This window comes from Thalassophryne amazonica, chromosome 17 (assembly GCF_902500255.1).
Source record: "Thalassophryne amazonica chromosome 17, fThaAma1.1, whole genome shotgun sequence".
Taxonomy (NCBI): Eukaryota; Metazoa; Chordata; class Actinopteri; order Batrachoidiformes; family Batrachoididae; genus Thalassophryne; species Thalassophryne amazonica.
In genome coordinates, this window is record NC_047119.1 from 16,356,295 (window position 1) to 16,500,473 (window position 144,179).

The following is a 144,179-nucleotide window of genomic DNA, read 5'->3' on the forward strand; positions in this document are numbered from 1 at the left end:
CCCACAGGCGAATGACGTAACCGACAGGCGTGAAAAAACTCACGCATGTGCACGAGGGTTCAAGGTTGGCTGATGTAATCACATGTGATTCAAATCCATATAGTTTTTGAAAAAAATAAAAAGGTACACAAAATAAAAAAGGTACTCACAGACCTCGTAGGGTCAAATAGGATCATAAAACTTTTTTATTATTATTCCTAGTTGATACTAGACTGGTTAATAAAATACTAGTGTGTTGCCCGTGGGGATCCACAGGCTCTAGATTGGATAGTGTTGATAAAAAAGTAGATGACATTTTTCAAGGGTGGCAATAAATTATGCAAAGTTTCTATAATAATTTGAAATGGTGTGTGAGTCCAGAATGTAAATATCAATATCTATTGTTCACTGTTGTTACGTAATATCCGTAATTTCTCTAACAATATTAGTCCTATCAATGTTCCCGTTTTGGTGGCGTTCATCCTTGACCCAAAATACATAAGCATACCAAACAGTAAATGTCAGCTCTTCCGAGTTTCTCCATATTTGAAGTTACACACACGAACGTACACATACAAGTACACACAGGCCACTTCACTTTTAAGGTGATTTACCACCCCCCTACTGGAATGGTGCATGCATGTAGAATGTATATCAATGTCCATTGTTCACTGTTGTTAGCTAATATCCGTAGTTTCTCCAAAAATATTAGCCCTATCAATGTTACGTTTTGGCAGTGTTCATCCTTGACCCAAAATATATAGCTACACCAAACGGAAAATATCAGCTCTCCCCATTTTCTCCATGTTCGAAATTACACATACGCACGCATGCACTCATACATTCGTCATATTGAGTTTTCAAATCTGGTGAAATCTCAGAGAGTTCGCCACTCTGTGAGATGTTAATAACACTGAGAAATGCATTGAGAGGCTCAGATAACTATGCAATTTAACAGGTGCACATGGATAACAGCATCAACATCGCAAGGTAAAACTCTTTGTATGTTGTGCCTAAAACTCTTGTGAATATATTATCTAGATTTTTAGATGTTGCAATTGTATTTGTTTTATGTTTATTTAACCTTTATTTAATCAGGTTAGTCCCATTGAGATTGAGGCCTCTTTTGCAAGGGAGACGTGGACAATTATAAAGTTTCCAATTCACTAAGCTGGATGTCTTTAAATGTGGGAGGAAACCGGAGCACCCGGAGGAACCCAACACAAACACGGGGAGAACATGCAAACTCCACACAGAAAGGCCACAGGTGGGAATCGATCCCATGAACTTCTTGCTGTGAGGCAACAGTGCCAACCACTAATCCACCGTGCTGTCTAGATGTATGTAAAGGTGTGAGAATCTCAGGTTGTTTCACATTATTTTCAATGGGAATTGCTGTGAGCCGCGATCGCTTCCTGTTCATGTCATTCTGGGGGAAAGTGATGTTTGCTCTTTAATGTCCTGCTTATTGTCCTTTACAACACTTTTTGTGACATTTCTTCCAGAGTAATATATATAAAATGTCTTAATTTGATTTGCATTCATGAAGTTCCATGCAGGTTGAACGTAGCACATGGACAATTTGTTTTAGCAAGTTTTTGTTGGGAAGGTGTAGTGACACGGACCCACAACAGGGGGGCGTTAATGAACGGACAATGGATGAACCAAAAAGTAACAATTTAATGTTGTGAATTGCACAACGGAATACAGACAATAACAATAGAGGAGTACAGTCAATCGTATACAAGGTGACGTGTGGGCAGGCTCGAGGATAGAAGACGTCAGTCCAGAGAAGAGTCGGATCCCACACGGCTTCCACCGCCAGCGGATCTGAAGAACATCGGAGCCGCCAAGTCCCGAGTCCCAGGTGGCCACTGTCTCCAGCTGTCAGACCAGGTACTGCTGGCAGAAACAGAAACAGTTAATGCTGGGTGTGTGAAGACACACCCAGTAATCGTCCCTTAATCAGTTCCTCTGGGAGGGAGAACCTCCACCTCCAGAAACAGTTTCACCCGTGCAGCTCCTGTCAGTCTCTTCCCTGGATGGAGTGAGAGGCGAAGAACGTCGCACTCCCACTATCCGCCAATCCAGCTTCAGACTTAGTCCACAGGAATACGGCTGCACACAGAACAATGTTTAGTTACAATAATAATCACCGCAGAGAAGGTTACCTCGATTGGTAGCTGATTTCTCGGCGAGGAGGTGGAGTTGCAGTCCGGCTTTTATGGTGATGAGTTGAACGAGTGACAGCTGGTGCTGATAAGTGACAGCTGTCACTCCCAGCAGCTCCAACGCCCTCTCGTGCTTGAAGCCCGCACTCCAAGCAGGGTGCCATTGGGTGGTGGTGGGCCAGCAGTACCTCCTCTTCAGCGGCCCACACAACAGTTTTCAGAGGTCTCATGCATGCAGTCTCTTAGAAATGTTATGAAAGGCATAAAAATGTACATTTTGGTAGTCTATGTTGTTTTGACTGCAGCGCCTCTCTAGTGTGCAAGAGATTATAGGATATCTCAATAGAAGCCACTTGGCTATTAATATGAGCAAAACTCATTCTATGGTAGACGAAGGCACAAACAGGAAATAGCACAAAACAATCCGAAAATGGCACAGAAAAAATCTGCCCATAGGGGAAAAAGCCACAAACCGGACAACATAGTTGTAAAAAGCTGTAAAAAGCCACAAACCGATGGTAGACAAAGCCAAAAACCAGACAACATTGCTGTAAAAAGCCACAAACCGATGGTAGGTTCTGCAACAATTATTCAATTTTAAATTATTGTTTGATGATATATATATATATATATATATATATATATATATATACACACACACACACACACAGATAGTGAAGCACTTCGCTCATTAATGTCAGCGACATCGAACATATAATGTGTGAAATCATAGTCATATCGTATATCATATTGCTATGACAATATTGCGATATAAAATAATTTCATTTACATCTAAAGGCAGGGGGTTAAAAGGGGGTCTGGGGGAGTGGAGCTCCCCAGAAGCTGAAAGGCAAAAAAAATATATATATATATATATATATATATATATATATATATATATATATATATATATATATATAAGATGGGGGGTCTGGGGGGCAGAAGCTGAAAGGTTTTAGCCATGCTAATGCTCCCCTGAAGTATTTACTCAAAAATAGTCTGAAGGACCTAAATGTCCATGTGCATGTCCGCGACAAAAACATATTATGTAGCTGATGCAATAATAGACTAGTCCTGAAGATGGCAGCAATGCAACGGTTTGGATGCTGGCTGTTGATTAAACCCCAGTAAAGAAAAGAAGAAGAAGCAACATGGCTGTTCCTATTGAGCGCTTGTTGGAGGATCTCTGTGGTGTTGAAGATCCGTCTGAAGAGCTGCAGAGTTTGAAAACAGCACTTTTGTCGACACCCGTCAGTGCGCTGAGGGAAGCAGCGAGCAGACAGCGTTTGGATGTGATTTTTTCTCTTCTGAAGTCCAACGAAAGGTTACAGTCGATCATTCAGTCACGTAACAGTGGCAGACGGAGTCATTACAAAGTGCTAGCAGCTAATTTAACTGCGTGGGGATGCGAGTCAAATCGGATTTATGACAGCTACAAAATGTTTTCCATCATTTGAAGCTCATTGTGACACTGCATTTTGCGAAGAGTAATGACTATAAAAAGCGACGCTAGTCGGTTTAGCGGCTAATGCTAACTTTAAATATCGAAATTAACCTCTGTAAATAATATGTACAAGGGTAGGCTGAAAAGTTCTAAGGCTCACCAAGAAGGAGAAATTGCATTTCAATAAAACTTGGCATTCATTAAGTTCAACTCTTCTGATGACTGTGTTATTTTCTTCCAGGTTGTGAGGTAGTTTGTGGTTCATAGCCAAGTTTGAAAGTTCCTGGTAGTGGGAAACGGCAAAAATGGACAAAATCTGGCATCGCGGTGTGATTAAGTACCTGCATAAGAAGGGGTTAAAGCCCAAGGACATTCATGTGGATATGGTTGCTACATTAGGGGATGAAGCTCCCTCCATATCTACATGCAGAAGTGGGCAGCTGAATTTAAGAGGGGCAGAGAGAGCCTTGAAGACGACCCAAGGTCTGGGCGGTCTGCAACAGCCACAACCCAGAAAAACATTGACCTTGTTCATGAAATGGTGATGGATGACAGACGATCAACAATCAGCTAGCAGATGCTGTGGGAATATCCCATGAGAGAATTGAACACATTCTGCATGAAGAACTTGGAATGTCAAAGGTGTCAGCTTGGTGGGTGCCACGTCTTCTGACGCCTGATCAGAAACGCACCAGGCTAGTCATGTCGAAGGCAAACTTGGCGCAATTTGAAGAGGATCCAGCCAATTACATGGAACGTTTTCTTACCCAGGATGAGTGTTGGGTTCACCACTTTGAACCAGAGACAAAAAAAACAATCAATGCAGTGGAAACACCCAAGGTCACCACCTCCAAAGAAGGCCAAGGTCGTTTTGTCTGCTGGAAAGGTTATGGTTTCAGTTTTCTGGGATGCCAAGGGCATTGTGTTTGTGGACTATCTTGAAAAGGGACAAACCATAAATGGACAGTACTATTCTAACCTACTGAGACAGTTACGCAAGGCTATCAAAAAGAAGCGACCAGGAAAGCTGACGAAAGGGGTGCTATTCCATCAAGACAATGCCCCAGCTCACAAGTCAACAGTGGCCATGGCCACTGTCCACGAGTGTGGATTCGAACTGGTAGATCACCCACCATACTCCCCTGACTTGGCACCCTTGGACTCTCATCTGTTCCCAAACCTGAAAAAAAAACTTGGCTGGGTTAGGTGATGGCTGCTGTTGAGGACTATTTTGACTCTCAAGATGAAAGCTTCTATAAGAGAATCGAAGCACTCAAGCACCGCTGGAAGAAGTATGTGGAGTTACAGGGAGACTATGTAGAAAAATAACCCTGAATTTGTTCAATTCGACAACTGCATCATAGTCAGCCTTAGAACTTTTCAGCCTACCCTCGTATATGTCGCGGACATGAACGAGCGAAGCTCTTCAGCATCTCACCATGTCATTTAGGTCTAGGGATGGGTATTGATAAGATTTTATGATGTCAGTGCCATTATTGATTCCGCTTATCAATCCGATTCCTTATCGATTAACTTATCAATACAGACGGTTGCCCAGTTCCGGATCACCTTTTTTAAAGTCCCGCTATACGGAGCCATAATGCAACTGAATGTCCTTTATTGTGTATTGTTGTATTGGGTATTTGTTTGTTATTTAGCTGAAAAAGTCTGGGTGGAGTAGAGCTTCTACAACCCCTGGCAAAAATTATGGAATCACCGGCCTTGGAGGATGTTCATTCTGTTGTTTAATTTTGTAGGAAAAAAGCAGATCACAGACATGACACAAAACTAAAGTCATTTCAAATGGTAACTTTCTGGCTTTAAGAAACACTATAAGAAATCAAGAAAAAAAGATTGTGGCAGTCAGTAAGGGTTACTTTTTTAGACCAAGCAGAGGAAAAAAATATGGACTCACTCAATTCTGAGGAATAAATTATGGAATCACCCTGTAAATTTCCATCCCCAAAGCTAACACCTGCGTCAAATCACATCTGCTCGTTGACATTGACCCTATGTCATGAAATTGACCCTATGTGTCTTTTTGCAAGGAATGTTTTCACAGTTTTTGCTCTATGGCAAGATGTATTATCATCTTGAAAAATGATTTCATCATCCCCAAACATCAGAAAAGTGTCCAAAATATCAACGTAGACTTGTGCATTTATTGATGATGTAATGACAGCCATCTCCCCAGTGCCTTTACCTGACATGCAGCCCCATATCATCAATGACTGTGGAAATTTACATGTTCTCTTCAGGCAGTCATCTTTATAAATCTCATTGGAACGGCACCAAACAAAAGTTCCAGCATCATCACCTTGCCCAACACAGATTTGAGATTCATCACTGAATATGACTTTCATCCAGTCATCCACAGTCCACGATTGCTTTTCCTTAGCCCATTGTAACCTTGTTTTTTTCTGTTTAGGTGTTAATGATGGCTTTCGTTTAGCTTTTCTGTATGTAAATCCCATTTCTTTTAGGCGGTTTCTTACAGTTCGGTCACAGACGTTGACTCCAGTTTCCTCCCATTTGTTCCTCATTTGTTTTGTTGTGCATTTTTGATTTTTGAGACATATTGCTTTAAGTTTTCTGTCTTGACGCTTTGATGTCTTCCTTGGTCTACCAGTATGTTTGCCTTTAACAACCTTCCCATGTTGTTTGTATTTGGTCCAGAGTTTAGACACAGCTGACTGTGAACAACCAACATCTTTTGCAACATTGCGTGATGATTTACCCTCTTTTAAGAGTTTGATAATCCTCTCCTTTGTTTCAATTGACATCTCTCGTGTTGGAGCCATGATTCATGTCAGTCCACTTGGTGCAACAGCTCTTCAAGGTGTGATCACTCCTTTTTAGATTCAGACTAACAAGCAGATGTGATTTGATGCAGGTGTTAGTTTTGGGGATGAAAATTTACAGGGTGATTCCAGAATTGAGTGAGTCCATATTTTTTTCCCTCTGCTTGGTCTAAAAAAGTAACCGTTACTGACTGGCACAATCTTTTTTTCTTGATTTCTTATAGTGTTTCTTAAAGCCAGAAAGTTGCCATTTGAAATGACTTTAGTTTTGTGTCATGTCTGTGATCTGCTTTTTTTCTACAAAATTAAACAACTGAATGAACATCCTCCGAGGCGAGTGATTCCATTATTATTGCCATGGGTTGTACTTAGTGTGAAGCCACATTATGTGTGGTGCAAACATTTGCCAGAAATGGATCACTTTTGCCGGTTCCGGATCAGGACACTCTGTGTCACTTTGGGGGCATTCCTGGCATCTGGCTGGAGCCTTTCTAATGTAGAATGATACACACTGTGCCCGAGAATGTCTTTTGAACACAAAATTATAGAAATTATACTTATTAAATGAGAATTTACTTTGTTTTAAAAGGCGCCGTTATACGTTTTTACGAGCAAAAAATGAAGTGTGGAGGTGAGATTTCTCCCGAATTTAAAAGTAAAAGCCCCCACATTCATGCCCATTCGTGATTTTCTCCCCAGTGGAGCAGACTGTGGCTGCGGTCAACATCCGCATCAAAACAGCGAGCGTAGTCTCTGGACCTGTTGCCAGATTTGGCGCAGCTCCGCACAGCAGACAGGAGGGCTGTGTGAGTGACCCGCTGCTGCGTTTACCGAGCCCGCAGACTCAGTAAGCGCATTGCAGGCAGTGAAAGCAATCGCGATCGCAGTGATGCCGACTGGTGCCGTGACCGGCCCGCCTGATAAGGACGCAGAAAATGTGCTGTTAAAAAAAAAAAAAAAAAAAAAAAGGCATGCAAAATGGCACTAAAAAAATCCACAAAACTGCGAGGCTGCGAAAGGTGAACCGCGTTATAGCGAGGGACCACTGTACCTTTATATTGCCTCTGAGGGTACTGTCATATTCATTGGCTTTCAAGCAACTACTGGTCGATGGATTTGACCCAAGTTCCCCATGTGGCGCTCTGACATTGTCATAGTTGACTACTTTTTCAATTAGGAGGCCAAAAATTTTCAAGCTCTGAGATATGAGGAATACAGTGCATGATGAGCTGAAAGATAGCCACTACCACCTTCTTTGTGTGTAACAAACGTGGCTCTTGCTGCATTACTGCCACCATCAGGTGATGTTTAGTACCACTGCCAGGAGGAATCATTTATCGCTATTAAGGCTTCTAATAACTGTCCATATTCATTCACATCATAGATTAGAATAAATACCGAAACCTCTGTGTTCTTTCCTGTGTTCACAGGGAGCATGTTGAGGTCTGTGCTGACATCCTTGAACGCTTCTTAGCAGCCATCAGCCCAGTGGACCTGGCCCAGCACTACAGAGCAGAGCTGCAGGGGGGTCTGACCCATCCTCACGATGCTGTTAAAACACTGGCTTTGACACAGGTAATATTTTCTCTCCGTACAGTTACACACAGCTGCCACTATTCTTTTTTGCAGTCTGTGCAAAGCCGGGTGAAAATGTTGTTTCTAATTAGTAGTGATGGAGAAACCGACGCTTTTTAAACTACTGAATCAATATGAAGTGATTGTGTTGAAATGGTTCAGTGGTTCGTGGCATTTGATATAATTAAATTTGGCAACATCTGCTGGCCAAACTTCAGCATAGCATGTGCATGGAACAGTAAAGGGTAGGGTGTCACGAAACAGGCACTGTTACGTACGTTATAAAGGTTCTGTGTGCATCTTGAAATTTTTGATAATTTATTTTTCTTTTAGAGACATTAATAATATACTTGTTATAATATGATTGTGCCATCATAAAATACTGTATGTAATAGAGATATAAATTGTGAAATGCTTATGTAACTAGGGACTGGTATGACAATAGTTGCACAAATTGAAGGGGATTTTGGGGGCTTCAAAGGTTTTTATTTTATTTTATTACAAGATCATTTAAGGCAGTGCTAGGCTTGAGTCTGTTCCTCTGCTTGTGACTACCTCTCCAGTTTTGGAGAAGGCCCTTTCACACAAAATAGAAATTGCTGGCATATGAAGATAGATTTTTGGCCATTTTGCAGAGAGTCACATAAACAGCTTATTTGTTTATCTGACTTATCTGCCAACTAACTAACCTATTAATCTTTCTCTGGATGTGTACTTAATATGTGTGTGTAAATCGGTATGTATAGTGTCTAATATCTATGTGCCAATATGAGTGTATAAATGTATGATGGTTTGTCTAATCTAATGCTAATCTTACATAAATCTCCCTCTCTGGTTGTCAGTCGATATAATTGTAACATATCGACCGATAGTGTGTGACACAAAAATGCTTTATTAGGGGAGTCACGCTTTTTTCGCAGGGTGAAGTGAGGCAGCGACACTTCTGCTTCCAAAAATTGATACTGTGTCAAGATGTCTGCGTCAAGCATAACATCACTACACTACCGCAACAGATGATTATTTTCATAAATAATTAATTGAGAAAATAATCACAATTAATTGATGAGTTGCTTGGTCCATAAAATTGTGAAAAATGGCAATCAGTGTTTTTCAGATCCTAATATGTAGGGACATGCACACAGTAGGCCAGTGCCTTTGATTAGGTTCTGCACCTGATTTCTTGTTTTGCTTCGCCAAAGTCACTTAAATTGTGCCGGAAAGAAGAATAGAGATTAATATGTATAGGGAATAAAGAGTAAGTGTTTCTCTTCATTTTTGCTGAATTTCAGAAGGATCGGCCCTTTCACAAAGATTCTGGTCGATTGCTAAAATCCGGATTAAGACCAGGAAAACAAGCTTGATTCCTAGCACAAAAATGCCCATAACTTCCTTAATACTTAAGATAATCACATGAGTTTGGTGTCATTTTAAAGGGTTTTTCATTTTCTTTCTGAATTCACAGTCAGATTTTATATTGGTATTGGGATAGAGTTTTTATACACTTCCCTATATGATACATTCAAATGTACTGTTTTGTCTGAAACTCAGAGATATATGCCCGGGAGGAGTAAAGGACTCAGTAAAATAAAACAAAGTATTCACATTTAAGAAGCTGAAAAAAATTTTAATTTTGATTTTAAAATGACCCAAATTGAAAATTGATCAAAATAGTTGCTTAATGTAATGATTCTTTAATAGATTAATCAGCTAATTGTACCTCTATGTCTGACCTTGAATTGAAACTATAAAATTTAAGCACATATTCAGACAAAAGGAAGCAACTGGAAAATGTCAAAATAATTATTTTTATGCATTTATTTATATTGGCATACGAGGGCTGTCCATAAAGTATAGGTCCTTTTTATTTTTTTCAAAAACTATATGGATTTCATTCATATGTTTTTACGTCAGACATGCATGAACCCTCGTGCGCATGCGTGAGTTTTTCCACGCCTGTCAGTGACGTCATTCGCCTGTGAGCACTCCTTGTGGGAGGAGTCGTCCAGCCCGTCGTCGGAATTCCTTTGTCTGAGAAGTTGCTGAGAGACTGGCGCTTTGTTTGATCAAAATTTTTTCTAAACCTGTGAGACACATCGAAGTGGACATGGTTCGAAAAATTAAGCTGGTTTTCAGTGAAAATTTTAACGGCTGATGAGAGAATTTGAGGTGACACTGTCGCTTTAAGGACTTCCCACGGTGCGCTGCGCTCTCAGGCGGCGTCATCAGCCTGTTTCAAGCTGAAAACCTCCACATTTCAGGCTCTATTGATCCAGGACGTCGTGAGAGAACAGAGAAGTTTCAGAAGAAGTCGGTTTCAGCATTTTATCCGGATATTCCACTGTTAAAGGAGATTTTTTTAATGAAAGACGTGCGGACGGGTCCGCGCGTCGGGACGCAGCCGACGCGGCGCGGCGGCACAGGAAAAACACCTCCGTGTTGATAACCATTTGTAAAATCCAGGCGGCTTTTGATTGCTTTCAGTGGAGTGAGTATATGAGAAATTGTTTAACAGCTGGACATGTTCCAACTTGTCCTTAAGGCTTCCAACAGAGGTGTTTTTCCTGTGGCGGAGCGTCGCGGCGGCTGCGAGCCGACGCGCGGACCCATCCGCACGTCTTTCATTAAAAAAATCTCCTTTAACAGTGGAATATCCGGATAAAATGCTGAAACTGACTTCTTCTGAAACTTCTCTGTTCTCTCACGACGTCCTGGATCAATAGAGCCTGAAATGTGGAGGTTTTCAGCTTGAAACAGGCTGATGACGCCGCCTGAGAGCGCTGTGCGACGTCTCGCACCGTGGGAAGTCCTTAAAGCGACAGTGTCACCTCAAAATCTCTCATCAGCCGTTAAAATTTTCACTGAAAACCAGCTTAATTTTTCGAACCATGTCCACTTCGATGTGTCTCACAGGTTTAGAAAAAATTTGATCAAACAAAGCGCCAGTCTCTCAGCAACTTCTCAGACAAAGGAATTCCGACGACGGGCTGGACGACTCCTCCCACAAGGAGTGCTCACAGGCGAATGACGTCACTGACAGGTGTGGAAAAACTCATGCATGCGCACGAGGGTTCAAGCATGTCTGATGTAAAAACATATGAATGAAATCAATATAGTTTTTGAAAAAAATAAAAAGGACCTATACTTTATGGACAGACCTCGTATGTGGTATTTTGGTGGCTGTATGAGCTCCACTGTGGTGCAGTTGTAGTCATATTCCCGTTTTTCTCTGTCAGATTGGTAGAATGGTGGCACACTCTCACGCCGTCACCGAAATCCTCAACAACCATGACATTCTCCGAGAGGTCATCCACTGCATTGGAGAAGAGAAGATGACTGTAGCAAAACAAGTGAGTACTAATGCATCAAAGTCCACATTTAATAAGAATTTATGATCTACATAATTCCACAGTCATGGAGGAAAGTTTTTCCCCTGTAGGCCATTCAGTCCCTGTCTAAACTTGGTCACTCTAAGCCTGGGTTAGACGCACTGTTCCAGAGTGAACTGCTGAAGGTTCTGAAGGATGTGATGGCCACAAGTGACATCGTCAGATATAGAATATATGAGGTAGCTTCTCACATTTTCATAATGCTACAGAAACTACTTTTATTTTTGTTTCACCTTTCAGTGATTTGTATGACTGATCTATTAATTGTTAAGGTGAATAAAAAAATGTGAATATTTCCCACATTCCAAGGGTGTAAATAGCTTGTTTTGTCATGCAAACTGTTAAATACTAAAGCATACTCAAGTTCTAGTGTTATTAAACAGAAAAGGAGTAATTAATGCTGATTTACAGGAACCAGTTTGGTATTTTAATCTTTGAGATAAACTGTATCCAAAAGATGGAAATAATCCGATAATGTGGGAGTTCTTAACACTTAAAACTACATGCATGTGTTGAAATTTATGTGTTCATACTTTTTTTTTTTAAATAAACCCAGTCTTCCTCAAATCCCACGTCTCTTAAAAAGAAAAAAAAGGTTTGGTCCTTAGAATAAAAATATGTACTTTATTGTACCTTGGGTTTCATAAATTATAATAGTAACAATAATTGTAGGTGGAATTTTGTTTTTGGCCTCTCAAATTTTGTTATTGTTATAAGTCATTCATCTGGGAACAAAATTTCAGTTTGTCATTTGTTGGCAATAAATTTGAATCATTTTCAGTGAAACAGTCACATGTTAATTTTCTCAGCTCCCAATTCAGTAACATGAAATCTGTGTACGTGTGTTTAATGTATGTACATACAGAACTGCTTCCATATAACAGCTTAAAGGAATAAGTTGATTTCTTCTTTGCTTGCAGCTGGTGGTTGAAATTGCATCTGTATCTCCCGTATCCCTTGGTTACTGTGCAAACAGCAGCCTCATTTCTCAGCTGCTCAGTGAACTGACGGGAGATGACGTACTGATCAGGTGATTATAATATATATACATCTATAGCGTGTATATAAAAATGCAGTCACATACAACTGGAGATTTGCAGTAACATGCCTTGTAAACAGTCAGCAAAGTTTGCTTCACATTAATATCTCTCATCTGGTAGTTGGACTGTTGTCTCTGCCATAAAAATTCAATTATAACCTTTTGTTGTTGTTGTTTGGTCTTTTTCTCCAGGGCCACAGCCATTGAGATGGTGACCACACTAGCGCACAGTCAGCATGGCCGTCAGTACTTGGCCCAAAAAGGTATCACAGACAAGATCTCCAGCATGATCACAGATGCAGAGAGTGACCCCTTTTCCTCTCTCTACCTACCTGGTGAGCCAAAGCTTAAATCTGAGGTAAAATCCATTAATTCGGTTGCACCCAGGTGAGTTTACCATTACTCTAAATTAATTCAGCGCCATGTCCAGAATCAAGAAGGATATCTGAATTTTTGTGTTAAATACCTAAGGCACTGTGCACTGGTGTAATTAAGTGGACATTTGGCGTAACATTTGGAGTTTGTTGTCAGAGATGCCTTATTTAACATAACTCAGGACATCTTCCTTTTGATATAGACTTTGGAACAATGTTCGAAATGCATGAGTTTCATGGATGCTTGAAACACTGCAAAGTTTGCTGTTTTACTACTTTGTAGTACCAACAAAAGGTTTTTGCACCGTCCCCAGTCACAAGTTCGGACCATTCTTAAATTCCTGTTTTACTTTCTCATGGTGTTGTATGTTTCCTCAGGTATTTTCCATTGTCGTGGGGGGTCATATTTCTCCCCACGGTTGCTATGTTAAATTGTTAGCTGGGCAGACAACAGTGACAAGCACATGCCTAGTGTTGAGGGGGCAGACAAACTACATGCGAGTTCTGCCACAGTTGATCAATGTGGTGTACCAGTTTTCACCACAATGAACAGGGTTTGTCCTCATCATATGTCTTTTTAATTTGATATTACAAGCTGAGAGCATTTGTTTTTGAGTTATTATTACTCACTTACCCACTAAGCTATGGTACATGTTTGCTGTCCCAAATGCTATGCTGTTACCAGTGCAGGGAATAACTGAAAAGATACTTGAATCATTATTGTGACTTGTTTTACTTACTCGGGAAAAGGTGAGAACCATAATTTTTCTTTTTGGTTTACTACATTATCATTAACTGTACGTATATGCAATGCACTCTGGAGTAGTGAGGGAAAACTCCCTCAGTGTGTTTTTGATAACAAGAAGAAACCTCAAGCAGACCAGACTCAGTGGGGTGACCATCTGCTACGTCAAATCTAATAAGATCAGAAGGCACAGCACATATTTGACAGAACATGCAATAACAAAAAATATTGCAACTAAACCACCACATACAAAGTCATTTTATGAGCTGTTGTAATGTACTGTACAGTGCAAATTAATGACCTGCACCAGTGGAATTTTTTAAGACTATTAAAGTCAGCTATACCTGCATTAATTTTCATAGGGGTTCATAAGAAAAAGATGACAAACACACTTGTCACTGTGCGGATTTGAGAATAAAGAATTCCAAAGAAAAACATTTTCACAGACTCTCCATGTTACAGTCAGACATTATTCAATAAATAATCCAAATTTTATTGTGATGCTTTGTTGAATTAAATAATTTGATGTTGTATTGTTTAGAATTTTTTTTGGTGTCACTCATATAGGTTTGGTGAAGTTTTTTGGGAATCTGGCCATCATTGATAGTCCCCAACAGATTTGTGAAAGCTACCCAGTCTTCCAGAGCAAGGTCTTTGAGATGGCTCTAGACCCAGATCCTGCTATGATTGGTGTGGCTTTTGACACTTTGGGATTACTGGGATCTACTGTGGAGGGCAAACAGGTCCTACAGAAAACAGGTCAGTACATTGTCTTCATGTGATTGTGCATGTTTCAATCTGTTGCAATGAGTTGCAGTTATCTACTGTTCACACTCGTGTATTTGAAATACCTTCACTATGGGAAATTGCCCCTATTTTGTTCTTTTTTTTATTTAAAGGTTTCTAAAGTTTTGGTTTCTAAAGTTTTAGTTTATAAAATTCAAACCTGTGAAAGCACTGAATGATATCTTTTAGTTGTTGATAACACTCCGTTTGTCCTCAGGAGAAAAGTTCGAGAAGGTGTTGCTACGAATGAGTCAACTTGCCAGCTCAGGAGATACTGCGCTCAGAGTTCGTAGCTTGGAGGCCATAACACAACTTCTCACTCTGCAGGTAGGTGTGTGGTGAAATATAGCCTCTGTAAAAAAAAAAATTTAAATAAATTATACACCCTCTTAAGGGCCCCTTCACACATATTGCAAAGTTTGGACAGCATTTGGGTGAAAACAGCAAAACAGCACGAAACAGTTAGAAATTAGTGCACCACAAAACATCGCGCCAACAGCCAGGTGTGCACAAACCCGGTGCGAGGGTTCATGCACTCGCGCCCGTGTCTTTCGGGCAGGAACACACAGCGCCAGGTGCAGCACATCCCGGCGCTTATGTGGAGGAAATATAAAAAACCAGCCAGTACCTGTGGGACAACATTGCGCCGCTTATGTGGAAGAAAAAGAAAAACATATGACCCACTGGACATGAACCCGCGCCATCCAAAAGCTTTACTAGTCAGAGACTTTACCACTGAGCTACAGAGCTGTTCTTTGAAAGCTGCAGGAATCTGCCTCATATCAGGAAAGACTCCACCATACTATCTATATTGTACATTCTAAAAATATTATAGTCGTAAAGCATACCAAATGTTAGGGCTGCAGCTATCAGATATTTTTGGATAGAGTATTCTATCAATAATCGAGTAATCTGATTAAAAGTACTTTTGCATTTTTAAGCAACAATATCCATAGTCCAGTCCTCTCCCTAAACAGTGGCACAATGATGCTGCACCATCATGCAGACTATCAAATTTAGGGTGTTCCCTCTCTGTTTTCCCTGGTAATTAGTCATTTTTTTCATGTCATTACAAGTTGCTGAGGTTTCCCGGACCATAAGCAGAGGCGCTTGGCGGACAAGATGCGTGTGAATGTGAGCGCAGCCTGTGAAAAACAGCTTTTCTGCAAAAGCAGCATTGATAAATACGCTGTGCACCTTGGTGAAAACTCTGATCGAATCTGAATAAAGGCAGTTTTTGACTAATTAAACTTGATTCACTTGAACTGTGCGTCTTTTCGCTTCGTCTGAGAGGCAGAGAGCAGCCACATGGCTGCTTGTTTCTAAGAAATACACAAACACGCTGCTTGTCTTTAAATACGCAATAAGTCCATTTCTGATGATCAGCGTGGACCCTTTTTCTCTTAAGTCTTATTTTACTCAGTGTGCCGCTTTGGAAAGTTGTAGCTTCTGCTACATTGATTACCACCTTACATGAGTTATGTGCATGCTATGTCGTCTTCTGTGTTTTTTGTGGGAGCATTACAGCACCACATACAGGCCTGGTGTATATACCACAGCGTTTTCAGTGGTGCCGTGTTTAGGGAACACTTTAGTGACAGGAATTAAATTAATCCTCGAGGCAAAGAATTTGAAATGGGGAAGAAGAAAATAGGTCTGTGTTGCAATGGAATCCAAAAAAACGTACTTTTGCTGCATTGACATGTTGACTGTAAGTGTTCAGCAGTACACTGCATGTTGTTTTATCTTTACTGAGGAGGAAAGACAGACAGTGAGAAATGGAGTAGGTGGTGAAATATCGTCTCCACAGCAGGCAACTGTAGACTAAAATGCACGTAATGTAACCTGTAGGTTTCTGATAAAACCTTGGAGAAAACATTTTTCTAGTTGGCTTGTAATTACCCTGTAGTCACATTATTACCCAGCTTTACAGTACTTATGTCACAGTTCTGAAAAGCCATCATCAGACGAACCTGTCTAATTAATGATTGTGTTTTATTGCAGACAGAACAGCAAACAGATGACCTTTTGGCCCTGACAGAGTCCTGGTTCCACCTTTTGTCTCACCACCCCATGGACATGATTCGCAACATCAGCTCACAACCTTTTCCTGAACTTCACTGCTGGGCTCTACGTGTCTTCAATGTGAGCACTGAGCTGCTTTAAATATATATTTTTTTTATTTGCTTCTCTCATTATTGCTGAACAAATTTAAGGCCAGAATTACTGAAACCAGCTATTCTATGATGAATCCGCCTATTTATCAACACAGGCATCTCCAGTTAATTTTAATAATGAGTAACACAATCTACAAAGAGCAGCTCAAATTAGTGTAGATGCACAAACAAACACCTGAGGGTGCAAGTAATCAACCAGCAGCAGAGGCGCAGTTTTGTACTTGCACCATCACTTGAAAGCTACAACCATGCTAGTGATTAATCGCACATTATAGGCTGTACCTCTTTATGCATGGATTTGCAGCAACAGAGAGTTAACATTCACGCTTAAGATTTTATTATGTAGAATTTATGGACTCATGTTGTTAACATATTACATATGAAATCCCTGACATGTTGGTCATGTTAGCACCTTTCTGCACTCTGGCTTGTCCTATGGTAGAGTACAGTTTATTAAGTAAAATAACATATTGCACTGTGAGAGAGACCAGACCGCCTGCTTTCCTATGGCACAAAGCTAAGAAGTGCAGGATGCAAGTAGTAATGAATAAAATAAAGATTTGCCCAGCTGGGCTCATCTGTGAAGCTGAAAAATTATATAAAGAAGTCAGCAGGACTGTGTAGTTTGTGTGTCAGACGTCGTGGGTGAGCATACTTGTACATGTCGAAATTTCTCTACTTATTCTAAATTCAGTGTCACTTTTTATGAAGTTAATTCATGACAGCTTCAGTCGCTGAAGAAACTGCAGATTAACTTTTAGGTCTTGGTCACTCTTTTATTCACACACAACACTGGAATGGAACATTAGGAGAGGATCGGGGGGCTACAGTTATATGTTCCTAACATAAATCTGTCCCTCATTGTCAACTCTCATAACGTTGTATTACTTTGTTTTATAAAAGGGAAATGTACATTATGTAAACTTCTTTTTTTAATTTTGTATATAGGGGACCTTTATAAAGGGGAGTCGAAGAGCAGAAACACACACCATCTTAAACCCTGTTTCATGCCTTAATAATGGGGCTAATAGGATTTTGAAAAGATTTTTAAAACAAACATGAACATAAAAAGAAAACCCTCTTTGGAGACCATAGAAATGCTGTCAGATGGGGAATTGGAATAGTTTCGGGCGGAGTGAACCGCTGTGTGAACACAGCCATCTCCGCCCCACTGCGTTTGCTTCCTGTTCTGAGAAGAAACATCTTGTGTATTTACAAGTTAAAATATCAAATGACAAGGATCTCTTTAGGTGTCATGTACATAAGGATTAAACAACGAGAAGCTGTGCATTATACGGTTTGAATGCAGGACGCAGAGTGCATTCAAATAGTATAATGCACAGCTTCTCGTTGTTTAATCCGTTTATACCATGGTCCCACACAGTGAGCTAACACACAAATACTTAAGTTAACAGAATTTGATAAAAATGCGTAAGTATTTGGGACTATTTTATGCCAGTCTAAAGATATTTTCATCCTTGTCAACCATTCTTGTCTTCTTTCCCGTCTTCAATCTTGTCCAGTTTGTCCAATGTTAAATCTTTGTCGTTGCTTTTGCTGTTCTTCTCATTTGCCCTCCTCCTCTTCCCATTCCTCAAACGTTTTATTTTGGCCAGAAATATTCAAATTCACTTGGAAATCCATGTTTTATCGCGTTTCTGTCATTCACCTGTCAAAACACAGCTGATCTGCGCCAACTGATTTGTGCATTGCTATGGTGACTACCAGTCCTGAGTGATATTACAGTGACTTAACTCGCGGAACTACGTGTGCGTATACACGAAAATAATGCACGCCAGTTAGACATGGAATTCTCACTGACCATGGTATAAAACAAATGAATGTCTTACATTTGTGCAATGGTAAGAATATTGGCTTGAGTTGAAAGCTGGAATGTTTCATTCCACAAGGCTTCTTGCATTTGTAAACATTCAACATTTGTATGATTACTTAGGTTCTCCTAGCTGGATGTTCTAACATCTTTGAATTCCTCCAGAAAATTAAGAATGTGTTTTTGTAGTTTGCATGTCCTGATGGTGTCTTTCACTGATATAACTAATAAGTTAACATGGGTGGAGAACATTCTATCCAGTCCACAACATGCTGTCTGTTCTCGTCATGCCGTGCGTCCTCCAGTAGCATCTATCGTAAACATGTCAGGTGCAAATGGATTAAGACGTTCCAGTGGTAAAATCAGATTGAGTAATTAATTTATATACTCTGATTTTGCAGTCTGAATGGGAAGCAAAAATAACCCTGTCCATGCTTTTCTAGCACTAACTTCTTACTGCGCCTCTTTGGTAATGTGATAAGATATGAAATGAATAATAAGGAATGAAAATGTTTGTATATGATCATATGAATTGTTTTTATGTGAAAGAGAGTTGTAATGAAATGATTGAATATGATTGATGTGATTCTAAAAGACATGATTTAAAAAGGAGTGAATTCTCGGAAAAGCTGATGTGTTAAACAGAAAAGAGGAACTTGAGCAATCAAGTTACTGGTAGCCGAGACATAAGTTACTGGCAAGGGCTGCAGATGGCTTCCAGTAAAGGAAGGAGCAGGGAGGAGGTTTTGAGTCACCATCATCCCCATGGTTACCAAGATCAACTCAACAACAACAAGAGTTTTCGTATAAAAACTGTACAACAACAGGAAACGGGGTTATTCTTCCAGGGAGAGGTGCTGTTGCCACTTCTCCCCTGCTACGAGGAGATCACAAGACTTGACCATCTTGTGAGCTGCAATTGGAATCGTGGAGCGAGAGGATTGGAGACATAAGAGATCATCTGAGAGAGTTTTCAACTCCCACTCAGGCCGTCCAGTCACGGAGTAGCAGAGCATTGGAGAATAATCACTGGCCTTAAGTCTGAGTGGGGGTTGAAAACTCTCTCAGATGATCTCTTATGTCTCCAATCCTCTCGCTCCACGATTCCAATTGCAGCTCACAAGATGGTCAGGTCTTGTGATCTCCTCGTAGCGGGGGAGAAGTGGCAACAGCACCTCTCCCTGGAAGAATAACCCCGTTTCCTGTTGTTGTACAGTTTTTATACGAAAACTCTTGTTGTTGTTGAGTTGATCTTGGTAACCATGGGGATGATGGTGACTCAAAACCTCCTCCCTGCTCCTTCCTTTACTGGAAGCCATCTGCAGCCCTTGCCAGTAACTTATGTCTCGGCTACCAGTAACTTGATTGCTCAAGTTCCTCTTTTCTGTTTAACACATCAGCTTTTCCGAGAATTCATTCCTTTTTAAATCATGTCTTTTAGAATCACATTAATCATATTCAATCATTTCATTACAACTCTCTTTTACATAAAAACAATTCATATGATCATATACAAACATTTTCATTCCTTATTATTCATTTCATATCTTATCACATCTTAATCATTTTCAGTTGTTTTTATCATCAGCTCTTCTGGCCTTGCTTGCGACATCACTAACTTCTTTTTTCTCTGCCTCTGCACTAAAAACAACTTCTTTCAGTTTCTCTTTCTTCTGACTGCCATGAAAAACGACTTTAGTTCCTCTTTTTCTGTAACTGCACCCTTTATGAAAAACAACTCATATAATCATTCATTTTACTTATTTGTCACATACTTTTTCTAATCAACTTTTACTTTTTATTACAGTAATTATATATTTATTTTAATAACAAAGGAGGTTCTGCCCTGATCTTTAGTGTACAAAACTGTGTGTTGCAGGCCATTGCTACGCAGCTATGGGGTCAGAAGCTAATGATCAACACTCCTGGTTTCATGGAATACGTTTTGAATCGTTCCACAAGTCCTAACAAGGAGGCCAAAGATGCTAAGTTTGAACTCGTGGGGTCACTTGTGAGTTCACCAACAGCAGCAGACATACTGGGCAGCCAGCATTACATCCGTCTGAAAGCCTACCTCACAGAAGGACCTTACTATGTCTCAGCTGTGGCCTTAGTCGACACAGAAGGAGGAGACTGATCTAAAATGAAATGAAAATCTCATTACAGCTCTCTGGGAAGTGTGCAAGTAAAGGATTGGTGTTATCTGACTGTGGGTTTACATAATTGTCTCATTTTCTTGTCATTTAAAGAGCTGGAACAGAACATGAAGAGATAATCCAAGAAATAAATCCTACTAAAATGTCAAAATCCGAATTTTGAGTTCTTCAAAAGGATCAGCAATGATTTACACTCATCGACTCAACTGCATCAACTGAACCAGCACATAATGAGTGGATTAAACACTTTGGAGGTATTTTGGAACTCGTAAATTAAGAATATAATTTGCCACAAGAGGGGCACACATTAGAGCATACAAGTTAGCCAAGGTGCAACAACCATATTACGGTAACGCCAAAACATGTTCTAGCCTTTTAACCATGTGTAGGAGTTTTTAGTTTTGTGACAAACTGAAGAAAATGCTGAAAATTTCATGTCTTTAAAGTTCTCTTTTGTCTTTGTGCTACCAACCTTCACGATGATTGGTTTTGGTGTTTTTGAGTAATCCTAGTGTAAAAACAGAAATGAGTTAAAACATTACGCACTTGTCAGAGGACGTTCCAAAGCCAATCGGTTGTACTTCCATCATGTTCAGGGCTTGACAATAAGGCAATTTATGCACTGGCCCACAGGGCCAGTAGAATCTGAAAGTTACTGGCCCGGATGAAAATATCACTGGCCCATACTTTCACGCCTGTGCCGAACCGGGGGGTAACTGATAAGAATTTTTTAAATCAACACTCAGACATTAGAATTGGGTTTCCTTAATGTAAAAACACTTGAAAACAAACACAAAATTCTTATACTACATGATAAAAACCTTAAAGTGAGTAAACTTTGAAAAAAAATGTCGGTAGGTAACTGATAGGAATTTTTTCAACACTCAGACATTAATACAAAAATAAATTTATTTCTTGATCATTTACAAAATTAATATGTTAAATTTCATAAACCAAGTTCCCTTGCTAATGTTGTCACCGTGGGGTTTCCACAAGGGCATACTGATTAGACTTTTAAACTGGCGTATGAAATCATACCACATTGTCTATCAGACATGGTATATTTATACTTACTTGTTAGCATATTCTGGCATGGCCCTACAAGTTCCACAGAAGACAACCTCACTCTCCTCATCACGCTCCAGCCATGGCCGTCTTTTCTTCCAGGAAGTTTGCCAAGTTTTCCTCACCCTTCTCATATTCAGCATCAGCAGCCTTCCTCTTCTGTGGTTGTTTTGAGGGTGATAGCTGTTCTTTCCTTTGCTTTCCTGGTTTCTGCCCAGGGACAGGAGGTTTCAAGAAATTCATAATATTCACTGCGCTCGATCTTGCTTAAGCGAAAATGACGCGTCGATGTTGAAGCGAAATTTGCGCCACATCAGAAGATGCGCCTGCAGACGAAGTTTGTCTGCACTTCGGCAATGTTCCCAACATTGCGAAGTGGTGCAACATGTCCCGTCTCTGGTAGCAGCCTGTGAGCAGGACGTATGTCTCTTTTGTCCTTTATTTCACAACTATGACAAGAGTTTTTGGAGGAGCAGCAGCCCCACAGCAGCGGGAGCGGAGTTTCTTTTTCTTTTTTTTCTTTTTTTTTTTAAATTGTTTACATGTGCGTGCGTGAACGGGACAGTTGGTCCTCAAGTTGGGTCCTGCAGAGGCAGAAGGACCGCTGAAAGCAGCCATCATCCAGACGCAGCTCCTGCAGCAAATAATGATACTGCCTGAATTGGGAACGTCTCATGACGTTTGTCAGCTTTCCACAACAACTCGCTCCGTGTGATCAAGGTCCGTCATGTTAACTTGACTGACAACCGGAGCCGGCGAGCTGAATGGAAGCTCCTCCTATTTGATGACGCACCGGGGCGAATTTTCGCAGCAAAAGCAGAGCGACACACCGGGTGAAGGAGGCGCGTCCCCGTTGCCACGCGACCCCCGCGAATTTGTAGCATCTGATCGCGCCCGGTGTGAACGCGGCATTAGACTAATCTGCCCAAAGCGATTTTAATTCTTACTGGCCCATACGGACCAGTGAAATATGAACTTCACTGGCCCGTGGTGGCCCGGAACATGTAAAAAAAGGCCGCCGGGCCATCGGACCAGTGCTATTGGCGAGCCCAGATGTTACATGTCCATCGTGAACATTTGTGGTACCTTGTTTACATCTGATGCTCGTTATTTGTTCTTCAGAGGAAAAACCAAGAAGTGAGGTGTTTTTGTTTCCTCAAAGTAAAGTTAAAATTTCCAAGAAGGCAATTGTATAGTTTTGTAGGTGTTCTATCTATTTGGATGTTTTTTTTTTTTTTGTTTGTTTGTTTTTTCTGACTACCTAAACCTACTGCATATGTTAAAGTTATTATAGATATTGCAGAAAAACAAGGAAGTATATTTTGTAATATTTGATCATTTATGAAGGTATTACCCTGAAATGGTGTTCCGTCCAATGGAGCTTTCTAAGAAGGAATTTTGTGTGCTAAAAAAAAAACACAAACTCATTGGAAATGTGTTTGTATTTGTACAAACTGAAGCACCTTCATGTGTGTTTGATTGAAACCTACAAATTTTTCTCTACAGATACTATAAGAAAAGACGAGTCAAGTAGAAATAGTATGTTAATACGTTTTGGTTTGGCTTTATTGTCAGTTACTTCAACAGTAATTTCCATTGTGTGTAAAGCGTCTTCATACCGGTGTTCATAAAGTCGCACATTCCTTTATAAATCTTACATCATAAAGCACTGGACCAAAATTTTGAATTCCACAGATACAAGTGACACATGTGACTTTCGGATATCCGTAGATTGTTTGTGTGTAGTCTTTTACATTAAAGGGGATGAAATCAAAAAAAGCTGCTCTTCACGTATTTGTCTTGAGCTAGTACTACAAAGGAAACAGCAAAACGTTACACAACATTTTTAATGTTTCCACAAACTTGCCTGGAGCCCACACTGAAAGATATGTGTGTGTACAAGTAATAGACTTTAGGATATTCTGCAAAACTCCCATATGTACGTGTGTGTTGGGGGGGGGGGGGGACAACAAAGTTCAAATGCTTTTGAATCATTTCTTTGAGAGTACTCAAAGTATTTATCAGCAGTGAAGGCAGTTTTAGGATGGTTAGATTTTCCAGGTGTCAAGTGTACAATAATTTAGACCTGTTGTTACGTTGACATGACTTACTTGACTACTTATGGCCGAACCGCAGGTGGTGCTAAACATTTGATGCTAAGAATGGATGATGATTACCACTGTTGCCATGGCCACATACGTTAATACAAACCACCATTAATATTTTGTCTTGTTGGCTATCAGTAATCAAATGCGTCATGTCAAAATAATGTCTGAAGTAAATGGCAGTATACTCCACATCTGAAAATCTGATTTTATAAAAATCTTCATTTCTGACAACCATTTGTCGTACATACATAGTAAGTCACACTGGAGTATGTCTTATCTCTTTGAAGCATACAGTGCATCTGCAAAGTATTCACAGCACTTCATTTTATGTCACAGCCTTATTCCAGAATTGAGTAAATTCATTTTTCCCCCTCAAACTTCTACTCACAACACCCCATAATGACAACATGAAAAAAGTTTTTTGAATTTTCTGCAAATTTGTTTAAAAAAAAAAGTTGTTTGTACATAGGTATTCACAGCCTTTGCTCAAGACTTTGAGGGAGGTGATGGTCTAGTGGTTAAGGCTTTGGGCTTGAGACCAGAAGATCCTCCCAGTGTGTAGTGAGCACTTTGTATGGCAACACCCTCACATCGAGGCATTATTTGCAAAGCACTTTGAGCATCTGATGCAGATGGAAAAGCGCTATATAAATGCAGTCCGTTTACGATTTACTTGGCTGATGCACCTTTGGCAGCAATTATAGTCTCAGGTCTCCATGAATATGATGCCACAAGCTTGGTGCACCTATCTTTGGGCTTTTTTGCGCATTCCTCTTTGCACCACCTCTCAAGCTCCATCAGGTTGGATGGGGAGCATCGGTGCACAGCCATTTTCAGATCTTTCCAGACATCCAGTCAGATTCAGGTCAGTGCTCTGGCTGGACCACTCAAGGACATTCACAGAGTTGTCCTGAAGCCACTCCTTTAATATCTTGGCTGTGTGCTTAGGGTCATTGTCCTGCTGAAAGATGAACCGTTGCCCCAGTCTGTCGAGAGCGCTCTGGAGCAGGTTTTCATCCAGGATGTCTTGCTGCATTCATCTTTCCCTCAATCCTGACTAGTCTCCCAGTTCCTGCTGCTGAAAAACATCCCCACAGCATGATGCTGTCACCACCATGCTTCACATTTGGGATGGTGCCTGGTTTCCTCCAAACATAATGCCTGGCATTCATGCCAGAGACTTCAATCTTTGTTTCATTAGACTGTAGAATTTTGTTTCTCATGGTATAAGAGTCCTTTAGGTGCATTTTGGCAAACTTCAGGTGGGCTGCCATGTGCCTTTTACTAAGGAGTGACTTCCATCTGGCCACTCTACCATACAGGCCTGATTGGTGGATTGTTGCAGAGATGGTTGTCCTTCTGGAAGGTTCTCTCTCCACAGAGGAATGCTGGAACTCTGACACCGTAACCATCGTGTTCTTGGTCACCTCCCTGACTAAGGCCGTTCTCCCCCGATCACTTAGTTTAGACAGGTGGCCAGCTCTTGGAAGAGTCCTGGTGGATCCCAGCTTCTTTAATTTATGGATGATGGAGGCCACTGTGCTCATTGGGACCTTCAAAGCAGCAGAAATGTTTCTGTACTCTTCCCCAGATTTGTGCCTTCAGACAATCCTGTCTCAGAGATCTACATACAATTCCTTTGACTTCGTGCTTAGTTTGTGCTCTGACATGCACTGTCAACTGTGTGACCTTTTTATGTAGACAGGTTTGTGCCTTTCCAAATTATGTCCAGTTAACTGACTTTACCCCAGGTGGACTCCAATTATATTGTAGAAACATTTCAAGGGTGATCAGTGGAAACAGGAGGCACCTGAGCTCAGTTTTTAGGTTCATGGGAAAGGGCTGTGAATACTTTTGTACATGTGATTTCTTAGTGTTTTATTTTTAATACATTGGCAACCATCTAAAAAATAATTAAAAAAACTTTTTTTCACATTGTCATCCTGGGGTATTGTGTGTAGAAGATTGAGGGGAAAAAAGATTTTCTTCCACCTTGGAATAAGGCTACAACATTTGGGAAAAGTGAAGTACTGTACACTATATTTTGCAAGAATTCAAGGAAAATTTTTTTTAATGATATGGACAGACTATTCACTTTGGAATATGTGACAAGACTTCTCAATTATTATTTTTTAAAGTCACACTCTGTAAAATTACAGCCATGCAAATTAATCATGCTACCTCTCCCATGTCTGTATTCTGTCATGACATGAGCTAAGAATTATAAACGGTCTAAACAACACGTCATATGGATTTATTTTTCCAGCCACATGGAGCATCTTTTTCCCCATGTTATGTAATTCTTATTAATGCTTCATTATTGCATTCTGTTGGAAGATAAAATTGGCACCAGTTTTCAAAACAGCACTATTAGGCATTACTCTGAATCCCAAGATTTATTTTAGTTTTCCTGATTTGAAACGGTATCGTCCTTATGTTGTGGTGATTCTGCCGGCCTCTGTGCTGTCAGAGTTCAGTGCTTCCCCCGGGTTCCTCTGTGTGCCTGGTGGGATGCACCAACACTTCCTGACACCAGGTCGCAGGTATTTGCCGATGAGGGAATTCCACATTTTATGTGACGTTTGTTTTCTGACATGTTAAAATCTGGGGTCAGTTTGTTTTCATCGTTATTCTTCCTGAAGTGAAAATCCTTAAAGTACATTTGATGATACCATAATTGTGGACAAGTCAACAATACAATTTCAATTTATTTTCATTTATATAGCACCAAATCACAACAGAGTTGCCTCAAAGCACTTAACACAGGTAAGATCTAACCTTACCAACCCCCAGAGCAACAGTGGTAAGGGAAAAACTCACTCTGAGGAAGAAACCTCAAGCAGACCAGACTCAAAGGGGTGACCCTCTGCTTGGGCCATGCTACAAACATAAATTACAGAACAATTCACCGACAAATATACAAGAAATGCTATTGGCGCACAGGACAGGAGGATCGCCAACACAAATACAACTCCCATCTCTGGATGGAGCTGCACCTTAAACAGAGAAAAATCAGAAAGACAAAAAAATACTGTATAATTTGCCAGCATTAAACAACAAGAAACAGAAATACTGAGGTGATCGCCGGCCACTAGCCCTAAACTTCACTAAAAGACCCAGAATCTAGGTAAAGTTGAGGCCGCGGCCCGCTCCAATTACTAATAAATTAATTAAAAGAGTAAAAAGCATAAAACAAAACTGTACCAGTATGCTAGCCATATGAAAGGGAAAATAAGTGCGTCTTAAGTCTGGACTTGAAAGTCTCCACAGAATCTGACTGTTTATTGACGCAGGGAGATCATTCCACAGAACGGGGGCACAATAAGAGAAAGCTCTGTGACCTGCAGACTTCTTATTTACCTTAGGGACACAAAGTAGTCCTGCACCCTGAGAACGTAAAGCCCGGGCCGGTACGTAAGGTTTAATTAGGTCAGCTAGGTAGGGAGGTGCCAGTCCATGAATAATTTTATAGGTTAGTAGCAGAACCTTAAAATCTGATCTCACTGGGACAGGAAGCCAGTGAAGGGATGCCAAAATGGGTGTAATGTGGTCGAACTTTCTGCTTCGTGTCAAAATTCTGGCTGCAGCATTTTGAACCAATTGGAGACCCCTAATGCTAGACTGCGGTAAACCAGAAAATAGAACATTGCAGTAGTCCAATCTAGAAGAGATAAATGCATGGATCAGGGTCTCAGCATCAGCCATAGACAGGATGGGACGAATCTTCGCTATATTTCGCAGGTGGAAGAAAGCAGTCCTAGTAATATTTCTAATGTGGAGGTCAAAGGACAATGAAGGATCAAAAATTACCCCAAGGTTCCTCACTTTGTCAGTGTGATGTATGACACACGAGCCGAGGCTGAGTGTTAACTGGTCAAATTGATGCCGATGTCTCACTGGACCAAGAACCATCATTTCAGTCTTATTAGAGTTTAAAAGTAGGAGGTTTCTAGACATCCAACTTATCACTACTACAAGGCAATCTTCTAAGGATTTTATGTGAACGAGATTACCAGCAGTTGTCGGCATGTATAACTGAGTATCATCTGCATTGCAGTGAAAGGTAATCCCAAAACGCCGCAATATGTGCCCAAGGGGTGCTATATAAAGGGAGAAAAGCAGGGGGCCTAAGACAGACCCCTGTGGAACCCCAAATTTCATGTCACTAAGGTTAGAGGTAGTGTTACTGTACAAAACACAGAACAACTGGTCAAGTATGACGTCAGCCATGCAAGGGCACTCCCAGTAATCCCAAAATGATTTTCCAGCCTATCAAGTAGAATATGATGATCCACTGTATCAAATGCAGCACTGAGATCTAACAGCAACAGAACCGTAGTGGTGTCCGAATCCATTGTAAGCAGAAGATCATTCGCCACTTTAGTGAGAGCCGTCTCTGTGGAATGATATTTTCTAAAAGCAGACTGCAGTGGCTCAAAGAGATTATTCTCAGTAAGATAGTCTACAAGCTGCCGTGGCACCACTTTTTCCAGAATTTTAGAGAAAAATGATAGATTTGATATCGGCCAATAGTTTGTCAATACACTAGGGTCAAGATTAGGTTTCTTAAGTAATGGTTTAATTACTGCAGATTTGAAACATTTAGGAACAGATCCAGAAGTTAAAGAAAGATTAATGATTTCCAGCACAGTCGGCCCAAGAGTGGGCCACAGGTCCTTAAACACTTTTGTTGGTATAGGATCAAATAAACAGGTTGTGCTTTTTGTTGACATTACGAGTTTTGTCAGCATGCCTAGTGAGATACTGTCAAATTCTGTAAATCTAGGTAATACCTCAGTAGAGGCGCCCACATCAATGGCAGGGTGTAGTGGCTGGAATAAGGCATGCTGGGATATGTTTGACCTGATGTCTTCTATTCCCAAAGTAATCCAGGAAATCTTGTGCTGTAAAAGGAGAGCGAACTACAGGTGGTTGTCCATGCAAAAGTGTTGCCACCATGTCGAACAAGAACTTTGAGTTATGCTTGTTTTTGTTGATCAAATCAGAGTAGTAAGTCCGCTTTGTAGCCAATAATGCATGCTTATAGTGTAAGATAGCATCATGCCATGCAAGGTGAAATACTTCTAATTTTGAACGATGCCATTTCCGTTCTAGACCTCTTGCTTTATGCTTGAGGTCACGCAGATAATCATTGAACCAAGGTGACTGTGATTTGGGGGAGTGCGGTTTTAACACAGGTGGTGCAATCATGTCGAGTGTAGTTTTGAGCACTGAGTTTAAACTATCCACAAGTCTGTCTACTGACTGGGTATTTGTCAAATGTGAAACTAAGACATCAGGCAGTCTAGCTTCGAGTTCAGTCTTAGTTGAGGAGTTGATGCATCGCCGTAATGATATATAAGGTTGTTGTTCCACTAAATACAGCAGCGAAACTGTAAACTTAATAAGTGAGTGATCAGATACCACTGATGTAAGAGGCATGATGTCAATATTCGTGACAGCAATACCACGTGCGAAAACCAGATCCAGGGTATTTCCACTAATGTGCGTCGAATCCCGAATGCATTGCCGAAATCCTAATGCATCCACAATTTACATAAATGATTTGCAGAGGGGATCAGAAGGCTTATTTATATGAATGTTAAAGTCACCAATGATCAGAATGTTATCTACACTAGTTGACAAGTTAGAGATGAACGCACCAAATTCATCTAAGAATTCAGGGCAGGAGGCATATATACAGTGACAAAGTAATACGACTGATTTTTATGCTTCTGACCTTGGCAATGTGTTATATCCTGAGCAGAGCGAATCAGAGAATCAGATGCTCAAATGAGTGATATTTGTAACCCCCAACAGCTAATAAGCTAAACCTAGATTTATAAATAAGAACAACACCCCCGCCTTGCTTCGCATCACGAGGGACGTGACTAAATGTATATGCTGGTGGGCAGGCCTCATTTAAGGGGAGGGCAGCTGTAGGTTTAAGCCAGGTTTCACATAGCCCAATCATATCTAAGTGATGATCAATAATTAGATCATTGATCAACAATGATTTTGAGGACAGTGATCTTATGTTAATGAGACCCAGTCTAAGGACCTCAGTGGGGTTGACAGTTGAACTGTTCGGGTTTAGGGGTGGTTCCAGAGTAGCATATATAAGATGCCTAGAAGTAGGTTTAGGTTTAAGACATTCCACGCGCGTTGTAGGTAGCAGACACAAAATCTTTGCTATTGCTGGAACAACCACTGGGCCATCCTCTATTTCAACATCATCCAATATAGTAATGGGTATTAAGTTTGGAAAGCATATCCCTCTATGATTTTTATGGACACGACTACGGAAGCAGGCCACAGTCTCAACTTGTTGAAATTCCCTCCCTGGCAAATAAACTGCACTATCACCATAGTGGATTTTCTGCACTAAATTCCCAGCTAAGCTAATGGATTCCACACCCACATTTGTCATAAGCCTTGCAGGGTCTCTAATCACCTGCTGTGCGGCCTGCTGTAGATTCCTAATGTTACCCTCCCTGTAGAGCTCCATCTATGTTCGCAGACAAGACGACGCCTTCCCCGGCATCAGCAAGCCATGGCAGCCCCAGAACAAAGGCCAGTTATCAATAAAACTAAAGCCTTGCTGTCTACAAAACTGCGCCAGCCACCTGTTTAATGATGTCAGCCTGCTAAATGCCTCATCAGTACCCCGGGAGGGGAGGGGACCAGAGACTATTAATCAATGCCAACACATCTTTCTGGCAAGGTCACAAGTCCTCTTTATGTCCATTTTTGTGACCTCTGAGTGCTTCATCCTGATATCATTGGTGCCAACGTGAATAACTATGTGACTATATCTCATATCATGTTCCTTCGTCTGTCTTCCCTTCTGCAGCATCAGCACCCTAAGATGAGATGCAATGTCGGGAGCTCTGGCCCCAGGAATACATTTAACGTTAGCCGGCGTCTGTTGCGGGTGAGAGAATCCCCTATCACTAAAGTCCGGTGTTTCGGCCTGGAGACAGGAGTGGAAGTCACTTGTGGGCTCAGAGAATTCACATCTGGCAAATCCAAGGGGGAGAACCGATTCACATTTGGCACTGGTGAGTGTGATTGGGGTGCCACAACCGGGCACCAAGCCCTACGGGGCTTCGGGCACCAAGCCCTACGGGGCTTCGGGCACCAAGCCCTACGGGGCTTCCGGCACCAAGCCCTACGGGGCTTCCGGCACCAAGCCACAGTCCGAAAGCCATTCTCCACATCCGGCGTTTCTAAGCTGATGCTAATGGGCTCGCTAGCCGGCCCAACACTAACATCATCTGGAGTGCCTATAACATCTAACTCCACTGCCCTAAGAATGTGCTCTAACTTACGGACACGGCTCTCTAAGAGAGCCACCCTATCTTCCAACATCACGCAGGATTTATGGAGGGTGTAGAATTAGTAGTGTACTTTGTGCACTAAGAAATTCGAGAATGTAGCCAAGCAAACACGAGCTAACCAATAATGGATAAGCTAACCACTCCTAAGGCTCATACAGACGCAAATAAATTTATTAAAATTCACAGCAGTTACACTGAAAAACTAACAGAAGTATTAAACAGGTAAAAAAAAAAAAGCAGCAGCTATAAAATACACTAAACAGTTGACTAACAGGAGTGTAAAAAAATGAAATGAAAAATGATGACAGGGGTCAATGAATACAAATTCCTGAAAGGACATTGAAGATATTCTGTTTTTGGAGGGAAAAATGTGAACTGTCTCTGTTTTGATGTAGTGTTACAATGAAACGTCAATCTGTATTTTTTGTTATGCAGTCATCGGTGTTGCGCCGGCGTTCCTTTTTCTCTACATATTTCGTCCTGACCTGGTTGCACCAGACTGTTGTGGCTGGCAGAAGGGTGGAGTACCTTCTTTTTCGGCTTGGATATGACATAATAGTACTTTGTGTAATCCGAGGTGATATCCTGCAGCACAAACTGCGCCTCCGTTTATGCGAACCAAGCCGAAGCTGACGAATCCAAGGACTCAGGGAGCTTCAAAGACACAGCATTTGCAATCATGATCGCATCGGACTGTCCTTCAAAAACATTCAAAAGACAGATGTCAGGGTCACTAGTGTGGAAATTGCGATAGCCGAAAGAAGGAGCAACAATTTTCCATTTTGCCAACACATTTGCGTGTCACTTTATTTTTCCTTTTCACATAATTCAGACTTGATAACAGCTCAGCCCCACCCATTAACCACATAGGAGTTCTGACAAGGAAAGCACCACAGAGGGCCGAGACAGAAAACTTAAATATCAAAGACAGCTTGTTATACACATAGCAGGAATACACATTGTCAATTACTCATGCAGGGGCCAAGACAGGAAACATCAATATGCACACCTCTGCGTGTTAACATATGCAGAACAAGGAACACACTCTAACCACCACTGGTATGTGCTTAGCACATCTGGGCATTTCCATATACCAAACAGGAAACACGGTATGGTGAATTATATCCATTGTGTGTTGAAAGTCTGCCACAAATACACAATTGCATTTCTCTGACATAAGGATCTGATGATGAAATGTTATGAATCATTGTCTTTTTTATGTGCATATCCGCAGAATACATATATAACTATCGTATTTTTTTTAAACTCCATAATATCAGTATCAGCCCACAAACAAAAATCCATATCGGTTGGGCTCTAACAAATAGCAAGAAATGCAGCCAGGTACACTTCTGTATACAGGGAACCTGGATAAAATTTCCACTGGGCTTTGCTTTGGTTCCCTCAATGGTGACCCAAAACAGTACAGATGAGCAGCCATGCAATAATTTCTGAACTCTGGTCAAAATGACACAGAAATGCTGCAACTCAACAACAACAAAAAAATCAGCTTTGGACACCTGTATTTTTTTCCCATTATGTGCAGATTATGTGTATTCATTATATATATATATATATATATATATATATATATATATATATATATATATATATATATATATATATATATATATATATATATATATATATATGCATTTGTGTGTATAAAACAACATTTTTTCTAATAATTTGTATTTTTCTCTAGTCTAAAATGTAGCTGGAGGCTCGCTTTAAATTTACCCGTTGGTCTCCGGCAGATGGCGCTAATCTCTCTCGATAAGGAGTTTGGTGATAATTCAACAGTTCTGTGTCACTTCAGGAATGAAATCTGTCATCTCCATCATGTGCAGATCTGTCCTCAGCATGCTTCAGGAGAACATATTGCTCGCGCGGAGAGTGAGTCCGATTCTTGTTGATATTTTACATCTTTCAGCCTAAGTTGCCACTTTTGCTCGCAGCCGTCTGGCTGCGTGGGCTGAAAGAGGAGAGAGGGAGAAAAAAAAAAATAAAGGTCGCCACTGGGCCATCTGCAGCCAGGACGCACCGGTGAGAGAGAGAGAGAGTGTCACCTTTTTAAAAAGAGCGCGTCGTCTCTGGCAGCACATCAGACTCCGATGCACTTCATCCAGGATGCGCACTTTGTGAAGGGGGACTCGACGCAGACCACCGACAGCGCCGGATCTCCGGCCAAGATGTGCAGCGAATGTTACGTCAATCAATCATTCGTTTATGATGACGGCTCCGTGAACGAGCGCAAACCACGGTAAGGAAAAAAATAAAATAAAAATACGGTCAGTATCACTTAGTTATTAAAAAATAAAACTTCCTATGAAATTTGTTTAAAAAAATGATCACATCAAATATGTTGGTACAGAGATAGGAATTTTTACATTTTGACTAGTTACTGTGACACCAGAAGACGAATTGACATATATAATTTAATTTTAGTATAATAAGTAAATTACATTAAATGCATAATATCCTATAACATATCCAAAATATATGTTTTACATGGTAAAACTAAAGGACATTTTATTCTTACGGATAATTTTGTATATGATGTAAAGTAACATATTAAAAAACAGCCTATTCTCATTTTCAGCAAGCTAATGTAGATGCTAAATGTAACACTAAGTGAAAAGTTAGCTAAATTTTTAAATACTAACTGAATGTAAAGCTAGTACAATAAAAGCCAGCTGATTATAGTTCAAAATATAATCGTTTATATGGTTATAAATGGTTTTTAAAAACATAAAGTAATATATTAAAGGTGTTATAGCCTATTATGCTAGGGGGTTTCAACAAGCTAATATAGCTAACTGAACATAAACTTACCATCCCTGGTTCTCAAGACCAGGCACCAAAGTGGTTCTACTCTTATTCTTTTTTTTCTTTTTTTTTTTTTTAGATATTTAGATATACTTTAGTATACACTGGTAGAGTTCTACCTTAGAATTGGAATGTATAATACAAGATATACCTTACTGAATTTTCATAAAGCAAAGTCATTGTCATCTAAGTGGATATAAAGCTGCTGTGTTCCCGCGTGCATGGAACCATTGCAGCATGTATTTTTTATTATTATTATTTTTCTTCACAGCTGGCACTGTGTTCCTGCATGCACAAACCGTCACACTGGCATCGGGCGCACCTGCCCAGTGGCGCGATGTTTCATGGTGTGCTCATACGAACTCTCCCACCGTTAGTTGCCCTGGAGTTGCATGGATTCGCACTATGTGTGAAGGGGCCCTTAGTTATATTTTGTGAGCTGTTAGATTTTAGTTAGATTGTGAGCTTCCTGTGCAGTACAAAAACAAACAAACCAACAAAAAAAAAACATATTGATACCCCGATGTGCCTTCTCTCCGTTCTCGCTGATGCTCTAGTACAGATGTGCAGCTTGAATAACGAGAATGTCTCACAGCAAATAGGAGTTCAAATATGGACTTCCATGACGTATGTCACAGAAGTCTAAAACAAGCTGTTTCGGGTCAAACTTTTGTTTACAACTTTGTACTTTTTCCTATACATGAGATTTTGAAGATGTTTGACGTGAATTCTGAAACACATTTAACTGTAAAGTGGCAAATTTAAAAATATTTTTGCACAATATGACCCCTTTATATCAAAACTGTTGATTTTTCTGTTGACTAATCAATAATTATTGCAGCTCCAGCAACACTGACACTGTATATTGAGTAATGTATACTACTTGTAGGTGATCCTACTCTGACCTTGAACAATCCTGTGATTGTTCTTGTGTACTAGAACCAAGACATTTCCCTACTGAATACCCAATGAGCAAGTCAATCCATGTCAACAGGGCAGCAACAGTTTGCAAGTCCTTTGGCTGTGATGCTAGTCATTTCTGTACAGCATGCAGCAGGTTTAGAACATGCCATCAAGCAGTGTTCGACATACTTGCCAGCAGTCTTAGATCCAGAACCTGGTTCATCTGAGCCAAGATCACATTCTGCAGATGTGTGCCACCTCTCCAATTATAGCCAAGTAACACATGGCACATGCATTGCACCAAGATGTTACCTGCTGTGATCACAGGATGAAGTGACATGTTTCTTCAAAAAATAAGAACAATCTAAGCCAAAGGGATGTGTGTGTGGACTGATTGTTTCTGGTTATGTATTACAGAGCTCATGTTTTTAATTCTTACTCATCACTGGATGATATAACGGATGTATATGCACCCCTACATATTAATGATTCAGATGAGCTGTACGTGTTTTGGTGTGAATCACCTCTGATGAGAACATCTGGCAAACAGACCTCGCTAAAGAGGCTCTTTCTTTTATCCTCCATCCATCTCTTCATTACTCTTTGTTATAGTCCTACATCTTGCAAAAATGATGAGGAGGACATTTCCCCAGTGCTCTAAAAAAAAAAAAAAATACAAAAGAGCAAACAAAACCCAAGGCAACCTGCAGCACTCAGATTCCATAAAACTCAATGAGGCTTATGGGTCATCTGAGACAGAACAGAGAGCGAAAAATGTCAAATTGAAGCCGGGTGATTCATTTTGGAATATGCATGCCTGATGCAACTCTATGCATTAATTTTAGCCCTCTGTTGGCATTATTTAAAGAAAATATTCCAAACAATATCACAGCACACACACACACACACACACACACACACAGACTAAAAAGTGAAAATGATAGCTACATTTTCAACACTGACAGTATCTGTCCAAAACCTTTAGGTATGACTGCAAAAACATGAACAAACTAGAGCACCACCCTCCACCAACACTAGTTTCAAATTTTACAAATTTTTACCTTTAAATTTTTTTTATTTTTGAATTAATCATAATACAAAATATAGATCCAAAGGGCTAAAATAAATATCTGCTAAATCTGCAATACATATCAGATGTGGATCAAACTTAGTCTGTTCATTGAGAGTGCCAGTTTGCACGTCATTGTCACAAATGAGAGTGACTTAGGCACGAGTGATTGGGGCATGTTTGATTAAGCTATAATGTAAAATATACATTAAATGGGGTTTTCAATGTTAAATTTAAATGGCCACAAAATATGTAATCTGGATCAGATTTGGATCAAACCTTGTCAGGTAATAGTGAGTGCCAGTCTGCACCTTTCTTTCAAATATGAGAGTGATTGGGGCATGTTTGATTAAGATATAATGTAAAATATACATTAAATGGGGTTTTCAATGTTAAATTTAAATGGACACAAAATCTGTAATCTGGATCAGATCTGGATCAAACTTTGTCAGTCGATCAAGGATACTGCCCTACATAAGTCTTTCAAATATGAAAGAAATGTGATCTTATTTGACAGTTATGAATTTTTGAAAATTCTTTCAATGTTAAAGGTAGAGATTTTTTCCAATTTTCCAAGATTTTTCCTGACTTTATGAAAAACTGTGGGCTTCACATTGTTCACAAAAGACAAACAAACAGGGGCGAGAACATAACCTCCCACTTTGTTGGCGGAGGTAAAAATGATCTTCTGCGAGTACTTTTTAAATATAATTCATTTGAGTGGATTACCATGTCTTTTTTTTTACAAGAATATCCTGCTGCAATTCTGATTCACTGATGATTATCCCCTCTTTGTATTCCATTTGAAATCATGCATTGGACTGAAATACTGCAAAGCAATCAGGAATTCTTAATCTTAAAGGGGTCGTATTGTGCAGATTTTTTTAACTGTAGTTTTAAATTTAAAATATATCATTTTAAACACAACACTATGTTTACACAAAGAGCTTGTGGGATCTGCGGCAATTGGCCGGGCAGGCCTGGGAACCATTCCAACAATCCACTACAACAAACTTGAGGGCAAGGAAAGGCAGGACCTGGTTCAACGCGAAGTGAGAGCTGGGGTTGAGGAGCAGCGTGCAAGCCAGATGGTGGGATTGAGCATGGACCAGATGGGAGGAAGCCATGGAGAGTAAGATCTCATGGCTGGAGTTGTGGAAGGCAGAACCCTACCGCATCAAATTCCTAATCCAGTCAGTCTATGATGTCCTGCCCAGCCCGTCGAACCTTTTCACTTGGGGCAAGGCTGATACCTCAGTATGTCCCTTGTGTCAGGGAAGAGGAACTCTGCAGCACATCCTCAGCAGCTGCCCTAAAGCGCTGGGGGATGGTCGCTATCGCTGGCGCCATGACCGGGTGCTGAAAGCAGTTGTTGAGTCCATCAATACTGCCATAGTCCAGAGCAAGAGCTTGAAACCATTAAGACGGGAAATCTCATTTGTGCGAGCTGGAGAACAACCACCCGCCCGACCAAAGGCCCAGACAGGCCTCCTGGGAGCAGTAAAGGACTGGCAGTTAAGGGTGAACCTGGGGAAACAGCTTCGGTTCCCTGAAAACATCATGGAAACCAGCCTTAGACCAGACATCGTCCTGTTCTCAGAGTCATCCAAGCAGGTCATTATGTTGGAGCTTACAGTGCCCTGGGAGGAGAGAATGGAGGAAGCCAGTGAGAGGAAGAGGGAGAAGTACGCTGAGCTGGTGGAGAAGTGTTGCAGATGGGGGTGGCGTGCGAGGTGCTTTCCCGTCGAAGTTGGAGGAAGGGGCTTTGCAGGAAAGTCACTCTGCAAGGCCTACAGCCTCCTGGGCATCACCGGAGCACGCAAGAGAAAGGCCATCACTGCAGCATCTGAGGCTGCAGAGAGAGCCTCACGGTGGCTGTGGATCAGGAGGGACAAGCAGTGGGCGATGGCTTCTTGGACACAGGCCGGGGAATTGATTGCTCCCAGTCGGGTCGCCTGGGTGAGGGGGTCTGAAGTTGAAAGACCCGAAACCCCCCATGACCCCAGGTACTATCACTGATGATGTGTTCAAGAATTTGCATTATGAGATGTGTGTAACTACACATAGAAACTCTCCAACCATAAGCAACATTTATGCCTGAAACAGGTTGTGACATATGTTGCCGAAATCTGTATCTGGAGTCCTAATTTCTTCGTGAGACATGGAGCCAGTCTGCAGTAGAGGTGGGCGGATCAATCCTAATATCGATAATATCGATACCAACGCTGGTATTGATATTGAACGATCCTCGTGTAAAAAAATCAATACTCAAGCTTTTTTTCCTCTCCTGCACGCACTGACTGCTGTGCACGCAGATTCATCAAAGTCTACTCTCTGTCTGTAAGAGCAGCGCTGCGCTGTGTCACACAACATGGAGCAGTGCACCCTCCCACCTCTGGTCTTTTGTTGTTGCGCTGTCACATGGCTCAGCAGCGCCAGCCAACAGCCATGCAGGTAGGCTCAGCATGGCCCGTCCACTCAGCACTCTCCTCGACTCAGCTCTCCACCTCTGGAGATTATGTTTTAAGTTGTGTTGAGTGATATTTTTTTAAACAAAAATGTTGATTATGATAAAGTATTTTGTTGTCACGTACAACGTTTGGCGAAATTCTGTCCTAGGTCCTTTGGATCCTTTGGATCTACGAAGCTTAAATATGAAAAAGTATCGGTATCGATATCGGTGATACTGGGCCTGTATTTACTTGGTATCGGATCAATACAAAATTCCCAGTATTGCCCACCTTTAGTCTGCAGTCTGTGGTACGCAAATGTGTGTGTGTGTGTGTGTGTGTGTGTGTGTGTGTGTGTGTGTGTGTGTGTGTGTGTGTGTGTGTGTGTGTGTGTGTGTGTGTGTGTGTGAGAAAGAGCGAGAGAGAGAGACCCACTACAAATGATGAAGGGCCATGGTCAGCAGCAGCATCTTTCCATTTAAAGTAACAGATACAAAATAGCAGATCATTTCTAAATTAATTGAAAACAACTTTATTGATGCATCACTTCAAGATGCATCACTTGAATCTATCAGGTATAATCTTCTGCAATTTCACAAGTTGCTTTTAAGACCCCTGAGTACCAACAGTAGCTTGCTAAAAAGGTACATAATATGACAATTTATTAAACTATGTATCTTTCTCTCTCTCTCTAATGATCTTCCTTAAACTCAAACTGAAAGCAAATGTCTACAATTTCATATAATTTAATGAAAAATCTAAAAGCCAAGATGATGGGTTGCATAAGTAATGGAATGCTTTAGTAAAATGCTTGAAAATAATTCGTTTTATTGCCAGTTATACAACTTCATGATGAAGTGCTGTAGAGAATTTTCTTTCACCAAAACATCAGCTCTAGGCTTGCATCTCAGATGCACCTTCTGGCAAATTGTAGCTTCGCTATACCAATTCATCATGAAGCTATATGACCGGGGATACAAAATGCAAAACATGCACTATGCACAATTTCTCCAGTCACAGCCAGAGAAGCCTATAACTTTTTTCTGGGTTGTCTGGATGTCTTGGTGGCTTTCCTCACTCTTCTACTTATTGCACAGTCACTCAGTATTTGAGAACTGTCTACTCCACACAGATTTACCATAGAGTGCCATACTGTTTGTATTTCTTCCTAATTGATGTAAATAAAGTCCAAGACATATTCAGTAACTTGGAAATGTTCATGTATCCATCCCCTGACCTGTCTAAAGAAAACTGGCAATAAAACTGATTATTTACAGGCATTATACCAAAGTGGTCCATTACTTATGCCAGTGATTCTCAACCGGGATCGATCTTCAGGGGTGCCGTGGGTATTTTTCATATTCGCGATTACCGTGAATTATTTATTTTATCCATAAAGCATAAAACGACTCAGAATCTGATGTCAAACGTGCTGCAGCCTCGCTCTCGTCTTAAGGCGGGACAATAACAAGGAGGCTGACGGCCGATTAAAACAGTGCCGTCTTCTTCAAAAGCCGTCTAAAATGCGGAGCTGTCGGTGTGTGTGTATGTGCCTGTGTGCGCGCGCGCGCGGAGTTAACAGGCTGCAGACTGCGAGGGAGGGGGTGAGGGAGGGAGGGGAGGGGGTGAGTGAGGGAGATTCCTGAATGCAGTCGCGACACGTTCAGTGCGCAGCGAGCGCGGAGCAGAGAGAGGATTTTAACCCGAGTTAACAAAACGGAAACGTGAAGCTGCCTTTACTTCTCTCTGAACTTTCTCTAAAGGTGTGATTCTGCCGTTACCGTCCTGTTCACACCATGTGCGCGTTGTATGCTGAATTTATGAGATCATGAGATGAAATAAACGGTCAAATATCTTTAAAAACATATTTAAAAAATGAGAATATATGAATGAACTGAGCCACAAAAAAAAAAAAAAAAACAATGTTCAGACGCAGAGATCACAAAAAGCAGGTGAGAACTCTGCACTTTAACAGCTGTTATTTTCCAAAGGTATTTATTTGTTCAATCTTGAGCTTAATGCAGTGTTTAAGCACAAAACGTGACTGATGAGGAGAAACAATTTCAGAAATGCAACAGAAACAACCACAAATCAGAAAAAGTTGGGACTGTATGTAAAATGAAGATAAAAATAAAAATGTTGCACCATTCCCAGTTTCACTCACAGAAGCCAAACGTTCTTCCAGAGTTGTGTAATTATACTACAATAGTAGAATATAAAGAAGGGGAAAAAAGAAAAAAAAATAGACAATATATTCGTCAATCGCAATTATTTGTCTGACAATTAATCGTCTCCAGAAATTCCTAATCGTGACAGCCCTACTTGAGATCAGAGCGCAAAATGCTTGAGGATTTTCGAAATGCGGTGTTTTCTGTATTGATTTTCTATTGCGATAATTGGGTTTTGCGCAAAACCAGAGGTAATAGCATTATAATATTATTTTGGTTGGTGGTGTGCCGCAGGATTTTGAAAATATAAAAAGGGTGCCGCGACTCAAAAAAGGTTGAAAATCACTGACTTATGCAACCCATCATCTTGGCTTTTATATTTTTTAATTAATTTATATCAAGTTGTAGAAATTTGCTTTCAGTTTGAGTTTAAGGAAGAAATTTTTAGAAATTTTTATTTTTTGTATTTTGGTTTGTTTTTGTATTTGAAATGGCATAAACAAATTAAATTGTGTGAAATACCAAGTGTTCCAATACTTTTAGATGGCACTGTATATACAAACACTTTGTGCTAAGTGCTTAAGACTCTTCCACAATACTTTACAATCCATAAGTACTTTAGCAATGACATACCATTTTTGTAATTTTGCCTCTGTACTTCACCACAACGGAGTTGAAATGAAATAATCACAGAGTACATCTATATCTTTAAATTAAAGGGCTCAACAAAACATGACTAACTATTAAGAAATTACAGCTATTGCTATACATAGTCTCTTCATTTTCAGAGGGCATTTAATTGGACAAACTAAATATGAGCTGCATTATTAATACAAATCAACACTTTTATATTTAGTTGTCTTTTGACATGTTAAGACATGGATACATGATCAAGCTTGTTTTGGAATATACTGACATAAATTATTAAGAAATAAATAGTTTGGCACTGCAGGGTAAATCTGTACAGTTTAACTGAAAGACCATATAAGATGGAGACTTATGAGGGAAGCCACCAAAACACGCATGTAGCTGTAACTGGAAAAACTGTGCAACTTTTGACTGATGCATTGCAAACTTTATTGGGGAAGTGGCATGATTAGCTGTTTAGAATCACTTTGCTTTATATTCAGTTAGTTGCAAACCTATATTAGCTTGTTGTATAATATGACCCCTTTTAATTTATTACTTAATTAAAAAAACAATAGATGCAGTTAGCTTTAAACTGTCCCAACTTTACTTTGATTATTTTTTAAAGATTTAGTTCAGTTTTCCCTAATCTTCATATTCAGTTAATTTTATACTCAGTTAGCATTATAGCTTTATATTCAGTTTGCATTAATCTAAGCTTTATGTGGTAGGTGCGGTCACTTGTGTGTATGTACCACCAACCTAGCAATGCACCTGACTGGGCACAACGAACCGCAACTGCATAGTGCATGCTTTGCATTTTGTATCCCCGGTCATATAGCTTCATGATAAAGTGGTATAGCGAAGGATTTTCTTAAAAGAAGACCTGAAAGTTTAGCTACAATTTGCCAGAAGGTACATCTGAGATGCAAGCCTAGAGCTGATGTTTTGGTGAAAAAAGTTCTCTACACCATTTCATCATGAAGTTGTATAACTGGCAATAAAAGTAATTATTTTCAGGTATTTTACTAAAGCATTCCATTACTTATGCAACCCATCATCTTGGCTTTTAGATTTTTCATTAAATTATATGAAATTGTAGACCTTTGATTTCGGTTTGAGTTTACGATTAAGGACGATGAGAGAGAGAGAGAGAGGGAGGGAGGGAGAGGGAGAGAGAGTGATTGATTGATTGATTGTCATATTATGTACCTTTATAGCAAGCTACTGTTGGTACTCAAGGGTCTTAAAAGCAGCTTTTGAAATTGCAGAAGATTATACCTGATAGATTCAAGTGATGCATCTTGAAGTGATGCATCAATAAAGTTGTTTTCAATTAATTTAGAAATGATCTGCTATTTTGTATCTGTTACTTTAAATGGAAAGATGCTGCTGCTGACCGTGGCCCTTCATCATTTGTAGTGGGTCTCTCGCTCGCTCGTTTTCACACACAAACACACACACACTTGCGTACCACAGACTGCAGACTCGCTCCATGTCTCATGGAGAAATTAGGACTCCAGATACAGATTTCGGCAACATATGTCACAACCTGTTTCAGGCGTAAACGTTGCTTATGGTTGGAGAGTTTCTATGTGTGTAAACACAGTGTTGTGGAATTTTGAGAACATTTAAAATGATATATTTTAAATTTAAAACTACAGTTTAAAAAAATCTGCACAATATGACCCCTGTAAGATTAAGAAATCCTGATTGCTTTGCAGTATTTCAGTCCAATGCATGATTTCAAAAGGAATACAAAGAGAGGATAATCGTCAGTGAATCAGAATTGCAGACATGGTAATCCACTCAAATGAATTATATTTAAAAAGTACTCACAGAAGATAATTTTTACCTCTGCCAACAAAGTGCAAGGTTATGTTCTCGCCCCTGTTTGTTTGTCTTTTGTGAACAATGTGGAGCCCACAGTTTTTCATAAAGTCAGGAAAAATCTTGGAAAATTGGAAAAAATCTCTATCTTTAACATTGAAAGAATTTTCAAAAATTCATAACTGTCAAACAAGATCACATTTCTTTCATATTTGAAAGACTTATGTAGGGCAGTATCCTTGATCGACTGACAAAGATGGATCCAGATCTGATCCAGATTACAGATTTTGTGGCCATTTAAATTTAACATTGAAAACCCCATTTAATGTATATTTTACATTATATCTTAATCAAACATGCCCCAATCACTCTCACATTTGAAAGTAAGGTGCAGACTGGCACTCACTATTACCTGACAAGGTTTGATCCAAATCTGATCCAGATTACAGATTTTGTGGCCATTTAAATTTAACATTGAAAACCTCTGTTTAATGTATATTTTACATTACAGCTTAATCAAACCTGCCCCAATCACGCTCATATTTGAAAGTAAGGTGCAGACTGGCACTCACTATTACCTGACAAGGTTTCATCCAAATCGGATTTAGATTACACATTTTGTGGCCATTTAAATTTAACATTGAAACCCTTGTTTAATGTATTTTTACATTATATCTTAATCACACATGCCCCAATCATTCTCATATTTGAAAGTAAGGTGCAGACTGGCACTCACTATTACCTGACAAGGTTTGACCCAAACTTGATCCAGATTACAGATTTTGTGGCCATTTAAATTTAACATTGAAAACCCCTTTTAATGTATATTTTACATTATATCTTAATCAAATGTGCCCTAATCACTCTCATATTTGAAAGTGGGGTGCAGAGTGACAGTCACTATCACCTGACAAAGTTTGATTGGGATCTGATCCAGACTGTGGATTTTGTGCACATTTGTACTTAATATCGAAAAGCCCATTTCATGTAGTTTTTGCATTGTATCTCAATCAAAAGTGCCTAAGTCACTCTCATTTGACTTCCTGCAATCTAAAGGTATTCAAATGGACTGTAATAACATTGAAGCGTGCCACCCCCTGCCCAGGAGAGAGGATGGAGACAAGCGAGCAGTTATAATGAGGTTTGTCAACAGAAAACATAAAATGGCATTGTTAAAACAGGGACGGAAACTTAAAGGAACAAACGTATTCATCAATGAACATCTGACCAAAAGAAACGCAGACATCGCCAGGAAAGCTTGTTTCTTAAAAAAGCAGGAAAAAATTCAACAGACATGGACATCCAACTGCAAAACATTTATCAAATTGAATGGAACACCAGAACAAGCGAAGGTTATGGTAATCAGGAACATCGAGGATCTGGACAAATATGACCAATAAGGTATGAGGACACAAACACATCACAACACCATGACACAGACCAAAGGAACCTATTCATCTACTACCTATTCATCTACATCTGGAGACAAGAAGGATATAACTCAAAGGATTGCTGATCATGGAAAAGTAGAACTGAGAACATTTAAATACACAGACCACAATGTACTGGACTTGGAGCACGATATAGACCCGGACAATAATTTCTTCTCAAATATCAATGACAGTTGTTGCTATTATACAGATGAACAGTTTAATCGGATCATTAAAACGGATAACAAATTATCAATAATCCATTTCAACAGCAGAAGTCTATATGCAAACTTTAACAACATTAAAGAATATTTAAGTCAGTTTAAAAAAATATTTAACATAATTGCTATATCAGAAACATGGATCAATGAAGATAAAGGAATGGATTTTGAACTGGATGGATATGAATTTAATTGTGTAAACAGAATAAGAGTGGAGGAGGAGTGGCTGTGTATGTGGATAAGAACATGGATTATAAAATAGTAGACAATATGACAACTGTGATTGATAACTTATTAGAATGTATAACTATTGAAATATGTGAAGAAAAAAGCAAAAATGTATTAGTCAGCTGTATATATAGAGCACCAGGATCTAGTATTGAAACATTCACTGACTGTATGGAAAAAACGTTCTCAAAAACTAATCAAAAAACTGTGTTCATTTGTGGTGACTTAAATATTGATCTGCTCAATCCAAATAAGCATAAAATAACAGATGAATTTATCAGTATAATGTACAGTATGAGTTTATATCCAAAAATCACCAGGCCAAGCAGAATTACATCTCATAGTGCTACCTTAATTGATAATATATTCAGCAATGATATTGAGAATAACACTGTGAGTGGATTATTAATCAATGATATTAGTGATCATCTACCAGTTTTCATCGTTTATAATAGAAACCATCGGCGGAATCAGCCAGAGGAGAAAATAAAATACAGGCGAGTGCGGACAGAGGAAAACATGAACACACTAAAGGATTTACAGGAGCAAAACTGGGAAAAGGTATACAGTGAAAGTGATGTTGATAGTGCATATGAAACTTTTTTACAAATATTTACATCATTATATGATAAAAAGTGTCCAATTAAACAAGACTACAGAAAACAAAAAATCCAAGCTTGACCATGGATGACGAAAGGGTTACGAAATGCATGTAATAAGAAAAATACACTGTATAGAGAATTCATAAAACTAAAGACTAAAGAGGCAGAAAATAGATATAAGAAATACAAAAATAGATTAATATTATACGGGTATGTAGGAAGGAATATTATAGTAACATATTATATAATAACAAAAACAATATTAAAGGAATATGGGATATATTAAATAGCATTATCAAAAATGGTTGGTGTTGCACTGGGTGAGAAGCTACTTAAGTAACAGAAAACAGTTTGTGAAGTTGGGGGAATATACATCATCATGCTTGGACAATGCTTGTGGCGTCCCACAGGGGTCAGTATTGGGTCCAAAACTGTTTCTAATTTATATAAATGATATTGTCAATGTTTCCAAAATATTAAAATTAGTATTATTTGCAGATGACACAAGCATTTTTTGTTCAGGGGGGGATTTGCAGGAGTTACTGAGGAGGATCAGTATAGAAATGGGAAAATTGAAAATATGGTTTGACAGAAACAAATTATCATTAAACTTAAGTAAAACAAAATACATGTTATTTGGCTATTGTAATACAGACATACAGGTTCAGTTACAAGTCGAGGGGGTAGATATTGAAAGGGTACATGAAAATAAGTTTCTGGGGGTGATAATAGATGATAAGATAAACTCATATAAACTCATATAAGACTCATATAAAACATATACAAAGTAAACTGTCAAGAAGCATTTCAGTTCTAAACAAAGCGAAACATATTCTGGACCACAACTCACTCCGCATTCTTTACTGCTCACTGGTTTTACCATATTTACAGTACTGTGCAGAGGTATGGGGTAATACTTATAAAGGTACAACACAATCGCTATCAGTAATGCAGAAAAGAGCTATAAGAATTATTCATAATACTGGCTATAGAGATCATACAAATCCACTATTTTTACAATCCAAATTCTTAAAATTCACAGACTTGGTTCATTTTCAAACAGTACAAATTGTGTATAAAGCAATAAACAATTTACTTCCAGCAAATATTAAAAATATGTTTTTTAACAGATCAGGGGATTACAGTCTGAGGGGGAAATTTAATTTAAAGCATCAGTGGGCACTAACAACATTAAAAGGTTTCTGTATTTCTGTCTGTGGGGTGAGGATGTGGAACAGATTGGGAGTGGGGCTCAAGCAATGTCCAAGCATGAACCAGTTCAAACAGCGGTACAAAAATATGTTTTTTTCTAGGTATAGGGAGGAGGAAGGGTAATGAGGGTTAGGGTGTTTTTGTTTTTTGCTTCGGCTTGTAAATATATAGTATTTTGTATGTAAGTAGGTATGTGTAGGTGTATATTTATGTTTGTGTATATGTATGTATATATGTATATGTGTATGTATGTTGATATATATATATATATATATATTATATATAATATATATATATATATATATATATATAGATATAATATATATATATATATATATATATATATATAATTATATATATATATATATATATCGGTTTAGGTTGTGTAGGAATCTATGTGTATATGTGGCAAAGGGTATTACTGGCTGTGGGGAAGAAGGGTAGGGATAAATAAGCTGATGCTTCACCCTACCCTTTTCGGACATGTTGGGTACACAGTAGGAACTTTTTTGTTGTTGTCTTTACTGATCTATCTTGTAATTGTTGTTGTATCAAATGTTCGAAATAAACAGTTTTCATTCATTCATTCATTCATTCATTTGTGACAGTGACGTGCAAACTGGCACTCTCAATGAACAGACTAAGTTTGATCCACATCTGATCTGTATTGCAGATTTAGCAGCTATTTATTTTAGCTCTTTGGATCTTTATTTTGTATTATGATTAATTCAAAAATAAAAATAATTGAAATTTTTTTCCAAGGTAAAAAATTTGTAGAATTTGAAACTAGTGTTGGTGGAGGTTTGCGCTCTAGTTTGTTCATGTTTTTGCAGTCATACCTAAAAGTTTTGGACAGATACTGTCAGTGTTGAAAATGTAGCTATCATTTTCATTTTTTAGTCTGTGTGTGTGTGCTGCAATATTGTTTGGAATATTTTCTTTAAATAATGCCAACAGAGGGCTAAAATTAATGCATAGAGTTGCATCAGACATGCATATTCCAAAATGAATCACCCAGCTTCAATTTTTCGCTCTCTGTTCTGTCTCAGATGACCCATAAGCTTCATTGAGTTTTATGGAATCTGAGTGCTGCAGGTTGCCTTGGGTTTTGTTTGCTCTTTTGTATTTTTTTTTTTTTTTTTTTTTTTTTTTTTAGAGCACCGGGGAAATGTCCTCCTCATCATTTTTGCAAGATGTAGGACTATAACAAAGAGTAATGAAGAGATGGATGGAGGATAAAAGAAAGAGCCTCTTTAGCGAGGTCTGTTTGCCAGATGTTCTCATCAGAGGTGATTCACACCAAAACACGTACAGCTCATCTGAATCATTAATATGTAGGGGTGCATATACATCCGTTATATCATCCAGTGATGAGTAAGAATTAAAAACATGAGCTCTGTAATACATAACCAGAAACAATCAGTCCACACACACATCGCTTGGGCTTAGATTGTTCTTATTTTTTGAAGAAACGCGTCACTTCATCCTGTGATCACAGCAGGTAACATCTTGGTGCAATGCATGTGCCATGTGTTACTTGGCTATAATTGGAGAGGTGGCACACAGCTGCAGAATGTGATCTTGGTTCAGATGAACCAGGTTCTGGATCTAAGACTGCTGGCAAGTATGTCGAACACTGCTTGATGGCATGTGTTCATCATCATCATCAATCATCAATTTTATTTATATAGCGCCAAATCACAACAAACAGTTGCCCCAAGGCGCTTTATATTGTAAGGCAAGGCCATACAATAATTACGTAAAAACCCCAACGGTCAAAACGACCCCCTGTGAGCAAGCACGTGGCAACAGTGGGAAGGCATGTGTTGCATGCTGTACAGAAATGACTAGCATCACAGCCAAAGGACTTGCAAACTGTTGCTGCCCTGTTGACATGGATTGACTTGCTCATTGGGTATTCAGTAGGGAAATGTTGGTTCTAGTACACAAGAACAATCACTGGATTGTTCAAGGTCAGAGTAGGATCACCTAGTATACATTACTCAATATACAGTGTCAGTGTTGCTGGAGCTGCAATAATTATTGATTAGTCAACAGAAAAATTAACCATTTTGATATAAAGGGGTCATATTGTCCAAAAATATTTTTAAATCTGCCACTTTACAGTTAAATGTGTTTCAGAATTCATGTTAAACATCTTCAAAATTTCATGTATAGGAAAAAGTACAAAGTTGTAAACAAAAGTTTGACTGGAAACAGCTTGTTTTAGACTTCTGTGACATACGTCAAGGAAGTCCATATTTGAACTCCTATTTGATGTGAGATATTCTCGTTATTGAAGCTCCACATCTGTGTGGCACACCTACACAGTCTGTGCTAGAGCATCAGCGAGAACGGAGAGAAGGCACATCTGGGTATCAGTATCTGTTTTTTTTTTTTTGTTGTTGGTTTGTTTGTTTGTTTTTGTACTGCACAGGAAGCTCACAATCTAACTAAAATCTAACAGCTCACAAAATATAATTAAGGGCCCCTTCACACATAGTGCGAATACGTGTAACTCCAGGGTGACTAACGGTGGGAGAGCTCGTATGAGCGCACTATGAAACATCGCGCCATTGGGCAGGTGTGCCCAATGCCAGTGTGACAGTTTGTGCATGCGGGAACACAGTGCCAGCTGTGAAAAAAAAAAATAATGAAAAAAATACATGCTGCGATGGTTCCGTGCACGCGGGAACACAGCAGCTTTTCACAATAAATTAAAATAAAAATTACATGCCAGCCATGGGAATCAAACCCATGCCTTCCAAAAGCTCTGATTACCAGTCAGAAACGTTACCACTGAGCTACGATCACTGTCTTGTGAAAGTTGCAGGAAACTGCCTGATATCAGCAAGGACATGGACGTATTTAAAAAAAAAATAAAACCACACACCATATAAAAACACCACATTTATCAAGCGGGCAATGCAAATATGATCTGTCTGTTCCTCTGTAGATGACCCATGGTCACTGACATACAGTCATGAAATGACATGAATGAGAAGCATTGTGCTCTGATCATGTCCACATCTCCTGGCGCGTGTCCAGCTGGCCCGAGCGCGTGTCCTGCCAGCACACCGCAGGACTGACACTGCGTCATGTGGAACAGATCTCGTGTGGGTGGCATGACAGTCAGATCGCCCGCTGTGTGTTGTGATCTGATGGTCAATGATTGTCTGCTGACTGTTGACGTGTTAATAGTGCGAATGCCCACACATTTTCTAAGTTCCAAGCGAGCAGTGTTAGATGTTCGTGTGCGTCACCTGGAATTTGGCCAACACCTGCCGTGAGAGGGATTGATGGGCTTGCACAGCGCACACTCTGTCTTTCAGCCGCTGGTGTGCGCAAATAGTTGTAGCAAAAGGTATACAAGGCAGCTATGATTTTACACATTTTGCACACGATTCCTGCTTCATGCACACTTTATGCTCAAATCAGCCAAATTTGCACTATGTGTGAAGGGGCCTTAAGCAAAGACCAGAATCAAACACCAAAAAATGTGACTTACTAGACCTTCAAAAACGGGTCCTGTGATTGGTCTAAAGTACTGCAACACTAGTTCCTGGTTTGGTGGCATTGGTTGTGTGGCCTTGAAGATATGCTGAAAAAAGGAAACATGACTTAAGTATGTACATCAAGTCCATGTGATCAGAATGTGCCCAAATATAATTTTGTTATTTTTCTAATCAAGCAACATAACAAAATTATGTTATTTGGACAAATTTTGATCATGTGCAATCGATGTAAATTATGTAAATTCAAAAGATACAGTGTACATATGAAGGGTTCAGATTCAACGGCCCGTAAATCCTATTTTTAAACTAGAAAATGCAGTTTAAAATGGAAATTTAAGTGTGCTTGTTTCCAGTGTGAAAGGTTTCCAGTTCAAGGCCACCCCTGTCCAGTCTCCTTGTAATTTTGTTGTCAGGAAGGCCAATCTGCATAAACGTTGTGCCAAATCAAAATGCTGTGGTGACCCCGAGTGAAACAAGGGAGAAGCTGAAGTAGCTTATTATAGTTATCATAGGAGCCAACCGCATCTTGACTTCAAATAAAAAATTTTCATTTTAAGATTTTCTGGGTTTTGCATCTGAATCTGAACCCTTCATATGTAATCTCTCTCTCTTTTTCTCTCTCACTCGCTCTCTTTCTCTCTGTGGGGCTGTCCATCAATTTCGATGATGACTGAGTTGGAAGGTTTGTGTCGTGCTCTTATATTACACACCACCTTATTTCCACTTGCCTTGGACTCGTATGTTGTACCAAATGGTTTAAGAAGAACCAAGACCATACAGTACATGAAGTACACATTCACAGAACCTGTAAGCAGATGGGACCATGCATCTTCCTCACCTGTCAAGTGCAGGAATTATGACATGGTGGGATTTTATTCTGTATCAAATAAATAACCTGTGTATAATATGCATTTAATATGCAAATTTACCATTTACTGTAATTTGGCAAATCTGTTATCACTTGAGTCTACACTTAAATGCTTGAAGGGTCATTCCATAATTGGTCAAGGGCAAAAAAGACCCACATCTCCCCTCTCCAAGTGAGTTTTCAGCCCCGTGGCATTGTTGTTGTTTTTAGACATGGACACAAAGGCAACGTCACTGAGCTGCAAACTAGGAATGCCACTTTAAATTGACACAGATGCACACTCACAGCCACACTGTCAGCATTGTATGCCTCCAGAGTAACGAAGCAGTTTCACACTTGATGTTTCAGATGCTAACGGGTATTTTTATGGGGACGGGGTTGGGGGTGGGTTGGTGGGTATGGAAGTTAATTACATGTCCAAGATGCACAATATACAGAATTTTCTGTACTAGACTCAAAAAGATTATATTCTTTGTGATCTTATTTCATTAATTTCCTACTTTCCCTAATCTCCCCCCACCTGTCCTGCATCAGTGTACCACCTGCACTCGCCTATCCCACATTTCCTTTCTTTCTTTCCTCTCCTTCATTTCCTTTCTCCTTGTACTTATCTTTTCTTCTCAGCTTTTGCACGTCCTTCCAGATCCCGTTCCTTTGACACTCCTCTTCTTCTCCTTTCATTTCCCTTCTGTTTCTTTGCTTTTGTGCGTTCTCCACTCCAGCTCCTCTCCAGCACCTTTCCAACATCTCAGCAACAGCAGTGGAGTTATCCTGGACATCTCCACCCTCAACATGGAGCAGCTGGAGAGTGAGGTGCCTCCGCTCCCTCCCCGCTTCCGCTTCAGAGACTTGCTGCTCGGGGACCAAAGCTTCCAGAATGATGACAGGTATGTTGCACCATAGAAACAGAAATGCTCAATAAGAAACTGGATGAAAAGCAAAAACTGAGTAATATCTGAGAAGTAAAGAACAACAAAAACAGCACAAGAAAGTTCTAAATCAAGGACAATCACAAACCCACACACTATTAACTCCTCATTCAGCTTCTCCAGTGGCCAATCAGGGGATCCTTTGATTCCACAAAGATCACAGTATCAGCCACAAACTCAAGGTCAGTAAATCTATACTCATTGACAAGTCATTGGACATCCACAACCCTATGCAACACCCAGTTTCTGCATGCAGTGAGCAACCAGAACACATCCCTGTGGAACACCAGAATTCACTGGGAATCTGTCATCAGATATTTTTTGCGTATTTCACAATTTACTCAGCTTTTGCATAATCTCAACACCCCAAAACAATTATGCCTCACTTTCTGTGCCTGAACATCAGAGGGGTCATATTTTGACAAGCCAGACAGGTTGAGTGCCAGATAATTTTGAGATTTTTACATAGTACTGACTTCACAATCCTCACAATTTTGATTGCTTAATTCTCAATAATTTTAATATTTGAGGCAGACATTTTCTAATGGACTTTACATGACATCACCACTTTGGGGAACCCCTCTCTGTCTTGATGTCAAAACCAGGCTTTATGCTCAGGATTCCCATGTTGGCACAGGGATCTAAACAAAGCCACAGTGGTGGATGTCATCTGCTGTAAAAGGATTTTCTAACAGAGAAAGTGTTTCATGGAAGGAGAGGTGTATGGCCAGTTGTACCATGACCTTTATAGAGTATCTTCTTTGATAACTTGTTCATGTTAGTGTGAGAACGTGGAGCAAACCATATTATGTACAAAGAGGTTTTGACACAATGTAGAAGTTTATTTTGGATCAAAAGTATGATATAACATTGTGAAGTCAACACACTAGTATAGGAATAAATTCCAAAGACTCAGCGGTAGATTGCCAGATGCAATTTGCACCCATGTCTCTGTATTATTTCTGGGTCATTTCATTTCATTCATTTCTCTCTCTCTCGCTCTCTCCCTCTCGCTCTCTCTCTCAATTCATTTGCCATATGTTTCCATGATTTTTCACTCTGTTTCCTTTGGCATGTAAACATACAGTTTATTTTTTTTGTCCAAAGGCACAGATGATTAGATCTCATTTCAAGTTTTTTAGATATACCGTGGGCAACACGGTGGCTTAGTGCTAACCACTATGGCCTTTCTGTGTGGAGTTTGCATGTTCTCCCCGTGTTTGCGTGGGTTTGCTCCGGTTTCCTCCCACATTTAAAGACATGCAGGTTAGGTGAATTGGAAACTTCATAGCTGCCCATGTCTCCCTTGCAAAAGAGATCTTGATCTCAATGGGACTAACCTGAACCTAAATAAAGGTAAAAGTAGCTGTCTCAGATCACTTTTAAAACTCACCTGTTAAACCTCTCTGTCATGCTTTTAGAGTTCACTGCTAATTGGTGTCTAACCTCATCTTTTGGTGGCAGTTTTTCTTCACAATTATTTTGCATGAAATGATTATTTTATGAGAATCCTGCAGGGTAAAGATGCACTATACAGCATTTTCTAACTGTACTGTGGCATGAGTGATGTTTGTGTGTCAGTTGATGCAAGAACAAAAAGAAAAGAGAGCAGTTTGGGGCGCTCTCCATGGTGCTGAAGATGAGCCATGTTTACATGAAGCTTGAAATTGTTGCACTTTTTTCAAAACCAGAAAAAGGCAAACATAACCTAATTCACTGTGGGAATTTAAAATGACACTTTTCCCTTCTCTCATCCTTATTTCCTCGTGTGTGTGCATTCTGCTGCCTCAAATCAGCCTTCTGTTTAGTTATACATATTAGCTGAGATCCATGTGTTCTAAGAGGGGATTTAATAGCTTCTGTTCATAAAGTCCAGAAGGAAACCACAAAAAAAAAAAAAAAAAAAAAGTTGAAACAGAATTACACATCCCTTCTGTTATTTTGGTGCTTTTGTAAAGCACTAAATGTAACAGTTCTCCTTACATGTTTATTTTTCTCCTCAAAATATTCATTCAGAACATGGCTTCTGCCATGTGGATCTTGAGAATGATCAAATATTATTTTTTTATGTTTTCCAGTGCACTTCTAACAAACCTTAGAATCTGAAATGCTCTTTGTACTATATGACACACTGCATTTGCTTTTCAAGGATAAACATGAGCTCTGCCAGTGTTTTCACTCAAAAGGGATCTTTCCTCAGCTGTCCTTCCAACATGAACTCTGTCCTATTCAGACAGTTGTTATCAGTTTTTTCTGTTCCATCCATGCAGATGACATGTGATCTGCCCAGGTGCATAGTGGCGTTTGGAGGGCTTTGGGGTTAGATTTTCTGTGATGGTGCACAGGAGCTGTCTGTGAAGTCACTAATGTCACTGGTCACATCTGCCCAGAGATCATCCATTACTGTGCAATGATAAACATCGTGAAATGCAGGCACGCATGAGAAGAAAAACCATGTGCAACAACAGACATGTGCAAACCTTAATTTAGATCCCTCACTATTCCTCTGCCGACTTTCCTTTATACAGTTGTGCAATTGGTTGTTCCTTCCATGCAGGCTAAATCTTATTAAGTTGTTAATGAGAAGAGAATAATGGAAGTAATGCAGAGTTTAAAAGCAGAAGTTGCAGTGTGGAGGTCCTCAGATGTGACTCAGGAGTCATGATGACTGACGCAATCAGTGTGGGCGAGGGGTTCAAGTGGAGTGGCCTCTCTTGGTATTTTCAAAGGCATTGACTCAAACAGGGAGGGGCCATCTATAAATGATTACTTCAGACTCTTCATATTTGGAGATGACAAAAAATGAAGAGATGAGTGGGTCGGGGGCCATGAGAGAGAGAGAGAGAGAGAGAGAGAGAGAGCAACATGGCAGGAGAGCAATGTCTCATATTATTATCTCCACCAAGGTGATTTTTGACTGCTTCTCTTGATTTTTCACTAAATTGACAAATTTACTTCATAACATTAATAACATTTTTCTGTGGTATATCCCCAAATTGTCAGAACCAAGTGTCAGTCCTTGTGGCCATTGGCCCTTGTCCACTGCCCATAGACCTTTTACTCATTGTCTGATTTTGGTTTCTGGGTAAAGTGACTCCATCCTTATATGTGTACATCAAGAAGGTCTTTGTGGATCACCCTTTGTCTGTCTCCTCACTTGAGACCAATTTGCCAAGGGTGGCCCTTCCAGGAGTTAATGCTCCAGCCAGCACAGCTCCCAGGATCAATGGAGCACACAAACTCCTACACCATGATAAAGTGGTGATCTAGGGAGAGGAACCCGAAGGTGCGACTCTTGATTTACCAGTCGATTTACGCTCTTATCTAAAGGGGAGGTGATGGTCTAGTGGTTATGCGTTGGGCTTGAGGCTGGAGGATCCTCGGTTCAAATCCCAGCCTGACCGGAAAATCACTAAAGCCCTTGAGCAAGGTCCTTAATCACCTAGTTTCTCCCAATGTGTAGTGGGCGCATTGCATGGCAGCAGCCTGACATCGGGGTGAATATGAGGCATTGATGTGTAAAACGCTTCGAGTGTCTGATGCAGATGGAAAAGCGCTGTATAAATGCAGTCCATTTATCTTCACTTATGGGCATGAATTTTGGGTAATGACCGAAAGAAGAAGGTCACAGGTACAAAGAGCAGAAATGAGATTCCTTGTTCGGGTATCAGGATTTACACTCCCGGACAGAGGGAGAAGCTCAACTATCTGGTAGGGACTCAGAGTAGAGCTGCAGCTTCTTTGCAACAAAAGGTTCTGGCTGAGGTGGTTCAGGCATCTGATGAGGATGCCCCTGGTTCCCAACAGGGAGGAGGCCCTGGAGAAGACCCAAGAAACGCTGGGGGGATTATATCTCCCAAATCATTGGGAGTGTCTCCAGATCTCCTAGGAAGAGTTAAGAGAACTTGGCTGAGGATAGGGAAGTGTGGGAGCTGTTTGGTCTACTGCCACTGGGACCTGCACCCAGACAAGCAGCAGAAAATGAATGAATGATTGAATCCCAAAATTACAGCTAATTTCATTGCTGTCAAGTATTTATTTTGGGATGATTCTGTGGCAAATATAGTGACTTTGCTTTGGATTTTGCAGCTGACATGAATGAGGATGTGCAAGGTTCAAAGTTCATGCTTTATTCCATGGAAACCAAAAACTAGCTATTTCTGTCTTACAGCTAAGAAAAACACATCTAATAAAGCTCTGATAAAACATTAGTCTCCCCACCAGATAACTGTAACCAATGCTAAAATTGAGAACTGACACAGCAGATCTGTGTTAGAGTTGTCTTTCATGCATCTAGCAGATATCCAGCAAAACAAGTTGTCCAGATTTCAGTCAGAATGAAGTGATATGAATACTTTCTGGCTGGACCGAAAACCCACATCATGTGACCTTAATGGTTTGACAGGGTACCAGACAAATGTCCGACTGTTTTGCAGAGAAAGTGATCCATTAATCATCTGCGATTGGGCAGAAAGGGTTTATCTTGAGTAACTGTAGCTCACAGTAAGAGTGTTTAATAACAGCAGAATGACAGGTTATGAGGATGATGAACCTTGACCACTGCTCCATTCAGTATATCCTATTTGAATTCCAGAACAAAAGTTTTACTTTCAAAAACACATTTTGCGCAAAGACAAGCCAAACGTTACCGCTTCAAAGGATCATAAATCTGAGTTTAGCCTATTGTTCAAGTTTATTGCAACCATAAAACTATATATGAAAAACATTTATTTGTTTGTTTGTGTGTTTGGTTGTGCCACTACTCCTCCATTGTGTTTGGGCCAATTTCCACTATCTCAATCTCAATCTCAATTTCAATTTATTTATAAAGTGCTTTAAAATCAATACCAATGACCAAAGTGCTGTACACAAATAAGAACAGGCAAGAGAACATAAAGGCACTAAACATATATGCATGTAGGTTGAGCCCAGAATTGCCCTCAGGGAATCTGTTTTGGCAAAGGTCAAGGTTACTGGGGTTGAAGGTCAAAATTGGCAAACACCTTGGCAGACAACCGGCCTGTCCCCACCTCTTGAAAGCAGTCATCTTTCTACTGCAGCCAGGTGAAATATTAACATCCCCATGGCCTTCTTCAGCTGCAGGAGGAATCAAAGTCAAAGTGTCTTTATTTGTCTCCCTAAGGAGAAATTTGCCTTGGACAGAGTCTGCTACACAACAACACATCCAGTACATAGCACCCATACATTAAAAACAACAACACAGTAAGTCAAAGGATAAAATATAAATACACAACATTATTAACATTGTTGTGCACATTCCGCAATACATACCCTTAAGCTATCTTCCCTGAACTATCTGCTGATTTATGAGCTTCACTGATAATGGCATAAATTAATATTTATATCGATTATATTTACAAAGAGGAACCCTGTACCTCCTTCCTGAGTTAAGTAAAGTATATTCAGAGTGCAGAACATGAGACTCATCTGTTAAAATATTGTCAGCACATTTGAGAACTGCCTGTTCAAACAACTCTTGGGGAGTTACAGGTACCACCATACCCATGATTTTGCCAGCTATCTTAATCAGATTTAATATTTGAGTTTTTGATTTAACCATTAAATTACAAAACCAGCTAATAATACCATACCGTAACACGGACTCAATCGTTGCTCTGTCAAAAATCAGCATAATATTCCTACATACACCAAACAGTCGGAGTCGACGAAGAAAGTGCAAACGCTGGTGGATTCCGGCACAAACGCTTGACACTTGCATGTGCCAGCTTAAGTTATTATCGATATAAACCCCCAGATATTTACACGAATCCACCTGTTCAATGTTACGTCCATGTATGATGACCACACTACGGTCTCCAACAGCCCGAGGGTCCACCACCATCTCCACTGTTTTATTAATATTAATCTACAATTGATGGACATCACACCAGTTCACAAACCTGTCCACTCCAGATTTGTGACAACTTGAATTAGTACTAGTGTTCAGCAGACTGAGTATTACAGTGTCATCTGAAAATTTAACAATCAATACTGAAGCACTTATGCACTGGATCATGCACAGAGAAACATGCCACATAGCCAAAATGTCAAACCAGACATTCTCTAGCAATGTCAGTAATGCTTGACATCTGAGTCTCCCTAAGTAACCACTTGTTTGACATAAAGTCATTCCAGCGGTACCCAAGGATGCCTTAGGTCAGTGGTTAGCAGGTCTCATAACCATACAATAAGACACCCAACTCCTGATGTTCCAAAGCAGTCTGCTTTGGAACATCAGGAGTTGGGTGGGTGCTTCACCATGTAGCACTGGACTTGTGTCTGGAAGAGCATTCAATGTAAAACATGTGTCAAATTGCAAAGGTGATCTCTCCTGGATCTGCTGTGGTCACCCAGAGCAACAAAGGATAAATGGTAAACAGGCTGCATTTATATAGCGCTTTTCCATCTGCATCAGAAGCTACAAGCGCTTTACAATGTTGCCTCACATTCACCCATACACATTCACACACCGATGTCAGGGTGATACCATGCAAGGTACTCACTACACACCGGGAGCAACTAGGGGATTAAAGATTAAAGGGATTTTCCAGTCTGGCTGGGTTTTGAATTGAGGGTCCTCTAGTCTGAAGCCCAGCGCCTAACCACTAGACCATCACCTCCCCAAAGGATAACCATTTTGGCTGTTGGCTATGGTATACGGTCCGAGTCCCTCTCTAGTATTTTAAACTTATGTATTGCATTTTTATATCCAACGTCAAAACTATCTTCTTTTCTTTTCTGCCATCTGTCACTTAACAGCACAGTTGGACCTTTTTACATACATCGGTATTTATGCAGTGCTGATTCACCTGACCGTGGTTGCTTGAGCTAAAGATGCTGGAGAGGAGGAGAAGACCATTCAACAACATCAGCTGTGGTTATTCCTGTCATAATGTTGCTGTGGCAACAGGCCCTCACAAAAGAAAGAGAGAGAGAAAGAGAGAGAGTTCTAAAAATGACCAATAATAAATAACAAATCAGTCACATTCAATTTTTTCCTCTCATTTGTTCATATTTATAGCACCGGTTTGTCATTACTTTTGAATTTTTTTTCCTTCTGAGGCTGAAAAACAGTTCATGCTTTCAACCGTTTTATTTTAGAACTGCAGCGGAGGCACGCTGCTGAAGAAGCTCACACTGTAGGATTACGGTTAACTCAATTCCCATAGCTCAGCGGCTGCAGGTGTTCAAAAATGGATCCGAGTGTCGTCGCTCCACCCTGGGTCAACCCGTACATGAGCGCTTGGAGGTCGAACCTTTTCGGTAGCGATGCCGGGCAGAGGTAGGGTCACCTGTTCTGTGCGACACCTTTAAAGTTTTCTTCGTAACAGCGCGGGATGGATTCGGTACATTAAAACGATGCATGCAAACTTTAAAAATTTGATGTGGATATTTGCATATTTTTGATTGCCACATAAGCAGCAGTGTTGATTTTGCAGATGACAGAAGGAAGCAGCGTGACTGTCTGCTGGATGTTTGTGCATTTAACCTGTGCGTCATTTATTAAGACAGACTGCGTGAGTCAGTGTGCTGGCATGTGGTGTCACTAACATTAAAAAAATAAATAAATAAAGAAGCCGTGATCAGCTCCACGTCTTTGCATTTTAGAGGAATTTGTCACATGAAGGACGGAGCGACTTCAAAAAGTGCAATTATCAAACTTGTTCTGATGCAATTAGTGGCTTTAAAAGACAGAATCCAGCTCAGATTGTCAGAACCTCTGCTGTTACTCCACAGTGTGACTAATGTCACCTCATTGTGGAGCTAATTAAGGGTTATTAGCTGCAGTGATGTGCATGTGGGTGGCAGGTGAGGTACAGGGAGTGTACAGGGGAAAGAGATTTTTGGGGCCGTCACATGGATGGAGCTGCTTCCTTTTAAGATTTCATGCAGACGGTTTATCTCTCTCTTCTCCAGGATCTTTTCTGTGCATGTTTGAAATAATATTTGCAGCACACGTGAGCATAAAATCAACCTTCAGTTTCCTTTGTACTGTTAGCACCCAGCAGAGCCTCACACAACTGCATGCTTTTGTCAAACTCTCACTTTTCATTCAGTTGTGAAAAATCACCCAGAATATATACATATACAGTAGTGTTCAGAATAATAGTAGTGCTATGTGACTAAAAAGATTAATCCAGGTTTTGAGTATATTTCTTATTGTTACATGGGAAACAAGGTACCAGTAGATTCAGTAGATTCTCGCAAATCCAAAACCTGGATTAATCTTTAGTCACATAGCACTACTATTATTCTGAACACTACTGTATATATATGTGACATTTATTCTCCTTTTGTTGTTGTTGTTGTTGTTAGGGTGCAGGTCGAGTTTTATGTGAATGAAAACACCTTCAAGGAGCGCCTGAAACTTTTCTTCATCAAAAACCAAAGATCGAGTAAGTTAATGACGCACTCCGTTTTCTCACTTCCCTCAGTTGACTGATATTTAATCTCAATCTAATTAGATGTTCCCATCCTAATGAAAAGGATTTTTTTAAAATGGAAAATCATTCCCTTTTCTTCCTTTAGGTCTGAGGATTCGTGTGTTCAACTTCTCCCTGAAGCTGCTGACCTGTCTGCTCTACATCATCAGAGTGATGACAGACAATCCCGGTCAGGGCGCCATGGTCGTCCCCAGCTCTGGACAGCAGATGTCTCCCAGTGGCACCAACAAAAGGTTTGTTAGATTTACACTTTAGCAACAGCTTTTAGTTCAGCATTTTTAGAGCAAAATGTGTCTTTTCACTGATCACTGTTTGTCTCTGTGACCTCTGATTTTACAGTGTTGACTGTCAGTGGAATGGATCCGTGCAGGACAGAGAAATTAACTGGTAAACACACAGCATGGGTTCCTATCATAAGAGAATGTTGGTGCAAAATCATGATGTCATCTCTTGCGTAAGCAGCAAAAGGCATAAATTATTTTTTATTGTTCTTTTGCTATTGAGAGAGTGCTTAAACTGAGCTCGACGCTGGGTGCAGATGGGTTTGATTTACTGTTTTCATTAAGCATGCATGTGTGTGTGTATGTAGTCTAAACATCAGTTCAACTGATCGCAGTGGCACCAGTTTCACACGGCACATGCCGCTCTGGTGTTGGGAATCCGGATGCATGTGAAAAATTTTTGGGCGAGTTAATGGATTAGCACCAACCTGTTGACAGAAACCACCAAGGCTTCCTGAGTACTGATGCAATAATGTGAAGTTTTGTTTTTTGCACGAGTGTTTACATTTATTTAATTTAATGGTTACTTTCATTTCACTTTCATTGTGTACACTGCAGCATGTAGTCGCCTCTATTGGGGGGTGGGGGGTTACATAGTGGGTGTTTTTTTCTCCACTTTGCAGCCTCACATCACAGATGCTGATGCCTGAGGCGTACAGTGGCCAGAATACACTGCAGGCATTGAAAGCATTTATGTTCACTCAAGCAGGTGGTAGATGCATTGTTAGCCTGTTTGTGTAAGGTGCATTTGAAGGATATACACAGCTCAGGACTTTAGGCCAGGGTTTTGGTGTTATAAAGTATAAATGCATTTTTGTGATGGACAATATGAATGCACCTGAACAGACCTTATTTTTAGACGGACGTGTCCACATGAACGCTAGTATCGAGTATTGTGAATTAAAGGACGAGCATCAAAATGAGTACTGCCTCTGGTGGAGACTAGTACTGACGCTTCTGCTGCACAGCCCTACAGTGTAAATACTGCCGTTTATAACAGCATTTCCTGTGTATTCGTTTTTGTGAATTGTTCTGTAATGTATGTCTGTAGCATGGCCCAAGCAGAGGGTCACCCCTTTGAGTCTGGTCTGCTTGAGGTTTCTTTTTCAGAGGGCGTTTTTCCTTACCACTTCTGCTCTGGGGGTTAGTAAGGTTAGACCTTACTTGTGTGAAGTGCCTTGAGGCAACTCTTTTGTGATTTGGCGCTATATAAATGAAAATAAATTGAAATATAAGAAACTTAGGTTGTGTTTCATCTGGAATGTAACCATTTTATTCTTCAGTGATCATCAGCACTTGCAAGGGCGTAATTTAGAACTAGAAATTGGGGGGGACAAAGTGCTTCGGCCCACAGGGCCGCTTTAGGCCCCAGAAGCCAGCGGTTTCTAGATAAGCTCAGATGCATTCTGAGCATCCAGAACAGTAATTTTAATGTTTTGAGAAGACCATAAAGTGGACACCATTTGACTTATGCAATTTGAAACTGTGGATATAAGTACTTTATTCTGAGAATAGCCAGCATTGATTTTATTAACATCCTGGTATAAATAAGGTATCACCACATGTGTAGAACTCAAAAAGAATGATAGGTTGAGTTTTCATTAAAAAAAACAACTGCAATGTGGTAAAATGTATTCATAAATATGAAAGAACAGGCTCTTAATAATTATTAACTATCGCATACTGTATTTTTTTTTTTTCTCAAGATTTGTTTTTGCATAAGTTTGAAAAAACAACAGATCATAACTTTAGGATAAATTACTTATCATGAATTTAATTTTTGAAGTGGCACTAATGACAACAGTCATACTGAACATAATTTCGCTTGCATAGACTGATTTTGGAGATCAAGCAATAATTGCAGATGGGCTTTCTGAGGTCCCAGATAGCGTTTCTGATTTCCTTTTCTAACTTTCAGAATTTAGTAAATTAGCATATGGTCCATTGATAGTTATTTGTAGACACTAGTCCCTAGAGGCAACTATTTTTGGTTTCAAATCTGGGCAAATGCAGTCCCAGAAAATTCCAAATGTGACAAACAAGAAACAGGTGTTGTAAACAAGTCAATGCTGCTAAAAATACAAACTTGCAGAAACAAAGATACTATTCTGACATGGTCTGCACATAAGACTGGCATAGCATGTTTCAAGTACACACATATAAGTCAGAAGGTGGGGGGACATACTATATTCTGTCCCCCCTGGTTGAAAAGTTATGTTTTTGCTGTCAAACACAGTACCAGGCAAGTACAATGAAATGAATCTATTTATTTTTATTTGAAAATGAGGCCTGAATTGTGTTGGAAAAGGAATATATAGTAATAGTTGGACATTTTGTATTTAATTTTTGGCCAGGTTGCATGTAACAGACCTTCCTGTTGGATTGGTTAATTCTCTCCATCTATATGTTCGTTTGTATGGTACCACTTTACAGAAGGGGTAATGTAGTCTTGCACTGATGTGTGACAATTGACCTTAACCCCTAGACCGCCTAATAATGGCATCTATCTATCTATCTATCTATCTATCTATCTATCTATCTATCTATCTATCTATCTATCTATCTATCTATCTATCTATCTATCTATCTATCTATCTATCTATCTATCTATCTATCTGTCTGTCTGTCTGTCTGTCTGTCTGTCTGTCTGTCTGTCTGTCTGTCTGTCTGTCTGTCTGTCTGTCTGTCTGTCTGTCTGTCTGTCTATATTTTATGGGTAGGATGTGCATCAAAGTTTGGATGGGTGAAGTCATACTACTATCTTGGTGGCATTAATTGGCCAACATTTTTCTCAAATTTCGAGAATGCTTAAACATTTTCACATGACCGGACCTGTCACTGAAATAAACAATAAACTTTTTATTGTTAACTGCCTACGTGTTGCTGTTCTCTGTTTGCCAGGGAGTTGATCTTCTGGGTGGATCGGAAGGTTCCTGTGTGGGCCATTCAAGTGAGTCACTGAATATAAACCAAAGGAGGAAAAAAGAGATCATTTTGCTGAATGAAAAAGGCATTTACAAATGGAAGCAAACACACATATAGAGAGTTAAGTTGGGACAGGCTAAATTATCACATATTTCATCGGACGTGATATCTGACTATGCTGTGGCTTTTATTCTCAGAAGGCTGTTTCTGAAGCAGTCAGAATTGGTTTTTACTACCGTCACCTGGGAGACCACATTTTACAGCATCTGTTTGTTGATTGGTTGGTTTTTGTACTCAAAAACCATCAAATCTGGAATCAATACCTTTACATTTTGGGGTGGATCTTTGATTAACTGCACAATTGATTTGACTATTGATGTTTGCTGTAATGACAGCTGTCCCAGACATGATTACCCATGTGTGTTTATTTAGGTGATCGTGGCCATCATCAGCTTCCTGGAGACCATGTTATTGATGTATCTCAGCTACAAGGTGAGGCACGCAATAAAGGGAGAACAACTTTGTGCACAATTGTACATTCTGTATAGTTAATCACTTACAGTCTGTCAGATTGACCGTCTCTAAGTGGTGCAATTATTCCAAGTTGGCTGTCATTCTTACATAAAGGCTCAGCAGTAATTGCAGGACGTGGTTTAGGCGAGGGATTAAATGGGCATGAAATGTGAAAAGTGTTCCCTGCAGGTAAAAAAATGTATGATCAAACCTTCTGTTTTAAATAATCAGGGTAACATATGGGAGCAGATATTCCAGGTGTCTTTCCTTCTGGAGATGATCAACACAGTCCCCTTCATCATCACAGTAAGTCAACTCACGTATTATTAGCAAATTACACTCAAACTGGACATGAGTTGTGCTAATATGTAGATCTGGGTTTGATTCCCAGTCAGACTACCTCTCTTTGTCTTTGGACAAGATGCTTCATCTGTGTTGTCCCAATCCACCTTTGAGTGTGGAAGTAACCTGCATCCCATCCAGGGAAAGTCATAGACACTCATCTGCCATGGAATCTGAAGATAAGCAAGGCACTTATGGTATGACTTCTGTCTGACCCTTCTAGAGGGTCAGAGCAAGAATTTTAGCTGAGGAAGCTTCTGCGATTTGAAGCGAAACGTCCTCGCGTCAAGCAACCCAGTCCAGTTGAAAATTCAAGCTTCTCTACCATTGGAATGAGGATTAAAAAAAAAGACTAGAGTGAACATCAAGCTCATTTCGTTTGCCATCTTGTATGTGAAATTGGCATTTTGGAGTGAAAAATGATTGCTGATTGATTGCTTCAATCTTTTAGTTGCCTTTGTTATCAACCAGGCAATGGCTGTGGCTTTGTTATGATTCTGATTTTGAACATGAATCAGTAAGTAATTAGCCAGTAGACTGCCTGACCAGTGGTCTCCACCTTCCAAAATGTTTGTGGTGGCAGCAGGAAGCGGTTTGCTGTATTTACATTGTGTAACTTGAATACATTTAAAAAGATGCCAGCCTGAGCAACATTTACTACTGGGACTTTGGCTGTATTGTCATAATGAGATTTAATATGAGACTTTTAACAAATTGATAAAAAAAAAAAGAAGTAAAAAAGTTATAATATTTCAGGTGTGAAGATTCTAAACTGCAGTATGTTGAATATGTTGACATCCTTTACATTCTCAGATCTTCTGGCCATCGATAAGGAACATTTTCATCCCCGTGTTTCTCAACTGCTGGCTTGCCAAATGCGCTTTGGAGAACATGATTGTGAGTCAGAAACCATTAACGTAATTGTTTCTCTTAATGACCTCTTTTTAATCAAAAAACTTTGTTATTGGCAAGATGCTCTGAGCCACTCCATGCCCTGTCAGATCAGATTACATCCGGCGCGTACTACAGCGCTAATTTAGTGATGCATTTAAAGGCTTTCATGCTCTAATTTGTTCTCATAGTGATGTGTGGCTGTTGTTGCTGATGCTGACAGTAGTCCGGCGGCTAAGGGACAAATTTTAGGGGAATCATGCACTTTTTTACAAAAGTGCCAAAACTTTATCAGAGGTACCTTATAGTGTCCTGAAGTATATAACATCAGGAGACATTGAATCCATAAACGTCTACACTCTAAAAACTTGGGTTTAAGAGAATAACCATTTTCACCCTTCTACAGCATATAATTCATGACAAACTCTTATCCAAATGTCTATTTAAGTTTATAATATAAACTTGAAGGTTATGAAAAATGTATTAAGTGTTATGTGTCGACGCGGGTTGAGGAGCGGACCTGCGTCTGACGGAACCCAGCGCTAAAATAACCAGAAAGCGGTTCCAATAACAAAAACAATTTATTTGTTTCACCCTCTGGTGCATAATAAAGTGTAGAAACTAAAACTGCATCATTCTGGTGGAGTGAAGGCTGGCACGCTCTCCAGCGCCCAAAAGGATCGAAGCCCGGCGCTTCTGGACTCATTGTTACAGCCAAACACCCCCCAGGTGGACATGACAAACCGACTCTCTGCGAAGGATAGAAGAGGTGAGGTAAGTCAGCAGTTACAACTAATATCCTTCAAAAGACACACACTATCAGCAACACATTCAGGTCTGTATTTTAAGCTTTATGCAAATGAGCAGCTTCTCACAACAGGTGGAGGATCACTTGTCCGCACGCCACAGCAGTGAGAAGCAAGCTGCACAATTCTCATCACAATTCAAATATACTGCGTAACAAAATACCAAGTTACTATCAACAAGTAGTCAAACAATTAATCACCTCTGATGTGTGCTGACAGCATGTGTCCCTCACCCTTCCTGCTTCACAGGCTTGATGTGTCAAACCCAGGCGCGGTCCTCAGCGTCTCACAAACGAACATCACAAGGTCGAGTTCCCGGCAATTCTGCTTGAATCACACATGGCTTAAATGCAGAACGCCATCTAATTATCTGCTTCAGCTGAAAGTCTTTAAGGTTGCATGTGAGCACCATCCACAGGTGCTGCACATAATATTGATGAGGGTGAAGGACTCTTCAGCCAGCACCTTCTCCACAGACAAATCAGTTTTCATGCCACCTGGAGAGCAAAGAAAAGAAAAGAACACCAAAATATCCAGCCACACCCCCCCAACACACAACATTAAGGCTAAGTAGGGATGCTTCAAATGTACTTCAGTGTGCTTACACTCTTAGAAAAAGTGTTAATCTAGGGAAAGTGACTAAATATTGTATAACTCATTGTGAATATCAATATACCTATGCAATATAGCTGTTTGTGAGCATAGGGCAAAGGAAAGATGCTACTCATGCACTCTAACATATTTACACTCTAAAATAACAACAGTGTTTGAACGGAAAGAAATGCTTTTTTATTAATTACAAGAAATCAATTTTGTTTTTATGGCCATAACCATTTAGTTTACAATTTAAAACACTCAGTTTACCTTATGCTATATCTTCCATAACATAAAATCAATTTACTTAAAGTGACTGAAAGCTGTTTTCATGCATAGAAAAAGAAAGTATGCTACAAATGCACTTAAACATAGTTTACACTCTTAAAAAATAATGGTAAATTAATGTTACAATTTAACCTCTTTCCATTTTGAAACATACCACCCTGCTAATGTATAAGGATGTACGACGACGTATGACGCCGCACGACGGACGATACATGATTACATAAGCTCAGTATAGCTTTGCACTAGTTGCAGTAGCAATTCTCTACAGCTTAACAAGGTCCAATCTTGATCACTGGCCCCCTACATAATAACCATATGATCGTATTGTCATATGAATAGCAAAATATACACTGTATTATAACCATGCAAACACCCTTTTAAAAAAAGCAGGATACAGGGCTAAAATCAAATGTCTCCCGCTTTGACATGACTTAATATAACCTAAAGAGTCCCTGGACAAAGTTTGGCACTTTTGTAAAAAAGTGCACGATTCTATCCCTTAACTGCTGGACTAAGCAGCCTCCTCGCTACATCCTCCACCTGCCTGGTGTCTGGCCTGTTTGTGTGCCTCTTGAAGGATTACACACCCCCTTCCCCCAAACACACACACACACACACACTGCAGTGTGCTGTGTTGCTTTGTGTTTTATGTCACCGCAGATGCATTTCAGGAAAACAAAAAACTAGCTATGTAAATGCAATGTAGTTCGTGCATATTTAACGACTGGTTTGTTGTTTTGGTGCAGAACGATGTCCACAGAGTGATACAGAGGACAAACTCGGCTATGTTTAACCAGGTCCTCATTCTTATCTGCACCCTGCTCTGCCTCGTCTTCACTGGGTGAGGCACCTAAACCTGCTTCTGTGGTTTCATCTGTCATAGCTTCATCTAAAATATTGATATTATTGGTTGAAAAATACCATTTATTTCTCCTTTACGTTGTCTGAATTCCATTGTTCAAATTCCAATGATCTATTAATAAATACATAAAACATAACGTACAACAAAGAATTTTGAAAAAATGCTAAACAAACCCACAAACTAAACAAAACCAGAAAGAGTTTGATGATATATAAGATGAAAGAATTAACCTGTATCAGATTGGTATTGGTCATATAATTCTAGTACAAGTAAATAAATCCAATAAAGGGTCACAGTGGGGCTGGAGCCTTTCCCAGCAGTCACAGGGCATGAGTCACAGGTGGGAGGGGAACCCACAACCTTCTTGCTGTGAGGCAAACATGCTAACTACTTCATACTGCCCACAAAAGCTCCAAGTTTCTGACTTACAAGTGGGGAAAAAATACACGTCGAGTCTAATAAAGCTATGATAATGTTTAGTCTCCCTAAAGACTTATTTTGATAGGCCAACCAGAAACTTTGTAATTGTGATTAGTGATAAGGTGAATTTTGAGCACATTGTTGACAAAAGATTGTGAATCATTTAATACTAAAGAAGAAAATATAAAATTGTTTAGATTGTCAAATCATAAAAAGTCCAGCAGGGTTACACCTTTAAAGTCACACTGTCCTCCTTTCAGTGATCGCATTTGCTTTGATTTAACCAGTTTTAGGGCAGAACAAAAGAAGTTTTCATTCTTTTTGTTATAATTTAATGGTTTTAAAGATCAAACAACAATAAAAATTCATATTCCCCATGAAGGCCGTAATGTGGTTTGATGGCTTTAGGAACCTTTTGTTGCGTTTATTAAAGAACACCACCTCCGGTGTTTTATGTCACCACCTTGGAGCAGATATTAAGCGGTCAAAGAATCCAGTATTTCAACTACACACACACTGAAATAAACTGCTCAACATGAAACTCTGAATAATAGATGAGAAGAACACAGGCACTGTTGGTCCCTTGGGCAAGGTCCTTAATCCTCTATTGTTCCCGGTGTGTAGTGAGCGCCTTGTATGGCAGCAACCTGACATCTGGGTGAATGTGAGGCATCATTGTAAAGCGCTTTGAGCATCTGATGCAGATGGAAAAGTGCTGTATAAATGCAGTCAATTTACCATTTTCTGTTCACATAATCTCAGCAGTTCTTCTTAATTGCTCATATTCTGACCTGAATGCTGTTTTAGCACCATTGCATGATCCAAAAACAAAAACAAAATGAGAGGTAGTACAATCATTACTCCAGAGAGTAAATAATTTAGAGGATGCTTACTGCACCCGGTGGGTTCCTTTTGTTTCTCACAAAGGATCCAAACCACCACAGATTGCAAGAGTGTTTTCATAGTCTGAAAGGGTTGCATCAATTGTAGATGTAAATTCAATAAAAAGGACTCTTGCGTAAGCCCAAATGACCTCTAGGTGCTTTGAGATGAGTGTAAGTGCAGGAGAAAGAATATTCAGTACTTTCCCAAAGAAATTGGTGTCAGACATATAATTTATATATTAATAGCCAAGTGGCCTCTGTGTGCATGCGTGTGTGTGTGTGCGTGTGTGTGGCTTCAAAAGTGATAATTAAATTCTGGACTCACACACTATTCCAGCAGGGGGCAGTAAATCATCTATATATTAAAAGCCAAGTGGCCTGTGTGCGTGTGTGATTTTATTTAGTAAGTTCAATGTAAGTACCTAATATAATTGTAAATACATTAAAACTACATGAATGACACAAGAAAGTGAAAATACTTATTTCCATTGCGGTCCATTTAAAAATCAAATGACAAAATAGAAGTAATAATAAAATAATAATAATGATGATGATGATGATGATAATAGTAGTAGTAGTAGTAATAATAATACTGATAACAATAACCTAAACAATTAATAAATACATTAAGACAGTAAATTAACATTAAAAAAATTATGCAATTAACAGGAAATAAAAGGGTTGAGTTCTTCCTCTAAAACATGCTGGAGTCTAAGGTTCTAAAAACATTCTGGATTCACACGTCATTCCAACTTATTGTAGACACTTTGGATAATTTATTACCACCCTTGAAAAATGTCACCTACCTATTGTATAAGCACTACCCAATCTTGAGCCCATGAATCCCCACGAGCCACACACTAGTATAATATACGTATTCTTCTTATTATAGTATATTTAAAGGGGTCATATTATACACCTATTCATCAGACTATTATAGTTCACCAAGTCTCTTAAAAACAATAATATTTGTATTAAAAAAGTCTATTTTCTGTCTCTAAAAACAACATGCTCCAATGGCTGCTGCTTTCAAGCTACAGTGTGTAGGTTTTAGGGGTGTTTATTAGTAGAAATAGAATATAGCCTTCATAATCATCTCTTAATTGGCACATAATTACCTGCAATTAGGAATCAACATGTTTTCATAAGCTTAGAATGAGCCCTTCATATCTACATGGCCAGCCAGCCCCCTCATGGAGGCTGCCATATTGGTACAGTAGCCCAAAAGTGGCATACTTACTGCATCTGTCACATTTTTCAGTACAGCCTGAAGACTAAAGAAAATAAGAGGACTCGGAGTAAACTTTATTGTTTTGACAAGTTGTGACTATGATTAAGCAATGAAAAAGTGAAGTAGACTTAGTAAACACACCAACATGATATAATTTATTCTATCAGAAGTCCCCAAAACAGTAGCGAATAAACCAGTTTTAAGACCAGCATTCAATCAACTTCTTACAAAATGCTGTTTACCATTCTGCTTTTCGTCAAACCACTTCTTTTTCTTTCTTTTTACGGCCAAATCAGAAACTGTTCGCCATCTACCTTTTTATAGAAACCCCTTTGGGACAGCTAAGAAAACAGCACATTGTTCTCCCGATGAACAAGATCATATTTCACTCACTAAGCGCTGCTGCTCTTTTATAATGTAGCATAATATTATAGAATGATTTTAACCTACACATTATTTAAAATACTTCAGAATGAACATATTTTAAGGGGACAGCTTTTTTAAAGAGTTTTTGCTTAATTCAATACCAATTAAAATCTATTAGGCTAAATAAAAGAAAGTTTTTGCAAGACTTTTTTGTACTTTAAGTGCCGTTGTCTTCTTAAACACACAGTCATTAAACACAAATGTGGTTCAGTACGTGTTGACTTTTAGGTTCGTAGTTTGTGCAGACTGGTGTTCTCTCTGTGTGTCAAGTTTTGGGTTTGTGCTCTGTTTTATTGTACATTTTGTCTTATCTTTGGGTGTTGTCGGTTCTTTGCCTGTTGCTTTCTGCTTGGGTTCTCTCTGTCTTTCTCTTGGTGTGGGTGTTTCTCTTTGTCTGACCACACTCCTGTTCTAGTCACCTCCCCTCACACCTGTCCTTGATTTGCTGCTCATCACTTGGGTGTATTTAAGACTCTCTTTTTGCTCTGGTCCTTTGCCAGATCGATGTGCCTTGAGCCTTCTTTCCAGCCTTCTCTTGTACCATTGCCTTGCTTCGTTTTGCCTCATTGTGTTTTTGACCACCTGCTAGTTTTTCTCAACCACGTCTCTCGCCTGATGATTATTGTACTTGTCTGATTGCCTTACCGTGTACCGACCCCTGCTAACCAACTCAGTAAAAGAGTTAAGCCTACAGATCGGTGAGTTTGTGTTCTGCATTTGTGTCCAGCCAGTTGACAACACCGAGCCTGATAATGTGGCCTTTACATATCCACGCTTAAACACACAGCAGGCTGACCACCTGCCTCTCCTCCTGCAGAGGAACAGACTCTGAAGGAGAAAAACAAAACAGAGACGTTATTCTAAAAATCAATTTTTGAATGTTTTGAAGGCGGCGTGCATGTGTCTAGCAGACATTGTGTCCAGGGGATGCTATAAATTTTATATCTTGCATCCAGCCTTGATTTTGCATAAGGACGGCTTGTTTATCTTTGGACACCTTTTGGCAGCCCAGTTGACGGAAATCCATCGTAGGGATGGCGAACTTTAATCCCTGAAACAATAAAGTTGGAAGCGCGCACGCACGCATGCATGCAAGTAAACGGAGCATAAATGGAGAGGTGACGGTCTAGTGGTTAAGCAGTGGGCTTGAGAACAGAGGATCCTCATTTCAAACCCCCGTCTGGCCAGAAAATCTTAAAGGGCCCTTGAGCAAGGTCCTTAATCCCCACATTTCTGCCAGTGTGTAGTGAGTGCTGTGCATGGCAGCACCCTGACACCAGTGTGTGAATGGGTGAATACGAGGCATCAATGCAAAGTGCGTTGAGCTTCTGATATAGATGGAATGCACTATATAAATGTAGTCCATTTACCAGTTAAAAGACACCTTCAAAATAAAAGCAACACCACTTTATTTCATGCATGATGTGTAAACGTATTCGTGTTTAATTTGTAACTTCGAAATAATCTTATGCTGGCCAGTCAGAGACAGCCAAAGGGCCTGATATGGCCCAGGGGCCGTTCAATACCCAGGTCTGAACTAAATCCTGCACACTGTAGCTTTAAGTGGGATATAAAATGCTGGGGGCCACACCCACTCTGCATTTTGGACACAGTGGGTGTGACCTCAGTCTGTTTTTGTCACTTTCCCGTGTCTGAACATGTCACCAGAATCTAATACGAGCTGTTTTTTGCGTCAAATTTGCTTATAGTGGGACATTTTCTGGAAGCAGAGTACAAATAGAATTGTAGGACTTTAAGGAGTTAAAATTCAAATTCATATTTCTCCCTAAAAGTCAGATTAAAAAAAGGCTTTTCTTTGTGAGATTTTTTTTTTTTTTCACTTTTTTCCCCTGTTCGTTGTCTGCTCTGTGTAGCACATGTGGAATTCAGCACCTGGAGCGAGCAGGCAAAAATCTCTCTCTCTTCAATTCTTTCTACTTCTGCATCGTCACCTTCTCCACCGTGGGCTTTGGAGACGTCACCCCACGCATATGGCCCTCCCAGCTGCTGGTGGTCATCATGATCTGCGTGGCTTTGGTGGTGCTGCCTCTGCAGGTAGGAAGATGTTCAAATGGTCTCAGTTAAAACAATAAACTGACTCTGGTCGACCAGGTTTACAGTGTGTGTTGTTGGTCAGTTTGAGGAGCTGATCTACCTGTGGATGGAAAGGCAGAAGTCTGGAGGGAATTACAGCCGCCACCGCGCACAGACGGAGAAACATGTGGTGCTGTGTGTCAGCGCACTCAAAATAGACCTGCTAATGGACTTTCTCAATGAATTCTATGCCCATCCCAGACTGCAGGTACACGTTGGTAAAAATGTACTTTACAAAGGTACCATGTAGCCGGAAAGTATTCACAGCACTTCACTTTTTCCACATTTTGTTATGTTACAGCCTTATTACAAAATGGATGAAATTCATGTTTTCCCCTCAAAATTCTACTCACAACACCCCATAATAACAACATGAAAAAAATATTTTTTCCAAATTTATTAAAAATAAAAAATTAAGAAATCACATGTACAAGTATTCACACCCTTTGCTCGATAAATTGTTGATGCACCTTTGGCAGCAATTGCAGCCTTGGGTCTTCTTGAATATGATGCCACAAGCTTGGCGCACCTGTCTTTGGAATTTTTGCCTATTTCTCTATGCAGCGCCTCTCAAGCTCCATCAAGTTGGACGCGGAGCATCGTTGCACAGCCATTTTCAGATCTCTCCAGAGATGTTCTATCTGATTCAAGTCTGGGCTCTCACTGGGCCACTCAAGGACATTCACATAGTTTTCCTGAAGCCACTCCTTTGATATCTTGGCTGTGTGCTTAGGGTCATTGTCCTGCTGAAAGATGAACCGTTGCCTCAGTTTGAGGTCAAGAGCACTCTGGAGCAGGTTTTCATCCAGGATGCCTCTGTACATTGCTGCATTCATCTTTCCCTCATCCTGACTAGTCTCCCAGTTCCTGCTGCTGAAAAACATCCCCACAGCATGATGCTGCCACCACCATGCTTCACTGTAGGGATAGTGCCTGGTTTCCTCCAAACATGATACCTGGCATTTGTCAAGAAAGATGACTTTAAGCTTGCTATCAGCTTGTTTTCATCTGGGAATATAATACGTGCCATTGGATTAATACACACATTGTTGGAATAAACTGAACAGTGTTTGGTACTTTCCTGGAGTAAGTGAGGTCATACCGGACTTTTCCATTGCATATGGGGAGGCCCATGGAATGAACTCAGTGGTGAAGACGATGAAATATGTCTAAGAATGATTTTAAAGTGACAAAGTATGATCAAATGAAGTATTAATGTGTTGAAAGTAATATCTAAGAATGATTCCAACATAACAAGCATGATTAAATGAACTATTAATGTAATAAAAGTAAGAGTTGATTAGAAAAAATGTTACAAATAAGTGAAAAGAATGATTATATGAGTTGTTTTTCATAAAGGGTGCAGTTACAAAGAAAGAGGAACTGAAAGAAGTTGTTTTTAGTGCAGAGTCAGAGAAAGAGGAAGTTAGTGATGTCGCAAGCGAGGCCAGAAGAGCTGATGATAAAAACAACTGATCAAATGATTGAGATGTGATAAGATATGAAATGAATAATAAGGAATGAAAATGTTGTATATGATCATATGAATTGTTTTTATGTGAAAAAGAGTTGTAATGAAATGATTGAATATGATTGATGTGATTCTAAAAGACATGATTTAAAAAGAATGAATTCTCAGAAAAGCTGACGTGTTAACAGAAAAGAGTTCAATCTTTGTCTCATTTGACCATAGAATGTTGTTTGTCATGGTCTAAGAGTCCTTCAGGTGCCTTTTGGCAGACTCCAGGTGGGCTGCCATGTGCCTTTTACTAAGGAGTGGCTTCAGTCTGGTCACTCTACCATACAGGCCTGATTGATGCATTGCTGCAGAGATTGTTGTCTTTCTGGAAGGTTCCCCTCTCTCCACAGAGGAATGCTGGAGCTCTGACAGAGTGACCATCAAGTTCTTGGTCACCTCCCTGACCAAAGCCCTTCTCCCTCGATCCCTCAGTTTAGATGGCAGCAAACTACAGGAAGGGTCCTGGTGGATCTGAACTTCTTCTATTTACAGATGATAGAGGCCACTGTGCTCATTGGGACCTTCAAAGCAGCAGAAATATTTCTGTACCCTTCCCCAGATTTGTGCCTGGAGACAATCCTGTCTTGGATGTCTACAGACAATTCCTTGACTTCATGCTTGGTTTTTGCTCCCACATGCACTGTCAAGTATGAGACCTTATATGTAGACACGTGTGTGCCTTTACAGATCATGTCCAATCAACTGAATTTACCCCAGGTGGACTCCAGTTAAGCTGTAGAAACTTCTCAAGGATGATCAGTGGAAACAGGATGCACCTGAGCTCAATTTTGCGCTTCATGGCAAAGGCTATGAATACTTAAGTACGTGTGATTTCTTAGCTTTTGTTTGATTGTTTTTTTTTATTTTTAATAAAGTTTGAAAAAACCTAACTTTTCACATGGTCATTATGGGGTATTGTGTGTAGAATTTTTATGAAAAAAATGTATTTCATCCATATTGGAAGGCTGTAACATAACAAAATGTGGAAAAAGTGAAGTGCTGTGAATACTTTCCAAATGAACTGTACTTGCAAAGTGAAAACGGCCAAAAGCACATGTGATTTGTTTTGCTGTGTCACCTCAAAGGATTATTATGTGGTGATACTGTGCCCAAGTGAAATGGACCTCCAGGTGCGGCGAGTCCTGCAGATTCCTCTGTGGTCTCAAAGGGTCATCTATCTGCAGGGATCAGTTCTCAAAGACCAGGACCTGCTGAGAGCCAAGTTAGTGAAACATCTTTAATTCACAATGCTTAGAGGGATAACTTATGGTTGTAAAATTTGTACTGATTTGCTTGTTTTGGGGGGGGGGGGGGGGCACTATAAGTGAGCAACAAATTGTAAAGGTTTGATGCAGTGTAGCATCCAATCATTCTGATTATGATCCCAAACAAGACAACTCAAATTTAAACTAGAAAAGCACTCAAAGAGCACATACATCTGCTGAAGCCCCACACTTAACTTTACTTTCAGTGCATCTTGTCTTAAAATACACTCTGTCTACCAGATCTAGAGAATCTGATCTCTGATTGCTTTGATTCCTTGACAGAGGTTGTGTTTGTGTTGCAATTTGACTGTCCTGTAAATAGGATCAAAGGAAAAAGGATAAACAGGCAGATCCCCAACCTCTGATCTTAATTGTTCAACTCATCAGACTCAAAACTCAAACAAAGATCCACCCCTGGATCAGGATGTGCACCAAATTTAATCAGCTCTTCTTAATCATTTAAACTGTTCGGTTCCTTTTTTTAGATATCTGAATGACAAACAAAGAAACAGAAACGCTGGTTCAGATGCTGGTCCAGAGATGCTGGTTCTTTAATGCAACATCTAATAGGACTGAATCTTTTATAAGATCTTTAAAATTATGTACAAACTCCTTTTGCTGACTTGCTGTAATTTCTTGGTTTCTTTTGGGTTGTGTGAGTAGTAGCACAATGGAAACAATTGATGGCACTAAAGTTGGACCTGGTGTGAAACCTTCCTCGGCACAATGCACATGCAACAAAACAATATCAAGGACTGTTTAAGTGGCATGAAAGACTAAAAAAAATACATTCAAAAAATATGTCAGAGCCATTTTAGTTGTAGAAGACCTACCAATATTCTAATTTAGCATTTTGACAGTTGTGTATTCATTGACTTTCAAGATATATTTCTACTTTTTTCTGCAATAGATAATAGTGCCCATGGGCATAAAGACATTAAGAGCTATAGCAATGTGACATTTGACCCCAGTTGCCTGGATCTTCACCTAATGTTTCATTGGCTGACCTTGTCAGGGTAATAGCTGGAATCTGCCAAAGTGTGTGCTATATTTGGTCTAAATCGGGTTAAAAATCAAATTCCTTGACTTTTGTCAAAATGCAATATTTAGGGTGACCTTCATAAACTTACCAAGTTTGGTAGAAATCAGCAAAAGGACCTAAGAGGAGTTAGTCAACAAACAGAGGCAGTGACCTTTGGTAAATTTGACCTCATCTGGGCAGTTCCACAACCCACCTACATAAGTGTACCTCATTTGGTCAACATCAACATGAAAATCATAAATTTGACCTTTAACCCCAAACACTTTGATGTTTCTCAAAACAAAACCAATCCTGTGTTTGACCGTCATTCACATATCAAGTTTAATGGAAATCAGGTGAAGGACCTGGAAGGAGTAGAGGAACAGACAGACAGATAAACCAAAATTTTGACCTTCAACCCCAGTATCCTTGACTTTTGCCAAAACAAATTCCCTGGGGGCAATTGTGGTCTCAACCTACATGTATATATGTTTAGTGGAAATTGGCCCAAGCATGTTGGAGTAGTGGCACAACCCAACACACAAACAAACATACAAATGTTTCTCACATTTTACGTTTGCAATAAACTCGAACAATAGGCTAAACTCATATTTATGATTATTTGAAGCAACCACACTTGGTTTGTCTTGTGCTAAATATATTTTTGAAAGTAAAACTTTTGTTCTCAATTTCAAATAGGATATACTGAATGGAACAGTGGTTAAGGTTACAGATTACCTGACCTATCTTTGCCTCAGAGGAAATAGTTTATTATGAGTGTTGATGTTATACCCTGAATTCTGGAACAGATATAAATAAGTAGTTTAAAGCACAAAGCTGTGATCAGTAGGAAATGAATCTTTTCATCATCCTCATAACCTGTCATTCTGCTGTTATTAAACACTTTTACTGTGAGCTACAGTTAATCAAGATAAACCCCTTCTGCCCAATCTCAGATGATCAATGGATCACTTTCTCTGCAAAACAGTTGAACATTTGTCTGATATCTTGTCAAACCTTTTAGGTCATGAGATGTGAGTTTTATGTGGAGGTGCTCTGCAGAAGAGTTTGACATTGATGATTACAGGATGAGAGTCTTGTTTTTGTCTGAGGTTTATTGCTGTTCTCTGTTTAGTTGTTTGATATGTGGAATTTGTTTGTGCAGCTCTTTGTTATCGCATGTTTTAAAGGGCTTTACTGAAAACAAGCTGAACCATGAAAGCTGCAGGAAAACATGAAATAGCATACTGAAGAGAGATATCAGGCATGCCTGGGCTATGAGGGATATCCTGCACTGCTAACGCAACAAAAACAAGCTGTTTTGTCACTGTTATATTTGCTGTATGTACCGAGGTATAGGTTGCACCAGAGTACAGTTTACATGTAAAAAAACAATGCCTCTTGAAGAGGGAAACAACATATATTGTAAGTCATACCTGAGTATAATTCACACCTTTTTTCTGTATGTGGAACTTCATAACACACCATTTCCCTGGGGGCGAGCTTAACAGCATACAGGAACTCAGTGTAGCACATGTGCACACAACAGCCTCTGCTGTTACTTAAACATATGGACTTTGAGATTCCTTATTTTGCAAAGTTTAATTTAATTTAAGTTAAATTTAATACTCTAACCCCCTGAATAGGTTACAATTGATGAAAAACATGCTTTTTGAAATTTTGTTTGAATAAATTAATTTTTAGAGGTAGATCAAAAGCACTGGAATGTTGTTATTTTCTTCTATATAATGCCATATAAACTAAAGCTTAATGGTGCCTTAACCCACTTAGAAATGCAAGATGGCCTCCACAGGTGATTTTCAAGCTTTAGTTTATATATATATATATATATATATATATATATATATATATATATATATATATATATATATATATATAAAAGCATGTTCATGTATATATGGTACATATTAATATTTCTTTAGATTTTTGTGTAAAATCTGTCAATTTTGTGTCTCTACTTCAGAATGGATGACGCAGAGGCTTGTTTCATTCTGAGCAGTCGTAATGAAGTGGATCGCATGGCTGCTGTAAGGATCATTGATAAATGCTACCCTGAAATTTTAGGAATTAATTGTAAATCAATTGTTTGGTGAATGTAAGAGCAAAGAAACTAATAGCAGTCTTTCTCCTCAGGACCACCAGACCATCCTGAGAGCCTGGGCAGTGAAGGATTTTGCTCCAAATTGCCCCCTTTATGTCCAGATACTCAAACCTGAAAATAAGTTCCATGTTAAGTTTGTAGGTGAGATTTTCAAAACATTAGACAGTAAATTTTGCTGAGTAAAATATACTCTGCCGGGATAACATTTGGTCCCAGCCTAAATAAAGTAAAATACACTCTGTTATAGAGTGAAAGCAGCTCTACCGTCTTGTCAAATCAAGTGTTTCTACTCCAATAAGAATTTATTCCACACTGTGAAAGTGTTGATTTTGCACTGTGATAGAGTACATTTAACTCTATTTGGACTGGGACCAAATGTTATCCCAGCAGAGTAAATTTTACTCAGCAAAATTTACTGTGTACAAAAAATGCTTACAAGCATGTCACGTCACTGCTGTAAGTTCAGCACCATGGACAGCTCTTCTGTTTTTTTTTGTTATTGTTGTTTGGTTTTTTTTTTTGTTCCAGTTGTCTTCTGATTTATTATCATTGTTCTGCTTTTCAGACCATGTGGTTTGTGAGGAAGAGTTCAAGTATGCCATGTTGGCTCTAAACTGCGTGTGCCCTGCCACTTCCACTTTGGTCACGCTCCTCGTACACACTTCCCGTGGAAGGTCAGGCTTCGAGCATATCCTCGGATTTTGTAATGTCCCCTTTGACAGATGATTTTTTTTGGCATCATCCACTGTTTCTCATTGTATTCTCTATGCAAATGTGAGCAGCTCTGTGGTGGAAAAAGATTTTTTTGATACTATGAAAGCAGATCAGATTTACAGACTGATGTCAGAACTTCCAGTTCAGTATTAACTCCATTGTGTCCTTTTCTGCTCACAATCATCAGTTCTAATGTGCATCAGTGCAGCTGAAGCCGTTCATAATTTTTTTCATACGTGATGCACAGCATATTCCAGGAAGGGAAGACAATGTCCCCGAGCACCATCACATACTTCGAGGCTAAAGATGTAGCACCAGAGCTAATAGGAAGAAGCACTGATGTTGACTCACACCTACCTACCCTCACCTAAGACCATCTCCTGACTGCCACTGGGCAATACCAGAGTTATTTCTTTTGGATGACTAAGATTAAAATCAAAAAGCAAACAAACAAAAAAGTGAGCTTGCCCTTTATAAAGCTACAGTGTGTAGGATTTAGGGGTGTTCCTTAGCATAAACAAATACAGCATTGATAACCATCTGTTCATCAGAGGATAGTTGCCTGCAATAACCAATCAATGTGTGTTCATGAACCTTCGCATCTTCATGGGAGCGGGGCATGTGGGGGCTGCCAAGTTGCAGCACCATGTTGATACAGTAGCCCAGTATGGTCATACTCAGCCTTTCGCATTTTACAGTACAGCTGAAACTCTGAAGAAAAATAATAAAAAAATCAGTGATGGCTCCCCTATACACTGTCTACTGGTTGCTTGTGTTTCAAACAAGTGTGAGAATTCTCTTTTTTGAGAAATGGACTATCATACATATTGCTTATCACAAGAGAAGGCAAGGGGGCATGAATTCCCATCACACATTTCTTAGGGCCCCCTGACACATAGTACAAATAAGTACAAATTAGGGCGAATCATGGCAGAACAGCTCATATGAGCGAACCACAACAACATTGAGCCAACGGGCAGGTGTGAATGATCCCACTGAGGCGGTTTTGTGCAATCAAAAAGTTTACATATCTTCTATTCCACGAGCGTGCACGAAACCGTCGTAGTGGGAACACAGTGCGAGCAGCTGGGACGTGTTGCACCACACTGCGCCGCTGATGTGGAGAAAAATAAAATAAAAACCAGCTGTATAATTAGTGAATATCACTGGGTTGATATAAATAATAAATAAAAGGGGATGCAATGTAGAACCCCATGGTTAAATAAAAAATGAATGCCACTCACGGGATTCGAACCTGCAATTTACAAAAGCTCTGGTTACCAGATGTAAACTTTACCACTGCGCTACAATCACTGTCTCATAACAGGAGCTTGAAATGACTAAAATCAACAAGGACATGAACATGTTTTTTAAAAAAAGAGCAAAAAAGCGCTGTGATAACTGACCAAATGGCATTTGTTATGGCGTATTTCTGCTGGTACGTGACTGAAAGTGACGTATTTGTCGCACTGTTGGCTTGTCATATAGTCCTGTGGCACTCTGCTCACAGGACACGCGTGTCATGCCGGCCTGTGTGCATGTCCAGCCAGCCACACCACCTGTCTGTTCAGTGCACAGATCAAGGTGTCACTCTGTGATCAGATGCGAGGCGCCTTGCCTGCGGGGAGAGGGGGGGGGCGTGAACCACATGCACGCCATGTGTTGCGGGGGCACGTGAAACACACACACACATGTTGTGGGGGAAGCCAACACTCTGGCACACCATGTGTATTTGGCAACTTCACAGTCGTGGGGCACCCAGACAAATTTCACATCCACGTCAACAGTGATCGTCTGCAGACTGTTTTTGTGATGATAGTATGAATGGCCAGACATTTTCTAAGTGCCAAGCGAGCGGTGTTAGATGTTCATGTGTGTCACCTGGAATTTGGCCGACACCTGCCGCGAGAGGGATCAAATGGGCTCTCACAGGGCACACTCTGTCTTTCAGCCGCTGGTGTGCGCAAATAGTTGCAGCAACAGGTGTACGAGGTGTTAGAGGCAGCTCTGATTTTACACGTATCGCATACGATTCATGCTTCGTAAGCAATTCAGCCACATTCGTACTATGTGTGAAGGGGCCCTTAATACAGTTCAGGTTATATGATCACCTGATTTTACTGTCCATTCATAAGTACACTCTAAAAAAAAAAAAAGAACCACTGTCTCAACGAGAAAAAGTGATGTAACAATTTGCATAGCTTTTTCAAAGTTATTTCAACTTAACTAGAGGTGTCTTGTGGAATTAACTCATCAGTTTTTCTCATTGAGACAGCAGTTACTTTTTTAGAGTATGAAGCGTATTTGTTTGTTTCTCTTTCCCTGTTTGTGACAAACAATCCCAGCTCTTAGAAGACTGCATCATATCTAGCAACGAGGTCAACCCCGCCTCCTCAAAAAGATAAAATTTTGTGTCCACTCCTTGCTCACGGTTGCTTTCAGACACTACCTGGATCACTCTTCGGCTAAGATTCCTTGCTAGGAATCTTTAGGCTAAGTTGGGAGCTCTTTGAGAGGACTCTGGGATTCTTAGTGAATACGGGATATGGTGCTTAAGGCTTGTTATTGTGTTGACATGATCAGGGCCTCTGTGTTGTCCTTTAGGCCGGCCTTTTCTAGCCACTGAAAGGTCTTCTTGATGTTAGCCACCTGTTCTATCCGTCCATGCTACATCCCATGGAGGGGCTTGGTTTTCCATGATATCTCCTCCTCCTGTTCCTTATCACCGTCTGTCTTCAGCTGCCTGAGACATTCTTGTAGCAGCTGTTCTCGGACAGCCATCTTTCTGATTTATTCATGGATGCTCCTCGTTTCATCCTGAATTGTGGCTCTGACACTCACTAATCCTCAGCCTCCCTCCATGCGTTGCTCATGGAGCCTCAGGGTGCTGGACTTTGGGTGGAAACCTCGGTGCATTGTGAGGAGTTTTCATGTCTTGGCATCAGTGGCATCTATCTCATCTATCTGCTCAAAAGGTTGCATACCCTGGCAGTTTTTGTTTTTTGTTTTTTTGGCCATTTTTCAGAGAATATGAATGATAACACAAAAACTTTTTTTCCACTCATCGTTAGTGGTTGTGTGAAGCCATTTGTTGTCAAACGACTGTTTGTTCTTTTTAAATCAAAATGACAACAGAAACTACCCAAACGACCCAGATCAAAAGTTTACATGCCCCTGTTCTTAATACTGTGCGTTGCCTCCCAACGTCATTGACAGCTTGGAGTCTTTTGTGGTAGTTATGGAAGAGGCTCTCTGGTGTTGAAGCTGCCACTGAATATGTCTCTGACTTTATTTTCCTCAATTATGAGGAAGAAATACAAACAGTATGGCACTCTATGGTAAATCTGTATGGAGTAAACATCTCTCAAACCTGAGTGACTGTGCAAGGAGGAGAGTGAGGTAAGTCACCCAGGCAACCCAGAAGAAGTTATAGCCTTATGTGGCTGTAATTGGAGATATTGTGCACAGTGCAAGCTTCAAAAAATTCAAATACATAAATAAAAACAGAAGTAAAAGAATAAAACAAATAAAAATAAAAACTATTCATAAGAAAGAGAATAAAAATAGGTTTTGAGTCTTGACTTAAAATGTCCACAGACTCAGACTGCCTCACGGTTGCAGGAAGACTGTTCCACAGGGTGGGTGCACGATACGAAAAGTCTCTTTGATCTGCTGACTTCTTCTTCACCCTGGGAACACAGAGAAGTCCCGCATCCTGCAGCCGCAAAGCCCGGGCCGGCACGTAGAGTACCACCAGATCAGCCAGATAAGATGGCGCCAGTCCATGAACAACCTTATAAGTCAATAGCAAAACCTTAAAATCTGCTCTCACAGAGACAGGGAGCCAGTGCAAGGATGCTAAAATGGGTGTGATATGTTCACACCTTCTGCTACATGTCAGACGTCTGGTGGCACCGTTCTGAATCAGCTGAAGACCCCTAATGCTGGACTGTGGTAACCCTGAAAATAGAACATTACAATAATCTAGTCTAGAAGAAACAAAAGCATGAATCAGGGTCTCAGCATCAGCCATGGACAGGATGGGGCAGATCCTCGCTGTATTTCTCAGATGGAAAAAAGCAGTCCTAGTAACATCCCTGATGTGGAGGTCAAAAGACAACGTGGGATCAAAAATTACCCCAAGGTTCCTCATTTTGTCCGTTTGATGTATGACACACGAACCCAGGCTGAGCGCCAGCTGGTCAAACTGATGCCGATGTCTCGCTGGACCAAGAACCATAATTTCAGTCTTATCAAAGTTTAAAAGTAGGAAGTTACTAGACATCCAACTTCTCACTGATAGAAGACAGTCTTCCAGGGATTTTATGGTAGTGAGATTTCCCGCAGTTATCGGCATGTACAACTGAGTATCATCAGCATAACAATGAAAGGCAATCCCAAAACTCTGCAGTATACGCCCATGGGGTGCCACATACAGGGAGAAAAGCAAGGGGCCTAAAACAGATCCCTGTGGAACCCCAAATCTCATGTCAGCAAGGTCAGAGGTAGTGCCATTATACAAGACACATTGAGAATGACTGGACAGATATGACATCAACCAGGCAAGGGCACTTCCAGTAATCCCAAAAAAATTCTCCAACCTATTGAGCAAAATATGATGATCCACGGTATCAAACGCAGCACTGAGATCTAACAACACCAAAACCGTAGTGGTGTCTGAGTCCATTGCTCGCAGAAGATCATTCTCTACTTTAGTGAGCGCTGTCTCCGTGGAGTGATATTTCCTAAAGGCAGACTGCAGCGGCTCAAAAAGATCATTCTCAGTAAGGTGGTCTACGAGCTGCCGTGAAACCACTTTTTCTAAAATTTTGGAACAGAATGATAGATTTGATATCGGCTTGTAATTTTTCAATACACTAGGGTGAAGATTAGATTTCTTAAGTAATGGTTAAATCACTGCTGATTTAAAACATTTCGGAACAGATCCAGAGGTTAATGACAGATTAATCATTTCCAGCACAGTCGGCCCAAGAGTGGGCCACAGGTCCTTAAACAATTTTGTTAGTATGGGTTTCAAATAAACAGGTTGTGCTTTTTGTTTCGTCAGCACGCCCAATGAAATACTATTAAATTCTGTCAATCTAGGTAACACCTCAATGGTAGCACCCACCTCCATAGCAGGTTTTAATGGCTGGGCCGAGGCATGCTGAGATATGCTCAGCCTAATATCTTCTATTTTCTTCTCAAAATAATCCAAGAAATCCTGTGCTGAAAAGGGAGAATGACTAACAGGTGGCTGCCTGTGAATAAGGAATGCGACCGTGTCAAACAAAAACTTTGAGTTATGTTTGTTTTTACTGATCAAATCAGAGTAATAGGTCTGCTTCGTGGCCAGTAGTGCATGCTTATAATCTAAAATAGCATCCCGCCACACAAGGCGGAACACCTCTAATTTGGAACAATGCCATTTCTGTTCCAAACCTCTAGCCTTCTGCCTGAGGTCACGCAAATAATCATTGAACCAAGGTGACTGTGCCTTAGGAGGGCGTGACCTTAAAAGAGGAGGCGCAGTCTTATCAAGTGTAGTTTTAAGCGCTAAATTTAGGCTATCCGCAAGGCTGTCCACTGATTTAGCATTCTCCAGATTCAAAGCTAAAATATCAGGTAGTCTCGCCTCAAGTTCAGTCATAGTTGAGGGTTTAATACGACGCCGCAGTTGTAGACAAGGTTGTTGTTCCACTAAATGCGGCAGCGTAAATGTAAACCTGATAAGTGAATGGTCAGAGACTATAGATGCGAGAGGCAAAATGTCAATATTTCTGACAGCAAACCCACGTGCAAGAACCAGATCCAGGGTATTTCCATTAATGTGTGTTGGGTCCTGAATGCATTGCTGGAATCCTAAAGCATCCACAATTTGCATAAATGATTTGCTAAGGGGATCAGAGGGCTTATTTATATGAATGATAAAGTCACCAATAATCAAAATGTTATCTGCACTAGTTGACAAACTAGAGATGAATGCACCAAATGTTGTGTGGGCCGCTGAAGAGGAGGTACTGCTGGCCCACCACCAGAGGGCGCCCTGCCTGAAGTGTGGGCTTCAGGCACGAGAGGGCACCGGAGCAACCGGGAGTGACAGCTGTCACTCATCAACAAGCACCAGCTGTCACTCATCATCATCATCAACCACATCTCCATAAAAGCCGGGCAGCATCTTCACCTCACTGCCGAGAAATTGTCTACCAATCAGGTAAACACTCAGCCGTGGTTTTGTGCCATACAACTTTCTGAACATTTGCAGGTGTACCTGTTTGACTGGTCAGCAGCTGGAAGCTGGGAGGAGACGACATCTTTGCTCCTCGGATAAGTAGTCCTTCAGGCGCTGCACGTTTTTGTTCCTGTATGACTGTGCTTGAGAGGTGGAGGTGTTTCCCACCCTTTCTGACTGTTTGCTGGGTGTTCACGCACCCACCATCACCTCTCTGTTCTTCCTGCCAGCATTACCCGATCTGACAGCCGGAGGCAGTGGCCACCTGGGGACCCAGCACTTGGTGGCTCCGGGGTGCTGTAGATGCGGTGGCAGTGGAAAGCGTGTGGGATCCGGCTCTTTTCTGGACGGGCGTCTTCTATCCTCGAGCCTGCCCACACGTCACCGTGACTTATTGATTGTTGATCTCAATTGTGTTGTCTGTTGCTCTGTTGTGCACATTCACAACATTAAATTGTTATATTTTGGCTTATTCCATTGTCCGTTCATTTGCACCCCCTGTTGTGGGTCCGTGTCCCTACACTTTCACAACAGGATTTCTCGGCCAGCGTCATGGATCCGGAGGGGTGTCAACCATCGATTGAACCGCCAATGGAAACACAGGGTGCACAGGCGTCGGCAGGAGGCGTGTTGAGTGAGCTGCAGCACATCTTAACCGCCTTCAGTGCTCGGTTGGACTTGGTAACCGAGCAGAACATTATACTCAATCGGAGGATGGAGGCTCTCACCGCCCAGGTGGAAGCGCGCACTCAGGGCGCTGCTGCAGCACCTCCTCCAGCTGACCGAGCACTAGATACAGACATTCCAGTGGTGATTCAACGAACCCCCCCCCCCCATCCCCTGAAGCATACATAAGCCCTCCGGAACCGTACGGAGGTTGTGTGTCGAGACATGCGCAGACTTCTTAATGCAGTGTTTGCTCGTCTTTGCACAGCATCCCGTCATGTACGCGTCAGATGCCAGCCGGGTGGCTTATGTCATTAATTTGCTTCGAGGAGAGGCACGCGCCTGGGCTACAGCGCTCTGGGAGCAAAATTCACGGCTCCTAACGACATATACTGGGTTTGTGAGGGAGTTTAAACAGGTGTTTGATCATCCCAATAGAGGCGAGACGTCGAAGTGCAGCCGAGTATGCAGTCGACTTCCGCATCGCGGCTGCGAGGTCCGGCTGGAATAACGTTGCACTCCGTGCCGCCTTCATAAACGGACTGTCTCCGGCCCTGAAGGAGCACCTGCTGGCTAAGGATGAGCCGCGGGATTTTGACGGGCTTGTCGACCTGGTCATATGGTTAGACAACCGGTTAGAAGAACACCGTTGGGAGCGGGGCGAAGGGCGTGGCCGGGCGCGAGCCGTCCCTCTTCCTTCTGGGGCCGAAAGGGTGCCGCCGTCCCCACGCTCCACAGTCGGAGAGCTCCGTGGAGCAACAGCTCCCCCTGCTGATGAAGCTATGGACATGTGCAGGGCTAAAGTAAAATCACGTGACAGACAATGGAAGCTGGCTCGCGGAGAATGTTTTTTCTGTGGCTCTAATGAGCACATACAAAGAAACTGCCCCAAGCGGTTAAACTTCAATGCCTGCCCTTAGAGACTGGGTTAAGGGTGGGCCATAACATCCACGCGGGGAGAGCCCGTAGATCCGCACGCATCCCAGTGACGATCCTTTGTGGGGATCAATCAATCAATCAATCAATTTTATTTATATAGCGCCAAATCACAACAAACAGTTGCCCCAAGGCGCTTTATATTGTAAGGCAAGGCCATACAATAATTACGTAAAAACCCCAATGGTCAAAACGACCCCCTGTGAGAAAGCACTTGGCGACAGTGGGAAGGAAAAACTCCATTTTAACAGGAAGAAACCTCCAGCAGAACCAGGCTCAGGGAGGGGCAGTCTTCTGCTGGGACTGGTTGGGGCTGAGGGAGAGAACCAGGAAAAAGACATGCTGGTTCAGGGTCACCTGATCCAGCCCTAACTATAAGCTTTAGGAAAAAGGAAAGTTTTAAGCCTAATCTTAAAAGTAGAGAGGGTGTCTGTCTCCCTGATCCGAATTGGGAGCTGGTTCCACAGGAGAGAAGCCTGAAAGCTGAAGGCTCTGCCTCCCATTCTATTCTTACAAACCCTAGGAACTACAAGTAAGCCTGCAGTCTGAGAGCGAAGCGCTCTATTGGGGTGATATGGTACTACGAGGTCCCTAAGATAAGATGGGACCTGATTATTCAAAACCTTATAAGTAAGAAGAAGAATTTTAAATTCTATTCTAGAATTAACAGGAAGCCAATGAAGAGAGGCCAATATGGGTGAGATATGCTCTCTCCTTCTAGTCCCCGCTAGTACTCTAGCTGCAGCATTTTGAATTAACTGAAGGCTTTTCAGGGAACTTTTAGGACAACCTGATAATAATGAATTACAATAGTCCAGCCTAGAGGAAATAAATGCATGAATTAGTTTTTCAGCATCACTCTGAGACAAGACCTTTCTAATTTTAGAGATATTGCGTAAATGCAAAAAAGCAGTCCTACATATTTGTTTAATATGCGCTTTGAATGACATATCCTGATCAAAAATGACTCCAGGATTTCTCACAGTATTACTAGAGGTCAGGGTAATGCCATCCAGAGTAAGGATCTGGTTAGACACCATGTTTCTAAGATTTGTTGGGCCAAGTACAATAACTTCAGTTTTATCTGAGTTTAAAAGCAGGAAATTAGAGGTCATCCATGTCTTTATGTCTGTAAGACAATCCTGCAGTTTAGCTAATTGGTGTGTGTCCTCTGGCTTCATGGATAGATAAAGCTGGGTATCATCTGCGTAACAATGAAAATTTTGATCTTACCCTTCACTCTCCAGCACTGGTGGACACGGGGTCTGAAGGGAATCTGCTGGACAGCAGATGGGCCAGGGAGGTAGGGCTCCCTCTAGCGGCTCTTCCTTCCCCATTGAAGGTACGGGCACTAGATGGCACCCTTCTCCCATTAATCACACACCAGACACCACCCGTGACTTTGGTGGTGTCTGGAAATTACAGGGAGGAGATTGTGTTCTATGTAACACCTTCTACCTCCCGAGTGATTTTGGGATTTCCATGGATGATTACGCACAATCCCCGGATTGATTGGCCGTCTGGGGTAGTGACGCAGTGGAGCGACACCTGCCACCGGGAATGTTTAGGATCCTCGGTTCATGAGGTTAATGAGGAGGTTAAAGTCCCCCCCCAATCTGTCGGCGGTGCCGGAGGAGTACCATGAGCTTGCTGACGTCTTCAGCAAAGATCTGGCACTCACTCTTCCCCCGCACCGTCCGTATGATTGTACCATTGATTTGATCCCAGGCGCTGAGTACCCGTCCAGCAGGTTGTACAACCTCTCTCATCCTGAGCGCGAATCAATGGAGACCTACATCCGGGACTCCTTAGCTGCCGGGTTGATCCGGAACTCCACCTCCCTGATGGGTGCAGGTTTCTTTTTCGTGGGCAAAAAGGACGGCGGACTCCGTCCGTGCATAGACTACAGAGGGCTGAACGAAGTCACGGTTCGCAATCGATACCCGCTGCCTCTGCTAGATTCTGTGTTCACGCCCTTGCATGGAGCCCAAATCTTCACCAAACTAGATCTTAGGAATGCGTATCACCTGGTTCGGATCCGGAAGGGAGACGAGTGGAAGACGGCATTTAACACCCCGTTAGGTCACTTTGAGTACCTGGTCATGCCGTTCTGCCTCACCAATGCGCCCGTGATGTTCCAGGCATTGCTTAATGACGTCTTGTGGGACTTCCTGCACCGGTTCGTCTTCGTATATCTGGACGACATCCTCATCTTCTCCCCGGATCCTGAGACTCATGTGCAGCATGTACGTCAGGTCCTGCAGCGGTTGTTGGAGAACTGGTTGTTTGTGAAGGGCGAGAAGTACGAGTTCCACCGTACTTCTTTGTCCTTCCTGGGGTTCATCATCTCCTCCAACTCTGTCGCACCCGATCCGGCCAAGGTAGCGGCGGTGAGAGATTGGCCCCAACCGACAAGCCGTAGGAAGCTGCAACAGTTCCTCGGCTTTGCAAATTTCTACAGGAGGTTTATTAAGGGCTACAGTCAGGTTGTTGGCCCCCTGACAGCCCTGACCTCCACTAAAGTCCCCTTCACCTGGTCGGATCAGTGTGAAGCCACGTTTAAGGAGTTGAAACGTCGGTTCTCGTCTGCACCCGTTCTGGTACAGCCCAATCCCAATCGCCAGTTTGTTGTCGAAGTGGATGCCTCTGACTCAGGGATAGGAGCTGTGCTGTCCCAGAGCGGAGAGTCCGATAAGGTTCTCCGTCCTTGTGCCTATTTTTCCCGTAGGTTGACCCCGGCAGAGCGGAACTACGACGTCGGCAATCGGGAACTCCTAGCAGTGAAAAAGGCTCTTGAGGAGTGGAGACACCTGTTGGAGGGAGCATCGGTACCATTTACAGTTTTCACGGACCATCGGAACCTGGAGTACATCCGGACCGCGAAGTGTCTGAACCCCAGGCAAGCCCGCTGGTCACTGTTCTTCGGGCGTTTTGACTTCCGGATCACCTACCGCCCCGGGACCAAAAACCAGCGATCTGACACCCTGTCCCAGGTCCACGAAGAGGAAGTCAAGGTCGAGCTGTCAGATCCACCGGAACCCATCATCCCCGAGTCCACTATCGTGGCCGCCCTCACCTGGGACGTGGAGAAGACCGTCCGGGAGGCCCTGGCACAGAACCCGGACCCGGGGACCGGCCCAAAGAACAGACTTTACGTCCCACCAGAAGCCAGAGCTGCAGTCCTGGACTTCTGTCACGGATCCAGGTTCTCCTGTCATCCTGGGGTGCGAAGAACCATGGCAGTGGTCCGGCAGCGCTTCTGGTGGGCGTCTATGGAAGCCGACATCCGGGAGTACGTCCAGGCCAGCACCACCTGCGCCAGGGGAAAGACAGACCACCAACGGGCACAGGGACTCCTCCAGCCGTTACCTGTGCCCCACCGCCATCCCAGGGCATGACCACCATCCTCACGATAGTGGACCAGTTCTCCAAGGCGGTCCACCACGTCATACGTCTGCATGGGATTCCATCTGACGTCGTCTCTGACCGTGGTCCCCAGTTCTCCTCGCAAGTCTGGAGGAGTTTCTGTAGGGAACTGGGGGCCACCGTGAGCCTCTCGTCCGGGTACCATCCCCAGACTAACGGACAGGTAGAGCGGGCCAACCAGGAATTGGAACAGGCCCTTCGCTGCATGACCTCAGCACACCCGACGGCCTGGAGCAACTATCTGGCCTGGCTCGAGTGCGCACACATCAGCCAGGTTTCATCTGCCACCGGCCTCTCCACGTTTGAAGTATGTTTGGGGCCCTCGGTCCAGGCCCATCTGAGGAGGTGCTGTGGGGTGTGGCGCTCTGCCCGCTCTGCCCTGCTCAAAGCGCGGACGAGGGCCAAGGCCCATGCAGACCGCCGGCGATCCCCGGCCCCTGCATACCAGCCCGGGCAGGAGGTTTGGCTGTCGACGAAGGACATTCCATTGCAGATGGAGTCGCAAAAACTAAAAGACCAGTACATCGGCCCCTTCTCCATCCTCAAGGTCCTCAGCCCGGCCGCAGTGAAACTGAAGCTGCCAGCTTCACTGCGGATTCACCCAGTTTTCAACGTCTCCCGGATCAAGCCTTACCACACCTCTTCCCTCTGCACTCCCAGACCGGCGCCGCCTCCTGTCCGGATCATCGACGGGGAGCCGGCCTGGACGGTGCGTAGGCTCCTGGACATCCGTCATCAGGGCCGGGGTTTCCAGTATCTGGTGGACTGGGAGGGTTATGGACCCGAAGAACGCTCCTGGGTGAAGAGGAGCTTCATCCTGGACCCGGCCCTCCTGGCCGACTTCTACACCCGTCACCCGGACAAGCCTGGTCGGGCGCCAGGAGGCGCCCATTGAGGGAGGGGTCCTGTTGTGTGGGCCGCTGAAGAGGAGGTACTGCTGGCCCACCACCAGAGGGTGCTCTGCCTGAAATGCGGGCTTCAGGCACGAGAGGGCGCCGGAGCAACCGGGAGTGACAGCTGTCACTCATCAACAAGCACCAGCTGTCACTCATCATCATCAACCACATCTCCAAAAAAGCCGGGCAGCATCTTCACCTCACTGCCGAGAAATCATCTACCAATCAGGTAAACACTCAGCCGTGGTTTTGTGCCATACAACTTTCTGAACATTTGCAGGTGTACCTGTTTGACTGGTCAGCAGCTGGAAGCTGGGAGGAAATGACGTCTTCGCGTCTCGGATAAGTAGTCCTTCAGGCGCTGCACGTTTTTGTTCCTGTATGACTGTGCTTGAGAGGTGGAGGTGTTTCCCACCCTTTCTGACTGTTTGCTGGGTGTTCACGCACCCACCATCACCTCTCTGTTCTTCCTGCCAACAGTACCCGATCTGACAGCCGGAGGCAGTGGCCACCTGGGGACCCAGCGCTTGGTGGCTCCGGGGTGCATCAGATGCGGTGGCAGTGGAAAGCGTGTGGGATCCGACTCTTTTCTGGACGGGCATCTTCTATCCTCGAGCCTGCCCACACGTCACCGTGACTTATTGACTGTTGATCTCAATTGTGTTGTCTGTTGCTCTGTTGTGCACATTCACAACATTAAATTGTTATATTTTGTCTTATTCCATTGTCCGTTCATTTGCGCCCCCTGTTGTGGGTCCGTGTCCCTACACTTTCACAACACCAAATTCATCTAAGAAATCAGAATATGGGCCAGGGGGCCTATAAACAGTGACAAAATAACATAGCTGAGCTCCAGTTTTATGACCCTAACAGTACTTAGCCTCAACGGCATAACAGAGAGTCAGATGCTCAAAGGAATTATATTTGTGACCCCAACAGCTAATAAAGAGAACCTAGATTTGTAAATAAAAGCCACACTCCCGCCTTGCTTCACACCACGAGACACATGACTAAATGTGTATGCTGGTGGACAGGCCTCATTCAGAGGAAGGAGAGTTGTGGGTTTGAGCCAGGTTTCACACAAGCCAATCCTATCTAAATGATGATCCATGATTAAATCATTAATCAACAATGATTTCGAGGACAGTGATCTGATGTTCAGGAGACCCAGGGTAAGGACCTCAGTGGGGATGACAGCCTCACTGTTCGGAACCCGGCGAAGCAAGCCCAGGTTCTGAGAGCGCCACTGCCGCACATCAATCTGGCGAAGACGTGGACGTCCGGGCCGACAGTCCTCAGAGCTGACCAGTGGCACCACACAGGTTTTAACCGGATCCACAAGGCGCCAGGGCAGCACAGATCCTGCCAGAATTCTGTGCACAGCTCGTCTAGAAGCCAAACAGCAGGCCAAACAGAGCTTCAGCTTCACCAGACGTCCACTTCGTCTCCCGCGGCGATGACTGCGCTTTCGGCCGAAAGGCAACGCAGGAGCATGGCACAGAAAAGCCGGCACCTCCGATAAAAATGGGGGCGGAAAGTTCCGTCCACCCGCCGATAACCACACCGCACCACGAACCAGGGGCTGGAGATCCAGCAGAGTTTGGTGATCATACACCCGCAATGCCTCTGACTCAAAAACAGCATAAATTAAAAACAATAAAATAACAAAGAGACTGGAGATAATCATTTGATGATAATCTCAATCAAAAGTGCCTTAATCACTCATTATATTTTAGCTTATGAAAAGTCACTTCTAATAGGACTTTGACCTTGAAAATGTTTTCCAAGGTAATGATTTGTGGAATTGGAAACTAGTGTTGGTGGAGGTTTACTCTCTATGAGCACAGTGCTCTAGTTATTATTATTATTATTATTATTATCATCAGTACCATTATTATTATTATTAGCTGTGAGCCACTGATGAAAAAAAATCAAATGCTGCATGTTATAGTAACAAAAATTGTAGGTTGCCTAAACATTTGCACAGTACTGTTCAGTACTGTACATGTATATACAAAGATGTGTGTGCGTGCGCATGTGTATGTGTGTTGGTGCAACACCGTTTCACCAGATTGTTCCTCATATCGAGGATGTTAAGCAGCAAAATATTTTTAAAGAGGCCTGATGGTACTGAAAATAATTAGAAAATCATTATTGTGTGTGTGTGTGTGTGTGTGTGTGTGTGTGTGTGTGTGTGTGTGTGTGTGTGTGTGTGTGTGTGTTTGACTAGAAGTTGCAGAAGTGAGACTGAGAAATAAGATTTACTGTATAATAAGCACTCATAAGCTTGAGGTTGTTCGGGAACTCTCTCATACCTCATTAAACTGTCAGGGTGTTTGAACAATTATTGTAATTAGCAAAAATCATTAAAAAGTTGGATGTTTGAGCTGAGTGCTGACAGATGGATAAAGCCGTCTGCTTTAGCTGCATGAGCCTCAGAGGGACTCAGAGTCAAACTCTGAAGAGAAAATCTCATTCTTTGTTTTTAAAAGCAGATGATTTATTTAAGATGATCATTTAAGTGGTATTCCAGACGTAAGCTTGGCTTCATGTACGTCAGTGTTAACATTCAAATGTGTTTATTGATCCCTGTTGTGTTTGTGTTGTCACTGAACTGATGCAGAGAAGGACAGCAGTCTCCAGAACAGTGGCAGAGGATGTACGGATGTTGCTCCGGCAACGAGGTTTACCACATCCGACTGTGCGACAGCAAGTTCTTCGGAGAGTATAACGGCAAAAGCTTCACATACGCATCCTTTCATGCTCACAAAAAGTGAGTCGGCACGTAAGGCTCAAGCATCATCTTCACATTCTGACAAACTTTAATATATACCTAAATGTTTTGCAGAAAATTGTTTTTTTTTTTTTTTTTGCATAGATCTGTTTATTCTGTTAACAGAATAGCTCACAAATGCATAAATTATTAAACTCTCTTCTTTTAACAAATGCTTTCAATGGTAAATGAACCAACTAATTAAAAAAAAAAACTTTTTCAACATGCTTAAAACTGAAAACAGTTGTTTCAGATAATTTTTCATTGTTTCAAACAAAGTGATAGTTTCTGAAAATGATTCAACATTTTTTAAATGCCTTGAATGCTAAAGAAGACACATAAACGGTAGCTCAAAAGCAACTGGACGCCTGGTTTCGGCTTCAAGACTTTTCACAACTCATCCAAGCGACTCCTTCAGTTTAAAATTTAAAGATTTTAGACTGAAGCATATTAATGAGTGACAAATGATCTTTTTTCTTCTAATTTTTCTCTTTTTTTCTAATTTGAATTTTTATCTATCTATATATCTATATATATATATAGATATAGATATATAGATATATATAGATATATATATAGATATAGATATAGATAGATAGATATAGATAGATAGATAGATATAGATAGATAAATTCTCAACACGATAAACAGTTGTTTTATTCACTTAATCTCTAAATGAATTGTACTTGAGAAAATGATTCAGTGTTTTGAAAAGGCTTCAAATACTAAATGATACACAGTAAAATCACCAGTGTTAAATTAACACAGCCATATGCTACATATGGTTAATTTAACACTGTCAGTGTTAGTGAAACATGAAATATTTGCATCAGAAAAAGATAATGTTTTGAAATTTTGTAATTGCCGAACATACCGTTACTACAGAAAATTGCCCCCTCTTTAAAAACTCTTTGAACACTAAATTTAACAATCAGTTCCAAAAAAGTGGAAATGTTTTAAATACGCATAATGATAAACAAACTGTTGCTTCAGAAAATAATTCTGTAGTTCAAGATGCATGAACATGAATGCGTTGGAAACATTGAATGGGCAATGCCCCCTTTCGCCCAAAGAAGATTGTGGTTATGCCCCTGCCTCTGATATGATACTTCAGGTCTCGTATCAGCATCACATTTATGATATCCAGGTACGGCGTGTGTCTGATCGGTATAAAGAGGGAGGACAACAAGAGCATCCTGCTGAACCCCGGCCCTCACCACATCATGGCTGCTACCGACACCTGCTACTACATCAACATCACCAAGGAGGAGAACTCGGCCTTCATCTTCAACCAGGAGGAGAGGAAAGGCCGTGCTCCTGTGGGACTCTATGACGGCCCCTCTCAGCTTCCTGTGCACAGTATCATTGCGAGCATGGGTGAGGAAGGAGCACAGGGTGGCCATTACTGGTGATTTTACACAGATTCGGCAAGTGCTGGTTACTTTTCTGTGCTTCTTAAAGTCACATCTTCTGTACAGGGACTGTTGCCATGGATCTTCAGAATACAAGTCCACCTGATGTTTCAGGTAGTAAGCTCCTCCTGTCTACTGTGAACGGGACTGGTGGGCGCCGGCCGAGCATCGCTCCAGTTCAGGAGATCGCAGACTCCTCCTCCATCCTGCCATGTGATCTCCTTAGTGACCAGTCAGAAGATGACTCCATCTTCTCAGATGAGAAAGGCTGCTCTTCTACTGAGTGAGGAGTCTGTGTGTGTTGGTACAACACCGTTTCACCTGTTAAATGACCGTTGCATGCAGGTCTGGGAGGAGTCAGAAAGCATCCTGTGCAAGCAAAGTATGACACAAACAACAAAAATATATATGTTACTTGGCTCATGTTGAACATGGGCAGATTAAAGCATGGGCTTGCCTGGGCTATAATCTATGGGGCCCAATTCACATACGTAGCACACTTCTTATTAAAGAACACAAGATCACTTTTTTTACAGCCATAACAGCAAGATTAAAACTATGTTAGCAACTAAACCTCTGAATGCTCTGCTCATCTTTAACAAGTTTGTGTTATGATTAGGGTTGGGTATCGAGAACCGGTTCTTTTCAGGTATCCTTAACAAATGATTCGATCCATCGATATCAATAGTCTTTTTGCTTAACGATTCCCTTATCGGTCTTTCAGAGCGGCCGTTGTTTTTGAGGGTCTTTGTCGGGAAAATGATCATTTCTCTATGTTGATTACAGACCCTGCAGCGGGTCTGTAATCAACCGCGTCTGCAGCGCAACTCCACTTTGAAGCGTGAACCAATGAAGCAGTGCTTCCATCCACTGGCTTGTTGGTTCTTTGATTCACTGCTTTTCAGAAGCGGCAAGTCCGCTTCTTAACCCCTCTCAAAGCCATTAAAATATGTCAATTGTGAGTCACTTTTGTGTGGATTAAAGTCACTAACTGGGACTCTTGTCTTGTTGCAGTCAAGAAATGAGAATCGTCCTCTGTTCCGTTGGCACAGCTCCAAACGCTGCGCGGCTCTCTGCCAATACAGAGTCCGTGTTGTGTGTTGGGGGGGGCGTGGCTGGCTGTTTTGGTGTTCTTTTCTTTTCTTTGCTCTCCAGGTGGCATGAGGGCTGATTTGTCTCTGGAGAAAGTGCTGGCCGAAGAGTCCTCACCCTTATTAGCGTCATGTGGAACACCTGTGGCAGGGGCTCACGTGCGGCCTTGAAGACTTGCAGCTGAAGCAGATAATTGGAGATGGCGTTCTGCATATAAGTCATGTGTGATTTGAGCAGAACTGCCGGGAACTCGACCTTGTGACGTTCGTTTGTGAGACGCTGAGGACCGCGCCTGGGTTTGACATATCGAGCCCGTGAAGCAGGGAAGGGTGAGGACACATGCTGTCAGCACACGCTAAAGGTAATTAAGTGATTAAGTAATTGTTGATAGTATCTTGGTGTTTTGTTACACAGTAAACTGAGATTGTGAAGAGAATTGTGTAGCTTGCTTCTCACTGCGGTGGCTTGTTGGATAAGTGATCCTCCACTTGTTGTGAGAGGCTGCTCATTTGTATAAAGTTAAAGAGAAACATTGACCTGAGTGTGTTGCTGATAGCGTGTGTTATACGAAAGATAGAGTTATATCTGCTGACTCACCTCACCTTCTCTTTGCTCCACAGAGAATCGGTTCGTCGTGTCCACCTGGGGGGTGTTTGGCGGTGGTAGTGAGTCCAGGAGCGCCGGGCTTTAATCCTTGCGGGCGCTGGAGAACGTGCCACTTATCACTCCACCAGAGGGACGCTTTTTTATGTTTTACATTTGTAAGCACAGGTGAAAAATAAATTGTTTCTGTTGGGAACCGCCTTCTGGTTATTTTTACCGCTGGGTTCTGTCAGACGCAGGTCCGCTCCTCAACCCGCGTCGACACATAACAGTCTGGTCGGAATTAATAACTTCAAAACAAATTGCCGCTTTAAATAAAATGACACCTCTTTACAAACGTTGTAATACAGACAAGAAATTACAATAGACGAAAACATTTTTTTCCCAAAATGAGACGTCCTACATTTTTTATGAATTACATCCTAACGTGCAGCACAGCCAGCTGCAAGAGCTCAGCTCAGATATATGGAAAGCCATTCATGCCAATAATGTCTGAAAGGAAATGCTTTTGACAAAAACTACAGATTTTGTTTGTCTATTCATATACAGAGATCAAGGAGCCACCATGTAGAGTTTATTATGTCCAGAGTTTAAGGATCCAGTGACCAGTTTCATATTTATTTACTTTAAGACTCAAAAAAATGTTGTTGACATCGAAAACCTGTGATGCCTACTTTTAGTACACAGAAAATTCACAAAAGGTATCGATAAGGGAATCGATAAGGAATCGGATCGATAAGCGGAATCAATAATAGTACCAATATCGATAAAATCTTATCAATACCCATCCCTAGTTATGATAGAAATCCCTAGTATGGCTCTAAATGAACTCGAACCACATTTTTTTCTCATTTTAGTGTAAAGATGAATGCACTCATGCATGTTATGATTATTTACAACATGTATTTGCTGACAGTATCAGTAAACTGTTAAATTTCCGTAAGAATTCTACTTATCACACAACTGAACCTGAATGCAGCAAGGATTCATCTCTGCAGAAATTTAAATGAGTGGCTGGAAATCTGTCACTCACCACTCAAAGTACCACTCTTCATTCCTCCAGGTTGAGCTCGTCGGCTTCTCGTCAGTCAGCTTGATGGACTCCACACAAGTCACGAAGGCAGTACACCACAAGAATGAATCAGAAAGACTAATCCACTGTAACATCTTTAAAAGCAAATTAGCAGATAATTTTATTAATAGCAGAGTCTTATACTTCTCTACCATTCCCAGGAATTTGACCTGGATGTGTTTTGTTGTGAGTAACTAACTGTTCATGCTTTTCTGCACAAAAAAGTGGCATTCATACTTATTTGGATTTGTTGCCAGGTATGTGAAAGGCTACCCCCCTAACTCTCCGTACATTGGGAGCTCGCCCACTTTGTGCCATCTGTTGGCTGAGAAAGCTCCGTTTTGCTGCCTGCGCCTGGACCAGGTGGGCAGTCAGTCCGCTGTAACTTTGTCACTCAACTCCTTGCTGCTATCTGTCACATCCCTTCCTCGCTCCATCTGTCCTTTACGTCATTTAAGAAAAATACACACATCATAAGTACGTGTTTGGTTGCTTCTTGTGCAGGGTTGCAGGCACAACATTTTTGAAGATGCGAAGGCGTATGGTTTTAAGAACAAACTGATCATCGTGTCTGCTGAAACCGCAGGGAATGGCCTCTATAACTTCATTGTGCCTCTCAGAGCCTATTACAGACCCAGGAAAGAACTCAACCCTATTGTCTTGCTGCTTGATAACCCGTGAGTTTGCCTGAACACTTTCCCCTCCTTCCTTCTTAAATCTGACATTTCTCCATTTCACACTGGGAAATATCAAATATGCTAAAAGCCCATGACAGCCTGACTCATAGGACACGGCTGCGGAGGTGGGCCTCCATTGTTGGTCCTGATGTGAGGGTTCCGCTGCTGCTGCTGCTGCTCACATGATGGTGTGTTTTGAGCGACAAAGAAAATTAAAAACCACTTCGCTCAGTAGCGCCAGACAGTAACCATAGCAACTTGCTTTGCCTTGAACCTCAATAATATATAAATTGCTGAAAGGGGAGGAAAAGATGGAGAACATGGTTTCTTTTGGAGCTCGCCAAGGCAGTTTTCATCCGCAGCCCTGATGTGCCCCCCGTCAACCCCCATATTGTACGCCATCGAGGCTGTCATAGAAAGATAACAATAACCTCTTTCTCTCTCGCTCGCTCTCTCCTGATCTCTCTCCATTGCTCGCCGTCGCAAGCTCAAAAACACACGCCCACGCGCTTGGATGTGGACGACAGCAGTGGGCATCGAGTCAGCAGGAGAGATGTGTGTCTGTCGGCGCTGGTGATTAAGGACAGGCACTTATAAAACAGCTAAATCTGTCTGAGTGCAATCATGTCTCAGCTTCCAGACAAACTAAACAGGCACTTTGGCAAAGAGAATCCTGTTGCTGCAGCAGTGGTGCACATTATCACATGCACCATCCGATTTCTGGATCTGTTGCACATTGCCACATTACAATGAGGATGACATCGTAGTGCCACATCAGTCTCCACAATCATTTGGTTTTGAATTAGAGGACTAGTGACTGGAGTGTCACTGACTCCAACTGTCTGACTCTATTAGTTCTGTCCTTGTTTATGCTGAATAAGCAGATAATTTTGTTATACCTTGATACATTTTTTTTTAAAACTTTGACAGAGAGGGGTTTGCATTTTTGAGAGATATATGTCACATGGCATCATTAAATGTGCAATGTGAGCTCTACTGTAGCAGCGCCTCAATGTATAGAGATCAGTGAGTAATGCGGGTAGGAGGCATCAGATATTTGGAACCTGGGCTTCTGAGAAGGTAATCTATATTATAATAGCCAAGCGGCCTCTGTATGCATGGCTTCAATTCTGCCGAAAGCAGGGAGAGCTAACATTTGCTGTTTGGTATGCTTATGTATTTTGGGTCAAGGATGAACATTGCAAAAACGGAAAGTTGATAGGACAAATATTCTTTGAGAAATTTGCGATTTTAGCTAACCATCAAACAATGGACATTGTGCTGCAATGCACCATGGGAGTTCGCGGTTTGGGGGTTTTAAATGTTGTTATTGTGGTTCATGTTAGTTTAACAGTGTTGTTAGTGTTATTGATTTATTATGTTTTTGTAGTTCAATTGGTTTAGTCAGTTCAGTTAAGTGTTATGTTGCTGTTACCATGAGTGACTTAAGTGTCATGCTCCCGTTACCATAAGTGAAAACTGTCGTGCTTTTAATGTCTTCCGCCACAGTCCCTGTTTGTCAATTTAAAAACACCTGCTTACAGCAGAAGGCAGAAAAGGCAAAAAGGTGTGTGTGTGTGTGTGTGTGTGTGTGTACAATCATGTACAAACTGTGGAGACCTGACATTTGCCGTTTGGTATGTTTATATATTTTGGGTCAAAGATGAACGGTGCCCAAACTAAACGTTGATACGATTAGTATTTTTAGAGAAACTACATATATTAGCTAACAACACTGAAAAACGGACATTGATATTTACATTCTGGACTCACACGTCAATCCAGCAGGGGCCGGTCAATCATCTATATATTAAACGCGTGAGTGCGTGATTTTATTTAGTAAGTTCAATGTAGGTACATTATATAATTGTAAATACATTAAAAATACATGGATGACACAAGAAAGTGAAAATACTTATTGTGGTCTATTTAAAAATCAAATGACAAAATAGAAGTAAAAATAAATTAATAATAATAATGATGATGATAATAATCGTGTGTATATTACGTATAACAAGAACCAAAGTAATTTCTAAATACATTAAGACAGTAAATTAACATTAAAAAATTACATAAGTGTCTGTGTGTCTTTCTGGTCAATGTATACATGATATATTGACAAAGACTTTGTTTATCAAGGTGAAACTTGGTACACCAGGTGACCTCAGTAAGACATCAGAGAAGTTCAGCGTTGGCACATTTTCATTGTAACTGTAGCCACCAGGGGCCAGACACTCTGAAATTTTGTGTACCCTATAGTGACAAAGAGTTCATGTGTAAGTTGCAGCTTGATTCACACAGTCACCCCATTAAGACATATACGAAATTGGGCACATTTCTTGTGTAACGGTGGCCACCAGGTGGCCAGTGTCTGAAATGTATTCACGATAACGCCACAAAAACTTTGTGGATTGTGAGGCAAATTGCTAAACAAGGTTACTTTGCTGAGAACTCTGTGTTTGGGCTTTTTTATTCTAAATGTAGTCAACGGGGTGGGCCAATCTCAGAAACATTTTCTATGCTATATCTTGATAAAGACTGTATTAATATTTGTATTCATGTTTCAATTGTAATTTTGGCCACGGGGCATAGTCTCTGAAACCTAGGGTATGTGAGAGCTTGGCAAGATCTTCATGGATTGTGATCAGACTTGCTACTGTAGACTAGACCTTGCACATGGCCGAAGTTAGCTTTAAGCTTTACTTTATTTAATTAAATCAGTTAGTTTGTTTTATTTTTTGAATTGTAATTGTTCTTATGAGTGCAAAATTTTGTTTTATTTTTCTGTGGTGATGTTTTTATTATGTAAAGATCTTTGTAAATTTTGCCTACTTGAAAATGCTATAAATTATTATTGTTATCATTATTATTATCATTATTAGTAGTAGTATTAGTAGTAAATATTCCGTTTTAAAGATAAAGTGTGCGTTGGGGATCTTGATTTATTGTTTAGCAATCTTTATCACAATTCATTTTATTATTAGATGGTTTTATTTATTTTTGCGACATCTTTGGTTTATATTTTTAAATATTGTCATATGTAAAAAGAATTGCACATTCCAGTCAGTGCTTCAAATTACAAATGTAAGCAGCTGCAAAAGATTACTTTTCATAAGATCTTGCAGAGTTCAGTGATTGCATTACAAAGTAAAATATATTATGTGTAACTTTGACATGTTTTTATTTTATTTTATAAATTTAGGCCTGATAACCACTTTTTGGAGGCCATCTGCTGCTTTCCGATGGTCTACTATATGGCCGGGACGATAGACAAGTAAGTCTGTGATAGAACTGCTTGTTTTTCTTCGTAATTTCATCATACGTAACATCTAAAATCAAATAATTAGGAGAGCTTTTGTGTTTCTCAGATTTAATTAAGAGTACATTACGTTCTGGGTAAGTGGGAACCTCCAGCTGTTGGACTGTGCTGCTGTTCTTCTCACTGTTGTGTTTGTATTGTGATGCAGTCTGGACAGCCTGCTGCAGTGTGGAATTATCTACGCTGATAATTTGGTTGTGGTGGATAAAGAGAGTACAATGAGTGCTAAGGAGGACTACATGGCTGATGCCAAAACGATTGTCAATGTACAGACAATGTTCAGGTACTTCATCATGTTGTTTTAATAATCATGCTAAACATTTTTTTAAACTAGGCAATAGTACCCATAGGCACAGAGACAGAAAGGGCTACAGCAGTCTGACATTTGACCCCGGTGATCTTGACATTTATCCAAATGATTGACCTTTGGCTAACCTTGCATTTCTGTAATTCGCCTAAGTGTGTGCCACCTTTGAGCCAAATCAGGTTGAAAAGCAAATTCTTTCAAGTTTGCCAAAAGTAATTCATTAAGGAGAATTTTGGGGTCAACATTCATTGACGTACCGAGTTTGGTGGAAATCATCAGAAGGGCCTTTAACAAAGCAAACGCCTTAAGGGCAGTTCTTCTTAAGGGCAAGCAGTAGTGGAACAAACAAACACACAAACAAACATTTCTTAGATCATAATGTGATTTGGTACCAATCTGTGATGTTTAATCTCTTTTGTCCCCAGATTATTTCCAAGTCTCAGTATCATCACAGAGCTGACTCACCCGTCCAACATGAGGTTCATGCAGTTCAGAGCGAAGGACTGCTATTCACTGGCTCTGTCCAAGCTGGAGAAGGTGACACACAAAAACAGAAAGGAATTACGTATGAAGAGAGATGGTGATGTTTGTTTGTATGTGTGTGCATGTGTGTGTGAGACTACTTTTGGCGATGCCATTCTGAGCTGTGCACTCAGAAATATTATCCATCAGTCCTTTGCTGTGTGTGTTCTTTTGTGCAGAAAGAACGTGATAAGGGCTCAAACTTGGCCTTCATGTTTCGCCTCCCGTTCGCCGCAGGCCGAGTGTTTAGTATCAGCATGTTGGACACTCTGCTCTACCAGGTTTGGCACAAATTTCCGATTTGTTTGCTTGAGTGAAAGCTTCTGTGACATCTGCCATTATGAAGCAACAGCGCCCCCTTGTGTTGATTCCATGATACAAGCCTCCTGTGTTTTTTTTTTTTCTGACAGTCTTTTGTGAAGGATTACATGATCCTGATTGCAAGGTTGCTGCTGGGATTGGACACTACTCCAGGATCAGGATACCTCTGTGCTGTGAGTGATGACAAAAATTAATTTTTTTTTTACTTCATATGCAGTGGATACTATATACAGTGGAGTAAAAAAGTATTTAGTCAGTCCCTGATTGTGCAAGTTCTCCTACTTAGAAAGATGAGAGAGGTGTGTACTTTTCATCATAGGTACACTTCAATTATGAGAGACAACATGAGAAAAAATTCCAGGAAATCACATTGTATGATTTTTAAAGAATTTTTTTGTAAATTATGGTGGAAAATAAGTATTTGATCAATAACAAAAGTTCAGCTCAATACTTTGTAACATAATCTTTGTTGGCAATGACAGAGGTCAAATGTTTCCTGTAAGTCCAGGTTTGCACACACTGTAGCTGGTATTTTGGCCCATTCCTCCATGCAGATCTCCTCTAGAGCAGTGATGTTTTGGGGCTGTCGCTGGGCAACACGGACTTTCAAATCCCTCCACAAATTTTCTATGGGGTTGAGGTCTGGAGACTGGCCTGGCCACTCCAGGGCCTTGAAATGCTTTTTATGGAGCCACTCCGTTGCCCGAGCGGTGTGTTTGGGATCATTGACATGCTGGAAGACCCAGCCATGTTGCATCTTCAATGCTCTCACTGATGGAAGGAGGTTTTGACTTATAATCTCATGATACATGGCCCCATTCATTCTTCCCTTAACACGGATCAGTCGTCCTGTCCCCTTTGCAGAAAAACAGTCCCAAAGCATGATGTTTCCACCCCCATGCTTCACAGTAGATATGGTGTTCTTGGAATACAACTCAGCATTCTTCTTGAGTTGAGTTTTTACCAAAATGTTCTATTTTGGTTTCATCTGACCACATGATATTCTCCCAATCCTCTTCTGGATTATCCATATGCTCTCTGGCAAACTTCAGACTGGCCTGGACTGACTTAAGCAGGGGGACACGCCTGGCACTGCAGGATTTGAGTCCCTCTCTGCGTAGAGTGTAGCCTTTGTTACTTTGGTCACAGCTCTCTGCAGGTCATTCATCAGGTCCCTCCGTGTAGTTCTAGGATTTTTATTCACCGTTCTCATGATCATTTTGACCCCACGGGATGACATCTTGCGTGGAGCCCCAGATCGAGGGAGATTATCAATGGTCTTGTATGTCTTCCATTTTCTTACAATTGCTCCCACAGTTGATTTATTCACACCAACCTGCTTGGCTATTGTAGATTCACTCTTCCCAGCCTGGTGCACAGCTACAATTTTCTTTGTGGTGTCCTTCGACAGCTAATTGGTCTTAGCCATGGTTGAGTTTGGAGTCTGACTGCTTGAGGCTGTTGACAGGTGTCTTTTATACAGATAACGAGTTCCAACAGGTGCCATTAATACAGGTAACAGGTGGAGGACAGAAGAGCTTCTTAAAGAAGAAGTTACAGGTCTGTGAGAGCCAGAAATCTTGCTTGTTTATGGGTGACCAAATACTTATTTTCCACCATAATTTACAAATAAATTCTTTAAAAATCCTGCAATGTGATTTCCTGGAATTTTTTTTGCTCATGTTGTCTCTCATAGTTGAAGTGTACTTATGCTGAAAATTACAGACCTCTCTCATCTTTCTAAGTCGGAGAGCTTGCACAATCAGGGACTGACTAAATACGTTTTTACTCCACCATATGCTACGTTCAGGATATGTTGTTAAGTCGGAAACCATGAGTTGCAACTCGGAGAAAATGATTTGAATGTGGTTGGGTTGGATTTCTTTCCTCTCAAACTCAGGTAGAAATTAATTTGACATCATAACAACTACAATCATGGTGTAGTCAAACATGACTGTAATATTATGAATGCTATGTAATTACTTTAATATTTACTTTGTATGTGATAAGTTTGCATTCTTTGCATATTAGAGAAGTTGACAGTACAAAGCTATCTGCAGTAATTGGTGGCACCAATGAGTCAAGGCTACAGTTACTAGAAATACACTCATCTGAGACATTTTCCACACTGCTCATCTAAAGCTAGCAGCGGAAATAACACGTATATGTTCCTTCTAAAGACAGTAATAAAGCAAATATATGTTACTGCGGGCATCCATATTGTTTTCCCAGTTGATCAAGAGAATGTGTTGGGAAGGTGTCGTAGCACGGACCCACAACAGGGGGCGCAAATGAACGGACAATGAATAAGCCAAAAAGGTAACAATTTAATGTTGCGATAATACACAACGAAACGTACTGTAATCTGCACAGTCAATTTAACACCAGGTGACGTGTGGGCAGGCTCGAAGATAGAAGACCCCCGACAAGAGAGAAGCTGCGTCTCACACGGCTTCCACCACCAACGGTCTGAAGAACACCGGAGCCGCCAAGTCCCGAGTCCCCAGGTGGCCTCTGTCTTCGGCTGTCGACCCTGGTACTGCTGGCAGAAAGCAGAAATATGATGAGTGAGTGTGAGTCCGCACACTCAGTAAATCCACAGTTAACGAGGGAGGAAGCGCCTCCACCTCCAAGCACACACTCGTGCAGCTCCTGTTTGAGCACTTATCTGGGTGGGAGGTGTTGTGAAGCCGTCGCTGAACACCTCAAATGCCACCTCCACAGACGAGTCTCACCGACAGGAAAACGGCTGCAAAGAAGAGTTTAGACAGATACACAGTCTTAAGTTCACAGAGAAATTACCTTGGTAATGGTAGTCGATTTCTCGGCGGGGAGGTGGAGTTGCAGTCCGGCTTTTATGGTGGTGATGATGAACGAGTGACAGCTGGTGCAGAGGATGAGTGACAGCTGTCACTTCTTCTGGGTCTGGCGCCCTCTCGTGCTTGGAGCCCGCACTCCAAGCAGGGCGCCCTCTGGTGGTGGTGGGCCAGCAGTACCTCCTCTTCAGCGGCCCACACAACAGGACCCCCCCCTCAACGGGCGCCTCCTGGCGTCCGACCAGGCTTGTCCGGATGTCTTGCGTAGACTCGGCCAGAGGGCCGGGTCCAGGATGAAGCTCCTCTTCACCCAGGAGCGTTCTTCAGGTCCATACCCCTCCCAGTCCACCAGATATTGGAAACCCCGGCCCTTACGACGGACGTCCAGGAGCCTGCGGACTGTCCAGGCAGGCTCCCTGTCAATGAGCCGGGCAGGAGGCGGCGTAGGTCCCCGGAGTACAGAGTGCGGTGTGGTTTGAGACGGGAAACATGAAAAGACAGGGTGAATCCGCAGTGAAGCCGGGAGTTGAAGCTTCACTGCGGCCGGGTTGATGATCTTGAGGATCTTAAAGGGTCCAATGAATCTGTCTTTCAACTTTGGGGAGTCGACACACAAAGGGATGTCCTTGGTCGAGAGCCACACCTCCTGCCCGGGCTGGTATGTGGGGGCCGGGGACCGCCGGCGGTCCCGCATGGGCCTTGGCCCTCGTCCGGGCCTTTAAACAGGGCAGAGCGGGCGGCCCGCCACACCCGGCGGCACCTCCTGAAGTGGGCCTGGACCGAGGGCACACCGACCTCTCCCTCCACCAGCGGGAACAATGGGGGCTGGTACCCCAAACATGCCTCAAAAGGGGAGAGGCCGGTAGCAGATGAAACTTGGCTGTTGTGGGCATACTCGATCCAGGCCAGATGGTGACTCCAGGCCGCCGGATGCGCGGAGGTGACACACCGAAGGGCCTGCTCCAACTCCTGGCCGTTGGTCTGGGGGTGGTACCCGGACGAGAGACTCACGGTGGCCCCCAGCTCCTTGCAGAAACTCTTCCACACCTGTGAAGAGAACTGGGGACCACGATCTGATACAACGTCCGATGGTATCCCATGCAGCCGCATGACGTGGTGGACCAGGAGGTCTGCCGTCTCCTGGGCCGTCGGGAGCTTCGGGAGGGCCACGAAGTGGGCCGCCTTGGAGAACCGGTCCATTATCGTGAGAATCACAGTGTTGCCCTGGGACGGCGGGAGGCCCGTGATGAATCCAGGGGCGATGAGGCACTGGCAGGGGTTGGAAGAGGCCCGTCGCCCCGATGGTCTGCCTTGCCCCTGGCGCAGATGGTACAGGCCTGGACGTAGTCCCGGACGTCGGTTTCCAGGGACGCCCACCAGAAGCGCTGCTGGACTACTGCCACGGTCCTACGCACTCCGGGATGACAGGATAGCTTGGACCCGTGACAGAAGTCCAATACGGCAGCTCTTGCCTCTGGTGGGACGTACAGTCGGTTCTTGGGGCCAGTCCCCGGGTCCGGGCTCCTTGTCAGGGCCTTCCGGACGGTCTTCTCCACGTCCCAGGTGAGGGTGGCCACGACAGTGGACTCGGGATGATGGTCTCGGTGGGTTCGACAGCCCCGCTTTGGCTTCTTCTTCGTGCACCCAGGACAATGCATCTGGTTTTTGGTTCTTGGTCCCGGGGCGATACGTGATCTGGAAGTCAAAGCGCCCGAAGAACAGAGGCCAGCGGGCTTGCCTGGGGTTCAGCCGCTTGGCGGTCTGGATGTACTCCAGGTTCCGATGGTCCATGAAAACCGTGAAGGGCAACGATGCCCCCTCCAGCAGGTGTCTCCACTCTTCAAGAGCCTCCTTCACCGCAAGAAGTTCCCGATTGCCAACGGCATAGTTCCGTTCAGCGGGGGTCAACCTCCGGAATAAAAGGCACAAGGATGGAGAACCTTATCAGCCTCCACGCTCTGGGACAGCACGGCTCGTATCCCTGAGTCAGAGGCGTCCACTTCTACTATGTACTCTGGCGATCAGGATCAGGCCTGCACCAGAACTGGTGCAGTCGAGAACCGCGTTTCAACTCCTGGAACGCGGCTTCGCACTGATCCGACCAGGCGAAGGGGACCTTGGTGGAGGTCAGGGCAGTCAGGGGCTAACTACCTGACTGTAACCTTTAATGAACCTCCTGTAGAAATTTGCAAAGCCTAGGAACTGCTGTAGTTTCCTGCGGCTTGTTGGTTGGGGCCAATCTCTCACCGCCGCAACCTTAGCCGGATCAGGGGCGACGGAGTTGGAGGAGATGATGAACCCCAGGAAGGACAAAGAAGCGCGGTGGAACTCGCACTTCTCGCCCTTCACAAACAGCCGGTTCTCCAACAACCGCTGTAGGACCTGACGTACATGCTGGACATGGGTCTCAGGGTCCGGGGAAAAAGATGAGTATATCGTCCAGATATACGAGACGAACCGATGCAGGAAGTCCCGCAAGACATCATTTACCAAAGCTTGGAACGTCGCGGGGGCGTTAGTGGAGGCCGAACGGCATGACCAGGTACTCAAAATGACCTAACGGGGTGTTGAATGCCGTCTTCCATTCGTCTCCCTTCCGGATCCGAACCAAGTGGTACGCGTTCTAAGATCCATTTAGTGAAAATTTGGGCTGCATGCAGGGGCGTGAACACTGAATCCAACAGAGGTAACGGGTATCGGTTGCGAACCGTGATCTCGTTCAGCCCTCTGTAATCAATGCATGGACGGAGTCCGCCGTCTTTTTTACCCACAAAAAAGAAAACCAGCACCCATCGGGGAGGTGGAGTTCCGGATCAGCCCGGCAGCTAGGAGTCCCGGATGTAGGTCTCCATTGATTCGCGTTCCGGACGTGAGAGGTTGTACAACCTACTGGACGGGTACTCAGCGCCCGGGACCAAATCGATGGCACAATCATACGGTTGGTGCGGGGGAAGAGTGAGCGCCAGATCTTTGCTGAAACGTCAGCAAGATCATTGTACTCCTTTGGCACCGCCGATAGATTGGGGGGAACTTTGACCTCCTCATTAGCCGTAGTGCCGGGAGGGCCGAGGATCCTAAACACTCCCGGTGGCAGGTTTCGCTCCACTGCGTGACTACCCCAGACGGCCAATCTATCCGGGGATTGTGCTTCACCATCCATGGAAAGCCCAAAATCATTCGGGAGGTAGGTGTTACATGGAACACTATCTCCTCCCTGTGATTCCCAGACACAACCAAAGTCACTGGTTGTGTCTGATGTGTGATTAATGGAAGCAGGGTGCCATCTAGTGCTCGCACCCGCAATGGTGTTGGCAGAGCCACCAGAGGGAGCCCTACTTCCTTACCCATCTGCTGTCCAGCAGATTCCCTTCAGACCCCGTCTACCAGTGCTGGGGCGTGAAGGGTTAAATCCCCACAAAGGATTGTTACTGGGATTCGTGCAGATTTGCGGGGTTTTCCCGCGTGCGTGTTATGGCCCACCCTTAGCCCAGTTTCTAAGGATGGGCGTTGTAGTTTGAACCGTTTGGGGGCAGTCCCTCTGCATGTGCTCGCAAGAGCCGCAGACAAAACACTCCCCGCGGCCAGCCTCCTTTGTCTGATATTTGATCTTAATTTGGCCCTGCTCGGTCCCTAGCCTCCTCAGCAGGGGGAGCTGTAGCCACACGGAGCTCTCTGGCAGTGAAGCGTGGGGACGACGTCACCTTGTCGGAACCGGAAGGGGGAGGGACGGCTCGTGCCCGGTCACGCCCCCCGGCCTGCTCCCGACGATGCTCGTTTAAACGGTTGTCTAAGCGTATAACTAAATCGACAAGCCCGTCAAAATCCCGCGGTTCCTCCTTAGCCAGTAGGTGCTGCCTTAAGGACCGGGGACAGTCCATTTACAAGGCGGCGCGGAGCGCAACGTTATTTCCAGCCGGACCTCACCGCCGCGATGCGGAAGTCGACTGCATACTCGGCTGCGCTACGGCGGTCTCGCCTCTGTTGGGATGATCAAACACTTGTTTGAACTCCAGTACAAACCCAGTATAAGACGTTAGGAACCGTGGAATTCTTCTCCCCAAAGCGCCGTAGCCCATGCGCGTGCCTCTCCTCGAAGCGATTAATAACATAAGCCACCGGCTAGCGTCTGATGCGTACATGACAGGGCGCTGTGAAAAGACGAGCGAACACTGCATGAGGAAGTCCGCGCACGTCTCGACACAGCCCCCGTACGGTTCCGGAGGGCTTATGTATGCTTCAGGGGACGGTGGGGGGGTTCGTTGAACGACCAGTGGAACGTCTGATACAGGCCCAGGACCAGCCAGAGGAGTGGCTGCAGCAGCGCTCTGATCGCGCGCTTCCACCCTGGCGGTGAGAGCCTCCACCCTCCGATTAAGGAGGACACTCTGCTCGGTCACTAAATCGAACCGAGCCGTGAAGGCGGTTAAGATATGCTGCAGCTCACTCACGCCCTCCCGCTGACGCCTGCGCTCCTGGCTCTTCCATTGGCCGTTCAAGCTCGGGTTGATGCCCCTCGGAATCCATGACGATGGCCGAGAAATCCTGTTGGGAAGGTGTCGTAGCACGGACCCGCAACAGGGGGCGCAAATGAACGGACAATGAATAAGCCAAAAAGGTAACAATTTAATGTTGCGATAATACACAACGAAACGTACTGTAATCTGCACAGTCAATTTAACACCAGGTGACGTGTGGGCAGGCTCGAAGATAGAAGACCCCCGACGAGAGAAGCTGCGTCCCACACGGCTTCCACCACCAACGGTCTGAAGAACACCGGAGCCGCCAAGTCCCGAGTCCCCAGGTGGCCTCTGTCTTCGGCTGTCGACCCTGGTACTGCTGGCAGAAAGCAGAAATATGATGAGTGAGTGTGAGTCCGCACACTCAGTAAATCCACAGTTAACGAGGGAGGAAGCGCCTCCACCTCCAAGCACACACTCGTGCAGCTCCTGTTTGAGCACTTATCTGGGTGGTGTTGCGAAGCCGTCGCTGAACACCTCAAACGCCACCCCACAGACGAGTCTCACCGACAGGAAAACGGCTGCAAAGAAGAGTTTAGACAGATACACAGTCTTAAGTTCACAGAGAAATTACCTTGGTAATGGTAGTCGATTTCTCGGCGGGGAGGTGGAGTTGCAGTTGCAGTCCGGCTTTTATGGTGGTGATGATGAACGAGTGACAGCTGGTGCAGAGGATGAGTGACAGTTGTCACTTCTTCTGGGTCTGGCGCCCTCTCGTGCTTGGAGCCCGCACTCCAAGCAGGGCGCCCTCTGGTGGTGGGCCAGCAGTACCTCCTCTTCAGCGGCCCACACAACAGAATGCACGCTTTTTGGAACTTGGAAGTTCCCTGTGTGGTTTTTCCAAGAATTCTACTGTCTTGAATGCAGCAAAGAAAACTCAGCATACTCTGTGGCTTTTATGCATTAATTTCTTTATCCTGATAAATAAAAATAAAAAATTCAAGCTTTTCTGTATAACATGAAAAACAAATCTCTACAGCATGATGTAAATTAAATATCAATATCAAAGCCAAATAATGGCTTGCGTCAGTAATGGTACCCTTTAGTAAATACAACCCCAATTCCAATGAAGTTGGGACGTTGTGTAAAATGTAAATAAAACAGAATGCAATGATTTGCAAATCCTCTTCAACCTATATTCAATTGAATACACCACAAAGACAAGATATTTAATGTTCAAACTGATAAACTTTATTGTTTTTGTGCAAATATTTGCTTATTTTGAAATGGATGTCTGCAACACGTTTCAAAAAGCTGGGACAGGGCAACAAAAGACTGGGAAAGTTGATGAATGTTCAAAGAACACTTGTTTGGAAACAGGTGCATGTCATGATTGGGTATAATAGGAGCATCCTCAAAAGGCTCAGCCATTCACAATCAAAGATGGGGCGAGGATCAATAGTCCAACAGTTTAAGAAAATACCCTTGGGACTCTTAACAGGAATGTTGGGTTCAGAAAATGAATGAATGAATATGTCTTGGGGTTCTTTTACATTGGTCATTAAGAAGTAAAAACAGTATGGTACTGTACAATAAACTGGCCTGGAGTAGGCTGTTTTTTGGCTGTTGCATCACCACTGGCCAGTTCATGGTAGAGTGCAATGGGAGAAGGACATTGTTACAAGGAAACAGATCATGTCTAGACATGAATTTCACATTTGCCTACTGGCAAGCTGTACATTTGCCTACTGCCAAGCTGTAAGTGAGAATTCATATCTTATAAGAAAATCCTATTTTCTTCCACTACACCACATAACTGGTGATGCACCAGATAAAAGCTGCTCCATACATAGCCTCTCCGATCAAACAGAAACCTAAAAACTCCTATGGAGTTGGCACAGGTGTCTTGGTGGCTTCCCTCACAAAGCTTCTTCTTGCACGTCGATTCAATTTTTGAAAACTGCTTACTCCAGACAGATTTCCCACACAGTACCATGCTGTTAATTGTTGATGATGTATTCAGTGACTTCAGTTTGTGGATCCGTCCCCAAACTATATCTCTTGTTCCAGATGAAAGTAACTGAGGAAGATCTGTGGATTAGTACTTATGGCAGGCTGTTCCAAAAGCTCTGTTCCTCAAGTGCCGAAATCCCTATTGGCATCTACCGGACGGAATCTCACATTTTTTCCACATCTGAGGTAAATTAAATTAAGAATACAGTAATATGCATGTCATAGGGCGGTGTCCTCTCAGGTAACCTGCTGTATCTCCAGTCTCAGGTGTCAGTTAATGTTGACGACTGCGAGGACTCAAAGGACAAGGGGGAGGAGTCTCGCAGCAACGACCAAACAGACCACCCTCTGCTGAGGAAGAAGAGCATGCAGTGGGCGCGCCGTCTCAGTAAGAGAGCACAAGATGGCAAGGAATGAGCAGGGAGTCGAGCAAGGACCACGGACAGCGCATCGCTCAGCAGCGCATCAACCTGTACCGACGCTCCGAAAGGGAAGAGCTGTCCGAACTAGTCCGCAACCGCATGAAGCATCTGGGCCTGCCCACTTCGGGATATGGTGACATGCATCACTAACTTGTCTTGAGCTCAATCAGCCGAGTTAAAGAACTGTATTACGGTTTCTGTCATATGTCAATCACTAATTCCTGATTGTGTTTGACTGTTTGTGTTGCCGCAGAAGATCTAACCAATCTGACGGCCAGTGACGTCATGAACAGAGTGAATCTGGGCTACCTGCAAGGTGAGCGGTGTTCCACGATGATCCTCTGACGTCACTCTGACAGTTTACTGAATGAGGTGATGTTTGTGTTTCAGATGAGCAGAATGATCACCAGAACACGCTGTCCTATGTCCTGATTAACCCCTCGCCCGACACCCGGCTGGAGATCAATGACGTTGTGTAAGCACAGCTCCTTAGTGATTTTCTCAAACACTGCTCTGGTGCTTCAAATGCAACTGTGCTGAGCATAAAGTAAATGCATCATGTAACCAGTGGTACTATTTTATGATTCTGTACATTGAGACAGTTTTTCTATTTCCCGCTCACTCGTGGATGGAGTTGAACACCTATGAGAGATGAATTTATACTATGTGATTTATAACTCTGCTGTGGCAAGAATGTAGTGTAAATTTGGTTGAAATTAACACCAGAATCTTAACACTTTACGCCTTAATGCTGGAAATGTGACACTGACAAATTTGCTGTGTACCCTGTGCGCTCTGCACACTGAGATATACACATAAGGAATGTTTATGAGTGCAGTGGTAAGACTATTTGTATGAGTTGAAAGATGGAACATACCTTTCAGCGAAGTGTCAGCCGTGTGGAGTAATATGTTTCATCTTTTTCATCAAAAATATTCTTTCTATTCCAGGAATTGAAAATGTTCATTATTTGTTTTATATGACACTTCAGTAGATCTGCATCATTTGATATTCGACTTAAGATTAGACATGCGTTTCTTGACTAGTCGACCAATGAAAAACATTAGTTGAATAGTCGTGTACATCAGTCATCGACTAGTCGGCGATTAAATTTGACATTGAATGAATTAAGCAATTTTGAATGTTCATGGTGAAACTCAAATGTGACATTTATTTTAATAAATCTAAGAACAAAATCACAAATACAAAAAACAGCATTAGCATTAAGACAATACTGGGTCACCCCCACCCCATATTATTTTGTCAGTATTATAATTGTATTGGGACCTCTCTGAGCCCCTGTCAATCATGGGCCCCTAGAATTCTCCCCTTTTCGGCACCCCTGGCAAAAGTTCATACACTTTCTTCACTGAGTGGGGTTGTGGCAGCTCCAGTAGGTCTGTTCTTTTGAGGGTTAAATGAACTTAATAAATGGCTTTTGACTATTCGACTAATAAAAAAATACTTGACTAATCGGATGTTACCTAGTCGCAGTTGACTATTACGACTAGTCGTCCCATCCCTAGTGTGGAGCAGACCTCTGCTTCTTCAATCCAGTGAAAAATTATGACAAGAACTTGTCCGGTTCTTCATCTGACAGCTGCTGAAGATGTCCCAGCAAACACTGCGGCTGCTGGAGTTACGTTCCTTGTATCATGGAAGCATTTTTTTTTTTTTTTTAGGAGGAGCTAATGGAGTTGTGCAATAGTATGAAATGAATGGGACAAAAATGCACGCTAGTGACGTCGCCCATGCAATGAGACTAGTAATGTCTCACGACATAGACTCCACCAATCAAATGACAAGGATCTGTTTAGGTGTCATATAAAAGCTTATGAATACTTATTGTCAACAGAGAGTGAACTTTAACAGACTACATGTAGTTGACTAAGTGTTGTTGTTTCTTTTACTATTACATCTTAATATAATGACTTATTTGTGACTTCATTATGAAGCAGTTATATTAATTGATCAGAAATATTTTACTAATTAATATGAGGTTTGTTCACATCTCTAACCTCATTGGTAGTGGATACATTATGGTAAACATGGCTTTTGGGGCTATGTTTTGCTTGACCTTGACCTGTGACCAATCTGTTCGGAAAGTTAATCACTGGGAGACAAAAACTTGAGTCTCTCTCTCTCTCTCTCTATCACACACAGACACAACAATTAGAATATCCTGGTCACATGGCAGCAGGCAGCGTAAACAGGCACTTTTTGCCTGCACAAAAGACTAATGGCTGTCCACACTTGTTCTCAGCTTTTATCTGATTTCTGATTTTCTTACCAAAAGGGTTGTCATAAATTGATACAGTGCTATTCAAGTCCAGACTTAAGACGCACTTATTTTCCCTTTCATATGGCTAGCATACTGGTACAGTTTTGTTTTACGCTTTTTACTCTTTTAATTAATTTTATTAGTAATTGGAGCGGGCCGCGGCCTCAACTTTACCTGAATTCTGGGTCTTTTAGTTAAGTTTAGGGCTAGCGGCCGGCGATCACCTTAGTATTCCTTCTGTTTTCTTGCTGTTTAATGCTGGCAAATTTACGGTATTTTTGTCTTTCTGATGCCTGATTCTGTTTTTTCTCTCTGTTTAAGGTGCAGCTCCATCCAGAGATGGGAGTTGTATTTGTGTTGGCAACCCTCCTGTCCTGTGCGCCAATAGCATTTCTTGTATATTCGTCCGTGAATTGTTCTGTGAACTGTTGTGTAATTTATGTTTGTAGCATGGCCCAAGCAGAGGGTCACCCCTTTGAGTCTGGTCTGCTTGAGGTTTCTTCCTCAGAGGGAGTTTTTCCTTACCACTGTTGCTCTGGGGGTTGGTAAGGTTAGACCTTACCTGTGTGAAGCGCCTTGAGGCAACTCTGTTGTGATTTGGCACTATATAAATGAAAATAAATTGAAATTGAAATTGCCATTCAAAGCACAGCAGCACTGTGACGGTGAAACAGTTATTTAGTATATTTGCTAAATACTCTCGTGTTGCACATACTGACTCAGATCTTTGTCTGTCCTCGTAAAATAAGGTGTGTGCCAGTCTAGAATTTTTCAGATTCAAAATAGAAGAAAAATCAAAGCAATACAGATAATTTCTCTGTAATTTAGACCAAAAAAAAAAAAATACAGTACAGAAAAAGGGAATTCAAATTAAATCGAAAGAAAACGGAAAAACAGAACAGGTGTATTTTTATTTTCTTTTTCTCATAATTTTGGTTAAATAATTGAAGCAGCAGCAACAGTGGCGGCCACCAGGACACTGACACACAACAAGGCTTCAGAAGTAACCAGATCATTTTGTATGAGTTTATCTTATGTTAAAAGTTGTCAAGGTGGGAGAAAATAGGAGGCTGTTTGGTCTTCACCATCAGAACTCAATATCTGAGAGCAGACTATGTACAAGTTTCTAATATGTATATGTCACATACATGAAAGCGTGAAGCTCTTCAGCATCTCACCATGTCATTTAGGTCCTTCAGACTTTGTTTTCAGTAAATGCTCCTGGGGAGCATTATCATGGCTAAAGACCCCCCAACTATGACCCTCTTAAACCCCCCCCATTTTAAGCTTTTTTATTTTTTGTGTTTTACGTGCCTGCAAATTCCTCATCATCTCCTTTAGGTCCTTCAGACGTTATTTTCAGTAAATGCTTCTGGGGAGTATTAGCATGACTAAAAATGTTCAGCTTCTGGGGAGCTTCGACCCCCCCCAGTTACAGCCCTCTTAAGCCCCTGCCATTTTAAGCATTTTTTAAAATGTAGATGTAAATTAATATTCAAAGTTTTCAGCTAGTTGACAGTAGGGCTGCACCAATATGGCCAAATTATCATATCTCAATCTTGTCATATCAATATGATACACGATATGACTATGATTTCACACAAAGTGCAGAAAAAACCAATCAATCAATCAATCAATTTTTTTATATAGCGCCAAATCACAACAAACAGTTGCCCCAAGGCGCTTTATATTGTAAGGCAAGGCCTACATAATTATGTAAAACCCCAACGGTCAAACGGTTGTGTGTTGGGGGGGGCGTGGCTGGCTGTTTGGTGTTCTTTTCTTTTCTTTGCTCTCCAGGTGGCATGAGGGCTGATTTGTCTCTGGAGAAAGTGCTGGCCGAAGAGTCCTCACCCTTATTAGCGTCATGTGGAACACCTGTGGCAGGGGCTCACGTGCGGCCTTGAAGACTTGCAGCTGAAGCAGATAATTGGAGATGGCGTTCTGCATATAAGTCATGTGTGATTTGAGCAGAACTGCCGGGAACTCGACCTTGTGACGTCGTTTGTGAGACGTGAGGACCGCGCCTGGGTTTGACATATCGAGCCCGTGAAGCAGGGAAGGGTGAGGCACATGCTGTCAGCACACGCTAAAGGTAATTAAGTGATTAAGTAATTGTTGATAGTATCTTGGTGTTTTGTTACACAGTAAACTGAGATTGTGAAGAGAATTGTGTAGCTTGCTTCTCACTGCGGTGGCTTTTGGATAAGTGATCCTCCACTTGTTGTGAGAGGCTGCTCATTTGTATAAAGTTAAAGAGAAACATTGACCTGAGTGTGTTGCTGATAGCGTGTGTTATACGAAAGATAGAGTTATATCTGCTGACTCACCTCACCTTCTCTTTGCTCCACAGAGAATCGGTTCGTCGTGTCCACCTGGGGGGTGTTTGGCGGTGGTAGTGAGTCCAGGAGCGCCGGGCTTTAATCCTTGCGGGCGCTGGAGAACGTGCCACTTATCACTCCACCAGAGGGACGCTTTTTTATGTTTTACATTTGTAAGCACAGGTGAAAAATAAATTGTTTCTGTTGGGAACCGCCTTCTGGTTATTTTTACCGCTGGGTTCTGTCAGACGCAGGTCCGCTCCTCAACCCGCGTCGACACATAACAGTCTGGTCGGAATTAATAACTTCAAAACAAATTGCCGCTTTAAATAAAATGACACCTCTTTACAAACGTTGTAATACAGACAAGAAATTACAATAGACGAAAACATTTTTTTCCCAAAATGAGACGTCCTACATTTTTTATGAATTACATCCTAACGTGCAGCACAGCCAGCTGCAAGAGCTCAGCTCAGATATATGGAAAGCCATTCATGCCAATAATGTCTGAAAGGAAATGCTTTTGACAAAAACTACAGATTTTTTTGTCTATTCATATACAGAGATCAAGGAGCCACCATGTAGAGTTTATTATGTCCAGAGTTTAAGGATCCAGTGACCAGTTTCATATTTATTTACTTTAAGACTCAAAAAATGTTGTTGACATCGAAAACCTGTGATGCCTACTTTTAGTACACAGAAAATTCACAAAAGGTATCGATAAGGGAATCGATAAGGAATCGGATCGATAAGCGGAATCAATAATAGTACCAATATCGATAAAATCTTATCAATACCCATCCCTAGTTATGATAGAAATCCCTAGTATGGCTCTAAATGAACTCGAACCACATTTTTTTCTCATTTTAGTGTAAAGATGAATGCACTCATGCATGTTATGATTATTTACAACATGTATTTGCTGACAGTATCAGTAAACTGTTAAATTTCCGTAAGAATTCTACTTATCACACAACTGAACCTGAATGCAGCAAGGATTCATCTCTGCAGAAATTTAAATGAGTGGCTGGAAATCTGTCACTCACCACTCAAAGTACCACTCTTCATTCCTCCAGGTTGAGCTCGTCGGCTTCTCGTCAGTCAGCTTGATGGACTCCACACAAGTCACGAAGGCAGTACACCACAAGAATGAATCAGAAAGACTAATCCACTGTAACATCTTTAAAAGCAAATTAGCAGATAATTTTATTAATAGCAGAGTCTTATACTTCTCTACCATTCCCAGGAATTTGACCTGGATGTGTTTTGTTGTGAGTAACTAACTGTTCATGCTTTTCTGCACAAAAAAGTGGCATTCATACTTATTTGGATTTGTTGCCAGGTATGTGAAAGGCTACCCCCCTAACTCTCCGTACATGGGAGCTCGCCCACTTTGTGCCATCTGTTGGCTGAGAAAGCTCCGTTTTGCTGCCTGCGCCTGGACCAGGTGGGCAGTCAGTCCGCTGTAACTTTGTCACTCAACTCCTTGCTGCTATCTGTCACATCCCTTCCTCGCTCCATCTGTCCTTTACGTCATTTAAGAAAAATACACATCATAAGTACGTGTTTGGTTGCTTCTTGTGCAGGGTTGCAGGCACAACATTTTTGAAGATGCGAAGGCATATGGTTTTAAGAACAAACTGATCATCGTGTCTGCTGAAACCGCAGGGAATGGCCTCTATAACTTCATTGTGCCTCTCAGAGCCTATTACAGACCCAGGAAAGAACTCAACCCTATTGTCTTGCTGCTTGATAACCCGTGAGTTTGCCTGAACACTTTCCCCTCCTTCCTTCTTAAATCTGACATTTCTCCATTTCACACTGGGAAATATCAAATATGCTAAAAGCCCATGACAGCCTGACTCATAGGACACGGCTGCGGAGGTGGGCCTCCATTGTTGGTCCTGATGTGAGGGTTCCGCTGCTGCTGCTGCTGCTCACATGATGGTGTGTTTTGAGCGACAAAGAAAATTAAAAACCACTTCGCTCAGTAGCGCCAGACAGTAACCATAGCAACTTGCTTTGCCTTGAACCTCAATAATATATAAATTGCTGAAAGGGGAGGAAAAGATGGAGAACATGGTTTCTTTTGGAGCTCGCCAAGGCAGTTTTCATCCGCAGCCCTGATGTGCCCCCCGTCAACCCCCTATTGTACGCCATCGAGGCTGTCATAGAAAGATAACAATAACCTCTTTCTCTCTCGCTCGCTCTCTCCTGATCTCTCTCCATTGCTCGCCGTCGCAAGCTCAAAAACACACGCCCACGCGCTTGGATGTGGACGACAGCAGTGGGCATCGAGTCAGCAGGAGAGATGTGTGTCTGTCGGCGCTGGTGATTAAGGACAGGCACTTATAAAACAGCTAAATCTGTCTGAGTGCAATCATGTCTCAGCTTCCAGACAAACTAAACAGGCACTTTGGCAAAGAGAATCCTGTTGCTGCAGCAGTGGTGCACATTATCACATGCACCATCCGATTTCTGGATCTGTTGCACATTGCCACATTACAATGAGGATGACATCGTAGTGCCACATCAGTCTCCACAATCATTTGGTTTTGAATTAGAGGACTAGTGACTGAGTGTCACTGACTCCAACTGTCTGACTCTATTAGTTCTGTCCTTGTTTATGCTGAATAAGCAGATAATTTTGTTATACCTTGATACATTTTTTTTTAAAACTTTGACAGAGAGGGGTTTGCATTTTTGAGAGATATATGTCACATGGCATCATTAAATGTGCAATGTGAGCCTACTGTAGCAGCGCCTCAATGTATAGAGATCAGTGAGTAATGCGGGTAGGAGGCATCAGATATTGGAAACCTGGGCTTCTGAGAAGGTAATCTATATATAATAGCCAAGCGGCCTCTGTATGCATGGCTCAATTCTGCCGAAAGCAGGGAGAGCTAACATTTGCTGTTTGGTATGCTTATGTATTTTGGGTCAAGGATGAACATTGCAAAAACGGGAAAGTTGATAGGACAAATAGTTCTTTGAGAAATTTGCGATTTTAGCTAACCATCAACAATGGACATTGTGCTGCAATGCACCATGGGAGTTCGCGGTTTGGGGGTTTTTAAATGTTGTTATTGTGGTTCATGTTAGTTTAACAGTGTTGTTAGTGTTATTGATTTATTATGTTTTTGTAGTTCAATTGGTTTAGTCAGTTCAGTTAAGTGTTATGTTGCTGTTACCATGAGTGACTTAAGTGTCATGCTCCCGTTACCATAAGTGAAAACTGTCGTGCTTTTAATGTCTTCCGCCACAGTCCCTGTTTGTCAATTTAAAAACACCTGCTTACAGCAGAAGGCAGAAAAGGCAAAAAGGTGTGTGTGTGTGTGTGTGTGTACAATCATGTACAAACTGTGGAGACCTGACATTTGCCGTTTGGTATGTTTATATTTTGGGTCAAGATAACGGTGCCCAAACTAAACGTGATACGATTAGTATTTTAGAGAAACTACATATATTAGCTAACAACCACTGAAAAACGGACATTGATATTTACATTCTGGACTCACACGTCACTCCAGCAGGGGCCGGTCAATCATCTATATATTAAACGCGTGAGTGCGTGATTTTATTTAGTAAGTTCAATGTAGGTACATTATATAATTGTAAATACATTAAAAATACATGGATGACACAAGAAAGTGAAAATACTTATTGTGTCTATTTAAAAATCAAATGACAAAATAGAAGTAAAAATAAATTAATAATAATAATGATGATGATAATAATCGTGTGTATATTACGTATAACAAGAACCAAAGTAATTCTAAAATCATTAAGACAGTAACTTAACATTAAAACAATTACATAAGTGTCTGTGTGGTCTTTCTGGTCAATGTATACATGATATATTGACAAAGACTTGTTTATCAAGGTGAAACTTGGTACACCAGGTGACCTCAGTAAGACATCAGAGAAGTTCAGCGTTGGCACATTGTTCATTGTAACTGTAGCCACCAGGGGCCAGCACTCTGAAATTTTGTGTACCCTATAGTGACAAAGAGTTCATGTGTAAGTTGCAGCTTGATTCACACAGTCACCCCATTAAGACTATACGAAATTGGGCACATTTCTTGTGTAACGGTGGCCACCAGGTGGCCAGTGTCTGAAAGTATTCACTATAACGCCACAAAAACTTTGTGGATTGTGAGGCAAATTGCTAAACAAGGTTACTTTGCTGAGAACTCTGTGTTTGGGCTTTTTTTATTCTAAATGTAGTCAACGGGGTGGGCCAAGTCTCAGAAACATTTCTATGCTATATTCTTGATAAAGACTGTATAATATTGGTATTCATGTTTCAATTGTAATTTGGCCACGGGGCATAGTCTCTGAAACCTAGGGTATGTGAGAGCTTGGCAAGATCTCATGATTGTGATCAGATCTTGCTACTGTAGACTAGACCTTGGCACATGGCCGAAGTTAGCTTTAAAGCTTTACTTTATTTAATAAATCAGTTAGTTTTGTTTTATTTTTTGAATTGTAATTGTTCTTATGAGTGCAACAATTTTGTTTTATTTTTCTGTGGTGAGTGTTTTTATTATGTAAAGATCTTTGGTAAATTTTGCCTACTTGAAAATGCTATAATTATTATTGTTATCATTATTATTATCATTATTAGTAGTAGTATTAGTAGTAAATATTCCGTTTTAAAGATAAGGTGTGCGTTGGGGATCTTGATTTATTGTTTAGGCAATCTTTATCACAATTCATTTTATTATTAGATGGTTTATTTATGATTTTGCGACATCTTTGGTTTATATTTTTAAATATTGTCATATGTAAAAAGAATTGCACATTCCAGTCAGTGCTTCAAATTACAAATGTAAGCAGCTGCAAAAGATTACTTTTCATAAGATCTTGCAGAGTTCAGTGATTGCATTACAAAGTAAAATATATTATGTGTAACTTTGACATGTTTTTATTTTATTTTATAAATTTAGGCCTGATACCACTTTTTGGAGGCCATCTGCTGCTTTCCGATGGTCTACTATAGGGCCGGGACGATAGACAAGTAAGTCTGTGATAGAACTGCTTGTTTTTCTTCGTAGTTCATCATACGTAACATCTAAAATCAAATAATTAGGAGAGCTTTTGTGTTTCTCAGATTTAATTAAGAGTACAATTACGTTCTGGGTAAGGGGAACCTCCAGCTGTTGGACCGTGCTGCCTGTTCTTCTCACTGTTGTTTTTGTATTGTGATGCAGTCTGGACAGCCTGCTGCAGTGGTGGAATTATCTACGCTGATAATTTGGTTGTGGTGGATAAAGAGAGTACAATGAGTGCTAAGGAGGAACTACATGGCTGATGCCAAAAACGATTGTCAATGTACAGACAATGTTCAGGTACTTCATCATGGTTGTTTTAATAATCATGCTAAACATTTTTTTAAACTAGGCAATAGTACCCATAGGCACAGAGACAGAAATGGGCTACAGCAGTCTGACATTTGACCCCGGTGATCTTGACATTTATCCAAAGATTGACCTTTGCTAACCTTTGCATTTCTGTAAGTTCGCCTACAGTGTGTGCCACTTTGAGCCAAATCAGGTTGAAAAGCAAATTCTTTCAAGTTTGCCAAAAGTAATTCATTAGCGGAGAATTTTGGGGTCAACATTCATTGACGTACCGAGTTTGGTGGAACTCATCAGAAGGGCCTTTAACAAAGCAAACGCCTTAAGGCAGTTTCTTCTTAAGGGCAAGCGTAGTGGAACAAACAAACACACAAACAAACCTGTCTTAGATCATAATGTGAGTTGGTAACCAATCTGTTGAGGTTTAATCTCTTTTGTCCCCAGATTATTTCCAAGTCTCAGTATCATCACAGAGCTGACTCACCCCGTCCAACATGAGGTTCATGGCAGTTCAGAGCGAAGGACTGCTATTCACTGGCTCTGTCCAAGCTGGAGAAGGTAACACCAAAAACAGAAAGGAATACGTATGAAGAGAGATGGTGATGTTTGTTTGTATGTGTGTGCATGTGTGTGTGTGAGGACTACTTTTGGCGATGCCATTCTGAGCTGTGCACTCAGAAATATTATCCATCAGTCCTTGCTTGTGTGTGTTCTTTGTGCAGAAAGAACGTGATAAGGGCTCAAACTTGGCCTCATGTTTCGCCTCCCGTTCGCCGCAGGCCGAGTGTTTAGGATCAGCATGTTGGACACTCTGCTCTACCAGGTTTGGCCCAAATTTCCGATTTGTTTGCTTGATGAAAGCTTCTGTGACATCTGCCATTATTAAGCAAACAGCGCCCCCTTGTGTTGATCCATGATACAAGCCTACCTGTGTTTTTTTTTTTTTTCTGACAGTCTTTTGTGAAGGATTACATGATCCTGATTGCAAGGTTGCTGCTGGGATTGGACACTACTCCAGGATCATGATACCTCTGTGCTGGTGAGTGGATGACAAAATTAATTTTTTTTTTACTTCATATGCAGTGGATACTATATACAGTGGAGTAAAAAAGTATTTAGTCAGTCCCTGATTGTGCAAGTTCTCCTACTTAGAAAGATGAGAGAGGTGTGTACTTTTCATCATAGGTACCTTCAATTATGAGAGACAACATGAGAAAAAATTCCAGGAAATCACATTGTATGATTTTTAAAGAATTTTTTTTGTAAATTATGGTGGAAAAATAAGTATTTGATCAATAACAAAAGTTCAGCTCAATACTTTGTAACATAATCTTTGTTGGCAATGACAGAGGTCAAATGTTTCCTGTAAGTCAGGTTTGCACACACTGTAGCTGGTATTTTGGCCCATTCCTCATGCAGATCTCCTATAGAGCAGTGATGTTTTGGGGCTGTCCGCTGGGCAACACCGGACTTTCAAATCCCTCCACAAATTTTCTATGGGGTTGAGGTCTGGAGACTGGCCTGGCCACTCCAGGGCCTTGAAATGCTTTTTATGGAGCCACTCCGTTGCCCGAGCGGTGTGTTTGGGATCATTGACATGCTGGAAGACCCAGCCATGTTGCATCTTCAATGCTCTCACTGATGAAGGAGGTTTGACTTATAATCTCATGATACATGGCCCCATTCATTCTTCCTTAACACGGATCAGTCGTCCTGTCCCCCTTTGCAGAAAAACAGTCCCAAAGCATGATGTTTCCACCCCCATGCTTCACAGTAGATATGGTGTTCTTGGAATTACAACTCAGCATTCTTCTTGAGTTGAGTTTTTACCAAAATGTTCTATTTTGGTTTCATCTGACCACATGATATTCTCCCAATCCTCTTCTGGATTATCCATATGCTCTCTGGCAAACTTCAGACTGGCCCTGGACTGACTTAAGCAGGGGGGACACGCCTGGCACTGCAGGATTTGAGTCCCTCTCTGCGTAGAGTGTAGCCTTTGTTACTTTGGTCACAGCTCTCTGCAGGTCATTCATCAGGTCCCTCCGTGTAGTTCTAGGATTTTTATTCACCGTTCTCATGATCATTTTGACCCACGGGATGACATCTTGCGTGGAGCCCCAGATCGAGGGAGATTATCAATGGTCTTGTATGTCTTCCATTTTCTTACAATTGCTCCCACAGTTGATTTATCACACCAACCTGCTTGGCTATTGTAGATTCACTCTTCCCAGCCTGGTGCACAGCTACAATTTCTTGTGGTGTCCTTCGACAGCTAATTGGTCTTAGCCATGGTTGAGTTTGGAGTCTGACTGCTTGAGGCTGTTGACAGGTGTCTTTTATACAGATAACGAGTTCCAACAGGTGCCATTAATACAGGTAACAGGTGGAGGACAGAAGAGCTTCTTAAAGAAGAAGTTACAGGTCTGTGAGAGCCAGAAATCTTGCTTGTTTATGGGTGACCAAATACTTATTTTCCACCATAATTTACAAATAAATTCTTTAAAAATCCTGCAATGTGATTTCCTGGAATTTTTTTTGCTCATGTTGTCTCTCATAGTTGAAGTGTACTTATGCTGAAAATTACAGACCTCTCTCATCTTTCTAAGTCGGAGAGCTTGCACAATCAGGGACTGACTAAATACGTTTTTACTCCACCATATGCTACGTTCAGGATATGTTGTTAAGTCGGAAACCATGAGTTGCAACTCGGAGAAATGATTTGAATGTGGTTGGGTTGGATTTCTTTCCTCTCAAACTCAGGTAGAAATTAATTGACATCATAACAACTACAATCATGGTGTAGTCAAACATGACTGTAATATTATGAATGCTATGTAATTACTTTAATATTTACTTTGTATGTGATAAGTTTGCATTCTTTGCATATTAGAGAAGTTGACAGTACAAAGCTATCTGCAGTAATTGGTGGCACCAATGAGTCAAGGCTACAGTTACTAGAATACACTCATCTGAGACATTTCCACACTGCTCATCTAAAGCTAGCAGCGGAAATAACACGTATATGTTCCTTCTAAAGACAGTAATAAAGCAATATATGTTACTGCGGGCATCCATATTGTTTTCCCAGTTGATCAAGAGAATGTGTTGGGAAGGTGTCGTAGCACGGACCCACAACAGGGGGCGCAAATGAACGGACAATGAATAAGCCAAAAAGGTAACAATTTAATGTTGCGATAATACACAACGAAACGTACTGTAATCTGCACAGTCAATTTAACACCAGGTGACGTGTGGGCAGGCTCGAAGATAGAAGACCCCCGACAAGAGAGAAGCTGCGTCTCACACGGCTTCCACCACCAACGGTCTGAAGAACACCGGAGCCGCCAAGTCCCGAGTCCCCAGGTGGCCTCTGTCTTCGGCTGTCGACCCTGGTACTGCTGGCAGAAAGCAGAAATATGATGAGTGAGTGTGAGTCCGCACACTCAGTAAATCCACAGTTAACGAGGGAGGAAGCGCCTCCACCTCCAAGCACACACTCGTGCAGCTCCTGTTTGAGCACTTATCTGGGTGGGAGGTGTTGCGAAGCCGTCGCTGAACACCTCAAATGCCACCTCCACAGACGAGTCTCACCGACAGGAAAACGGCTGCAAAGAAGAGTTTAGACAGATACACAGTCTTAAGTTCACAGAGAAATTACCTTGGTAATGGTAGTCGATTTCTCGGCGGGGAGGTGGAGTTGCAGTCCGGCTTTTATGGTGGTGATGATGAACGAGTGACAGCTGGTGCAGAGGATGAGTGACAGCTGTCACTTCTTCTGGGTCTGGCGCCCTCTCGTGCTTGGAGCCCGCACTCCAAGTAGGGCGCCCTCTGGTGGTGGTGGGCCAGCAGTACCTCCTCTTCAGCGGCCCACACAACAGGACCCCCCCCCTCAACGGGCGCCTCCTGGCGTCCGACCAGGCTTGTCCGGATGTCTTGCGTAGAACTCGGCCAGGAGGGCCGGGTCCAGGATGAAGCTCCTCTTCACCCAGGAGCGTTCTTCAGGTCCATACCCCTCCCAGTCCACCAGATATTGGAAACCCCGGCCCTTACGACGGACGTCCAGGAGCCTGCGGACTGTCCAGGCAGGCTCCCTGTCAATGAGCCGGGCAGGAGGCGGCGTAGGTCCCGGAGTACAGAGGTGCGGTGTGGTTTGAGACGGGAAACATGAAAGACAGGGTGAATCCGCAGTGAAGCCGGGAGTTGAAGCTTCACTGCGGCCGGGTTGATGATCTTGAGGATCTTAAAGGGTCCAATGAATCTGTCTTTCAACTTTGGGGAGTCGACACACAAAGGGATGTCCTTGGTCGAGAGCCACACCTCCTGCCCGGGCTGGTATGTGGGGGCCGGGGACCGCCGGCGGTCCGCATGGGCCTTGGCCCTCGTCCGGGCCTTTAACAGGGCAGAGCGGGCGGCCCGCCACACCCGGCGGCACCTCCTGAAGTGGGCCTGGACCGAGGGCACACCGACCTCTCCCTCCACCAGCGGGAACAATGGGGGCTGGTACCCCAAACATGCCTCAAAAGGGGAGAGGCCGGTAGCAGATGAAACTTGGCTGTTGTGGGCATACTCGATCCAGGCCAGATGGTGACTCCAGGCCGCCGGATGCGCGGAGGTGACACACCGAAGGGCCTGCTCCAACTCCTGGCCGTTGGTCTGGGGGTGGTACCCGGACGAGAGACTCACGGTGGCCCCCAGCTCCTTGCAGAAACTCTTCCACACCTGTGAAGAGAACTGGGGACCACGATCTGATACAACGTCCGATGGTATCCCATGCAGCCGCATGACGTGGTGGACCAGGAGGTCTGCCGTCTCCTGGGCCGTCGGGAGCTTCGGGAGGGCCACGAAGTGGGCCGCCTTGGAGAACCGGTCCATTATCGTGAGAATCACAGTGTTGCCCTGGGACGGCGGGAGGCCCGTGATGAAATCCAGGGGCGATGAGGCACTGGCAGGGGTTGGAGGAGGCCCGTCGTCCTCCGATGGTCTGCCTTGCCCCTGGCGCAGATGGTACAGGCCTGGACGTAGTCCCGGACGTCGGTTTCCAGGGACGCCCACCAGAAGCGCTGCTGGACTACTGCCACGGTCCTACGCACTCCGGGATGACAGGATAGCTTGGACCCGTGACAGAAGTCCAATACGGCAGCTCTTGCCTCTGGTGGGACGTACAGTCGGTTCTTGGGGCCAGTCCCTGGGTCCGGGCTCCTTGTCAGGGCCTTCCGGACGGTCTTCTCCACGTCCCAGGTGAGGGTGGCCACGACAGTGGACTCGGGGATGATGGTCTCGGTGGGGTTCGACAGCCCCGCTTTGGCTTCTTCTTCGTGCACCCAGGACAATGCATCTGGTTTTTGGTTCTTGGTCCCGGGGCGATACGTGATCTGGAAGTCAAAGCGCCCGAAGAACAGAGGCCAGCGGGCTTGCCTGGGGTTCAGCCGCTTGGCGGTCCGGATGTACTCCAGGTTCCGATGGTCCATGAAAACCGTGAAGGGCAACGATGCCCCCTCCAGCAGGTGTCTCCACTCTTCAAGAGCCTCCTTCACCGCAAGAAGTTCCCGATTGCCAACGGCATAGTTCCGTTCAGCGGGGGTCAACCTCCGGGAATAAAAGGCACAAGGATGGAGAACCTTATCAGCCTCCACGCTCTGGGACAGCACGGCTCGTATCCCTGAGTCAGAGGCGTCCACTTCTACTATGTACTGGCGATCAGGATCAGGCTGCACCAGAACTGGTGCAGTCGAGAACCGGCGTTTCAACTCCTGGAACGCGGCTTCGCACTGATCCGACCAGGCGAAGGGGACCTTGGTGGAGGTCAGGGCAGTCAGGGGGCTAACTACCTGACTGTAACCTTTAATGAACCTCCTGTAGAAATTTGCAAAGCCTAGGAACTGCTGTAGTTTCCTGCGGCTTGTTGGTTGGGGCCAATCTCTCACCGCCGCAACCTTAGCCGGATCAGGGGCGACGGAGTTGGAGGAGATGATGAACCCCAGGAAGGACAAAGAAGCACGGTGGAACTCGCACTTCTCGCCCTTCACAAACAGCCGGTTCTCCAACAACCGCTGTAGGACCTGACGTACATGCTGGACATGGGTCTCAGGGTCCGGGGAAAAGATGAGTATATCGTCCAGATATACGAAGACGAACCGATGCAGGAAGTCCCGCAAGACATCATTTACCAAAGCTTGGAACGTCGCGGGGGCGTTAGTGAGGCCGAACGGCATGACCAGGTACTCAAAATGACCTAACGGGGTGTTGAATGCCGTCTTCCATTCGTCTCCCTTCCGGATCCGAACCAAGTGGTACGCGTTTCTAAGATCCAATTTAGTGAAAATTTGGGCTGCATGCAGGGGCGTGAACACTGAATCCAACAGAGGTAACGGGTATCGGTTGCGAACCGTGATCTCGTTCAGCCCTCTGTAATCAATGCATGGACGGAGTCCGCCGTCTTTTTTACCCACAAAAAAGAAACCAGCACCCATCGGGGAGGTGGAGTTCCGGATCAGCCCGGCAGCTAAGGAGTCCCGGATGTAGGTCTCCATTGATTCGCGTTCCGGACGTGAGAGGTTGTACAACCTACTGGACGGGTACTCAGCGCCCGGGACCAAATCGATGGCACAATCATACGGTTGGTGCGGGGGAAGAGTGAGCGCCAGATCTTTGCTGAAAACGTCAGCAAGATCATGGTACTCCTTTGGCACCGCCGATAGATTGGGGGGAACTTTGACCTCCTCATTAGCCGTAGTGCCGGGAGGGACCGAGGATCCTAAACACTCCCGGTGGCAGGTTTCGCTCCACTGCGTGACTACCCCAGACGGCCAATCTATCCGGGGATTGTGCTTCACCATCCATGGAAAGCCCAAAATCATTCGGGAGGTAGGTGTTACATGGAACACTATCTCCTCCCTGTGATTCCCAGACACAACCAAAGTCACTGGTTGTGTCTGATGTGTGATTAATGGAAGCAGGGTGCCATCTAGTGCTCGCACCCGCAATGGTGTTGGCAGAGCCACCAGAGGGAGCCCTACTTCCTTTACCCATCTGCTGTCCAGCAGATTCCCTTCAGACCCCGTCTACCAGTGCTGGGGCGTGAAGGGTTAAATCCCCACAAAGGATTGTTACTGGGATTCGTGCAGATTTGCGGGGTTTTCCCGCGTGCGTGTTATGGCCCACCCTTAGCCCAGTTTCTAAGGATGGGCGTTGTAGTTTGACCGTTTGGGGGCAGTCCCTCTGCATGTGCTCGCAAGAGCCGCAGACAAAACACTCCCCGCGGGCCAGCCTCCTTTGTCTGATATTTGATCTTAATTTGGCCCTGCTCGTGTCCCTAGCCTCCTCAGCAGGGGGAGCTGTAGCCACACGGAGCTCTCTGGCAGTGAAGCGTGGGGACGACGTCACCTTGTCGGAACCGGAAGGGGGAGGGACGGCTCGTGCCCGGTCACGCCCCCCGGCCTGCTCCCGACGATGCTCGTTTAAACGGTTGTCTAAGCGTATAACTAAATCGACAAGCCCGTCAAAATCCCGCGGTTCCTCCTTAGCCAGTAGGTGCTCCTTAAGGACCGGGGACAGTCCATTTACAAAGGCGGCGCGGAGCGCAACGTTATTCCAGCCGGACCTCACCGCCGCGATGCGGAAGTCGACTGCATACTCGGCTGCGCTACGGCGGTCTCGCCTCTGTTGGGATGATCAAACACTTGTTTGAACTCCCGTACAAACCCAGTATAAGACGTTAGGAACCGTGAATTCTGCTCCCAAAGCGCCGTAGCCCATGCGCGTGCCTCTCCTCGAAGCAGATTAATAACATAAGCCACCCGGCTAGCGTCTGATGCGTACATGACAGGGCGCTGTGAAAAGACGAGCGAACACTGCATGAGGAAGTCCGCGCACGTCTCGACACAGCCCCCGTACGGTTCCGGAGGGCTTATGTATGCTTCAGGGGACGGTGGGGGGGTTCGTTGAACGACCAGTGGAACGTCTGATACAGGCCCAGGACCAGCCAGAGGAGTGGCTGCAGCAGCGCCCTGATCGCGCGCTTCCACCCTGGCGGTGAGAGCCTCCACCCTCCGATTAAGGAGGACACTCTGCTCGGTCACTAAATCTAACCGAGCCGTGAAGGCGGTTAAGATATGCTGCAGCTCACTCAACACGCCTCCCGCTGACGCCTGCGCTCCTGGCTCTTCCATTGGCCGTTCAAGCTCGGGTTGATGCCCCTCGGAATCCATGACGATGGCCGAGAAATCCTGTTGGGAAGGTGTCGTAGCACGGACCCGCAACAGGGGGCGCAAATGAACGGACAATGAATAAGCCAAAAAGGTAACAATTTAATGTTGCGATAATACACAACGAAACGTACTGTAATCTGCACAGTCAATTTAACACCAGGTGACGTGTGGGCAGGCTCGAAGATAGAAGACCCCCGACGAGAGAGAAGCTGCGTCCCACACGGCTTCCACCACCAACGGTCTGAAGAACACCGGAGCCGCCAAGTCCCGAGTCCCCAGGTGGCCTCTGTCTTCGGCTGTCGACCCTGGTACTGCTGGCAGAAAGCAGAAATATGATGAGTGAGTGTGAGTCCGCACACTCAGTAAATCCACAGTTAACGAGGGAGGAAGCGCCTCCACCTCCAAGCACACACTCGTGCAGCTCCTGTTTGAGCACTTATCTGGGTGGGAGGTGTTGCGAAGCCGTCGCTGAACACCTCAAACGCCACCTCCACAGACGAGTCTCACCGACAGGAAAACGGCTGCAAAGAAGAGTTTAGACAGATACACAGTCTTAAGTTCACAGAGAAATTACCTTGGTAATGGTAGTCGATTTCTCGGCGGGGAGGTGGAGTTGCAGTTGCAGTCCGGCTTTTATGGTGGTGATGATGAACGAGTGACAGCTGGTGCAGAGGATGAGTGACAGTTGTCACTTCTTCTGGGTCTGGCGCCCTCTCGTGCTTGGAGCCCGCACTCCAAGCAGGGCGCCCTCTGGTGGTGGTGGGCCAGCAGTACCTCCTCTTCAGCGGCCCACACAACAGAATGCACGCTTTTTGGAACTTGGAAGTTCCCTGTGTGGTTTTTCCAAGAATTCTACTGTCTTGAATGCAGCAAAGAAAACTCAGCATACTCTGTGGCTTTTATGCATTAATTTCTTTATCCTGATAAATAAAAAATAAAAAGAATTCAAGCTTTTCTGTATAACATGAAAAACAAATCTCTACAGCATGATGTAAATTAAATATCAATATCAAAGCCAAATAATGGCTTGCGTCAGTAATGGTACCCTTTAGTAAATACAACCCCAATTCCAATGAAGTTGGGACGTTGTGTAAAATGTAAATAAAACAGAATGCAATGATTTGCAAATCCTCTTCAACCTATATTCAATTGAATACACCACAAAGACAAGATATTTAATGTTCAAACTGATAAACTTTATTGTTTTTGTGCAAATATTTGCTTATTTTGAAATGGATGTCTGCAACACGTTTCAAAAAAGCTGGGACAGGGCAACAAAAGACTGGGAAAGTTGATGAATGTTCAAAGAACACTTGTTTGGAAACAGGTGCATGTCATGATTGGGTATAATAGGAGCATCCTCAAAAGGCTCAGCCATTCACAATCAAAGATGGGGCGAGGATCAATAGTCCAACAGTTTAAGAAAAATACCCTTGGGACTCTTAACAGGAATGTTGGGTTCAGAAAATGAATGAATGAATATGTCTTGGGGTTCTTTTACATTGGTCATTAAGAAGTAAAAACAGTATGGTACTGTACAATAAACTGGCCTGGAGTAGGCTGTTTTTTGGCTGTTGCATCACCACTGGCCAGTTCATGGTAGAGTGCAATGGGAGAAGGACATTGTTACAAGGAAACAGATCATGTCTAGACATGAATTTCACATTTGCCTACTGGCAAGCTGTACATTTGCCTACTGCCAAGCTGTAAGTGAGAATTCATATCTTATAAGAAAATCCTATTTTCTTCCACTACACCACATAACTGGTGATGCACCAGATAAAAGCTGCTCCATACATAGCCTCTCCGATCAAACAGAAACCTAAAAACTCCTATGGAGTTGGCACAGGTGTCTTGGTGGCTTCCCTCACAAAGCTTCTTCTTGCACGTCGATTCAATTTTTGAAAACTGCTTACTCCAGACAGATTTCCCACACAGTACCATGCTGTTAATTGTTGATGATGTATTCAGTGACTTCAGTTTGTGGATCCGTCCCCAAACTATATCTCTTGTTCCAGATGAAAGTAACTGAGGAAGATCTGTGGATTAGTACTTATGGCAGGCTGTTCCAAAAGCTCTGTTCCTCAAGTGCCGAAATCCCTATTGGCATCTACCGGACGGAATCTCACATTTTTTCCACATCTGAGGTAAATTAAATTAAGAATACAGTAATATGCATGTCATAGGGCGGTGTCCTCTCAGGTAACCTGCTGTATCTCCAGTCTCAGGTGTCAGTTAATGTTGACGACTGCGAGGACTCAAAGGACAAGGGGGAGGAGTCTCGCAGCAACGACCAAACAGACCACCCTCTGCTGAGGAAGAAGAGCATGCAGTGGGCGCGCCGTCTCAGTAAGAAGAGCACAAGATGGCAAGGAATGAGCAGGGAGTCGAGCAAGGACCACGGACAGCGCATCGCTCAGCAGCGCATCAACCTGTACCGACGCTCCGAAAGGGAAGAGCTGTCCGAACTAGTCCGCAACCGCATGAAGCATCTGGGCCTGCCCACTTCGGGATATGGTGACATGCATCACTAACTTGTCTTGAGCTCAATCAGCCGAGTTAAAGAACTGTATTACGGTTTCTGTCATATGTCAATCACTAATTCCTGATTGTGTTTGACTGTTTGTGTTGCCGCAGAAGATCTAACCAATCTGACGGCCAGTGACGTCATGAACAGAGTGAATCTGGGCTACCTGCAAGGTGAGCGGTGTTCCACGATGATCCTCTGACGTCACTCTGACAGTTTACTGAATGAGGTGATGTTTGTGTTTCAGATGAGCAGAATGATCACCAGAACACGCTGTCCTATGTCCTGATTAACCCCTCGCCCGACACCCGGCTGGAGATCAATGACGTTGTGTAAGCACAGCTCCTTAGTGATTTTCTCAAACACTGCTCTGGTGCTTCAAATGCAACTGTGCTGAGCATAAAGTAAATGCATCATGTAACCAGTGGTACTATTTTATGATTCTGTACATTGAGACAGTTTTTCTTATTTCCCGCTCACTCGTGGATGGAGTTGAACACCTATAGAGAGATGAATTTATACTATGTGATTTATAACTCTGCTGTGGCAAGAATGTAGTGTAAATTTGGTTGAAATTAACACCAGAATCTTAACACTTTACGCCTTAATGCTGGAAATGTGACACTGACAAATTTGCTGTGTACCCTGTGCGCTCTGCACACTGAGATATACACATAAGGAATGTTTATGAGTGCAGTGGTAAGACTATTTGTATGAGTTGAAAGATGGAACATACCTTTCAGCGAAGTGTCAGCCGTGTGGAGTAATATGTTTCATCTTTTTCATCAAAAATATTCTTTCTATTCCAGGAATTGAAATGTTCATTATTTGTTTTATATGACACTTCAGTAGATCTGCATCATTTGATATTCGACTTAAGATTAGACATGCGTTTCTTGACTAGTCGACCAATGAAAAACATTAGTTGAATAGTCGTGTACATCAGTCATCGACTAGTCGGCGATTAAATTTGACATTGAATGAATTAAGCAATTTTGAATGTTCATGGTGAAACTCAAATGTGACATTTATTTTAATAAATCTAAGAACAAAATCACAAATACAAAAAACAGCATTAGCATTAAGACAATACTGGGTCACCCCCACCCCATATTATTTTGTCAGTATTATAATTGTATTGGGACCTCTCTGAGCCCCTGTCAATCATGGGCCCCTAGAATTCTCCCCTTTTCGGCACCCCTGGCAAAAGTTCATACACTTTCTTCACTGAGTGGGGTTGTGGCAGCTCCAGTAGGTCTGTTCTTTTGAGGGTTAAATGAACTTAATAAATGGCTTTTGACTATTCGACTAATAAAAAAATACTTGACTAATCGGATGTTACCTAGTCGCAGTTGACTATTACGACTAGTCGTCCCATCCCTAGTGTGGAGCAGACCTCTGCTTCTTCAATCCAGTGAAAAATTATGACAAGAACTTGTCCGGTTCTTCATCTGACAGCTGCTGAAGATGTCCCAGCAAACACTGCGGCTGCTGGAGTTACGTTCCTTGTATCATGGAAGCATTTTTTTTTTTTTTTTTAGGAGGAGCTAATGGAGTTGTGCAATAGTATGAAATGAATGGGACAAAAATGCACGCTAGTGACGTCGCCCATGCAATGAGACTAGTAATGTCTCACGACATAGACTCCACCAATCAAATGACAAGGATCTGTTTAGGTGTCATATAAAAGCTTATGAATACTTATTGTCAACAGAGAGTGAACTTTAACAGACTACATGTAGTTGACTAAGTGTTGTTGTTTCTTTTACTATTACATCTTAATATAATGACTTATTTGTGACTTCATTATGAAGCAGTTTATATTAATTGATCAGAAATATTTTACTAATTAATATGAGGTTTGTTCACATCTCTAACCTCATTGGTAGTGGATACATTATGGTAAACATGGCTTTTGGGGCTATGTTTTGCTTGACCTTGACCTGTGACCAATCTGTTCGGAAAGTTAATCACTGGGAGACAAAAACTTGAGTCTCTCTCTCTCTCTCTCTATCACACACAGACACAAGCAATTAGAATATCCTGGTCACATGGCAGCAGGCAGCGTAAACAGGCACTTTTTGCCTGCACAAAAGACTAATGGCTGTCCACACTTGTTCTCAGCTTTTATCTGATTTCTGATTTTCTTACCAAAAGGGTTGTCATAAATTGATACAGTGCTATTCAAGTCCAGACTTAAGACGCACTTATTTTCCCTTTCATATGGCTAGCATACTGGTACAGTTTTGTTTTACGCTTTTTACTCTTTTAATTAATTTTATTAGTAATTGGAGCGGGCCGCGGCCTCAACTTTACCTGAATTCTGGGTCTTTTAGTTAAGTTTAGGGCTAGCGGCCGGCGATCACCTTAGTATTCCTTCTGTTTTCTTGCTGTTTAATGCTGGCAAATTTACGGTATTTTTTGTCTTTCTGATGCCTGATTCTGTTTTTTCTCTCTGTTTAAGGTGCAGCTCCATCCAGAGATGGGAGTTGTATTTGTGTTGGCAACCCTCCTGTCCTGTGCGCCAATAGCATTTCTTGTATATTCGTCCGTGAATTGTTCTGTGAACTGTTGTGTAATTTATGTTTGTAGCATGGCCCAAGCAGAGGGTCACCCCTTTGAGTCTGGTCTGCTTGAGGTTTCTTCCTCAGAGGGAGTTTTTCCTTACCACTGTTGCTCTGGGGGTTGGTAAGGTTAGACCTTACCTGTGTGAAGCGCCTTGAGGCAACTCTGTTGTGATTTGGCACTATATAAATGAAAATAAATTGAAATTGAAATTGCCATTCAAAGCACAGCAGCACTGTGACGGTGAAACAGTTATTTAGTATATTTGCTAAATACTCTCGTGTTGCACATACTGACTCAGATCTTTGTCTGTCCTCGTAAAATAAGGTGTGTGCCAGTCTAGAATTTTTCAGATTCAAAATAGAAGAAAAATCAAAGCAATACAGATAATTTCTCTGTAATTTAGACCAAAAAAGAAAAAAATACAGTACAGAAAAAAGGGAATTCAAATTAAATCGAAAGAAAACGGAAAAACAGAACAGGTGTAATTTATTTATTTTCTTTTTCTCATAATTTTGGTTAAATAATTGAAGCAGCAGCAACAGTGGCGGCCACCAGGACACTGACACACAACAAGGCTTCAGAAGTAACCAGATCATTTTGTATGAGTTTATCTTATGTTAAAAGTTGTCAAGGTGGGAGAAAATAGGAGGCTGTTTGGTCTTCACCATCAGAACTCAATATCTGAGAGCAGACTATGTACAAGTTTCTAATATGTATATGTCACATACATGAAAGCGTGAAGCTCTTCAGCATCTCACCATGTCATTTAGGTCCTTCAGACTTTGTTTTCAGTAAATGCTCCTGGGGAGCATTATCATGGCTAAAGACCCCCCAACTATGACCCTCTTAAACCCCCCCCATTTTAAGCTTTTTTATTTATTTGTGTTTTACGTGCCTGCAAATTCCTCATCATCTCCTTTAGGTCCTTCAGACGTTATTTTCAGTAAATGCTTCTGGGGAGTATTAGCATGACTAAAAATGTTCAGCTTCTGGGGAGCTTCGACCCCCCCCCCAGTTACAGCCCTCTTAAGCCCCTGCCATTTTAAGCATTTTTTAAAATGTAGATGTAAATTAATATTCAAAGTTTTCAGCTAGTTGACAGTAGGGCTGCACCAATATGGCCAAATTATCATATCTCAATCTTGTCATATCAATATGATACACGATATGACTATGATTTCACACAAAGTGCAGAAAAAACCAATCAATCAATCAATCAATTTTTTTATATAGCGCCAAATCACAACAAACAGTTGCCCCAAGGCGCTTTATATTGTAAGGCAAGGCCATACAATAATTATGTAAAACCCCAACGGTCAAAACGATCAAAACAGTAATAATACCACACTCGTTTGGCATTCATCATAAGGTTAGGATACTGTGCCCTCCATAAGTATTGGAACACTTGGTATTTCACACATTTATATTTTATAATGCCATTTCAAACACCAAAAATACAAAAATATATATATATATATATAAAGAATAACAATTTCTAAAATGATCTTCCTCAAACTCTCTAAAACTTGATAATACCTGTAAATAATAATCAGCTTTATTGCCAGTTTTCTTCAGACAAGTTGGGGGATGGAAACATGAACACTTCCAAGTCACTGAATATGTCTTGGACTTTAGTTACATCAATTATGACAAAATACAAACGTTTCTTTCACCAAAACATCAAATCTAGGCTTTCATCTCAGATGTACTTTCTGGCAAATTGTACAACCCCTGGCAAAAATTATGGAATCACCGGCCTCGCAGGATGTTCATTCAGTTGTTTAATTTTGTAGAAAAAAAGCAGATCACAGACATGACACAAAACTAAAGTCATTTCAAATGGCAACTTTCTGGCTTTAAGAAACACTATAAGAAATCAAGAAAAATAATTGTGGCAGTCAGTAACGGTTACTTTTTTAGACCAAGCAGAGGGGAAAAAAATATGGAATCACTCAGTTCTGAGGAAAAAATTATGGAATCATGAAAAACAAAAGAACACTCCAACACATCACTAGTATTTTGTTGCACCACCTCTGGCTTTTATAACAGCTTGCAGTCTCTGAGGCATGGACTTAATGAGTGACAAACAGTACTCTTCATCAATCTGGCTCCAACTTTCTCTGATCATCATCCCCAAACATCCTTTCAATTGATGGGATAAGAAAAGTGTCCAAAATGTCAACGTAGACTTGTGCATTTATTGATGATGTAATGACAGCCATCTCCCCAGTGCCTTTACCTGACATGCAGCCCCATATCATCAATGACTGTGGAAATTTACATGTTCTCTTCAGGCAGTCATCTTTATAAATCTCATTGGAATGGCACCAAACAAAAGTTCCAGCATCATCACCTTGCCCAATGCAGATTTGAGATTCATCACTGAATATGACTTTCATCCAGTCATCCACAGTCCACGATTGCTTTTCCTTAGCCCATTGTAACCTTGTTTTTTTCTGTTTAGGTGTTAATGATGGCTTCCGTTTAGCTTTTCTGTATGTAAATCCCATTTCCTTTAGGCGGTTTCTTACAGTTCAGTCACAGACGTTGACTCCAGTTTCCTCCCATTCGTTCCTCATTTGTTTTGTTGTGCATTTTCGATTTTTGAGACATATTGCTTTAAGTTTTCTGTCTTGACGCTTTGATATCTTCCTTGGTCTACCAGTATGTTAGCCTTTAACAACCTTCCAATGTTGTTTGTATTTGGTCCAGAGTTTAGACACAGCTGACTGTGAACAACCAACATCTTTTGCAACATTGCGTGATGATTTACCTTCTTTTAAGAGTTTGATAATCCTCTCCTTTCTTTCAATTGACATCTCTCGTGTTGGAGCCATGATTCATGTCAGTCCACTTGGTGCAACAGCTCTCCAAGGTGTGATCACTCCTTTTTAGATGCAGACTAACGAGCAGATCTGATTTGATGCAGGTGTTAGTTTTGGGGATGAAAATTTACAGGGTGATTCCATAATTTATTCCTCAGAATTGAGTGAGTCCATATTTTTTTCCCTCTGCTTGGTCTAAAAAAAGTAACCGTTACTGACTGCCACAATTATTTTTCCTGATTTCTTATAGTGTTTCTTAAAGCCAGAAAGTTGCCATTTGAAATTACTTTAGTTTTGTGTCATGTCTGTGATCTGCTTTTTTTCTACAAAATTGAACAACTGAATGAACATCCTCCGAGGCCAGTGATTCCATAATTATTGCCAGGGGTTGTAGCTGAACTGAAAAATTGTGGGCTCCAGGCTGTTCACAAACAGGGGCAAAAACATAACCTCCTACTTCGTTGGTGGAGATAATAATGAGAAAATGTTTGTGCTTCCATCATTTTGCTGTAATTGTTAACAAGCTAAATAAGAGAGAAGCATGCCATCATTTTCCTGCTGTCTCTTACACAGGTACTTGATCCGTTCGGACCCTCTGGCTCACGTCCCTGAGGAGCCTCCCGTCCACACCAGCAGTCTGAGAGGAAGACACGAGTCCTGCACAGACGCCAGACAGGACACGCAGCTCTGATACCACATGGACTGATGCTGGTGATCTCGGTCTTGGTCACTCTCACCGACTCTTTTTCTGGCCCTGGATATTATGCCCGGTGGCATGTGACTGCGCTCAGGCACTGCAGCCCCTCATTGTATTGTACGAGTGCCTCATAGCTGGCAGCAGAGGACATCTGACGTCACCTGTGACATTTTCATCCTCTTAACACACACAAAAAGCACATTCTCTTCTGTGAAAGCTCTTTTTGAATGAGCAGTCAGGGACACGCTTGTTAATAAATAAATACAGGTAACGCGAGAGTTCAGTCAGAGCTGCTCTTTGGCGCATTATTGTGAGCTTCTAAATTTTGTTCTGAATTATCTTCTTTTCACCTCATTCCTTTTTCGGTTGAACTGTCTTCTGAGAAAGTGAAAGTTGAACAGAAAGCTCAAAGGGGGTTACTCAGCTCTCTGTATGTCAAGGTGGAGCTCCATCCATCACATATGAGCTCGTATCAGATAAACTGACCTATGTGAAGATGCCATTAGAAAGCAGACACGCACACTTTATAAGGGACGTCGCGACAAAAGTCGTAGTGATATTGGCCACGTTTAAAAAAAAAAAAAAATACAATTCTGCACAGTGGTGTTCTGAAAATCTGAGCAGCTGCAACGCAATGCGCAGCAGCACCGTGTAGTGACTAACAATGTATTTCAGTACTACTACTTTGTAAAAAAATAAAATTAAAAAGCTCAAACAATATAGAATTCTTTATCGTTTTGTAGAACCTGTCGCCATTTTCAATTTTTGGCAGAAACCGTGTCAGTGAGTCATAAAGAGTAAAAACACACACATACTGCAGGCATGGCAATACAGGGTAAGTAGTAGTAGTAGTAGTCGTCGTCGTAGTAGTAGTAGTACCGCAATGTATTGTTCATACATTGTTAGTAGTGTACATGGCACTACAGGGTAAATAGTAGTAGTAGTAGTACCACCATGTATTGTTCATAGTCTTAATACTACTGGGTTCTGCCGTAGCCACTAAGTGTCAGAATGCCATTGTGTGGAAATGTCTTAAAGCTACAGTGTGTCAAATTTAGGGACTTGCATTAGCATAAATGGAATATAGTATTCATAACCATCTCTTCATTCGTGTAAAAGTTCCTGCAAGAACAAACTGATGTATTTTCATAAGCCTAGAATGATTCCTTCATATCTACTGTACATGGAGCCCCCCGATGGAGGTCGCTGTGTTACACTGTCATGTTGATACAGTAGCCCAAAAGGGACATATTTTTGGAAGACTGAAGCAAAAAGATGAATTAGTGGTTGCTCCCCTATACATCATCTCTAGGTTGCTAGTGTAGGCTAACAACATTGAGAACCCTCATTTTGTGAAAGGATAAATACTAGCATGTTACCCGTGGGGATCCATGGGTTCTAGATTGGGTAGTGTTTAGAAAATAGGTAGCTGACATTTTTTCAGTGGTGGTAATAATTAAATAATAAACGTTTCTATAATGATTTTAACAAGAAAGTGCAGGAAATTAAAATGGGAATAATTGTATTTATTTAGGACATTTGATTGATGTCATGTTTTACAACGGGCAAGGTTGAGATGTTTCCTTTGTTCAGAGCTTGTCTGGTTATCAGGGACTGATCAGTGATGATATTAACATCCATTGTTCACAATTCTTACCTGATATCCCTAATTTCTCCAAAACTATGAGTCAACCTTCCATTTTCCCATTGTTCATCCTTGACCCCAAATACATAAGCATACCAAACGGCAAACGTCAGCTTTCCCCAGTTTCTCCATGATCGAATTACACACACGCACACAGAGGCCACTTCCCTTTTAATATTTAGAATGCTTATCACAAGAGAAGGCAAAGGAGCATGAATCTCAATCACCAAAAAAAGCAAATTCTTGAAGGGAAATGTGACTAGCAACAGCATAATGCACTAAATCTTATTCACTATTGCTTTAATATGTACATTATGTTTTAAAAACATGTTTTTGTAACTTAATCACAGAAGTAGTAATTAAGTGGTGTTAATGGTAATGTCTAGCTTAGGGTTCAACCCTTTACAGGCCATGGCATTAATATTGTGCCATCCTTAAATGTTCAAAAACATTTGTACTTAAACTTCATTTTGTTGGACTTTGTTAATTAAAGTGATAAGAAAGGAGTGCCATTCTAGTTGTGACTGTAATAATTTGCAGTGGTTTATGTGACGGATGATCGAAACAGGTGTGAAGAGGAGGATAAAATGAAACAATTGACAGAGGTACGGCACGTGAAACATCCGCAAACAAACATTTCATCCAAAAGAGCACATTTTATTCAAAATAAACATACATTCACACTGAAATAAGACTTGTAAGATCTTTGAACGCCTGTAACAGAACTTCAAAATAGTGACAGCTTTTTTTGATAAATACAAATTACACGTTTGCAAAGAAAATGTACAAAATGCAGCAAACAAATATCAAGTATTGTGCAGTCCTCCCCCACATTAAACCGGCTACTGGCTGTCAATCACTGCAGGAAAATTGCTAATACAACCAGACAGCTGAGTGCCAGAAGCTTCAGGAAAATTTCATCTGTCACCAGAATCCAGAGGAGCAGTTAAGGAGCAGCAAACAGCTCGTTGGCATAGTTCAGTTTGGTTCAGCAATATGAGCCTGTAGAGGGCGTCAGATGGCTCCTCTGAGAGCAGAATATTCATGTTAATACAGTGTCATATAATGCACTGAGCCACGAAAGGGCTATTCTGGAATAAATACTAGTACGGGTTTCCCACTTCTTCCCCTTCACAGCACCACAAAGCTCATCAAAAACCTTTAAAAAATAAAATAGGCATCACAGAGCGCGCACCTTACACCTCAGTCCAACATAAATAATGGTCATTTACAAAACACTCTGTAGGTTTAAAAAAGAAAAAGTAAAAATGCTTTTAGTTACCTTTATCTTAAGAGCTCAAAATCTGTAAAGATCTTAGAGTTACATGACATGCAGTCACATGAAAAGGGTTTGGCACCTTTGAGCTTTTACACATTTATTTATTTTTAAGACATCTAAATCTTAGAAAAGAATTCAGGCTTTTCTATTATAACATTTCTAAAATCATGAAGGTACAGCAGGTGGACTGTTAGAAGTTATTAAAAATAAATAGAAATTATTTGATTCTTAATTTTTAAATAAATTTTAATATTACCCAAAATATACTTATAATTAAAAAAATGTATATAATCAGAAGTAATAAATTTAAGTTACTTGAGTAGTTTAATAAAATACATATATGGAAACAATTTAGTCTATCAAAACTGTGATTAAAGGTTTGGATGAGCCATAGATTTTTAGAGACATCCTTTAATATAATAAAATCATCATTTTTACAACCAGTTTTATTTAGACACCTCAGGAGATGTACATATGCACATTTCCATGTTATTAAATATGTCAGATTATTTAATTAAGAAATTAAAATATTAAATCTTTGCAGTAGGCAGTTCTCAAAAACTGGCTTCCCTCACTCGTCTCCTTGGATTTTGACTTAGTTTTCGAGAACTGCCAAGTCCAGACAGATGCACTATACAGTATTATACTGTTTGTATTTCTTAATGAATGATGAAAATGAAGTCCAAGACATATTCAGTGAATTGGAAATGCTCATGTTTCCATCCCTTGACTTGTTCAAAGAAAACTGGATGTAAAAATGATGAAAGTTGTGTGATACTAACAGTGCCTATTCTTAAGCATTCCATTATTTTTGGCTTTGGTATTTTGTTTAATTCATATCATGTTGTACTGATTTGTTTTCATAGTGAATTTAAAGAGCATAATTTAAAAATAGAGAAGCCTGAATTCCCTTTTTTAAGTCTGACACCATATTTAATGACAAATACAAAGTATACAAGCCCAAAAGTGCCCAAACTTTTTCC

At 42.0% G+C, this 144,179-nt stretch overlaps 1 protein-coding gene, 1 long non-coding RNA gene and 2 pseudogenes across 2 annotated transcripts; 3 read left to right on the top strand and 1 right to left on the bottom strand.

Annotated features, from left to right (window-relative positions):
* Positions 1–3,290: 3,290 nt before the first annotated feature.
* On the top strand, positions 3,291–20,515 carry psmd5 (proteasome 26S subunit, non-ATPase 5). Its single transcript, XM_034192597.1, has 10 exons — positions 3,291–3,474; positions 7,826–7,970; positions 11,204–11,317; positions 11,407–11,535; positions 12,277–12,386; positions 12,588–12,730; positions 14,082–14,273; positions 14,518–14,627; positions 16,305–16,445; positions 20,188–20,515. The coding sequence occupies exons 1-10, from the start codon at positions 3,302–3,304 to the stop codon at positions 20,443–20,445; spliced, it is 1,515 nt and encodes a 504-aa protein (XP_034048488.1). The 5' UTR covers positions 3,291–3,301; the 3' UTR covers positions 20,446–20,515.
* LOC117529743 lies at positions 6,969–11,871 on the bottom strand. The gene is made up of 3 exons (XR_004566086.1): positions 11,860–11,871; positions 10,796–10,805; positions 6,969–7,801 (listed from the first exon to the last, which is right to left on the bottom strand). It is a non-coding gene; the product is annotated as an uncharacterized LOC117529743 (long non-coding RNA).
* A 12,558-nt stretch (positions 20,516–33,073) lies between the features above and the next one.
* LOC117529485 lies at positions 33,074–113,968 on the top strand (annotated as a pseudogene).
* A 6,906-nt stretch (positions 113,969–120,874) lies between these two features.
* Positions 120,875–141,729, top strand: LOC117530052 (annotated as a pseudogene).
* Positions 141,730–144,179: the final 2,450 nt, after the last annotated feature.

What these genes read in the sequence shown, in the direction of transcription:
- psmd5 (XM_034192597.1), top strand. Translation starts at nt 3,302, where the DNA reads ATGGCTGTTCCTATTGAGCGCTTGTTGGAGGATCTCTGTGGTGTTGAA. An exon ending in CTTCTGAAGTCCAACGAAAG is followed by an intron (nt 3,475 to 7,825) that starts GTTACAGTCGAT and finishes CTGTGTTCACAG; the next exon opens with GGAGCATGTTGAGGTCTGTG. An exon ending in TCAGATATAGAATATATGAG is followed by an intron (nt 11,536 to 12,276) that starts GTAGCTTCTCAC and finishes CTTTGCTTGCAG; the next exon opens with CTGGTGGTTGAAATTGCATC.